This window comes from Coffea arabica, chromosome 5c (assembly GCF_036785885.1).
Source record: "Coffea arabica cultivar ET-39 chromosome 5c, Coffea Arabica ET-39 HiFi, whole genome shotgun sequence".
Classification (NCBI taxonomy): Eukaryota; Viridiplantae; Streptophyta; class Magnoliopsida; order Gentianales; family Rubiaceae; genus Coffea; species Coffea arabica.
The window spans coordinates 24,374,290-24,518,468 of record NC_092319.1 but is presented as its reverse complement, the minus strand read 5'-3'; positions in this window follow the sequence as shown (position 1 = coordinate 24,518,468).

Here is a 144,179-nt window from a genome sequence, read left to right as displayed (position 1 = left end):
ATGGGAAGAAATGAATGCAGCAAAACATGACATGTATTTACTTTTCCAGGGTGCATTTGTGCGTAAGAAACTCTAAAACAAGCTCTACCAATTCTGCTGGGTTCCGCAACCCCCTTTTGTCACAATTCATTATTTGTCAGCCAAAATCACATAAGCATACGAATTACCAAAGTACGAGGTTAATAGCAAACCAGGTTCATTCAAAAAGCCTTCCATCCATTTTTAGATCATTAGCAAACATGTAGCTCCAAGGCATCACACTCCAAGCAAACAACAAAGCTGGATGTTTGCTTCATTTAACAACTGAAACTCAATATCAGACATTACGCAAACAGCAAGAAACGGAGAAGCAGCAATCAAGGAAGCATCAAAACAGACTTGTCCGACACTTTATACCATTTTTCTGGGTTTGTTCATTCAAGCACAACAGAATACGCCATGAACGTTAAACAAAGCATAGCTAAACGCGAACCCTTTCTCCAAAACCCAGCCAGATTCACAGATAGAACTCGCAGGGAGAACGCAATCAAATGTAAAGGCCAAGACTTTCAGCATTCTAACATGACCCAGCAACTTATAAACAAATCCAGAGGAAAAACGTTACCTTTAGTGCTTGACCGAAGCTTGATGTACTCCAAAAGATGAAGTCTTTGTTTCTCCGTCTCTCCCACAGCCGCTCCTTCTGATCCTTTTCTCTTGCTCCAACGAACCAAAACCCTTTCTCCCTTCCTTGCTGCCCAGATTCTTCCTGGAGCCCTCAGCCGTTAGCTCCCTCTCCCTCTGTTGTTCCTTTCCTTTTCCTTGATTTTCTTTCCTTTCTTCAGATCTGAAACCGTCACTACTCTCGGACTCTCCCCCCCTCTGTTTTTAGCCGTTATCCAAAACTCTTCCACCCTCCAAGATCGAAGCTTTCTTCAAGTTTCCTCTCAAGACCTAGCCTTCACTCCAGAGCTTAGTCGCAACCCTCCTCTTTTCTGTTTTTTTCCTAGCTGTTTTGTTTTCCTTGTTTTCTTTTACTAGACAGCCGCCGATCTCTCCCCCTCTTCCCTCCTGCCTTTCTTTCTTTTTATACCCGACTTCTACCCTAAACCCTCAACCTTTTCTTCCATATTTGCAGCTAAGGGGCTGACCAAGTCCTTCCTTGCAAGCTGCGAAAATACGCAGCTTGCATGCCGCGGATTCTTTATTTTTTTTGTGAAAAGTAAAACAAAATTGATAATAATAAAAATAAATAATAAAAACAATTTAATTAACATTGGATAAAAATAAATAAACTAGAAACAACAAAGTGCAAAATCCATTTTCCCCTTTTTTTTCATTTTCCATTTTCATCGTTTTTCTTCTTTTTTTTTTCAAGAAAACATTGAATTTAAAATCACAAACAACTAAATCATATTGTTTTGAATGTTTTCCCCTTCTTCTCTTTTTTTTTTCTTTTTCGAGATATTCTATGCTAAAAACTTAAAATAAAAATAAAATAGTAAAATAATAAAAAAAAACTAAAAACTAAAAAGTGAATAAAACTAATACGACAAAATAAAACTAAACAAATAAATAGTAAACGAAATTACATTAAAATTTTGGTGTCTACATAGGTCACAAAATAAATGTACCGTTAATGGGCACATAACCCTCCTTTTCGTAGCACTAGACAGGAACAATTAAACAAGAACAAGTAACTAAAACCACTATCTCGTGGAGCATATAAACACATAACACATATACAGAGAACACATAACCGGATCAAGCAATTATACAGAACAGTCAATCAAGTACATACAAAGTCATCCCATGAAACAAAAAGGGTCCTCCAAAAGTACTATAGACAGACTAGGTCACGAGTACAAAAGAACTCACGAAAAACTTTTCCCCCTCTAGGGCTCCATCCATAGTCTACGAGAGCAACACCATTTATATCTTAATCAAGGTTAATCACGCTTAACCACACCCAAACAAACCACACGAAATTCCATAGAATCGCATTTCTAGTTCGCCCAATCATTTCTAGCCTAGACTTTCATCTCTTTCGTATCCGGGTGCAAGAATCCCATCTAAGATAATTCACAACTCGAGCCAGCCGGTCCCAAGCTGGGCAGGCGAAGTGGCTCTCGCCAGGACTAACGGTGCAGTTTACATCGATCTAAGACATGCCGGAACATACTAACACGCGTAAACGAGTCACAATGTCCAAATAAAAAAAAAATGAAACCGGAGTCGGCCATTAATAGTAACCGACATGTCAAAATCCAACCGAACATCAAGCAAATATTTACATGTTGAAATTAAGCATATACAATCCAAAGTGGCATACAAAAATTATTCCAAAGTGGATACATGTACGGTTTGCCAAATCAAAAGAGAAACGGACCCAAAAGTACATTTAGGGCTTCAATCAAGGAGCTATACAAAAGATATGTCCAAATAGCTCAATTCGGCAACCAACTATCAAAAGTCATTCCAAAAGTGTTTATTTCCTGTAAGGAAAACAAAAGGAATAGGGTGAGCTTACGCCCAGTGAGATAATACCACTCAAGCAACCAAATTCGTATAAGCATCAGATTTGCATTCCACGAGAAAGTAAGCCACGATCATATTTCAATAAATTGATAAAAGGATACGGACGGCTCTAAAGAGCCCCTTTCCTGGTTTGTATACTTGATCGGACTTCGTTGACCCTCCGTCAATGTTTAAGAGTAACTAACCGTAGGCTCCACTTTACTTCCTTCCCCTAAGGCGAACCAAAGGGGTTAGCGGACCGCCTGCCCAGATTTCGCCAGAACTAACGGTGCAGTTCACATCGATCTAAGACGTGCCGGAACATACTAACGCGCGTAAACGAGTCACAATGTCCAAATAAAAAAAAATGAAACCGGAGTCGGCCATGAATAGTAACCGACACGTCAAAATCCAACCGAACATCAAGCAAATATTTACATGTTGAAATTAAGCATATACAATCCAAAGTGGCATACAAAAATTATTCCAAAGTGGATACATGCACGGTTTGTCAAATCAAAAGAGAAACGGACCCAAAAGTACATTTAGGGCTTCAATCAAGGAGCTATACAAAAGATATGTCCAAATAGCTCAATTCGGCAACCAACTATCAAAAGTCATTCCAAAAGTGTTTATTTCCTGTAAGGAAAACAAAAGGAATAGGGTGAGCTTACGCCCAGTGAGATAATACCACTCAAGCAACCAAGTTCGTATACGCATGAGAGTTGCATTCCACAAGAAAGTAAGCCAGGATCATATTTCAATAAATTGATAAAAGGATACGGACGGCTCTCAAGAGCCCCTTTCCTCGTTTGTATACTTGATCGGACTTCATTGACCCTCCGTCAATGTTTAAGAGGAACTAACCGTAGGCTCCACTTTACTTCCTTCCCCTAAGGCGAACCAAAGGGGTTAGCGGACCGCCTACCCAGCTCTCGCCAGGACTAACGGTGCAATTCACATCGATCTAAGACGTGCCGGAACATACTAACGCGCGTAAACGAGTCACGATGTCCAAATAAAAAAAAAATGAAACCGGAGTCGGCCATGAATAGTAACCGACACGTCAAAATCCAACCGAACATCAAGCAATTATTTACATGTTGAAATTAAGCATATACAATCCAAAGTGGCATACAAAATTTATTCCAAAGTGGATACATGCACGGTTTGCCAAATCAAAAGAGAAACGGACCCAAAAGTACATTTAGGGCTTCAATCAAGGAGCTATACAAAAGATATGTCCAAATAGCTCAATTCGGCAACCAACTATCAAAAGTCATTCCAAAAGTGTTTATTTCCTGTAAGGAAAACAAAAGGAATAGGGTGAGCTTACGCCCAGTGAGATAATACCACTCAAGCAACCAAGTTCGTATACGCATGAGAGTTGCATTCCACAAGAAAGTAAGCCAGGATCATATTTCAATAAATTGATAAAAGGATACGGACGGCTCTCAAGAGCCCCTTTCCTCGTTTGTATACTTGATCGGACTTCATTGACCCTCCGTCAATGTTTAAGAGTAACTAACCGTAGGCTCCACTTTACTTCCTTCCCCTAAGGCGAACCAAAGGGGTTAGCGGACCGCCTGCCCAGCTCTCGCCAGGACTAACGGTGCAATTCACATCGATCTAAGACGTGCCGGAACATACTAACGCGCGTAAACGAGTCACGATGTCCAAATAAAAAAAAATGAAACCGGAGTCGGCCATGAATAGTAACCGACACGTCAAAATCCAACCGAACATCAAGCAAATATTTACATGTTGAAATTAAGCATATACAATCCAAAGTGGCATACAAAAATTATTCCAAAGTGGATACATGTACGGTTTGCCAAATCAAAAGAGAAACGGACCCAAAAGTACATTTAGGGCTTCAATCAAGGAGCTATACAAAAGATATGTCCAAATAGCTCAATTCGGCAACCAACTATCAAAAGTCATTCTAAAAGTGTTTATTTCCTGTAAGGAAAACAAAAGGAATAGGGTGAGCTTACGCCCAGTGAGATAATACCACTCAAACAACCAAGTTCGTATACGCATGAGAGTTGCATTCCACAAGAAAGTAAGCCAGGATCATATTTCAATAAATTGATAAAAGGATACGGACGGCTCTCAAGAGCCCCTTTCCTCGTTTGTATACTTGATCGGACTTCATTGACCCTCCGTCAATGTTTAAGAGTAACTAACCGTAGGCTCCACTTTACTTCCTTCCCCTAAGGCGAACCAAAGGGGTTAGCGGACCGCCTGCCCAGCTCTCGCCAGGACTAACGGTGCAATTCACATCGATCTAAGACGTGCCGGAACATACTAACGCGCGTAAACGAGTCACGATGTCCAAATAAAAAAAAATGAAACCGGAGTCGGCCATGAATAGTAACCGACACGTCAATATCCAACCGAACATCAAGCAATTATTTACATGTTGAAATTAAGCATATACAATCCAAAGTGGCATACAAAAATTATTCCAAAGTGGATACATGCACGGTTTGCCAAATCAAAAGAGAAACGGACCCAAAAGTACATTTAGGGCTTCAATCAAGGAGCTATACAAAAGATATGTCCAAATAGCTCAATTCGGCAACCAACTATCAAAAGTCATTCCAAAAGTGTTTATTTCCTGTAAGGAAAACAAAAGGAATAGGGTGAGCTTACGCCCAGTGAGATAATACCACTCAAGCAACCAAGTTCGTATAAGCATGAGATTTGCATTCCACAAGAAAGTAAGCCATGATCATATTTCAATAAATTGATAAAAGGATACGGACGGCTCTCAAGAGCCCTTTTCCTCGTTTGTATACTTGATCGGACTTCGTTGACCCTCCGTCAATGTTTAAGAGTAACTAACCGTAGGATCCACTTTAATTCCTTCCCCTAAGGCGAACCAAAGGGGTTAGCGGACCGCCTGCCCAGCTCTCGCAAGGACTAACGGTGCAGTTCACATCGATCTAAGACGTGCCGGAACATACTAACGCGCGTAAACGAGTCACGATGTCCAAATAAAAAAAAATGAAACCGGAGTCGGCCATGAATAGTAACCGACACGTCAAAATCCAACCGAACATCAAGCAATTATTTACATGTTGAAATTAAGCATATACAATCCAAAGTGGCATACAAAAATTAATCCAAAGTGGATACATGCACGGTTTGTCAAATCAAAAGAGAAACGGACCCAAAAGTACATTTAGGGCTTCAATCAAGGAGCTATACAAAAGATATGTCCAAATAGCTCAATTCGGCAACCAACTATCAAAAGTCATTCCAAAAGTGTTTATTTCCTGTAAGGAAAACAAAAGGAATAGGGTGAGCTTACGCCCAGTGAGATAATACCACTCAAGCAACCAAGTTCGTATAAGCATGAGATTTGCATTCCACAAGAAAGTAAGCCATGATCATATTTCAATAAATTGATAAAAGGATACGGACGGCTCTCAAGAGCCCTTTTCCTCGTTTGTATACTTGATCGGACTTCGTTGACCCTCCGTCAATGTTTAAGAGTAACTAACCGTAGGATCCACTTTAATTCCTTCCCCTAAGGCGAACCAAAGGGGTTAGCGGACCGCCTGCCCAGCTCTCGCAAGGACTAACGGTGCAGTTCACATCGATCTAAGACGTGCCGGAACATACTAACGCGCGTAAACGAGTCACGATGTCCAAATAAAAAAAAATGAAACCGGAGTCGGCCATGAATAGTAACCGACACGTCAAAATCCAACCGAACATCAAGCAATTATTTACATGTTGAAATTAAGCATATACAATCCAAAGTGGCATACAAAAATTAATCCAAAGTGGATACATGCACGGTTTGTCAAATCAAAAGAGAAACGGACCCAAAAGTACATTTAGGGCTTCAATCAAGGAGCTATACAAAAGATATGTCCAAATAGCTCAATTCGGCAACCAACTATCAAAAGTCATTCCAAAAGTGTTTATTTCCTGTAAGGAAAACAAAAGGAATAGGGTGAGCTTACGCCCAGTGAGATAATACCACTCAAGCAACCAAGTTCGTATACGCATGAGAGTTGCATTCCACAAGAAAGTAAGCCAGGATCATATTTCAATAAATTGATAAAAGGATACGGACGGCTCTCAAGAGCCCCTTTCCTCGTTTGTATACTTGATCGGACTTCATTGACCCTCCGTCAATGTTTAAGAGTAACTAACCGTAGGCTCCACTTTACTTCCTTCCCCTAAGGCGAACCAAAGGGGTTAGCGGACCGCCTGCCCAGCTCTCGCAAGGACTAACGGTGCAGTTCACATCGATCTAAGACGTGCCGGAACATACTAACGCGCGTAAACGAGTCACGATGTCCAAATAAAAAAAAATGAAACCGGAGTCGGCCATGAATAGTAACCGACACGTCAAAATCCAACCGAACATCAAGCAATTATTTACATGTTGAAATTAAGCATATACAATCCAAAGTGGCATACAAAAATTAATCCAAAGTGGATACATGCACGGTTTGTCAAATCAAAAGAGAAACGGACCCAAAAGTACATTTAGGGCTTCAATCAAGGAGCTATACAAAAGATATGTCCAAATAGCTCAATTCGGCAACCAACTATCAAAAGTCATTCCAAAAGTGTTTATTTCCTGTAAGGAAAACAAAAGGAATAGGGTGAGCTTACGCCCAGTGAGATAATACCACTCAAGCAACCAAGTTCGTATACGCATGAGAGTTGCATTCCACAAGAAAGTAAGCCAGGATCATATTTCAATAAATTGATAAAAGGATACGGACGGCTCTCAAGAGCCCCTTTCCTCGTTTGTATACTTGATCGGACTTCATTGACCCTCCGTCAATGTTTAAGAGTAACTAACCGTAGGCTCCACTTTACTTCCTTCCCCTAAGGCGAACCAAATGGGTTAGCGGACCGCCTGCCCAGCTCTCGCCAGGACTAACGGTGCAATTCACATCGATCTAAGACGTGCCGGAACATACTAACGCGCGTAAACGAATCACGATGCCCAAATAAAAAAAAAATGAAACCGGAGTCGGCCATGAATAGTAACCGACACGTCAAAATCCAACCGAACATCAAGCAATTATTTACATGTTGAAATTAAGCATATACAATCCAAAGTGGCATACAAAAATTATTCCAAAGTGGATACATGCACGGTTTGCCAAATCAAAAGAGAAACGGACCCAAAAGTACATTTAGGGCTTCAATCAAGGAGCTATACAAAAGATATGTCCAAATAGCTCAATTCGGCAACCAACTATCAAAAGTCATTCCAAAAGTGTTTATTTCCTGTAAGGAAAACAAAAGAAATAGGGTGAGCTTACGCCCAGTGAGATAATACCACTCAAGCAACCAAGTTCGTATAAGCATGAGAGTTGCATTCCATAAGAAAGTAAGCCATGATCATATTTCAATAAATTGATAAAAGGATACGGACGGCTCTCAAGAGCCCCTTTCCTCGTTTGTATACTTGATCGGACTTCATTGACCCTCCGTCATTGTTTAAGAGTAACTAACCGTAGGCTCCACTTTACTTCCTTCCCCTAAGGCGAACCAAAGGGGTTAGCGGACCGCCTGCCCAGCTCTCGCCAGGACTAACGGTGCACTTCACATCGATCTAAGACGTGCCGGAACATACTAACGCGCGTAAACGAGTCACGATGTCCAAATAAAAAAAAATGAAACCGGAGTCGGCCATGAATAGTAACCGACACGTCAAAATCCAACCGAACATCAAGCAATTATTTACATGTTGAAATTAAGCATATACAATCCAAAGTGGCATACAAAAATTATTCCAAAGTGGATACATGCACGGTTTGCCAATTCAAAAGAGAAACGGACCCAAAAGTACATTTAGGGCTTCAATCAAGGAGCTATACAAAAGATATGTCCAAATAGCTCAATTCGGCAACCAACTATCAAAAGTCATTCCAAAAGTGTTTATTTCCTGTAAGGAAAACAAAAGGAATATGGTGAGCTTACGCCCAGTGAGATAATACCACTCAAGCAACCAAGTTCGTATACGCATGAGAGTTGCATTCCACAAGAAAGTAAGCCAGGATCATATTTCAATAAATTGATAAAAGGATACGGACGGCTTTCAAGAGCCCATTTCCTCGTTTGTATACTTGATCGGACTTCATTGACCCTCCGTCAATGTTTAAGAGTAACTAACCGTAGGCTCCACTTTACTTCCTTCCCCTAAGGCGAACCAAAGGGGTTAGCGGACCGCCTGCCCAGCTCTCGCCAGGACTAACGGTGCATTTCACATCGATCTAAGACGTGCCGGAACATACTAACGTGCGTAAACGAGTCACGATGTCGAAATAAAAAAAAATGAAACCGGAGTCGGCCATGAATAGTAACCGACACGTCAAAATCCAACCGAACATCAAGCAAATATTTACATGTTGAAATTAAGCATATACAATCCAAAGTGGCATACAAAAATTATTCCAAAGTGGATACATGTACGGTGTGCCAAATCAAAAGAGAAACGGACCCAAAAGTACATTTAGGGCTTCAATCGAGGAGCTATACAAAAGATATGTCCAAATAGCTCAATTCGGCAACCAACTATCAAAAGTCATTCCAAAAGTGTTTATTTCCTGTAAGGAAAACAAAAGGAATAGGGTGAGCTTACGCCCAGTGAGATAATACCACTCAAGCAACCAAGTTCGTATACGCATGAGAGTTGCATTCCACAAGAAAGTAAGCCAGGATCATATTTCAATAAATTGATAAAAGGATACGGACGGCTCTCAAGAGCCCCTTTCCTCGTTTGTATACTTGATCGGACTTCATTGACCCTCCGTCAATGTTTAAGAGTAACTAACCGTAGGCTCCACTTTACTTCCTTCCCCTAAGGCGAACCAAAGGGGTTAGCGGACCGCCTGCCCAGCTCTCGCAAGGACTAACGGTGCAGTTCACATCGATCTAAGACGTGCCGGAACATACTAACGCGCGTAAACGAGTCACGATGTCCAAATAAAAAAAAATGAAACCGGAGTCGGCCATGAATAGTAACCGACACGTCAAAATCCAACCGAACATCAAGCAATTATTTACATGTTGAAATTAAGCATATACAATCCAAAGTGGCATACAAAAATTAATCCAAAGTGGATACATGCACGGTTTGTCAAATCAAAAGAGAAACGGACCCAAAAGTACATTTAGGGCTTCAATCAAGGAGCTATACAAAAGATATGTCCAAATAGCTCAATTCGGCAACCAACTATCAAAAGTCATTCCAAAAGTGTTTATTTCCTGTAAGGAAAACAAAAGGAATAGGGTGAGCTTACGCCCAGTGAGATAATACCACTCAAGCAACCAAGTTCGTATACGCATGAGAGTTGCATTCCACAAGAAAGTAAGCCAGGATCATATTTCAATAAATTGATAAAAGGATACGGACGGCTCTCAAGAGCCCCTTTCCTCGTTTGTATACTTGATCGGACTTCATTGACCCTCCGTCAATGTTTAAGAGTAACTAACCGTAGGCTCCACTTTACTTCCTTCCCCTAAGGCGAACCAAATGGGTTAGCGGACCGCCTGCCCAGCTCTCGCCAGGACTAACGGTGCAATTCACATCGATCTAAGACGTGCCGGAACATACTAACGCGCGTAAACGAATCACGATGTCCAAATAAAAAAAAAATGAAACCGGAGTCGGCCATGAATAGTAACCGACACGTCAAAATCCAACCGAACATCAAGCAATTATTTACATGTTGAAATTAAGCATATACAATCCAAAGTGGCATACAAAAATTATTCCAAAGTGGATACATGCACGGTTTGCCAAATCAAAAGAGAAACGGACCCAAAAGTACATTTAGGGCTTCAATCAAGGAGCTATACAAAAGATATGTCCAAATAGCTCAATTCGGCAACCAACTATCAAAAGTCATTCCAAAAGTGTTTATTTCCTGTAAGGAAAACAAAAGGAATAGGGTGAGCTTACGCCCAGTGAGATAATACCACTCAAGCAACCAAGTTCGTATACGCATGAGAGTTGCATTCCACAAGAAAGTAAGCCAGGATCATATTTCAATAAATTGATAAAAGGATACGGACGGCTCTCAAGAGCGCTTCAATCAAGGAGCTATACAAAAGATATGTCCAAATAGCTCAATTCGGCAACCAACTATCAAAAGTCATTCCAAAAGTGTTTATTTCCTGTAAGGAAAACAAAAGAAATAGGGTGAGCTTACGCCCAGTGAGATAATACCACTCAAGCAACCAAGTTCGTATAAGCATGAGATTTGCATTCCATAAGAAAGTAAGCCATGATCATATTTCAATAAATTGATAAAAGGATACGGACGGCTCTCAAGAGCCCCTTTCCTCGTTTGTATACTTGATCGGACTTCATTGACCCTCCGTCATTGTTTAAGAGTAACTAACCGTAGGCTCCACTTTACTTCCTTCCCCTAAGGCGAACCAAAGGGGTTAGCGGACCGCCTGCCCAGCTCTCGCCAGGACTAACGGTGCACTTCACATCGATCTAAGACGTGCCGGAACATACTAACGCGCGTAAACGAGTCACGATGTCCAAATAAAAAAAAATGAAACCGGAGTCGGCCATGAATAGTAACCGACACGTCAAAATCCAACCGAACATCAAGCAATTATTTACATGTTGAAATTAAGCATATACAATCCAAAGTGGCATACAAAAATTATTCCAAAGTGGATACATGCACGGTTTGCCAATTCAAAAGAGAAACGGACCCAAAAGTACATTTAGGGCTTCAATCAAGGAGCTATACAAAAGATATGTCCAAATAGCTCAATTCGGCAACCAACTATCAAAAGTCATTCCAAAAGTGTTTATTTCCTGTAAGGAAAACAAAAGGAATATGGTGAGAGTCGACCTTACCCTACTAAGGACACTATGCACGAGGGGAGGGTTTAACCCTTTTTCCTTACTTATTTTTGTTGCTTTTTATATCATCTAATTGTCCAACGTGTTATGTGATTATGTGTTGAACTGACGTTTCATTGTCTCTTGTCTTTTTGCATTCACAAACGTTAGGAAATAAGAGGTCTGGCATGATCCTCTTTTAGGACCTACCCTTATAGATAGACTATTGCACGTTTAGAAATTTTGGTATATTTCATTCGTAAGTTAATAATGGCATGTCATTTTTAGGTCTATCCTGGCATACAAAGGGTCCCTTTAGGTCATGATATAATTGCATGTTTTATTGCTCTAATAAACTGGCATCATGCATCCACCCTAGAAAGGGAATGCCATTTAGGGGATCCCGTGCTACGAATAAACCGCCCTGTGTCTCGGATATATAATCCAATGAGACTTCCAAGTTTACATTTTGTACCATCCAAAGGGGTAGTGCACGAGGTAAGGTAGGATCCAATTTTTTCGAAGACGGCAAAGCAATTTTTGAACCATTAGAATATGAGCATCTAACAATCATCTTTTGGCCATTTATAACATAATTGGTAAAAATTCCCTTGCTTAAAGGACATTGACTTAAAGAAATTCACAAATGATTCCTCATTCTTGAGACGAATAAATGTATTGAGGCCAAATTTTGATTTTTAGGAGGCTCATCGACTAATGCATCACAATGAATTTTTGAAAATTACCAATGGGTGGACAATTCAACCCATTTTTGAATAAACCATAAATTTTATTCAATCCATTTGACCAATGTACCCTTTTTGGGTGATTTGGTCGATTTTTGAATAAACTATTAATTTCATTCAATTCATTTGACTAATTTACCCTTTTTGGGTGATTTGGTCGATTTTTAAATAAATTATTAATTTCATTCAATTCATTTTGACCAATTTACCCTTTTTTAGGGTGATCTGGTCGATTTTTGAACAAATAATCAAATTTCATTCAATGCATTTGACCACTTTACCCTTTTTAGGGTGATCGTGTCAATTTTGAATAAATCATCTGATACCTTTGACCAGTTTACCTATTTTTAGGGCAATTCGGTCGATTTTGAATAAATCATCATTTCGCTTAATCAATTGATTTCATTCATTTGATTAGTTTAATTCATTTTTAGGGTTATCCATTCAATTTTCAATAATTTTCAAATTTCATTCAATGAATTTGACCATTTTACCCCTTTTGCACATTATGCGTCGACCAAAGCAAGCAATCCATTCGGACTTTGTCCTCATTTTTTTAAGACAAATGTCTCTTCTCACTCCAATTGGCCAATTTTTCAAATCATTTTTTTTCACTCAATCAGTTGATCGGATTCATCAGGTATGGTATGGTGCCTACCCTAGAGGATTACATTTTCATGCTAGGCCTACCCTTGGCATAAGAAGGGCTCCCCCATAGGACATGCATACCGATTTTATAGTCTTGCTTACTAACTCAGGGTGTTTTTTCTTTTGTTTTTCTCCCTCTCCCTGCATTCATAAAAATGTTTCAATAAGGTGAAAATATTTTTCTATATCTGATAACAATTTTGATCCGATAAAGTTTGAAAAGTATTATTTGATTCTTGGGTAGATCCTACAATGTAAAGCATGAAGGATCTATTTGGAAGCGTTAGGCTAAAGCGTCTAAGAGACTTCATAATTGTTAGTCAAAGAAAGTTTTGTTTGTTAATACATTTTTGTTCCAAAAGAAAAGGAGACAAAAAGTGTATATGTGGAGTTTTTTAGAAGTTTTCCTCATTTGTATTGTAATTGAACAAGAAATTTTGTTTCAAACTTTTTCAGCAATAAATTTTTTGGATAATTATTGTATTTATGTACATTTTATTCTTTTGCTCATCAGAGATTCATGATGAATTTTTGAAAATAAAGCTAAATTGAGATTTCTGTGAGGCCCCAGTCCGTTCTACGTTGATATATTCATTAATTGGGCGGTAACGTTTGGTTTTGGGAGTATTTCGAAAACCCTAAGTAGGAATTAAGATTTAAACCCTAAGTTCCGGTTAAGATTGAAAACCCGTTTTTTTTACATTTCTTTATTAGAAAATTCCCCAGATAATTTTTATTGAGTAAATAGAGTTTTTAGATGATTTTTCTAGTATTAGTTAGTTTTTGAGAAATTAAGAACGTATATCGGACGTGGGACCCACTAGTGCGAAAAGTTCGGAAAATTTCGGCCAATTAGGTTAAGTTCTGAATACTGGATTTAATTTACCGGGTGTTATGAGATAATTGAAGGTTGATATATGGATGAGAGTGGAGAGAGACAAAGTGATAGACTTGCATTAAATAGGGTGACATGTGTCACCATATGATTAATTCTTGTTTTGACTTTTATTCAGCCTTTTTCCAAATTCTAAATAAAACCAAAATTGACCAAAAATCCCTCAAAATCATAGCAAGCTTGGCCGGCTCTCCTCCTTGAAGAAACAAGAAAAACCTCTCTCAATTTAATACTCCAATCTTGCCCAATCTCACAAACTAACCGGTTAATCTTGAATTCCTTCCATAAAACCTCTTAGTTTAGTGCTTGTACGGTGTTGTGTGGAGTTGGTTGGAAAGCTAGAGGACCTAGTACTCTCTCTCTCTCTTGTTCTAAGGTAAGTTGTGAAGGACCACTTTCCTTCTTCTAATAATGTTTAATTCATGCTTGGTGATGAAATGAGATGCAAGTTTATGGATTACATCTTGATTTTGGTTGGATTGGTGAAGTTTTCTATTTAATTGGTAATTTTTCTGTTTTAAAATGAACATGATTGTGTGGCTATCTATGATGATTGGAAATGGTATATAATGATTCTAGAGGGTGGAAAAGGTGGAAGATTGCAAGGAATTTCTGTTTTGGAAGAAATCTGGAAAATTAGGGTTCTTGGTTCTTCATTCTGTCCGAAAATTTGGTCATAGATAGAGGCCGAATTGGCCTTGGATTAAAACATGAAAGTTGTAGGTAATGACAGTTTATAGGTGCCTGTAAAATTTTAGGTCAATCGGAGTAGCGTAGAGTGAGAAAAGTCGAATTTACCCTTGCTGTTCTGGTTTGGCCGAATGTAAGAACTGCGATTGTAATTGGTTGTTTTGGTTGGGATTGCTTCTGAATTGGTTGTTATGGTCTTCTGATGAAATGTAGCATTAAATCTTAGCTTTCATATGGCTTTAGAATTTCGGAATTTGGACTTAGGTAGCCTGTTTTATGATGTTTGTGCTAGAATACGTTTTGTGAATCTGTTTTTACGATGCTGGTGTAGTATCTTGCATTTTTGACCTAGTTATACTCGAAACGCGATTGAGTGGCCTTCTTCAACATTGTAGCCTCTTAGGTCCTGAATCTACTTGTAAAATTTCAGGTCAAACGGATTAGTGTATCCTGAGTTATGGACAAAAACCATCAGGCCTGTTTTAGACGTTCGTTTGTGTATGTTTTGAATTTCAGTTTCTGACAGTGGGTTTGTCCGTATTGATCCCATTCGATCTGGGTGTCAACTCCTTCATAAGAAATTTAGATCTTGGTCTCAGCTTTGAAACAGTATAAAGTGTGTCAAAATCCGAGTTCTGTAGCTCCTGTTATGATCAAAACAATATCGATCGTCAGAACTGCCTTGTATTTGGACAGTTCTGACGGGTATTTTGACACTCGATTTTCGTTCTATTCTGAGTGGATTCAGATCTTAGCCAAAACATCAAAGTTTTAGCCTTATGTCTCAGCTTTCTAATGCCTTTGGAATTTCCTGATTTGGACTTGTGAGCTAGAAGTTATGGTCTAGTAAACAGACCCTGTCTGTCATTCAAAGTGCAAACTTCTGGTCCCGTTTTCCATGATTTCAACTTGTTTTGATTCGGATCCAGTTTAAGGTGTCTTCATGAGAGTTGTAGGCCTTCCTCATAGCTTCGAAACGGTGTCTCGTTCACATTGATCCGATATTCCTAGCCTAACTTTTGACCAAAACGGTTTGAGATGGCAGATATTGGCCGTCCCGTTTGCCGTTCCGCCCGTGCGCGTGTGCCCCTTTTTGCCGTTTCCGCACTTGCGCATGCCAATTTTGCCATTTTGCTTGTTTTGGGCATGTTAGTGGCCGTTTGTGATAATAATATGATAAAATCTTCTATTTCAGACAGCGGTGAGCTGGGCGGAGCCGGCGGGGCCCACTACTAGCGGAGCCGGCGGGCCCACTACTAGCGGAGCTGGGCGGAGCCGGCGGGCCCACTACTAGCGGAGCCGGCGGGGCCCACTACTAGCGATTTTGCTTTAGTACTACTTTCGGTATTTTGAGTAAGTATTCAGGCCAGTTTGGTGTGTTTTCTTTGCTATGTGTTTGAGATATGTGAAAAGGGTACTTAGGCGAGGGTGTACTTTTTCGCACTCGACCTAAACCCTAATTTGAATGTATAATTGTACTTGGCATATGTATATGAACCTTTTGGAACCAAAACCCTTGAGCTTGTGGCTCGGGGCGACTTTCGAGTAAAGTTTGTGAAGTTTGCAAAGTTTGTGAGTTCGTGGGCCCGATCTAAGACCTGTTTGGACTATTCGAGCCGGTTAGGGCTTGGGTCGAAGTCAGTCCAACTTAGTCTGAGGTCACCAAGTTTGTAGGTTCATGTTATGAACCAATTTTGTGAATCCGGTTCACCGAGAAGGTGACCAAGTTTGTGACCCGAGCTTGTGACTCAAGCTCAAGTTTGTGATTTCGTTCGCCCGGGCAAGTTTGTGTAGGTGACTGGCCAGTGAGGGTGATAAGGTGTTGGTGGGTGTATAAGTGAAGTTCTACGGACCATTGAGTGTGGTCGACGGAGTGTCGGCAGGAGATCACGCATGGCATATGAATTGGCTTTGGAGCCACCTGTATCCTTATTATGTGATGTTACTTTTCTGCTTTTGCTTTACTCCTACTGTGTAAATGTGGTTACGTGAAATTTACGCTTTTGCCCCTGTTTACTTACTAAGCTTTCCAGCTTACCTCGTTTCCTTTGTTTCCTTAGCAGGGGACGACGCGGGGAACTGTGGGACTCTGCCGCTAGTAAAGTTAGGTCTAGTTTGTAATAGTTGGACAGTTAGGATATTTGTTTTTTGTTTTGGTGGTTTGTATAAGGACCCTTCTCAGGGTCTATCTTCTGCTGGTTGTGGTTGTAGTATATTAGAGCGGTTTGACTCGTTACAATTATGATCTAAATCCCCGAATTAATTTATCCCAAAAAGTCACATAAAATAGGCAAACATAGGATTAAGCTTAAGAGGGCGAGATTAGTTCAGCTTTTCCAATTTTTGGGGTCACATCAGAACAGGGGGGAACTTGAGGGGTTCATATGCAACAAAAATAGGGACTAATTGAAGGACTTATGGAGGTTTTGGGGCGACAGGGAAATTAGGTAACAATTAAGGGGGTTTTCAGAATTATTTTCAGACAAGCTACGAAGCTTCAAGCTACGGAACTTCATCTTCTTCGTTGGCTTTTTACCATTTTTCAGACGCCATTTTCATAGCTTATTCAAGCAACACTCACAATTCCAAACCAAATCCAGCAAATTCGTTCCCAAAACCCCCCTAAAACTTCAACATCTACACAACCCCACTGTAGGAAGCCAGTCATTGCAGATCAAACGAAAAACCAAATGGACGAACATGCCACGGCAGAGAAATGAAGTCAGCTTTCTAGTAGCATTTTCGGCTGGGCATTCCGTCGAACAGGTTGTGAGCATTAAAATTTTACTAGATTTTTGCTCAAATTGCAGTATAACTAGCCCCAAATCATCAGAAAAAAGCAAGGAGCTCAACCCAACAAACATAGAAAGCATATACGCACAAAAATTACAGACCATCAACAGAAAAATTGCAATAACAAACCCACGGCAGACCCATTTCAAGACTGGACAAGAACCGAAATTTAAAGAGGGAAAAGCCAATAGCTTACCGGGCTCCTGCTTGGTGAAATTTTGTAGAGGATGATGGTGGATTCAGAGGAGATGACAGCAGTTCCGATTCTTCACGGGCTGTCTGCTCCTGAGCTCATCTCAATGCTTCCAACCTCCAGCTTCATCGACAAATAAGCAGCGGCAGGAGCTGCAGCCGCCTCCTTGTCTTTCCCTTTCTGGACAATAGCGACACCGTTCTGAACTCTAGTTGCTACGTTAGCAAACGCCGGTGGTGGTTGACGGATGGAACGAGCAGAAACGGATGCGGACTGGTGATGGCTTGGGCAGACTGGTGGTGGCGGCTTTCCTGGCAGCGGCAACTCCGGCAGCTTCCTCGTGTAGCCAGGCCCCTCCTCCGATGTTCCTTTCTGATTCTCCTTTTTATTCTTGTTCTCCTCTCCCCCTCAACCGAGAGCCTCCCCCTCTGTTTTCCTTATTTCAACCATCAGTTTTCGGTTTTTTTCCCCTAGGCCGAAGCCCAGTCCACCGCCCCTTATCTCCTTGTTCCTCTCTTGCTTTCTTCTTTTAGCTATTTCCACCGTCAAAAAGCCTCTCTCTCTTTTCCTCTCTCGCCAAAACCTCCCTCTATTTTCAGATTTTTCTCTCTGCTCTTGCCGAAAACCCCACTGATTTCTTCCTTCTGCCGAAAAGACTCCCATTTCTTGCCCTCTGTTTCTTTTTTTCCAGCTCCCGTAAACCTCCCTCCCCTCGTTTTGCCCTCAATTCTTTCTTCTTTTTCTTCTGTTTTCTCTTGCCGACCTCCCTCTCTCTGTTGTGTGTTTTTTCCCTTTTTGTTTTCAAAAATTCCTTAAGCTCCCCCAAGTGTCCTTGACACCTACCCCTCTATACACTTGTCCTATAATTCCTTAGACACTTGTCTAATGACTATTTTGTACACTTGTCCAACATGCACACTTCCACCTATCCCCACATTTTCTTCTTTTCTTTTTTATTTTCATTTTCATCATTTTTCACTTTTTTCTTCTTTTTCCTTTTTTATTTTCATTTTCAAGAAATTCTATGCTAAAAACTAGAAACTAAAAATCAAATAAAACTGACATGACAAATGAAAAACTAAAATAAAAAGTAAATGAAATTACACCAAAATTTGGTGTCTACAAAGGGATTACATACAATTTGGGCACAAGAATAAGAAAAGCCTTGACCTCCCATTTCCAAATCAGAAATAACCCACTTGATTGGTCCTGAAAGATGAGCCAACAAGAAGTGGTGACCCGCTACTCTAAGCACAGATGCTAAAAGTGAGGAAGAAATCTTCTGTAATTTGGTGTTATTCTGAGAGATTCATCATGAAATTTCTGCATAAGTTCAAACTCAACGTTCAAATTTCTTCACATTGTACATATGATTACTTTCTAAGTTTTAGAAAGTGCGATTTCTCTTTGTTCAAATAAATGGGGAATCATCTAAACAAATTTTTGCAATCAAAGGAGCCCACACCGGGGCAAAATTTTTTATTTGTGAGATTTCATGAAATAAGTCCACACAGGGACAAATTTTTTATAGTCTATTTCAGGATTTCGTCAAAAAGTCAAGCAAGACTTTCAAATCAATCACACTGCTTTTTTCATGAGTAGTAGTTGTAATATTTTAAAATAAAGTGCATGTTGTACTTTGGCAAGCCCCCTGTGCAGGTACTCATGGCTGAAATCGACGAAGAAGCATAAGTCAGAATCTTACGAATCAAGGCCTCAAGGAGGAGCAACCCTGCCGTAATGCAAATCAATTGATCGGTTGCACAATAATTGGTGGAAGTTTGGGCAAATTATTTTTGAAAAGATTCTCAAAAATCAAACTTGAATTTAATTTCTTGTTCCTTGACAAATTTCAATTTCTTGTTGATGAAATTTCAGCGCTCGCCAAGTAGGAGAGAAGAGATTGTTAGGGGATTTGATAAGTTTTGTCCTCAAAGGGTATGATGTGATATTGGGTATGGATTGGCTAGCCAAGTATAATGCCCAACTAGACTGTAAAACAAAGGTGGTAGAATTCCGCATCCCTGGTGAGGCAACCATAAGGTTTGATATAAGGGGTAGGTTAGCCTCATATGCTTTGATTTCGGGCATTCGGGCTAGGAAATTGCTAAGTAGAGAGGCGCAAGGATTTTTAGCCTTTCTGATTAATACCCCCACGGATAAGTTGAAAGTGGAGGACGTGCCCATAGTGAAGGAATTTCCGGACGTGTTTCCTGATGAGCTAGTAGCTCTACCTCCGGAAAGAGAGATTGAATTCAAAATAGACCTGCTACCGGGATCCTCACCTATCTCAAAAATACCATACCGAATGGCTCCTGCTGAGCTCAAGGAGCTAAAGATGCAATTACAGGACCTTCTGGAGCGGGGATTCATTCAAGAGAGTGGGTCTCCTTGGGGAGCTCCTGTCCTGTTTGTCAAGAAAAAGGACGGTGGGTTGAGGATGTGTATCGATTGTCGGGGCCTGAATAGTATCACGGTGAAAAATAAGTATCCACTGCCCCACATAGATGAGTTGTTTGACCAGTTGCAAGGAGCGGTGGTTTTCTCAAAACTAGATCTCCGCCACGGATATTACCAGTTATTAATCAGGAAGGAAGATATACCGAAAACCGCTTTCAACTCGAGATATGGGCATTACGAGTTTGCAGTTATGCCCTTTGGATTAACCAATGCTCCTGCTGCCTTCATGGATTTAATGCATAGGGTCTTTAAGCCCTACCTGGATCGATTTGTAGTAGTCTTCATCGACGATATTCTGGTCTATTCCAAGACACGTGAAGAGCATGAGCAGCACTTGAGGATTGTCTTACAAACCCTAAGAGACCATCAACTGTATGCCAAGTTCAGCAAGTGCGAATTTTGGCTGGAGAAAATTGCTTTTCTGGGACACGTAATTTCTCAAGAGGGTATTTCAGTTGACCCGGCGAAAGTAGAGGCTGTGACTAATTGGAAGAGGCCAGAAAATCCCACCGAGGTCCGCAGCTTTCTAGGACTGGCTGGATATTACCGGCGTTTCATCAAGGACTTTTCCAAACTAGCCGGTCCTCTAACCGACTTGACGAAGAAACATGGGCGATTCATTTGGAATGCCCGAAGCGAGACAAGTTTTCAAGAGTTAAAGAAAAGATTGACCATGGCTTCAATTCTAGTTTTACCTAACGGAGGTGACGGGTTTGTTGTGTATACCGATGCGTCGTGGGAAGGTCTAGGATGTGTGCTAATGCAGAACCGCAATGTGATATCTTTTGCGTCGAGAAAGTTAAAACCCCACGAGCAAACTATCCAACCCACGATCTGGAGTTAGCCGCAGTTGTTTTCGCTCTTAAAAAGTGGAGACACTACCTATATGGGGTAACTTTCGAGGTTTACTCCGATCACAAAAGCCTGAAGTACCTTTTCTCACAGAAGGAATTAAACATGAAGCAGTGACGATGGATGGAATTTCTGGAGGATTATGACAGTACCATCAATTACCATCCAGGAAAGGTGAACGTAGTGGCCGATGCTTTGAGTCGCAAGGCGCAAGTAGCAGGGTTAATGATCAAAGAATGGAATATGCTAGACTCAGTGTGCGAGTGGAAACCCTGCCTTGGGAGCCTTAAGGTGATTTTTGGCAATATTAAAGTGACTTCCATCTTATTGGAATGGATTAAAGAAGCGCAAAAAGAGGATGTGATGGTACGGAAGTGGGGAGAGAAAGCGAATAAAGGGGAAATGACTGATTTCAATTTCAGTCCTGAGGGTATTTTAAAATACCGGAACCGAATAGTGGTGCTGAAAGATGAGTCGTTGAAAACAGAAATTCTAGAGGAACCTCATCGGTCCAAGTATACTATCCATCCGGGTAGTAGCAAGATGTATCAAGACCTGAAAGGAACCTATTGGTGGGATAATATGAAGAAGGAAATCGCTCTGTACGTGCAAAAATGTCTTGTTTGCCAACAGGTTAAAGCGAAGCATCAAAAACCATCGGGCTTGTTACAACCCCTTGAGATATCCGGGTGGAAGTGGGAAAATATCACCACGGACTTCGTTTCAGGTTTGCCACGAACGCAACGAGGACACGATGCCATTTGGGTAATCGTCGACCGGTTAACCAAATCGGTCCATTTCCTGCCGGTAAACATGAAGTATTCCATGGACAAGTTGGCCCAGCTATACATGGACGAGATTGTAAGGCTACACGGCGTTCCAGTCAGTATCGTCTCCGATCGAGATCCACGTTTCGTATCTCGATTTTGGCAGAAATTCCAAGAAACTCTAGGAATGAAACTCAACTTGAGCACGACCTATCACCCTCAGACGGATGGACAATCGGAGCGAACAATCCAAACTCTCGAGGACATGCTACGGACATGTATTCTGGATTTTGGAGGCAACTGGGGTCAACACATGACTTTAGTAAAGTTTGCATACAACAACAGCTACCATTCGTTGATTCAAATGGCTCCACATGAAGCATTATATGGACGAAAATGCCGGTCACCAATTTACTGGAATGAAGTTGGCGAGAGGAAGGCATTAGATCCAACCACTATTCCATGGATGGAAGAGGCTCGAGAAAAGGTCAAGTTGATACGGCAACGACTCCAAACTGCTCAAAGCCGACAAAAGAGCTATGCAGACAACCGAAGAAAAGACTTGGAGTTCGAAGTTGGAGACCGTGTTTTCCTCAAGGTTACACCGTTACGGAGTGTCACGGCGGGTAGAGGAAAGAAATTGCAACCGAGGTTCGTCGGACCTTACAAGATCCTGCAGAGGATAGGCGCGGTAGCATATAGACTAGAGCTGCCGTTAAGTCTCTCGAGAATTCACGACGTCTTCCACATCTCGATGCTCAAGAAATACTATCCCGACCCCTCCCATATCTTACAACCAGAGGAGATTGACGTAGACGAATCGCTTGCTTACGAAGATAAACCTGTCCAAATGCTTGACCGAAAAGTTAAAGAGCTAAGAAACAAGCAGATTCCGTTGGTTAAGATACTGTGGAGAAATCATGGGGTAGAGGAAGCTACCTGGGAAGTGGCAGAAGAAATGTGAAAGAAGTACCCTGAACTTTTCGTGAGTTGAGGTGAGAAATTTCGAGGGCGAAATTCTTTTAAGGGGGAGAGAGTGTGAGAACCCGTAATTTTTTTTCATTTTTAGGTTTTATTCGGGTTAATAGCTTGTTTTCTGCATTTTCTTTATTAGAAAAATTTTCTAGATAATTTTTATGCGTAAATATAGTTTTAGATGATTTTTCTAGTATCGAATAGTTTTTGAGAAATTAAGAGCATATACCGGACGTGGGACCCACTAGTGCGAAAAGTTCAGAAAAATTCGGCCAACTAGGTTAAGTTTTGGATACTGGAATTAATTTACTGGGTGTTAAGAGATAATTAGAGGGTGCTATTTGGATTGCTGTGAGAGGAAACAAAAAGATAGAGATGCATTAATGATGGTGACAAGTGTCACCATAGGGTTGGTAGAAACTTTTGACTACTATTCCATGTCTTACCATTTGACTTAATAAACTAAAAATTTACCAAAAATTGCTCCATTTCCTAGCTCAAGTGGCCGGCTCTCTCAAGGAAGGAAAGAAAGAAAACCTCTTCAATTTCTTGATTCCCTCTTGCTCAAATCCAATCATTCAACCATCTACTCTTGTTTTTGTTCCATAGAAAACCTTAAGGGAGTGTTTGTGAGTTGTTTTGTGGAGTTACTTGGAAAGCTAAGAGGACTAGTTGCTCTCTTTCTTGTCTTGCTAAGGTAAGTTGAGAAGGACCCCTCTCTTCCCTCTAATGATGTTTAATCCATGATTAGTGGTAGTATAAGATGCAATTTTATGGATTATATCTTGATTTGTGGTTGAATTGATGAAGTTTTGTAATTATTGGGGATTTTTCTGTTTTCATATGAATATGATTATGTAGTTATGTATGATGATTGGAAATGATATTTAAGGAAGCTGGAAGGTGGAAAAAGTGGTAAATTGCAAGCAATTTCTGTTTTGGAAGAAAAATTGGAAAGTTAGGGTTCTTTGAATTACATTCTGCCCGGTTTTGTAGCTCATAGTTAGAGGCCGAATTGGCTTTGGGTTAAAACATAAAAGTTGTAGGGAATAATATTTTAGAGATGCCTACAAAATTTCAGGTCAATCGGAGTAGTGTAGCTTGAGAAAAGATGGAATTACCCTTGCTGCCCTGGTTTTACCCGAAATTGAGAATTGCTTCTGTAATGGGTTATTTTGGTTGAGAATGCTTCTGAATTGGTTGTTGAGGTCTTCTGATGAAATGTATCCCTGTTCCTTAGCTTTCGGATGGCTTTGGAATTTCTGGAGTTGGACTTAGGTAGGCTGACTTATGACGTTTGAACCAGAATGCATTCTGTGAGTCTGTTTTTCCGGTTCTGGTGTAGTAGATTGCATTTTTGACCCGGTTACACTCAAAACTGGGCCGTGTGACCTTCTGTAATATTGTAGCCCTATCTTTTAACTTCAAAATGGTGGATCTTGCACCTTCATCCGATAATTGTAGTGCCATTGGCACTAGAACCGTAAAATGACGTCAAAAACTATTTTTTTCAGGGTTAAAGCTAGTTCCATTTCCGGATTTTTCTGGTTTCCTCTAATGCTTATGTATGCTTATGGAACCTTATTTTGGTATACTTGGCATTGGTTTATGACTCGTTACCGAGTCTCATTGTACTTGTTTGCATGTTTTAGGGCGTGACGGTGGTTCACGACGCTCCTTTGACGGGGTTGCATGAAATATCATTTGCAAGCTTAGTGAGTGTACTACTCACTTGTGTGTTACTATATGGCTTTGATACTTGAACTTGATGAGTTAAATGTTTATTGTACCATTGATATTGATTGAAGTGAGGGTATACTTTATCACTCTCACTTATTTCTCATGTTATTGGAATGTTACATGAAATGAAAGTACATGACTTGGTGTCGTTGGGACGCGTATCCAACGACCATGATTGTTATCATTGAGCTCAATCCCATTGGTAGTTGATTGAATCGAGCCGGCGAGGGCTTGGTCGTGACAATTAATGAGCCTTGGGGAAATGTTATATGGAATCTTGTAGTATGAGAGACTCTTGATTCCGGTATACTCGAGTAATACCACAGTGTAAGTATTTGGAGTTCGGGCCCGGTAGGGGAATGTTAGGTGGAAGGAATGGAAGTAAAGTGAAGTCTACGGTTGGTTACTTTTAAACACTGACGGAGAGTCAATGAAATTCGATCAAGAATGCAAACGAGGGAAAGGGCTCTTGAGAGCCGCCTGTATCCTTTTATCATCATTATTGACGGGTGTCTTTATTTACTTTTGATGAATTTGACTGAAAAGCTTGATGCATCTATGAACTTGGTTGCTTGAGTAGTATTATCTCACTGGGCAATTAGCTCACTCTATTCCTTTTGTTTTCCATACAAGAAAATAAATACTTTTGGACTGCAATTGATATTTGGTTGCCGAATTGAGCTAGTTGGACATATCTTTTGTATAGCTCATTTATTGAAACCCTAAATGTACTTTTGGGTCCGTTTCTCTTTTGTTTTGGCAAACCATACATGTATCCACTTTTGAATACTTTTGTATGCCACTTTGGATTGTAAATACTAAAGTTCAAGATGTGAATGTTTGCTTGATATTTGGTTGGGTTCTGACGGGTAAGTTACTACTCATGGCCAACTCCGGATTTCTTTTTTTTTATTTTTTTTATTTTAACATTTGACTTGTTTACGTGCATTTGTAAGTTCCGGAATGCAATAGATCACTCTAAACTGCACCGTTAGTCCTGGCGAGAGTTGGGCAGGCAATCCGTTAACCCCTTTGGTTCGCCTTAGGGGTAGGTGGGGCTGTCACAGGTGGTATCAGAGCCGACTCCTGACCCCAATGTGCCAGCGAGGACGCTGGGTTCCCTAAGGGGGGTGGATTCTAATGATCCCACATCGGCTAGGGAGGAAGTCCTGGGGCTGCTTTAATAGCCTGTAGTGGCCTCTCCCACCTGACCGAGGCCTTTTGGAGGGGTGCTGGGTTTCTTGACCTGCGGGCTTGGCTTCTTCACTTGTTGTGGACTATAACCCCACCTCCAGGAACAAAACTCACAACCCAATGGGGCGGTTAACTGTTGGTCAATATTGGTCAGGGGCGTTAGAGTTGGTATCAGAGCCGACTCCCGACCCCGGTGTGCCAGCGAGGACGCTGGGTTCCCTAAGGGGGGTGGATTGTAATGATCCCACATCGGCTAGGGAGGAAGTCCTGGGGCTGCTTTAATAGCCTGTAGTGGTCTCTCCCACCTGACCGAGGCCTTTTGGAGGGGTGCTGGGTTTCTTAACCTGCGGGTTTGGGCTCTTCACTTGTTGTGGACTATAACCCCACCTCTAGGAACAAAACCCACGGCCCAATGGGGCGGTTAACTGTGGGACAATACTGGTCAGGGGCGTTAGAGTTGGTATCAGAGCCGACTCCCGACCCCGGTGTGCCGGCGAGGACGCTGGGTCTCCTAAGGGGGTGGATTGTAGTGATCCAACATCGGTTAGGGAGGAAGTCTGGGCTGCTTTAATAGCCTGTAGTGGTCTCTCCCACCTGACCGAGGCCTTTTGGAGGGGTGCTGGGCTTCTTGACTTGCGGGTTTGGGCTCTTCATTTGTTGTGGGCAACAACCCCACCTCCAGGAACAAAACCCACGGCCCAATGGGGCGGTTAACTGTGGGACAATATTGGTCAGGGGTGTAATGATCCCACATCGACTAGGGAGGAAGTCCTGGGCTGCTTTAATAGCCTGTAGTGGTCTCTCCCATCTGACCGAGGCCTTTTGGAGGTGTGCTGGGCTTCTTGACCTGTGGGCTTCGGCTCTTCACTTGTTGTGGGCTATAACCCCACCTCCAGGAACAAAACCCACGGCCCAATGGGGCTGTTAACTGTGGGACAATATTGGTCAGGGGCGTTAGAGTTGGTATCAGAGCCGACTCTCGACCCCGATGTGCCAGCGAGGACGCTGGTTTCCCTAAGGGGGGTGGATTGTAATGATCCCACATCGGCTAGGGACGAAGTCCTGGGGCTGCTTTAATAGCCTGTAATGGTCTCTCCTACCTGACCAAGGCCTTTTGGAGGGTTGCTGGGCTTCTTGACCTGCGGGTTTGGGCTCTTCACTTGTTGTGGGCTATAGCTCCACCACCAGGAACAAAACCCATAGCCCAATGGAGCAGTTAACTGTGGGACAATATTGGTCAGGGGCGTTAGAGTTGGTATCAGAGCCGACTCCCGACCCCGGTGTGCCAGCGAGGACGCTGGGTCTCCTAAGGGGGATGGATTGTAATGATCCCACATCGGCTAGGGAGGAAGTCCTGGGGCTGCTTTAATAGCCTATAGTGGTCTCTCCCACCTGGCCGAGGCCTTTTAAGGTGGTGCTGGGCTTCTTGACCTGTGGGCTTGGGCTGTTCACTTGTTGTAGGCTATAACCCCACCTCCAGGAACAAAACTTACTGCCCAATGGGGCGGTTAACTGTGAGACAATATTTGTCAGGGGCGTTAGAGTTTGTAATGATCCTACATCGGCGAGGGAGAAAGTCCTGGGGCTGCTTTAACAGCCTGTAGTGGTCTCTCCCACCTGACCGAGGCCTTTTGGAGGGTTGCTGGGCTCCTTGACCTGCAGGCTTGGGCTCTTCACTTGTTGTGGGCGATAACCCCACCTCCAGGAACAAAACTCACGACCCAATGGGGCGGTTAACTGTGGGACAATATTGATCAGGAGCGTTAGAGTTGGTATCAGAGCCGACTCCCGACCCCGGTGTGCCAGCGAGGACGCAGGGTTCCCTAAGGGGGGGGATTGTAATGATCTCATATCGGCTAGGGAGGAAGTCTTGGGGCTGCTTTAATAGCCTGTAATGGTCTCTCCCACCTGACCGAGGCCTTTTGGAGAGGTGCTGGGTTTCTTGACCTGCGGGCTTGGGTTCTTCACTTGTTGTGGGCTATAACCCCACCTCCAGTAACAAAGCCCATAGCCCAATGGGGCGGTTAACTGTGGGACAATATTGGTCAGGGGCGTTAGAGTTAGTATCAGAGCCGACTCCCAACCCCGGTGTGCCAGCGAGGACGCTGGGTCTCCTAAGGGGGGTGGATTGTAATGATCCCACATCGGCTAGGGTGGAAGTCCTCGACTGCTTTAATAGCCTGTAGTGGAATCTCCCACCTGACCGAGGCCTTTTGGAGGGGTGCTGGCTTCTTGACCTGCGGGTTTGGGCTCTTCACTGGTTGTGGGCTCTAACCCCTCCTCCAAGAACAAAACCCACGGCCCAATGGGGCGGTTAACTGTGGGACAATATTGGTCAGGGGTGTAATGATCCTACATCGGCTAGGGAGGAAGTCCTGGAGCTGCTTTAATAGCATGTAGTGGACTCTCCCACCTGACCGAGGCTTTTTGGAGGCGTGCTGGGCTTCTTGACCAGCGGGCTTGGGCTCTTCACTTGTTGTGGGCTATAGCCCATCTCCAGGAACAAAACCCACGGCCCAATGGGGCGGTTAACTGTGGGACAATATTGGTCAGGGGCGTTAGAATTGGTATCAGAGCCGACTCCCGACCCCGGCGTGCCAGCGAGGACGCTGGGTTCCCTAAGGGGGGTGGATTGTAATGATCCCACATCGGTTAATATACATGGCCGACTCCGGTTTAATTTTTTTTTATTTGGACATTGTGACTCGTTTATGCGCGTTAGTATGTTCCGGCACGTCTTAGATCGATGTGAACTGCACCGTTAGTCCTGGCGAGAGCTGGGCAGGCGGTCCGCTAACCCCTTTGGTTCGCCTTAGGGGAAGGAAGTAAAGTGGAGCCTACAGTTAGTTACTCTTAAACATTGACGGAGGGTCAATGAAATCCGATCATGTATACAAACGAGGAAAGGGGCTCTTGAGAGCCGTCTGTATCCCTTTATCAAATTATTGAAATATGATCATGGCTTACTTTCTCGTGGAATGCAAATCTCATGCTTATACGAACTTGGTTGCTTGAGTGATATTATCTCACTGGGCGTAAGCTCACCCTATTCCTTTTGTTTTCCTTACAGGAAATAAACACTTTTGGAATGACTTTTGATAGTTGGTTGCTGAATTGAGCTATTTGGACATATCTTTTGTATAGCTCCTTGATTGAAGCCCCAAATGTACTTTTGGGTCCGTTTCGCTTTTGATTTGGCAAACCGTACATGTATCCACTTTGGAATAATTTTTGTATGCCACTTTGGATTGTATATGCTTAATTTCAACATGTAAATATTTGCTTGATGTTCGGTTGGATTTTGACGTGTCGGTTACTATTCATGCCCGACTCCGGTTTCATTTTTTTTATTTGGACATCGTGACTCGTTTACGCGCGTTAGTATGTTCCGGCACGTCTTAGATCGATGTGAACTGCACCGTTAGTCCTGGCGAGAGCTGGGCAGGCGGTCCGCTAACCCCTTTGGTTCGCCTTAGGGGAAGGAAGTAAAGTGGAGCCTACGGTTAGTTACTCTTAAACATTGACGGAGGGTCAATGAAGTCCGATCAAGTATACAAACGAGGAAAGGGGCTCTTGAGAGCCGTCCGTATCCTTTTATCAATTTATTGAAATATGGTCCTGGCTTACTTTCTTGTGGAATGCAACTCTCATGCGTATACGAACTTGGTTGCTTGAGTGGTATTATCTCACTGGGCGTAAGCTCACCCTATTCCTTTTGTTTTCCTTACAGGAAATAAACACTTTTGGAATGACTTTTGATAGTTGGTTGCCGAATTGAGCTATTTGGACATATCTTTTGTATAGCTCCTTGATTGAAGCCCTAAATGTACTTTTGGGTCCGTTTCTCTTTTGATTTGGCAAACCGTGCATGTATCCACTTTGGAATAATTTTTGTATGCCACTTTGGATTGTATATGCTTAATTTCAACATGTAAATAATTGCTTGATGTTCGGCTGGATTTTGACGTGTCGGTTACTATTCATGGCCGACTCCGGTTTCATTTTTTTTATTTGGACATCGTGACTCGTTTACGCGCGTTAGTATGTTCCGGCACGTCTTAGATCGATGTGAATTGCACCGTTAGTCCTGGCGAGAGCTGGGCAGGCGGTCCGCTAACCCCTGTGGTTCGCCTTAGGGGAAGGAAGTAAAGTGGAGCCTACGGTTAGTTACTCTTAAACATTGACGGAGGGTCAATGAAGTCCGATCAAGTATACAAACGAGGAAAGGGCTCTTGAGAGCCGTCCGTATCCTTTTATCAATTTATTGAAATATGATCCTGGCTTACTTTCTTGTGGAATGCAACTCTCATGCGTATACGAACTTGGTTGCTTGAGTGGTATTATCTCACTGGGCGTAAGCTCACCATATTCCTTTTGTTTTCCTTACAGGAAATAAACACTTTTGGAATGACTTTTGATAGTTTGTTGCCGAATTGAGCTATTTGGACATATCTTTTGTATAGCTCCTTGATTGAAGCCCTAAATGTACTTTTGGGTCCGTTTCTCTTTTGAATTGGCAAACCGTGCATGTATCCACTTTGGAATAATTTTTGTATGCCACTTTGGATTGTATATGCTTAATTTCAACATGTAAATAATTGCTTGATGTTCGGTTGGATTTTGACGTGTCGGTTACTATTCATGGCCGACTCCGGTTTCATTTTTTTTTATTTGGACATCGTGACTCGTTTACGCGCGTTAGTATGTTCCGGCACGTCTTAGATCGATGTGAAGTGCACCGTTAGTCCTGGCGAGAGCTGGGCAGGCGGTCCGCTAACCCCTTTGGTTCGCCTTAGGGGAAGGAAGTAAAGTGGAGCCTACGGTTAGTTACTCTTAAACAATGACGGAGGGTCAATGAAGTCCGATCAAGTATACAAACGAGGAAAGGGGCTCTTGAGAGCCGTCCGTATCCTTTTATCAATTTATTGAAATATGATCATGGCTTACTTTCTTATGGAATGCAAATCTCATGCTTATACGAACTTGGTTGCTTGAGTGGTATTATCTCACTGGGCGTAAGCTCACCCTATTTCTTTTGTTTTCCTTACAGGAAATAAACACTTTTGGAATGACTTTTGATAGTTGGTTGCCGAATTGAGCTATTTGGACATATCTTTTGTATAGCTCCTTGATTGAAGCCCTAAATGTACTTTTGGGTCCGTTTCTCTTTTGATTTGGCAAACCGTGCATGTATCCACTTTGGAATAATTTTTGTATGCCACTTTGGATTGTATATGCTTAATTTCAACATGTAAATAATTGCTTGATGTTCGGTTGGATTTTGACGTGTCGGTTACTATTCATGGCCGACTCCGGTTTCATTTTTTTTTTATTTGGACATCGTGATTCGTTTACGCGCGTTAGTATGTTCCGGCACGTCTTAGATCGATGTGAATTGCACCGTTAGTCCTGGCGAGAGCTGGGCAGGCGGTCCGCTAACCCCTTTGGTTCGCCTTAGGGGAAGGAAGTAAAGTGGAGCCTACGGTTAGTTACTCTTAAACATTGACGGAGGGTCAATGAAGTCCGATCAAGTATACAAACGAGGAAAGGGGCTCTTGAGAGCCGTCCGTATCCTTTTATCAATTTATTGAAATATGATCCTGGCTTACTTTCTTGTGGAATGCAACTCTCATGCGTATACGAACTTGGTTGCTTGAGTGGTATTATCTCACTGGGCGTAAGCTCACCCTATTCCTTTTGTTTTCCTTACAGGAAATAAACACTTTTGGAATGACTTTTGATAGTTGGTTGCCGAATTGAGCTATTTGGACATATCTTTTGTATAGCTCCTTGATTGAAGCCCTAAATGTACTTTTGGGTCCGTTTCTCTTTTGAATTGGCAAACCGTGCATGTATCCACTTTGGAATAATTTTTGTATGCCACTTTGGATTGTATATGCTTAATTTCAACATGTAAATAATTGCTTGATGTTCGGTTGGATTTTGACGTGTCGGTTACTATTCATGGCCGACTCCGGTTTCATTTTTTTTTTTTTGGACATCGTGACTCGTTTACGCGCGTTAGTATGTTCCGGCACGTCTTAGATCGATGTGAAGTGCACCGTTAGTCCTGGCGAGAGCTGGGCAGGCGGTCCGCTAACCCCTGTGGTTCGCCTTAGGGGAAGGAAGTAAAGTGGAGCCTACGGTTAGTTACTCTTAAACATTGACGGAGGGTCAATGAAGTCCGATCAAGTATACAAACGAGGAAAGGGCTCTTGAGAGCCGTCCGTATCCTTTTATCAATTTATTGAAATATGATCCTGGCTTACTTTCTTGTGGAATGCAACTCTCATGCGTATACGAACTTGGTTGCTTGAGTGGTATTATCTCACTGGGCGTAAGCTCACCATATTCCTTTTGTTTTCCTTACAGGAAATAAACACTTTTGGAATGACTTTTGATAGTTTGTTGCCGAATTGAGCTATTTGGACATATCTTTTGTATAGCTCCTTGATTGAAGCCCTAAATGTACTTTTGGGTCCGTTTCTCTTTTGAATTGGCAAACCGTGCATGTATCCACTTTGGAATAATTTTTGTATGCCACTTTGGATTGTATATGCTTAATTTCAACATGTAAATAATTGCTTGATGTTCGGTTGGATTTTGACGTGTCGGTTACTATTCATGGCCGACTCCGGTTTCATTTTTTTTTATTTGGACATCGTGACTCGTTTACGCGCGTTAGTATGTTCCGGCACGTCTTAGATCGATGTGAAGTGCACCGTTAGTCCTGGCGAGAGCTGGGCAGGCGGTCCGCTAACCCCTTTGGTTCGCCTTAGGGGAAGGAAGTAAAGTGGAGCCTACGGTTAGTTACTCTTAAACATTGACGGAGGGTCAATGAAGTCCGATCAAGTATACAAACGAGGAAATGGGCTCTTGAAAGCCGTCCGTATCCTTTTATCAATTTATTGAAATATGATCCTGGCTTACTTTCTTGTGGAATGCAACTCTCATGCGTATACGAACTTGGTTGCTTGAGTGGTATTATCTCACTGGGCGTAAGCTCACCATATTCCTTTTGTTTTCCTTACAGGAAATAAACACTTTTGGAATGACTTTTGATAGTTGGTTGCCGAATTGAGCTATTTGGACATATCTTTTGTATAGCTCCTTGATTGAAGCCCTAAATGTACTTTTGGGTCCGTTTCTCTTTTGAATTGGCAAACCGTGCATGTATCCACTTTGGAATAATTTTTGTATGCCACTTTGGATTGTATATGCTTAATTTCAACATGTAAATAATTGCTTGATGTTCGGTTGGATTTTGACGTGTCGGTTACTATTCATGGCCGACTCCGGTTTCATTTTTTTTTATTTGGACATCGTGACTCGTTTACGCGCGTTAGTATGTTCCGGCACGTCTTAGATCGATGTGAACTGCACCGTTAGTCCTTGCGAGAGCTGGGCAGGCGGTCCGCTAACCCCTTTGGTTCGCCTTAGGGGAAGGAATTAAAGTGGAGCCTCCGGTTAGTTACTCTTAAACATTGACGGAGGGTCAACGAAGTCCGATCAAGTATACAAACGAGGAAAAGGGCTCTTGAGAGCCGTCCGTATCCTTTTATCAATTTATTGAAATATGATCCTGGCTTACTTTCTTGTGGAATGCAACTCTCATGCGTATACGAACTTGGTTGCTTGAGTGGTATTATCTCACTGGGCGTAAGCTCACCATATTCCTTTTGTTTTCCTTACAGGAAATAAACACTTTTGGAATGACTTTTGATAGTTTGTTGCCGAATTGAGCTATTTGGACATATCTTTTGTATAGCTCCTTGATTGAAGCCCTAAATGTACTTTTGGGTCCGTTTCTCTTTTGAATTGGCAAACCGTGCATGTATCCACTTTGGAATAATTTTTGTATGCCACTTTGGATTGTATATGCTTAATTTCAACATGTAAATAATTGCTTGATGTTCGGTTGGATTTTGACGTGTCGGTTACTATTCATGGCCGACTCCGGTTTCATTTTTTTTTATTTGGACATCGTGACTCGTTTACGCGCGTTAGTATGTTCCGGCACGTCTTAGATCGATGTGAAGTGCACCGTTAGTCCTGGCGAGAGCTGGGCAGGCGGTCCGCTAACCCCTTTGGTTCGCCTTAGGGGAAGGAAGTAAAGTGGAGCCTACGGTTAGTTACTCTTAAACAATGACGGAGGGTCAATGAAGTCCGATCAAGTATACAAACGAGGAAAGGGGCTCTTGAGAGCCGTCCGTATCCTTTTATCAATTTATTGAAATATGATCATGGCTTACTTTCTTATGGAATGCAAATCTCATGCTTATACGAACTTGGTTGCTTGAGTGGTATTATCTCACTGGGCGTAAGCTCACCCTATTTCTTTTGTTTTCCTTACAGGAAATAAACACTTTTGGAATGACTTTTGATAGTTGGTTGCCGAATTGAGCTATTTGGACATATCTTTTGTATAGCTCCTTGATTGAAGCCCTAAATGTACTTTTGGGTCCGTTTCTCTTTTGATTTGGCAAACCGTGCATGTATCCACTTTGGAATAATTTTTGTATGCCACTTTGGATTGTATATGCTTAATTTCAACATGTAAATAATTGCTTGATGTTCGGTTGGATTTTGACGTGTCGGTTACTATTCATGGCCGACTCCGGTTTCATTTTTTTTTTATTTGGACATCGTGATTCGTTTACGCGCGTTAGTATGTTCCGGCACGTCTTAGATCGATGTGAATTGCACCGTTAGTCCTGGCGAGAGCTGGGCAGGCGGTCCGCTAACCCCTTTGGTTCGCCTTAGGGGAAGGAAGTAAAGTGGAGCCTACGGTTAGTTACTCTTAAACATTGACGGAGGGTCAATGAAGTCCGATCAAGTATACAAACGAGGAAAGGGGCTCTTGAGAGCCGTCCGTATCCTTTTATCAATTTATTGAAATATGATCCTGGCTTACTTTCTTGTGGAATGCAACTCTCATGCGTATACGAACTTGGTTGCTTGAGTGGTATTATCTCACTGGGCGTAAGCTCACCCTATTCCTTTTGTTTTCCTTACAGGAAATAAACACTTTTGGAATGACTTTTGATAGTTGGTTGCCGAATTGAGCTATTTGGACATATCTTTTGTATAGCTCCTTGATTGAAGCCCTAAATGTACTTTTGGGTCCGTTTCTCTTTTGAATTGGCAAACCGTGCATGTATCCACTTTGGAATAATTTTTGTATGCCACTTTGGATTGTATATGCTTAATTTCAACATGTAAATAATTGCTTGATGTTCGGTTGGATTTTGACGTGTCGGTTACTATTCATGGCCGACTCCGGTTTCATTTTTTTTTTTTTGGACATCGTGACTCGTTTACGCGCGTTAGTATGTTCCGGCACGTCTTAGATCGATGTGAAGTGCACCGTTAGTCCTGGCGAGAGCTGGGCAGGCGGTCCGCTAACCCCTTTGGTTCGCCTTAGGGGAAGGAAGTAAAGTGGAGCCTACGGTTAGTTACTCTTAAACATTGACGGAGGGTCAATGAAGTCCGATCAAGTATACAAACGAGGAAAGGGGCTCTTGAGAGCCGTCCGTATCCTTTTATCAATTTATTGAAATATGATCCTGGCTTACTTTCTTGTGGAATGCAACTCTCATGCGTATACGAACTTGGTTGCTTGAGTGGTATTATCTCACTGGGCGTAAGCTCACCCTATTCCTTTTGTTTTCCTTACAGGAAATAAACACTTTTGGAATGACTTTTGATAGTTGGTTGCCGAATTGAGCTATTTGGACATATCTTTTGTATAGCTCCTCGATTGAAGCCCTAAATGTACTTTTGGGTCCGTTTCTCTTTTGATTTGGCAAACCGTGCATGTATCCACTTTGGAATAATTTTTGTATGCCACTTTGGATTGTATATGCTTAATTTCAACATGTAAATAATTGCTTGATGTTCGGTTGGATTTTGACGTGTCGGTTACTATTCATGGCCGACTCCGGTTTCATTTTTTTTTATTTGGACATCGTGACTCGTTTACGCGCGTTAGTATGTTCCGGCACGTCTTAGATCGATGTGAACTGCACCGTTAGTCCTTGCGAGAGCTGGGCAGGCGGTCCGCTAACCCCTTTGGTTCGCCTTAGGGGAAGGAATTAAAGTGGAGCCTCCGGTTAGTTACTCTTAAACATTGACGGAGGGTCAACGAAGTCCGATCAAGTATACAAACGAGGAAAAGGGCTCTTGAGAGCCGTCCGTATCCTTTTATCAATTTATTGAAATATGATCATGGCTTACTTTCTTGTGGAATGCAAATCTCATGCTTATACGAACTTGGTTGCTTGAGTGGTATTATCTCACTGGGCGTAAGCTCACCCTATTCCTTTTGTTTTCCTTACAGGAAATAAACACTTTTGGAATGACTTTTGATAGTTGGTTGCCGAATTGAGCTATTTGGACATATCTTTTGTATAGCTCCTTGATTGAAGCCCTAAATGTACTTTTGGGTCCGTTTCTCTTTTGATTTGGCACACCGTACATGTATCCACTTTGGAATAATTTTTGTATGCCACTTTGGATTGTATATGCTTAATTTCAACATGTAAATATTTGCTTGATGTTCGGTTGGATTTTGACGTGTCGGTTACTATTCATGGCCGACTCCGGTTTCATTTTTTTTTATTTCGACATCGTGACTCGTTTACGCACGTTAGTATGTTCCGGCACGTCTTAGATCGATGTGAAATGCACCGTTAGTCCTGGCGAGAGCTGGGCAGGCGGTCCGCTAACCCCTTTGGTTCGCCTTAGGGGAAGGAAGTAAAGTGGAGCCTACGGTTAGTTACTCTTAAACATTGACGGAGGGTCAATGAAGTCCGATCAAGTATACAAACGAGGAAATGGGCTCTTGAAAGCCGTCCGTATCCTTTTATCAATTTATTGAAATATGATCCTGGCTTACTTTCTTGTGGAATGCAACTCTCATGCGTATACGAACTTGGTTGCTTGAGTGGTATTATCTCACTGGGCGTAAGCTCACCATATTCCTTTTGTTTTCCTTACAGGAAATAAACACTTTTGGAATGACTTTTGATAGTTGGTTGCCGAATTGAGCTATTTGGACATATCTTTTGTATAGCTCCTTGATTGAAGCCCTAAATGTACTTTTGGGTCCGTTTCTCTTTTGAATTGGCAAACCGTGCATGTATCCACTTTGGAATAATTTTTGTATGCCACTTTGGATTGTATATGCTTAATTTCAACATGTAAATAATTGCTTGATGTTCGGTTGGATTTTGACGTGTCGGTTACTATTCATGGCCGACTCCGGTTTCATTTTTTTTTATTTGGACATCGTGACTCGTTTACGCGCGTTAGTATGTTCCGGCACGTCTTAGATCGATGTGAAGTGCACCGTTAGTCCTGGCGAGAGCTGGGCAGGCGGTCCGCTAACCCCTTTGGTTCGCCTTAGGGGAAGGAAGTAAAGTGGAGCCTACGGTTAGTTACTCTTAAACAATGACGGAGGGTCAATGAAGTCCGATCAAGTATACAAACGAGGAAAGGGGCTCTTGAGAGCCGTCCGTATCCTTTTATCAATTTATTGAAATATGATCATGGCTTACTTTCTTATGGAATGCAAATCTCATGCTTATACGAACTTGGTTGCTTGAGTGGTATTATCTCACTGGGCGTAAGCTCACCCTATTTCTTTTGTTTTCCTTACAGGAAATAAACACTTTTGGAATGACTTTTGATAGTTGGTTGCCGAATTGAGCTATTTGGACATATCTTTTGTATAGCTCCTTGATTGAAGCCCTAAATGTACTTTTGGGTCCGTTTCTCTTTTGATTTGGCAAACCGTGCATGTATCCACTTTGGAATAATTTTTGTATGCCACTTTGGATTGTATATGCTTAATTTCAACATGTAAATAATTGCTTGATGTTCGGTTGGATTTTGACGTGTCGGTTACTATTCATGGCCGACTCCGGTTTCATTTTTTTTTATTTGGACATCGTGACTCGTTTACGCGCGTTAGTATGTTCCGGCACGTCTTAGATCGATGTGAATTGCACCGTTAGTCCTGGCGAGAGCTGGGCAGGCGGTCCGCTAACCCCTTTGGTTCGCCTTAGGGGAAGGAAGTAAAGTGGAGCCTACGGTTAGTTACTCTTAAACATTGACGGAGGGTCAATGAAGTCCGATCAAGTATACAAACGAGGAAAGGGGCTCTTGAGAGCCGTCCGTATCCTTTTATCAATTTATTGAAATATGATCCTGGCTTACTTTCTTGTGGAATGCAACTCTCATGCGTATACGAACTTGGTTGCTTGAGTGGTATTATCTCACTGGGCGTAAGCTCACCCTATTCCTTTTGTTTTCCTTACAGGAAATAAACACTTTTGGAATGACTTTTGATAGTTGGTTGCCGAATTGAGCTATTTGGACATATCTTTTGTATAGCTCCTTGATTGAAGCCCTAAATGTACTTTTGGGTCCGTTTCTCTTTTGATTTGGCAAACCGTGCATGTATCCACTTTGGAATAATTTTTGTATGCCACTTTGGATTGTATATGCTTAATTTCAACATGTAAATAATTGCTTGATGTTCGGTTGGATTTTGACGTGTCGGTTACTATTCATGGCCGACTCCGGTTTCATTTTTTTTTTATTTGGACATCGTGATTCGTTTACGCGCGTTAGTATGTTCCGGCACGTCTTAGATCGATGTGAATTGCACCGTTAGTCCTGGCGAGAGCTGGGCAGGCGGTCCGCTAACCCCTTTGGTTCGCCTTAGGGGAAGGAAGTAAAGTGGAGCCTACGGTTAGTTACTCTTAAACATTGACGGAGGGTCAATGAAGTCCGATCAAGTATACAAACGAGGAAAGGGGCTCTTGAGAGCCGTCCGTATCCTTTTATCAATTTATTGAAATATGATCCTGGCTTACTTTCTTGTGGAATGCAACTCTCATGCGTATACGAACTTGGTTGCTTGAGTGGTATTATCTCACTGGGCGTAAGCTCACCCTATTCCTTTTGTTTTCCTTACAGGAAATAAACACTTTTGGAATGACTTTTGATAGTTGGTTGCCGAATTGAGCTATTTGGACATATCTTTTGTATAGCTCCTTGATTGAAGCCCTAAATGTACTTTTGGGTCCGTTTCTCTTTTGATTTGACAAACCGTGCATGTATCCACTTTGGATTAATTTTTGTATGCCACTTTGGATTGTATATGCTTAATTTCAACATGTAAATAATTGCTTGATGTTCGGTTGGATTTTGACGTGTCGGTTACTATTCATGGCCGACTCCGGTTTCATTTTTTTTTATTTGGACATCGTGACTCGTTTACGCGCGTTAGTATGTTCCGGCACGTCTTAGATCGATGTGAACTGCACCGTTAGTCCTTGCGAGAGCTGGGCAGGCGGTCCGCTAACCCCTTTGGTTCGCCTTAGGGGAAGGAAGTAAAGTGGAGCCTACGGTTAGTTACTCTTAAACATTGACGGAGGGTCAATGAAGTCCGATCAAGTATACAAACGAGGAAAGGGGCTCTTGAGAGCCGTCCGTATCCTTTTATCAATTTATTGAAATATGATCCTGGCTTACTTTCTTGTGGAATGCAACTCTCATGCGTATACGAACTTGGTTGCTTGAGTGGTATTATCTCACTGGGCGTAAGCTCACCCTATTCCTTTTGTTTTCCTTACAGGAAATAAACACTTTTGGAATGACTTTTGATAGTTGGTTGCCGAATTGAGCTATTTGGACATATCTTTTGTATAGCTCCTTGATTGAAGCCCTAAATGTACTTTTGGGTCCGTTTCTCTTTTGATTTGACAAACCGTGCATGTATCCACTTTGGATTAATTTTTGTATGCCACTTTGGATTGTATATGCTTAATTTCAACATGTAAATAATTGCTTGATGTTCGGTTGGATTTTGACGTGTCGGTTACTATTCATGGCCGACTCCGGTTTCATTTTTTTTTATTTGGACATCGTGACTCGTTTACGCGCGTTAGTATGTTCCGGCACGTCTTAGATCGATGTGAACTGCACCGTTAGTCCTGGCGAGAGCTGGGCAGGCGGTCCGCTAACCCCTTTGGTTCGCCTTAGGGGAAGGAATTAAAGTGGATCCTACGGTTAGTTACTCTTAAACATTGACGGAGGGTCAACGAAGTCCGATCAAGTATACAAACGAGGAAAAGGGCTCTTGAGAGCCGTCCGTATCCTTTTATCAATTTATTGAAATATGATCATGGCTTACTTTCTTGTGGAATGCAAATCTCATGCTTATACGAACTTGGTTGCTTGAGTGGTATTATCTCACTGGGCGTAAGCTCACCCTATTCCTTTTGTTTTCCTTACAGGAAATAAACACTTTTGGAATGACTTTTGATAGTTGGTTGCCGAATTGAGCTATTTGGACATATCTTTTGTATAGCTCCTTGATTGAAGCCCTAAATGTACTTTTGGGTCCGTTTCTCTTTTGATTTGGCAAACCGTGCATGTATCCACTTTGGAATAATTTTTGTATGCCACTTTGGATTGTATATGCTTAATTTCAACATGTAAATAATTGCTTGATGTTCGGTTGGATTTTGACGTGTCGGTTACTATTCATGGCCGACTCCGGTTTCATTTTTTTTTATTTGGACATCGTGACTCGTTTACGCGCGTTAGTATGTTCCGGCACGTCTTAGATCGATGTGAATTGCACCGTTAGTCCTGGCGAGAGCTGGGCAGGCGGTCCGCTAACCCCTGTGGTTCGCCTTAGGGGAAGGAAGTAAAGTGGAGCCTACGGTTAGTTACTCTTAAACATTGACGGAGGGTCAATGAAGTCCGATCAAGTATACAAACGAGGAAAGGGCTCTTGAGAGCCGTCCGTATCCTTTTATCAATTTATTGAAATATGATCCTGGCTTACTTTCTTGTGGAATGCAACTCTCATGCGTATACGAACTTGGTTGCTTGAGTGGTATTATCTCACTGGGCGTAAGCTCACCATATTCCTTTTGTTTTCCTTACAGGAAATAAACACTTTTGGAATGACTTTTGATAGTTTGTTGCCGAATTGAGCTATTTGGACATATCTTTTGTATAGCTCCTTGATTGAAGCCCTAAATGTACTTTTGGGTCCGTTTCTCTTTTGAATTGGCAAACCGTGCATGTATCCACTTTGGAATAATTTTTGTATGCCACTTTGGATTGTATATGCTTAATTTCAACATGTAAATAATTGCTTGATGTTCGGTTGGATTTTGACGTGTCGGTTACTATTCATGGCCGACTCCGGTTTCATTTTTTTTTATTTGGACATCGTGACTCGTTTACGCGCGTTAGTATGTTCCGGCACGTCTTAGATCGATGTGAAGTGCACCGTTAGTCCTGGCGAGAGCTGGGCAGGCGGTCCGCTAACCCCTGTGGTTCGCCTTAGGGGAAGGAAGTAAAGTGGAGCCTACGGTTAGTTACTCTTAAACATTGACGGAGGGTCAATGAAGTCCGATCAAGTATACAAACGAGGAAAGGGCTCTTGAGAGCCGTCCGTATCCTTTTATCAATTTATTGAAATATGATCCTGGCTTACTTTCTTGTGGAATGCAACTCTCATGCGTATACGAACTTGGTTGCTTGAGTGGTATTATCTCACTGGGCGTAAGCTCACCATATTCCTTTTGTTTTCCTTACAGGAAATAAACACTTTTGGAATGACTTTTGATAGTTTGTTGCCGAATTGAGCTATTTGGACATATCTTTTGTATAGCTCCTTGATTGAAGCCCTAAATGTACTTTTGGGTCCGTTTCTCTTTTGAATTGGCAAACCGTGCATGTATCCACTTTGGAATAATTTTTGTATGCCACTTTGGATTGTATATGCTTAATTTCAACATGTAAATAATTGCTTGATGTTCGGTTGGATTTTGACGTGTCGGTTACTATTCATGGCCGACTCCGGTTTCATTTTTTTTTATTTGGACATCGTGACTCGTTTACGCGCGTTAGTATGTTCCGGCACGTCTTAGATCGATGTGAACTGCACCGTTAGTCCTTGCGAGAGCTGGGCAGGCGGTCCGCTAACCCCTTTGGTTCGCCTTAGGGGAAGGAATTAAAGTGGATCCTACGGTTAGTTACTCTTAAACATTGACGGAGGGTCAACGAAGTCCGATCAAGTATACAAACGAGGAAAAGGGCTCTTGAGAGCCGTCCGTATCCTTTTATCAATTTATTGAAATATGATCATGGCATACTTTCTTGTGGAATGCAAATCTCATGCTTATACGAACTTGGTTGCTTGAGTGGTATTATCTCACTGGGCGTAAGCTCACCCTATTCCTTTTGTTTTCCTTACAGGAAATAAACACTTTTGGAATGACTTTTGATAGTTGGTTGCCGAATTGAGCTATTTGGACATATCTTTTGTATAGCTCCTTGATTGAAGCCCTAAATGTACTTTTGGGTCCGTTTCTCTTTTGATTTGGCAAACCGTGCATGTATCCACTTTGGAATAATTTTTGTATGCCACTTTGGATTGTATATGCTTAATTTCAACATGTAAATAATTGCTTGATGTTCGGTTGGATTTTGACGTGTCGGTTACTATTCATGGCCGACTCCGGTTTCATTTTTTTTTATTTGGACATCGTGACTCGTTTACGCGCGTTAGTATGTTCCGGCACGTCTTAGATCGATGTGAATTGCACCGTTAGTCCTGGCGAGAGCTGGGCAGGCGGTCCGCTAACCCCTGTGGTTCGCCTTAGGGGAAGGAAGTAAAGTGGAGCCTACGGTTAGTTACTCTTAAACATTGACGGAGGGTCAATGAAGTCCGATCAAGTATACAAACGAGGAAAGGGCTCTTGAGAGCCGTCCGTATCCTTTTATCAATTTATTGAAATATGATCCTGGCTTACTTTCTTGTGGAATGCAACTCTCATGCGTATACGAACTTGGTTGCTTGAGTGGTATTATCTCACTGGGCGTAAGCTCACCATATTCCTTTTGTTTTCCTTACAGGAAATAAACACTTTTGGAATGACTTTTGATAGTTTGTTGCCGAATTGAGCTATTTGGACATATCTTTTGTATAGCTCCTTGATTGAAGCCCTAAATGTACTTTTGGGTCCGTTTCTCTTTTGAATTGGCAAACCGTGCATGTATCCACTTTGGAATAATTTTTGTATGCCACTTTGGATTGTATATGCTTAATTTCAACATGTAAATAATTGCTTGATGTTCGGTTGGATTTTGACGTGTCGGTTACTATTCATGGCCGACTCCGGTTTCATTTTTTTTTATTTGGACATCGTGACTCGTTTACGCGCGTTAGTATGTTCCGGCACGTCTTAGATCGATGTGAAGTGCACCGTTAGTCCTGGCGAGAGCTGGGCAGGCGGTCCGCTAACCCCTTTGGTTCGCCTTAGGGGAAGGAAGTAAAGTGGAGCCTACGGTTAGTTACTCTTAAACAATGACGGAGGGTCAATGAAGTCCGATCAAGTATACAAACGAGGAAAGGGGCTCTTGAGAGCCGTCCGTATCCTTTTATCAATTTATTGAAATATGATCATGGCTTACTTTCTTATGGAATGCAAATCTCATGCTTATACGAACTTGGTTGCTTGAGTGGTATTATCTCACTGGGCGTAAGCTCACCCTATTTCTTTTGTTTTCCTTACAGGAAATAAACACTTTTGGAATGACTTTTGATAGTTGGTTGCCGAATTGAGCTATTTGGACATATCTTTTGTATAGCTCCTTGATTGAAGCCCTAAATGTACTTTTGGGTCCGTTTCTCTTTTGATTTGGCAAACCGTGCATGTATCCACTTTGGAATAATTTTTGTATGCCACTTTGGATTGTATATGCTTAATTTCAACATGTAAATAATTGCTTGATGTTCGGTTGGATTTTGACGTGTCGGTTACTATTCATGGCCGACTCCGGTTTCATTTTTTTTATTTGGACATCGTGACTCGTTTACGCGCGTTAGTATGTTCCGGCACGTCTTAGATCGATGTGAATTGCACCGTTAGTCCTGGCGAGAGCTGGGCAGGCGGTCCGCTAACCCCTTTGGTTCGCCTTAGGGGAAGGAAGTAAAGTGGAGCCTACGGTTAGTTACTCTTAAACATTGACGGAGGGTCAATGAAGTCCGATCAAGTATACAAACGAGGAAAGGGGCTCTTGAGAGCCGTCCGTATCCTTTTATCAATTTATTGAAATATGATCCTGGCTTACTTTCTTGTGGAATGCAACTCTCATGCGTATACGAACTTGGTTGCTTGAGTGGTATTATCTCACTGGGCGTAAGCTCACCCTATTCCTTTTGTTTTCCTTACAGGAAATAAACACTTTTGGAATGACTTTTGATAGTTGGTTGCCGAATTGAGCTATTTGGACATATCTTTTGTATAGCTCCTTGATTGAAGCCCTAAATGTACTTTTGGGTCCGTTTCTCTTTTGATTTGGCAAACCGTGCATGTATCCACTTTGGAATAATTTTTGTATGCCACTTTGGATTGTATATGCTTAATTTCAACATGTAAATAATTGCTTGATGTTCGGTTGGATTTTGACGTGTCGGTTACTATTCATGGCCGACTCCGGTTTCATTTTTTTTTTATTTGGACATCGTGATTCGTTTACGCGCGTTAGTATGTTCCGGCACGTCTTAGATCGATGTGAATTGCACCGTTAGTCCTGGCGAGAGCTGGGCAGGCGGTCCGCTAACCCCTTTGGTTCGCCTTAGGGGAAGGAAGTAAAGTGGAGCCTACGGTTAGTTACTCTTAAACATTGACGGAGGGTCAATGAAGTCCGATCAAGTATACAAACGAGGAAAGGGGCTCTTGAGAGCCGTCCGTATCCTTTTATCAATTTATTGAAATATGATCCTGGCTTACTTTCTTGTGGAATGCAACTCTCATGCGTATACGAACTTGGTTGCTTGAGTGGTATTATCTCACTGGGCGTAAGCTCACCCTATTCCTTTTGTTTTCCTTACAGGAAATAAACACTTTTGGAATGACTTTTGATAGTTGGTTGCCGAATTGAGCTATTTGGACATATCTTTTGTATAGCTCCTCGATTGAAGCCCTAAATGTACTTTTGGGTCCGTTTCTCTTTTGATTTGGCAAACCGTGCATGTATCCACTTTGGAATAATTTTTGTATGCCACTTTGGATTGTATATGCTTAATTTCAACATGTAAATAATTGCTTGATGTTCGGTTGGATTTTGACGTGTCGGTTACTATTCATGGCCGACTCCGGTTTCATTTTTTTTTATTTGGACATCGTGACTCGTTTACGCGCGTTAGTATGTTCCGGCACGTCTTAGATCGATGTGAACTGCACCGTTAGTCCTTGCGAGAGCTGGGCAGGCGGTCCGCTAACCCCTTTGGTTCGCCTTAGGGGAAGGAATTAAAGTGGAGCCTCCGGTTAGTTACTCTTAAACATTGACGGAGGGTCAACGAAGTCCGATCAAGTATACAAACGAGGAAAAGGGCTCTTGAGAGCCGTCCGTATCCTTTTATCAATTTATTGAAATATGATCATGGCTTACTTTCTTGTGGAATGCAAATCTCATGCTTATACGAACTTGGTTGCTTGAGTGGTATTATCTCACTGGGCGTAAGCTCACCCTATTCCTTTTGTTTTCCTTACAGGAAATAAACACTTTTGGAATGACTTTTGATAGTTGGTTGCCGAATTGAGCTATTTGGACATATCTTTTGTATAGCTCCTTGATTGAAGCCCTAAATGTACTTTTGGGTCCGTTTCTCTTTTGATTTGGCACACCGTACATGTATCCACTTTGGAATAATTTTTGTATGCCACTTTGGATTGTATATGCTTAATTTCAACATGTAAATATTTGCTTGATGTTCGGTTGGATTTTGACGTGTCGGTTACTATTCATGGCCGACTCCGGTTTCATTTTTTTTTATTTCGACATCGTGACTCGTTTACGCACGTTAGTATGTTCCGGCACGTCTTAGATCGATGTGAAATGCACCGTTAGTCCTGGCGAGAGCTGGGCAGGCGGTCCGCTAACCCCTTTGGTTCGCCTTAGGGGAAGGAAGTAAAGTGGAGCCTACGGTTAGTTACTCTTAAACATTGACGGAGGGTCAATGAAGTCCGATCAAGTATACAAACGAGGAAATGGGCTCTTGAAAGCCGTCCGTATCCTTTTATCAATTTATTGAAATATGATCCTGGCTTACTTTCTTGTGGAATGCAACTCTCATGCGTATACGAACTTGGTTGCTTGAGTGGTATTATCTCACTGGGCGTAAGCTCACCATATTCCTTTTGTTTTCCTTACAGGAAATAAACACTTTTGGAATGACTTTTGATAGTTGGTTGCCGAATTGAGCTATTTGGACATATCTTTTGTATAGCTCCTTGATTGAAGCCCTAAATGTACTTTTGGGTCCGTTTCTCTTTTGAATTGGCAAACCGTGCATGTATCCACTTTGGAATAATTTTTGTATGCCACTTTGGATTGTATATGCTTAATTTCAACATGTAAATAATTGCTTGATGTTCGGTTGGATTTTGACGTGTCGGTTACTATTCATGGCCGACTCCGGTTTCATTTTTTTTTATTTGGACATCGTGACTCGTTTACGCGCGTTAGTATGTTCCGGCACGTCTTAGATCGATGTGAAGTGCACCGTTAGTCCTGGCGAGAGCTGGGCAGGCGGTCCGCTAACCCCTTTGGTTCGCCTTAGGGGAAAGAAGTAAAGTGGAGCCTACGGTTAGTTACTCTTAAACATTGACGGAGGGTCAATGAAGTCCGATCAAGTATACAAACGAGGAAAGGGGCTCTTGAGAGCCGTCCGTATCCTTTTATCAATTTATTGAAATATGATCCTGGCTTACTTTCTTGTGGAATGCAACTCTCATGCGTATACGAACTTGGTTGCTTGAGTGGTATTATCTCACTGGGCGTAAGCTCACCCTATTCCTTTTGTTTTCCTTACAGGAAATAAACACTTTTGGAATGACTTTTGATAGTTGGTTGCCGAATTGAGCTATTTGGACATATCTTTTGTATAGCTCCTCGATTGAAGCCCTAAATGTACTTTTGGGTCCGTTTCTCTTTTGATTTGGCAAACCGTGCATGTATCCACTTTGGAATAATTTTTGTATGCCACTTTGGATTGTATATGCTTAATTTCAACATGTAAATAATTGCTTGATGTTCGGTTGGATTTTGACGTGTCGGTTACTATTCATGGCCGACTCCGGTTTCATTTTTTTTTATTTGGACATCGTGACTCGTTTACGCGCGTTAGTATGTTCCGGCACGTCTTAGATCGATGTGAACTGCACCGTTAGTCCTTGCGAGAGCTGGGCAGGCGGTCCGCTAACCCCTTTGGTTCGCCTTAGGGGAAGGAATTAAAGTGGAGCCTCCGGTTAGTTACTCTTAAACATTGACGGAGGGTCAACGAAGTCCGATCAAGTATACAAACGAGGAAAAGGGCTCTTGAGAGCCGTCCGTATCCTTTTATCAATTTATTGAAATATGATCATGGCTTACTTTCTTGTGGAATGCAAATCTCATGCTTATACGAACTTGGTTGCTTGAGTGGTATTATCTCACTGGGCGTAAGCTCACCCTATTCCTTTTGTTTTCCTTACAGGAAATAAACACTTTTGGAATGACTTTTGATAGTTGGTTGCCGAATTGAGCTATTTGGACATATCTTTTGTATAGCTCCTTGATTGAAGCCCTAAATGTACTTTTGGGTCCGTTTCTCTTTTGATTTGGCACACCGTACATGTATCCACTTTGGAATAATTTTTGTATGCCACTTTGGATTGTATATGCTTAATTTCAACATGTAAATATTTGCTTGATGTTCGGTTGGATTTTGACGTGTCGGTTACTATTCATGGCCGACTCCGGTTTCATTTTTTTTTATTTCGACATCGTGACTCGTTTACGCACGTTAGTATGTTCCGGCACGTCTTAGATCGATGTGAAATGCACCGTTAGTCCTGGCGAGAGCTGGGCAGGCGGTCCGCTAACCCCTTTGGTTCGCCTTAGGGGAAGGAAGTAAAGTGGAGCCTACGGTTAGTTACTCTTAAACATTGACGGAGGGTCAATGAAGTCCGATCAAGTATACAAACGAGGAAATGGGCTCTTGAAAGCCGTCCGTATCCTTTTATCAATTTATTGAAATATGATCCTGGCTTACTTTCTTGTGGAATGCAACTCTCATGCGTATACGAACTTGGTTGCTTGAGTGGTATTATCTCACTGGGCGTAAGCTCACCATATTCCTTTTGTTTTCCTTACAGGAAATAAACACTTTTGGAATGACTTTTGATAGTTGGTTGCCGAATTGAGCTATTTGGACATATCTTTTGTATAGCTCCTTGATTGAAGCCCTAAATGTACTTTTGGGTCCGTTTCTCTTTTGAATTGGCAAACCGTGCATGTATCCACTTTGGAATAATTTTTGTATGCCACTTTGGATTGTATATGCTTAATTTCAACATGTAAATAATTGCTTGATGTTCGGTTGGATTTTGACGTGTCGGTTACTATTCATGGCCGACTCCGGTTTCATTTTTTTTTATTTGGACATCGTGACTCGTTTACGCGCGTTAGTATGTTCCGGCACGTCTTAGATCGATGTGAAGTGCACCGTTAGTCCTGGCGAGAGCTGGGCAGGCGGTCCGCTAACCCCTTTGGTTCGCCTTAGGGGAAGGAAGTAAAGTGGAGCCTACGGTTAGTTACTCTTAAACAATGACGGAGGGTCAATGAAGTCCGATCAAGTATACAAACGAGGAAAGGGGCTCTTGAGAGCCGTCCGTATCCTTTTATCAATTTATTGAAATATGATCATGGCTTACTTTCTTATGGAATGCAAATCTCATGCTTATACGAACTTGGTTGCTTGAGTGGTATTATCTCACTGGGCGTAAGCTCACCCTATTTCTTTTGTTTTCCTTACAGGAAATAAACACTTTTGGAATGACTTTTGATAGTTGGTTGCCGAATTGAGCTATTTGGACATATCTTTTGTATAGCTCCTTGATTGAAGCCCTAAATGTACTTTTGGGTCCGTTTCTCTTTTGATTTGGCAAACCGTGCATGTATCCACTTTGGAATAATTTTTGTATGCCACTTTGGATTGTATATGCTTAATTTCAACATGTAAATAATTGCTTGATGTTCGGTTGGATTTTGACGTGTCGGTTACTATTCATGGCCGACTCCGGTTTCATTTTTTTTTATTTGGACATCGTGACTCGTTTACGCGCGTTAGTATGTTCCGGCACGTCTTAGATCGATGTGAATTGCACCGTTAGTCCTGGCGAGAGCTGGGCAGGCGGTCCGCTAACCCCTTTGGTTCGCCTTAGGGGAAGGAAGTAAAGTGGAGCCTACGGTTAGTTACTCTTAAACATTGACGGAGGGTCAATGAAGTCCGATCAAGTATACAAACGAGGAAAGGGGCTCTTGAGAGCCGTCCGTATCCTTTTATCAATTTATTGAAATATGATCCTGGCTTACTTTCTTGTGGAATGCAACTCTCATGCGTATACGAACTTGGTTGCTTGAGTGGTATTATCTCACTGGGCGTAAGCTCACCCTATTCCTTTTGTTTTCCTTACAGGAAATAAACACTTTTGGAATGACTTTTGATAGTTGGTTGCCGAATTGAGCTATTTGGACATATCTTTTGTATAGCTCCTTGATTGAAGCCCTAAATGTACTTTTGGGTCCGTTTCTCTTTTGATTTGGCAAACCGTGCATGTATCCACTTTGGAATAATTTTTGTATGCCACTTTGGATTGTATATGCTTAATTTCAACATGTAAATAATTGCTTGATGTTCGGTTGGATTTTGACGTGTCGGTTACTATTCATGGCCGACTCCGGTTTCATTTTTTTTTTATTTGGACATCGTGACTCGTTTACGCGCGTTAGTATGTTCCGGCACGTCTTAGATCGATGTGAATTGCACCGTTAGTCCTGGCGAGAGCTGGGCAGGCGGTCCGCTAACCCCTTTGGTTCGCCTTAGGGGAAGGAAGTAAAGTGGAGCCTACGGTTAGTTACTCTTAAACATTGACGGAGGGTCAATGAAGTCCGATCAAGTATACAAACGAGGAAAGGGGCTCTTGAGAGCCGTCCGTATCCTTTTATCAATTTATTGAAATATGATCCTGGCTTACTTTCTTGTGGAATGCAACTCTCATGCGTATACGAACTTGGTTGCTTGAGTGGTATTATCTCACTGGGCGTAAGCTCACCCTATTCCTTTTGTTTTCCTTACAGGAAATAAACACTTTTGGAATGACTTTTGATAGTTGGTTGCCGAATTGAGCTATTTGGACATATCTTTTGTATAGCTCCTTGATTGAAGCCCTAAATGTACTTTTGGGTCCGTTTCTCTTTTGATTTGACAAACCGTGCATGTATCCACTTTGGATTAATTTTTGTATGCCACTTTGGATTGTATATGCTTAATTTCAACATGTAAATAATTGCTTGATGTTCGGTTGGATTTTGACGTGTCGGTTACTATTCATGGCCGACTCCGGTTTCATTTTTTTTTATTTGGACATCGTGACTCGTTTACGCGCGTTAGTATGTTCCGGCACGTCTTAGATCGATGTGAACTGCACCGTTAGTCCTTGCGAGAGCTGGGCAGGCGGTCCGCTAACCCCTTTGGTTCGCCTTAGGGGAAGGAAGTAAAGTGGAGCCTACGGTTAGTTACTCTTAAACATTGACGGAGGGTCAATGAAGTCCGATCAAGTATACAAACGTGCAGGTAGTTATGGGAAGAAATGAATGCAGCAAAACATGACATGTATTTACTTTTCCAGGGTGCATTTGTGCGTAAGAAACTCTAAAACAAGCTCTACCAATTCTGCTGGGTTCCGCAACCCCCTTTTGTCACAATTCATTATTTGTCAGCCAAAATCACATAAGCATACGAATTACCAAAGTACGAGGTTAATAGCAAACCAGGTTCATTCAAAAAGCCTTCCATCCATTTTTAGATCATTAGCAAACATGTAGCTCCAAGGCATCACACTCCAAGCAAACAACAAAGCTGGATGTTTGCTTCATTTAACAACTGAAACTCAATATCAGACATTACGCAAACAGCAAGAAACGGAGAAGCAGCAATCAAGGAAGCATCAAAACAGACTTGTCCGACACTTTATACCATTTTTCTGGGTTTGTTCATTCAAGCACAACAGAATACGCCATGAACGTTAAACAAAGCATAGCTAAACGCGAACCCTTTCTCCAAAACCCAGCCAGATTCACAGATAGAACTCGCAGGGAGAACGCAATCAAATGTAAAGGCCAAGACTTTCAGCATTCTAACATGACCCAGCAACTTATAAACAAATCCAGAGGAAAAACGTTACCTTTAGTGCTTGACCGAAGCTTGATGTACTCCAAAAGATGAAGTCTTTGTTTCTCCGTCTCTCCCACAGCCGCTCCTTCTGATCCTTTTCTCTTGCTCCAACGAACCAAAACCCTTTCTCCCTTCCTTGCTGCCCAGATTCTTCCTGGAGCCCTCAGCCGTTAGCTCCCTCTCCCTCTGTTGTTCCTTTCCTTTTCCTTGATTTTCTTTCCTTTCTTCAGATCTGAAACCGTCACTACTCTCGGACTCTCCCCCCCTCTGTTTTTAGCCGTTATCCAAAACTCTTCCACCCTCCAAGATCGAAGCTTTCTTCAAGTTTCCTCTCAAGACCTAGCCTTCACTCCAGAGCTTAGTCGCAACCCTCCTCTTTTCTGTTTTTTTCCTAGCTGTTTTGTTTTCCTTGTTTTCTTTTACTAGACAGCCGCCGATCTCTCCCCCTCTTCCCTCCTGCCTTTCTTTCTTTTTATACCCGACTTCTACCCTAAACCCTCAACCTTTTCTTCCATATTTGCAGCTAAGGGGCTGACCAAGTCCTTCCTTGCAAGCTGCGAAAATACGCAGCTTGCATGCCGCGGATTCTTTATTTTTTTTGTGAAAAGTAAAACAAAATTGATAATAATAAAAATAAATAATAAAAACAATTTAATTAACATTGGATAAAAATAAATAAACTAGAAACAACAAAGTGCAAAATCCATTTTCCCCTTTTTTTTCATTTTCCATTTTCATCGTTTTTCTTCTTTTTTTTTTCAAGAAAACATTGAATTTAAAATCACAAACAACTAAATCATATTGTTTTGAATGTTTTCCCCTTCTTCTCTTTTTTTTTTCTTTTTCGAGATATTCTATGCTAAAAACTTAAAATAAAAATAAAATAGTAAAATAATAAAAAAAAACTAAAAACTAAAAAGTGAATAAAACTAATACGACAAAATAAAACTAAACAAATAAATAGTAAACGAAATTACATTAAAATTTTGGTGTCTACATAGGTCACAAAATAAATGTACCGTTAATGGGCACATAACCCTCCTTTTCGTAGCACTAGACAGGAACAATTAAACAAGAACAAGTAACTAAAACCACTATCTCGTGGAGCATATAAACACATAACACATATACAGAGAACACATAACCGGATCAAGCAATTATACAGAACAGTCAATCAAGTACATACAAAGTCATCCCATGAAACAAAAAGGGTCCTCCAAAAGTACTATAGACAGACTAGGTCACGAGTACAAAAGAACTCACGAATTCGTATAAGCATCAGATTTGCATTCCACGAGAAAGTAAGCCACGATCATATTTCAATAAATTGATAAAAGGATACGGACGGCTCTAAAGAGCCCCTTTCCTGGTTTGTATACTTGATCGGACTTCGTTGACCCTCCGTCAATGTTTAAGAGTAACTAACCGTAGGCTCCACTTTACTTCCTTCCCCTAAGGCGAACCAAAGGGGTTAGCGGACCGCCTGCCCAGATTTCGCCAGAACTAACGGTGCAGTTCACATCGATCTAAGACGTGCCGGAACATACTAACGCGCGTAAACGAGTCACAATGTCCAAATAAAAAAAAATGAAACCGGAGTCGGCCATGAATAGTAACCGACACGTCAAAATCCAACCGAACATCAAGCAAATATTTACATGTTGAAATTAAGCATATACAATCCAAAGTGGCATACAAAAATTATTCCAAAGTGGATACATGCACGGTTTGTCAAATCAAAAGAGAAACGGACCCAAAAGTACATTTAGGGCTTCAATCAAGGAGCTATACAAAAGATATGTCCAAATAGCTCAATTCGGCAACCAACTATCAAAAGTCATTCCAAAAGTGTTTATTTCCTGTAAGGAAAACAAAAGGAATAGGGTGAGCTTACGCCCAGTGAGATAATACCACTCAAGCAACCAAGTTCGTATACGCATGAGAGTTGCATTCCACAAGAAAGTAAGCCAGGATCATATTTCAATAAATTGATAAAAGGATACGGACGGCTCTCAAGAGCCCCTTTCCTCGTTTGTATACTTGATCGGACTTCATTGACCCTCCGTCAATGTTTAAGAGGAACTAACCGTAGGCTCCACTTTACTTCCTTCCCCTAAGGCGAACCAAAGGGGTTAGCGGACCGCCTACCCAGCTCTCGCCAGGACTAACGGTGCAATTCACATCGATCTAAGACGTGCCGGAACATACTAACGCGCGTAAACGAGTCACGATGTCCAAATAAAAAAAAAATGAAACCGGAGTCGGCCATGAATAGTAACCGACACGTCAAAATCCAACCGAACATCAAGCAATTATTTACATGTTGAAATTAAGCATATACAATCCAAAGTGGCATACAAAATTTATTCCAAAGTGGATACATGCACGGTTTGCCAAATCAAAAGAGAAACGGACCCAAAAGTACATTTAGGGCTTCAATCAAGGAGCTATACAAAAGATATGTCCAAATAGCTCAATTCGGCAACCAACTATCAAAAGTCATTCCAAAAGTGTTTATTTCCTGTAAGGAAAACAAAAGGAATAGGGTGAGCTTACGCCCAGTGAGATAATACCACTCAAGCAACCAAGTTCGTATACGCATGAGAGTTGCATTCCACAAGAAAGTAAGCCAGGATCATATTTCAATAAATTGATAAAAGGATACGGACGGCTCTCAAGAGCCCCTTTCCTCGTTTGTATACTTGATCGGACTTCATTGACCCTCCGTCAATGTTTAAGAGTAACTAACCGTAGGCTCCACTTTACTTCCTTCCCCTAAGGCGAACCAAAGGGGTTAGCGGACCGCCTGCCCAGCTCTCGCCAGGACTAACGGTGCAATTCACATCGATCTAAGACGTGCCGGAACATACTAACGCGCGTAAACGAGTCACGATGTCCAAATAAAAAAAAATGAAACCGGAGTCGGCCATGAATAGTAACCGACACGTCAAAATCCAACCGAACATCAAGCAAATATTTACATGTTGAAATTAAGCATATACAATCCAAAGTGGCATACAAAAATTATTCCAAAGTGGATACATGTACGGTTTGCCAAATCAAAAGAGAAACGGACCCAAAAGTACATTTAGGGCTTCAATCAAGGAGCTATACAAAAGATATGTCCAAATAGCTCAATTCGGCAACCAACTATCAAAAGTCATTCTAAAAGTGTTTATTTCCTGTAAGGAAAACAAAAGGAATAGGGTGAGCTTACGCCCAGTGAGATAATACCACTCAAACAACCAAGTTCGTATACGCATGAGAGTTGCATTCCACAAGAAAGTAAGCCAGGATCATATTTCAATAAATTGATAAAAGGATACGGACGGCTCTCAAGAGCCCCTTTCCTCGTTTGTATACTTGATCGGACTTCATTGACCCTCCGTCAATGTTTAAGAGTAACTAACCGTAGGCTCCACTTTACTTCCTTCCCCTAAGGCGAACCAAAGGGGTTAGCGGACCGCCTGCCCAGCTCTCGCCAGGACTAACGGTGCAATTCACATCGATCTAAGACGTGCCGGAACATACTAACGCGCGTAAACGAGTCACGATGTCCAAATAAAAAAAAATGAAACCGGAGTCGGCCATGAATAGTAACCGACACGTCAATATCCAACCGAACATCAAGCAATTATTTACATGTTGAAATTAAGCATATACAATCCAAAGTGGCATACAAAAATTATTCCAAAGTGGATACATGCACGGTTTGCCAAATCAAAAGAGAAACGGACCCAAAAGTACATTTAGGGCTTCAATCAAGGAGCTATACAAAAGATATGTCCAAATAGCTCAATTCGGCAACCAACTATCAAAAGTCATTCCAAAAGTGTTTATTTCCTGTAAGGAAAACAAAAGGAATAGGGTGAGCTTACGCCCAGTGAGATAATACCACTCAAGCAACCAAGTTCGTATAAGCATGAGATTTGCATTCCACAAGAAAGTAAGCCATGATCATATTTCAATAAATTGATAAAAGGATACGGACGGCTCTCAAGAGCCCTTTTCCTCGTTTGTATACTTGATCGGACTTCGTTGACCCTCCGTCAATGTTTAAGAGTAACTAACCGTAGGATCCACTTTAATTCCTTCCCCTAAGGCGAACCAAAGGGGTTAGCGGACCGCCTGCCCAGCTCTCGCAAGGACTAACGGTGCAGTTCACATCGATCTAAGACGTGCCGGAACATACTAACGCGCGTAAACGAGTCACGATGTCCAAATAAAAAAAAATGAAACCGGAGTCGGCCATGAATAGTAACCGACACGTCAAAATCCAACCGAACATCAAGCAATTATTTACATGTTGAAATTAAGCATATACAATCCAAAGTGGCATACAAAAATTAATCCAAAGTGGATACATGCACGGTTTGTCAAATCAAAAGAGAAACGGACCCAAAAGTACATTTAGGGCTTCAATCAAGGAGCTATACAAAAGATATGTCCAAATAGCTCAATTCGGCAACCAACTATCAAAAGTCATTCCAAAAGTGTTTATTTCCTGTAAGGAAAACAAAAGGAATAGGGTGAGCTTACGCCCAGTGAGATAATACCACTCAAGCAACCAAGTTCGTATAAGCATGAGATTTGCATTCCACAAGAAAGTAAGCCATGATCATATTTCAATAAATTGATAAAAGGATACGGACGGCTCTCAAGAGCCCTTTTCCTCGTTTGTATACTTGATCGGACTTCGTTGACCCTCCGTCAATGTTTAAGAGTAACTAACCGTAGGATCCACTTTAATTCCTTCCCCTAAGGCGAACCAAAGGGGTTAGCGGACCGCCTGCCCAGCTCTCGCAAGGACTAACGGTGCAGTTCACATCGATCTAAGACGTGCCGGAACATACTAACGCGCGTAAACGAGTCACGATGTCCAAATAAAAAAAAATGAAACCGGAGTCGGCCATGAATAGTAACCGACACGTCAAAATCCAACCGAACATCAAGCAATTATTTACATGTTGAAATTAAGCATATACAATCCAAAGTGGCATACAAAAATTAATCCAAAGTGGATACATGCACGGTTTGTCAAATCAAAAGAGAAACGGACCCAAAAGTACATTTAGGGCTTCAATCAAGGAGCTATACAAAAGATATGTCCAAATAGCTCAATTCGGCAACCAACTATCAAAAGTCATTCCAAAAGTGTTTATTTCCTGTAAGGAAAACAAAAGGAATAGGGTGAGCTTACGCCCAGTGAGATAATACCACTCAAGCAACCAAGTTCGTATACGCATGAGAGTTGCATTCCACAAGAAAGTAAGCCAGGATCATATTTCAATAAATTGATAAAAGGATACGGACGGCTCTCAAGAGCCCCTTTCCTCGTTTGTATACTTGATCGGACTTCATTGACCCTCCGTCAATGTTTAAGAGTAACTAACCGTAGGCTCCACTTTACTTCCTTCCCCTAAGGCGAACCAAAGGGGTTAGCGGACCGCCTGCCCAGCTCTCGCAAGGACTAACGGTGCAGTTCACATCGATCTAAGACGTGCCGGAACATACTAACGCGCGTAAACGAGTCACGATGTCCAAATAAAAAAAAATGAAACCGGAGTCGGCCATGAATAGTAACCGACACGTCAAAATCCAACCGAACATCAAGCAATTATTTACATGTTGAAATTAAGCATATACAATCCAAAGTGGCATACAAAAATTAATCCAAAGTGGATACATGCACGGTTTGTCAAATCAAAAGAGAAACGGACCCAAAAGTACATTTAGGGCTTCAATCAAGGAGCTATACAAAAGATATGTCCAAATAGCTCAATTCGGCAACCAACTATCAAAAGTCATTCCAAAAGTGTTTATTTCCTGTAAGGAAAACAAAAGGAATAGGGTGAGCTTACGCCCAGTGAGATAATACCACTCAAGCAACCAAGTTCGTATACGCATGAGAGTTGCATTCCACAAGAAAGTAAGCCAGGATCATATTTCAATAAATTGATAAAAGGATACGGACGGCTCTCAAGAGCCCCTTTCCTCGTTTGTATACTTGATCGGACTTCATTGACCCTCCGTCAATGTTTAAGAGTAACTAACCGTAGGCTCCACTTTACTTCCTTCCCCTAAGGCGAACCAAATGGGTTAGCGGACCGCCTGCCCAGCTCTCGCCAGGACTAACGGTGCAATTCACATCGATCTAAGACGTGCCGGAACATACTAACGCGCGTAAACGAATCACGATGCCCAAATAAAAAAAAAATGAAACCGGAGTCGGCCATGAATAGTAACCGACACGTCAAAATCCAACCGAACATCAAGCAATTATTTACATGTTGAAATTAAGCATATACAATCCAAAGTGGCATACAAAAATTATTCCAAAGTGGATACATGCACGGTTTGCCAAATCAAAAGAGAAACGGACCCAAAAGTACATTTAGGGCTTCAATCAAGGAGCTATACAAAAGATATGTCCAAATAGCTCAATTCGGCAACCAACTATCAAAAGTCATTCCAAAAGTGTTTATTTCCTGTAAGGAAAACAAAAGAAATAGGGTGAGCTTACGCCCAGTGAGATAATACCACTCAAGCAACCAAGTTCGTATAAGCATGAGAGTTGCATTCCATAAGAAAGTAAGCCATGATCATATTTCAATAAATTGATAAAAGGATACGGACGGCTCTCAAGAGCCCCTTTCCTCGTTTGTATACTTGATCGGACTTCATTGACCCTCCGTCATTGTTTAAGAGTAACTAACCGTAGGCTCCACTTTACTTCCTTCCCCTAAGGCGAACCAAAGGGGTTAGCGGACCGCCTGCCCAGCTCTCGCCAGGACTAACGGTGCACTTCACATCGATCTAAGACGTGCCGGAACATACTAACGCGCGTAAACGAGTCACGATGTCCAAATAAAAAAAAATGAAACCGGAGTCGGCCATGAATAGTAACCGACACGTCAAAATCCAACCGAACATCAAGCAATTATTTACATGTTGAAATTAAGCATATACAATCCAAAGTGGCATACAAAAATTATTCCAAAGTGGATACATGCACGGTTTGCCAATTCAAAAGAGAAACGGACCCAAAAGTACATTTAGGGCTTCAATCAAGGAGCTATACAAAAGATATGTCCAAATAGCTCAATTCGGCAACCAACTATCAAAAGTCATTCCAAAAGTGTTTATTTCCTGTAAGGAAAACAAAAGGAATATGGTGAGCTTACGCCCAGTGAGATAATACCACTCAAGCAACCAAGTTCGTATACGCATGAGAGTTGCATTCCACAAGAAAGTAAGCCAGGATCATATTTCAATAAATTGATAAAAGGATACGGACGGCTTTCAAGAGCCCATTTCCTCGTTTGTATACTTGATCGGACTTCATTGACCCTCCGTCAATGTTTAAGAGTAACTAACCGTAGGCTCCACTTTACTTCCTTCCCCTAAGGCGAACCAAAGGGGTTAGCGGACCGCCTGCCCAGCTCTCGCCAGGACTAACGGTGCATTTCACATCGATCTAAGACGTGCCGGAACATACTAACGTGCGTAAACGAGTCACGATGTCGAAATAAAAAAAAATGAAACCGGAGTCGGCCATGAATAGTAACCGACACGTCAAAATCCAACCGAACATCAAGCAAATATTTACATGTTGAAATTAAGCATATACAATCCAAAGTGGCATACAAAAATTATTCCAAAGTGGATACATGTACGGTGTGCCAAATCAAAAGAGAAACGGACCCAAAAGTACATTTAGGGCTTCAATCAAGGAGCTATACAAAAGATATGTCCAAATAGCTCAATTCGGCAACCAACTATCAAAAGTCATTCCAAAAGTGTTTATTTCCTGTAAGGAAAACAAAAGGAATAGGGTGAGCTTACGCCCAGTGAGATAATACCACTCAAGCAACCAAGTTCGTATACGCATGAGAGTTGCATTCCACAAGAAAGTAAGCCAGGATCATATTTCAATAAATTGATAAAAGGATACGGACGGCTCTCAAGAGCCCCTTTCCTCGTTTGTATACTTGATCGGACTTCATTGACCCTCCGTCAATGTTTAAGAGTAACTAACCGTAGGCTCCACTTTACTTCCTTCCCCTAAGGCGAACCAAAGGGGTTAGCGGACCGCCTGCCCAGCTCTCGCAAGGACTAACGGTGCAGTTCACATCGATCTAAGACGTGCCGGAACATACTAACGCGCGTAAACGAGTCACGATGTCCAAATAAAAAAAAATGAAACCGGAGTCGGCCATGAATAGTAACCGACACGTCAAAATCCAACCGAACATCAAGCAATTATTTACATGTTGAAATTAAGCATATACAATCCAAAGTGGCATACAAAAATTATTCCAAAGTGGATACATGCACGGTTTGCCAAATCAAAAGAGAAACGGACCCAAAAGTACATTTAGGGCTTCAATCAAGGAGCTATACAAAAGATATGTCCAAATAGCTCAATTCGGCAACCAACTATCAAAAGTCATTCCAAAAGTGTTTATTTCCTGTAAGGAAAACAAAAGGAATAGGGTGAGCTTACGCCCAGTGAGATAATACCACTCAAGCAACCAAGTTCGTATACGCATGAGAGTTGCATTCCACAAGAAAGTAAGCCAGGATCATATTTCAATAAATTGATAAAAGGATACGGACGGCTCTCAAGAGCCCCTTTCCTCGTTTGTATACTTGATCGGACTTCATTGACCCTCCGTCAATGTTTAAGAGTAACTAACCGTAGGCTCCACTTTACTTCCTTCCCCTAAGGCGAACCAAAGGGGTTAGCGGACCGCCTGCCCAGCTCTCGCCAGGACTAACGGTGCAATTCACATCGATCTAAGACGTGCCGGAACATACTAACGCGCGTAAACGAGTCACGATGTCCAAATAAAAAAAAAATGAAACCGGAGTCGGCCATGAATAGTAACCGACACGTCAAAATCCAACCGAACATCAAGCAATTATTTACATGTTGAAATTAAGCATATACAATCCAAAGTGGCATACAAAAATTATTCCAAAGTGGATACATGCACGGTTTGCCAAATCAAAAGAGAAACGGACCCAAAAGTACATTTAGGGCTTCAATCAAGGAGCTATACAAAAGATATGTCCAAATAGCTCAATTCGGCAACCAACTATCAAAAGTCATTCCAAAAGTGTTTATTTCCTGTAAGGAAAACAAAAGGAATAGGGTGAGCTTACGCCCAGTGAGATAATACCACTCAAGCAACCAAGTTCGTATACGCATGAGAGTTGCATTCCACAAGAAAGTAAGCCAGGATCATATTTCAATAAATTGATAAAAGGATACGGACGGCTCTCAAGAGCCCCTTTCCTCGTTTGTATACTTGATCGGACTTCATTGACCCTCCGTCAATGTTTAAGAGTAACTAACCGTAGGCTCCACTTTACTTCCTTCCCCTAAGGCGAACCAAAGGGGTTAGCGGACCGCCTGCCCAGCTCTCGCCAGGACTAACGGTGCAATTCACATCGATCTAAGACGTGCCGGAACATACTAACGCGCGTAAACGAGTCACGATGTCCAAATAAAAAAAAATGAAACCGGAGTCGGCCATGAATAGTAACCGACACGTCAAAATCCAACCGAACATCAAGCAATTATTTACATGTTGAAATTAAGCATATACAATCCAAAGTGGCATACAAAAATTATTCCAAAGTGGATACATGCACGGTTTGCCAAATCAAAAGAGAAACGGACCCAAAAGTACATTTAGGGCTTCAATCAAGGAGCTATACAAAAGATATGTCCAAATAGCTCAATTCGGCAACCAACTATCAAAAGTCATTCCAAAAGTGTTTATTTCCTGTAAGGAAAACAAAAGGAATAGGGTGAGCTTACGCCCAGTGAGATAATACCACTCAAGCAACCAAGTTCGTATAAGCATGAGATTTGCATTCCACAAGAAAGTAAGCCATGATCATATTTCAATAAATTGATAAAAGGATACGGACGGCTCTCAAGAGCCCCTTTCCTCGTTTGTATACTTGATCGGACTTCATTGACCCTCCGTCAATGTTTAAGAGTAACTAACCGTAGGCTCCACTTTACTTCCTTCCCCTAAGGCGAACCAAAGGGGTTAGCGGACCGCCTGCCCAGCTCTCGCCAGGACTAACGGTGCAGTTCACATCGATCTAAGACGTGCCGGAACATACTAACGCGCGTAAACGAGTCACGATGTCCAAATAAAAAAAAATGAAACCGGAGTCGGCCATGAATAGTAACCGACACGTCAAAATCCAACCGAACATCAAGCAATTATTTACATGTTGAAATTAAGCATATACAATCCAAAGTGGCATACAAAAATTATTCCAAAGTGGATACATGCACGGTTTGCCAAATCAAAAGAGAAACGGACCCAAAAGTACATTTAGGGCTTCAATCAAGGAGCTATACAAAAGATATGTCCAAATAGCTCAATTCGGCAACCAACTATCAAAAGTCATTCCAAAAGTGTTTATTTCCTGTAAGGAAAACAAAAGGAATAGGGTGAGCTTACGCCCAGTGAGATAATACCACTCAAGCAACCAAGTTCGTATACGCATGAGAGTTGCATTCCACAAGAAAGTAAGCCAGGATCATATTTCAATAAATTGATAAAAGGATACGGACGGCTCTCAAGAGCCCCTTTCCTCGTTTGTATACTTGATCGGACTTCATTGACCCTCCGTCAATGTTTAAGAGTAACTAACCGTAGGCTCCACTTTACTTCCTTCCCCTAAGGCGAACCAAAGGGGTTAGCGGACCGCCTGCCCAGCTCTCGCAAGGACTAACGGTGCAGTTCACATCGATCTAAGACGTGCCGGAACATACTAACGCGCGTAAACGAGTCACGATGTCCAAATAAAAAAAAATGAAACCGGAGTCGGCCATGAATAGTAACCGACACGTCAAAATCCAACCGAACATCAAGCAATTATTTACATGTTGAAATTAAGCATATACAATCCAAAGTGGCATACAAAAATTAATCCAAAGTGGATACATGCACGGTTTGTCAAATCAAAAGAGAAACGGACCCAAAAGTACATTTAGGGCTTCAATCAAGGAGCTATACAAAAGATATGTCCAAATAGCTCAATTCGGCAACCAACTATCAAAAGTCATTCCAAAAGTGTTTATTTCCTGTAAGGAAAACAAAAGGAATAGGGTGAGCTTACGCCCAGTGAGATAATACCACTCAAGCAACCAAGTTCGTATACGCATGAGAGTTGCATTCCACAAGAAAGTAAGCCAGGATCATATTTCAATAAATTGATAAAAGGATACGGACGGCTCTCAAGAGCCCCTTTCCTCGTTTGTATACTTGATCGGACTTCATTGACCCTCCGTCAATGTTTAAGAGTAACTAACCGTAGGCTCCACTTTACTTCCTTCCCCTAAGGCGAACCAAAGGGGTTAGCGGACCGCCTGCCCAGCTCTCGCCAGGACTAACGGTGCAATTCACATCGATCTAAGACGTGCCGGAACATACTAACGCGCGTAAACGAATCACGATGTCCAAATAAAAAAAAAATGAAACCGGAGTCGGCCATGAATAGTAACCGACACGTCAAAATCCAACCGAACATCAAGCAATTATTTACATGTTGAAATTAAGCATATACAATCCAAAGTGGCATACAAAAATTATTCCAAAGTGGATACATGCACGGTTTGCCAAATCAAAAGAGAAACGGACCCAAAAGTACATTTAGGGCTTCAATCAAGGAGCTATACAAAAGATATGTCCAAATAGCTCAATTCGGCAACCAACTATCAAAAGTCATTCCAAAAGTGTTTATTTCCTGTAAGGAAAACAAAAGGAATAGGGTGAGCTTACGCCCAGTGAGATAATACCACTCAAGCAACCAAGTTCGTATACGCATGAGAGTTGCATTCCACAAGAAAGTAAGCCAGGATCATATTTCAATAAATTGATAAAAGGATACGGACGGCTCTCAAGAGCCCCTTTCCTCGTTTGTATACTTGATCGGACTTCATTGACCCTCCGTCAATGTTTAAGAGTAACTAACCGTAGGCTCCACTTTACTTCCTTCCCCTAAGGCGAACCAAAGGGGTTAGCGGACCGCCTGCCCAGCTCTCGCCAGGACTAACGGTGCAATTCACATCGATCTAAGACGTGCCGGAACATACTAACGCGCGTAAACGAGTCACGATGTCCAAATAAAAAAAAATGAAACCGGAGTCGGCCATGAATAGTAACCGACACGTCAAAATCCAACCGAACATCAAGCAATTATTTACATGTTGAAATTAAGCATATACAATCCAAAGTGGCATACAAAAATTATTCCAAAGTGGATACATGCACGGTTTGCCAAATCAAAAGAGAAACGGACCCAAAAGTACATTTAGGGCTTCAATCAAGGAGCTATACAAAAGATATGTCCAAATAGCTCAATTCGGCAACCAACTATCAAAAGTCATTCCAAAAGTGTTTATTTCCTGTAAGGAAAACAAAAGAAATAGGGTGAGCTTACGCCCAGTGAGATAATACCACTCAAGCAACCAAGTTCGTATAAGCATGAGATTTGCATTCCATAAGAAAGTAAGCCATGATCATATTTCAATAAATTGATAAAAGGATACGGACGGCTCTCAAGAGCCCCTTTCCTCGTTTGTATACTTGATCGGACTTCATTGACCCTCCGTCATTGTTTAAGAGTAACTAACCGTAGGCTCCACTTTACTTCCTTCCCCTAAGGCGAACCAAAGGGGTTAGCGGACCGCCTGCCCAGCTCTCGCCAGGACTAACGGTGCACTTCACATCGATCTAAGACGTGCCGGAACATACTAACGCGCGTAAACGAGTCACGATGTCCAAATAAAAAAAAATGAAACCGGAGTCGGCCATGAATAGTAACCGACACGTCAAAATCCAACCGAACATCAAGCAATTATTTACATGTTGAAATTAAGCATATACAATCCAAAGTGGCATACAAAAATTATTCCAAAGTGGATACATGCACGGTTTGCCAATTCAAAAGAGAAACGGACCCAAAAGTACATTTAGGGCTTCAATCAAGGAGCTATACAAAAGATATGTCCAAATAGCTCAATTCGGCAACCAACTATCAAAAGTCATTCCAAAAGTGTTTATTTCCTGTAAGGAAAACAAAAGGAATATGGTGAGCTTACGCCCAGTGAGATAATACCACTCAAGCAACCAAGTTCGTATACGCATGAGAGTTGCATTCCACAAGAAAGTAAGCCAGGATCATATTTCAATAAATTGATAAAAGGATACGGACGGCTTTCAAGAGCCCATTTCCTCGTTTGTATACTTGATCGGACTTCATTGACCCTCCGTCAATGTTTAAGAGTAACTAACCGTAGGCTCCACTTTACTTCCTTCCCCTAAGGCGAACCAAAGGGGTTAGCGGACCGCCTGCCCAGCTCTCGCCAGGACTAACGGTGCATTTCACATCGATCTAAGACGTGCCGGAACATACTAACGTGCGTAAACGAGTCACGATGTCGAAATAAAAAAAAATGAAACCGGAGTCGGCCATGAATAGTAACCGACACGTCAAAATCCAACCGAACATCAAGCAAATATTTACATGTTGAAATTAAGCATATACAATCCAAAGTGGCATACAAAAATTATTCCAAAGTGGATACATGTACGGTGTGCCAAATCAAAAGAGAAACGGACCCAAAAGTACATTTAGGGCTTCAATCAAGGAGCTATACAAAAGATATGTCCAAATAGCTCAATTCGGCAACCAACTATCAAAAGTCATTCCAAAAGTGTTTATTTCCTGTAAGGAAAACAAAAGGAATAGGGTGAGCTTACGCCCAGTGAGATAATACCACTCAAGCAACCAAGTTCGTATAAGCATGAGATTTGCATTCCACAAGAAAGTAAGCCATGATCATATTTCAATAAATTGATAAAAGGATACGGACGGCTCTCAAGAGCCCTTTTCCTCGTTTGTATACTTGATCGGACTTCGTTGACCCTCCGTCAATGTTTAAGAGTAACTAACCGGAGGCTCCACTTTAATTCCTTCCCCTAAGGCGAACCAAAGGGGTTAGCGGACCGCCTGCCCAGCTCTCGCAAGGACTAACGGTGCAGTTCACATCGATCTAAGACGTGCCGGAACATACTAACGCGCGTAAACGAGTCACGATGTCCAAATAAAAAAAAATGAAACCGGAGTCGGCCATGAATAGTAACCGACACGTCAAAATCCAACCGAACATCAAGCAATTATTTACATGTTGAAATTAAGCATATACAATCCAAAGTGGCATACAAAAATTATTCCAAAGTGGATACATGCACGGTTTGCCAAATCAAAAGAGAAACGGACCCAAAAGTACATTTAGGGCTTCAATCGAGGAGCTATACAAAAGATATGTCCAAATAGCTCAATTCGGCAACCAACTATCAAAAGTCATTCCAAAAGTGTTTATTTCCTGTAAGGAAAACAAAAGGAATAGGGTGAGCTTACGCCCAGTGAGATAATACCACTCAAGCAACCAAGTTCGTATACGCATGAGAGTTGCATTCCACAAGAAAGTAAGCCAGGATCATATTTCAATAAATTGATAAAAGGATACGGACGGCTCTCAAGAGCCCCTTTCCTCGTTTGTATACTTGATCGGACTTCATTGACCCTCCGTCAATGTTTAAGAGTAACTAACCGTAGGCTCCACTTTACTTCTTTCCCCTAAGGCGAACCAAAGGGGTTAGCGGACCGCCTGCCCAGCTCTCGCCAGGACTAACGGTGCACTTCACATCGATCTAAGACGTGCCGGAACATACTAACGCGCGTAAACGAGTCACGATGTCCAAATAAAAAAAAATGAAACCGGAGTCGGCCATGAATAGTAACCGACACGTCAAAATCCAACCGAACATCAAGCAATTATTTACATGTTGAAATTAAGCATATACAATCCAAAGTGGCATACAAAAATTATTCCAAAGTGGATACATGCACGGTTTGCCAATTCAAAAGAGAAACGGACCCAAAAGTACATTTAGGGCTTCAATCAAGGAGCTATACAAAAGATATGTCCAAATAGCTCAATTCGGCAACCAACTATCAAAAGTCATTCCAAAAGTGTTTATTTCCTGTAAGGAAAACAAAAGGAATATGGTGAGCTTACGCCCAGTGAGATAATACCACTCAAGCAACCAAGTTCGTATACGCATGAGAGTTGCATTCCACAAGAAAGTAAGCCAGGATCATATTTCAATAAATTGATAAAAGGATACGGACGGCTTTCAAGAGCCCATTTCCTCGTTTGTATACTTGATCGGACTTCATTGACCCTCCGTCAATGTTTAAGAGTAACTAACCGTAGGCTCCACTTTACTTCCTTCCCCTAAGGCGAACCAAAGGGGTTAGCGGACCGCCTGCCCAGCTCTCGCCAGGACTAACGGTGCATTTCACATCGATCTAAGACGTGCCGGAACATACTAACGTGCGTAAACGAGTCACGATGTCGAAATAAAAAAAAATGAAACCGGAGTCGGCCATGAATAGTAACCGACACGTCAAAATCCAACCGAACATCAAGCAAATATTTACATGTTGAAATTAAGCATATACAATCCAAAGTGGCATACAAAAATTATTCCAAAGTGGATACATGTACGGTGTGCCAAATCAAAAGAGAAACGGACCCAAAAGTACATTTAGGGCTTCAATCAAGGAGCTATACAAAAGATATGTCCAAATAGCTCAATTCGGCAACCAACTATCAAAAGTCATTCCAAAAGTGTTTATTTCCTGTAAGGAAAACAAAAGGAATAGGGTGAGCTTACGCCCAGTGAGATAATACCACTCAAGCAACCAAGTTCGTATAAGCATGAGATTTGCATTCCACAAGAAAGTAAGCCATGATCATATTTCAATAAATTGATAAAAGGATACGGACGGCTCTCAAGAGCCCTTTTCCTCGTTTGTATACTTGATCGGACTTCGTTGACCCTCCGTCAATGTTTAAGAGTAACTAACCGGAGGCTCCACTTTAATTCCTTCCCCTAAGGCGAACCAAAGGGGTTAGCGGACCGCCTGCCCAGCTCTCGCAAGGACTAACGGTGCAGTTCACATCGATCTAAGACGTGCCGGAACATACTAACGCGCGTAAACGAGTCACGATGTCCAAATAAAAAAAAATGAAACCGGAGTCGGCCATGAATAGTAACCGACACGTCAAAATCCAACCGAACATCAAGCAATTATTTACATGTTGAAATTAAGCATATACAATCCAAAGTGGCATACAAAAATTATTCCAAAGTGGATACATGCACGGTTTGCCAAATCAAAAGAGAAACGGACCCAAAAGTACATTTAGGGCTTCAATCGAGGAGCTATACAAAAGATATGTCCAAATAGCTCAATTCGGCAACCAACTATCAAAAGTCATTCCAAAAGTGTTTATTTCCTGTAAGGAAAACAAAAGGAATAGGGTGAGCTTACGCCCAGTGAGATAATACCACTCAAGCAACCAAGTTCGTATACGCATGAGAGTTGCATTCCACAAGAAAGTAAGCCAGGATCATATTTCAATAAATTGATAAAAGGATACGGACGGCTCTCAAGAGCCCCTTTCCTCGTTTGTATACTTGATCGGACTTCATTGACCCTCCGTCAATGTTTAAGAGTAACTAACCGTAGGCTCCACTTTACTTCCTTCCCCTAAGGCGAACCAAAGGGGTTAGCGGACCGCCTGCCCAGCTCTCGCCAGGACTAACGGTGCAATTCACATCGATCTAAGACGTGCCGGAACATACTAACGCGCGTAAACGAATCACGATGTCCAAATAAAAAAAAAATGAAACCGGAGTCGGCCATGAATAGTAACCGACACGTCAAAATCCAACCGAACATCAAGCAATTATTTACATGTTGAAATTAAGCATATACAATCCAAAGTGGCATACAAAAATTATTCCAAAGTGGATACATGCACGGTTTGCCAAATCAAAAGAGAAACGGACCCAAAAGTACATTTAGGGCTTCAATCAAGGAGCTATACAAAAGATATGTCCAAATAGCTCAATTCGGCAACCAACTATCAAAAGTCATTCCAAAAGTGTTTATTTCCTGTAAGGAAAACAAAAGGAATAGGGTGAGCTTACGCCCAGTGAGATAATACCACTCAAGCAACCAAGTTCGTATACGCATGAGAGTTGCATTCCACAAGAAAGTAAGCCAGGATCATATTTCAATAAATTGATAAAAGGATACGGACGGCTCTCAAGAGCCCCTTTCCTCGTTTGTATACTTGATCGGACTTCATTGACCCTCCGTCAATGTTTAAGAGTAACTAACCGTAGGCTCCACTTTACTTCCTTCCCCTAAGGCGAACCAAAGGGGTTAGCGGACCGCCTGCCCAGCTCTCGCCAGGACTAACGGTGCAATTCACATCGATCTAAGACGTGCCGGAACATACTAACGCGCGTAAACGAGTCACGATGTCCAAATAAAAAAAAAATGAAACCGGAGTCGGCCATGAATAGTAACCGACACGTCAAAATCCAACCGAACATCAAGCAATTATTTACATGTTGAAATTAAGCATATACAATCCAAAGTGGCATACAAAAATTATTCCAAAGTGGATACATGCACGGTTTGCCAAATCAAAAGAGAAACGGACCCAAAAGTACATTTAGGGCTTCAATCAAGGAGCTATACAAAAGATATGTCCAAATAGCTCAATTCGGCAACCAACTATCAAAAGTCATTCCAAAAGTGTTTATTTCCTGTAAGGAAAACAAAAGAAATAGGGTGAGCTTACGCCCAGTGAGATAATACCACTCAAGCAACCAAGTTCGTATAAGCATGAGATTTGCATTCCATAAGAAAGTAAGCCATGATCATATTTCAATAAATTGATAAAAGGATACGGACGGCTCTCAAGAGCCCCTTTCCTCGTTTGTATACTTGATCGGACTTCATTGACCCTCCGTCATTGTTTAAGAGTAACTAACCGTAGGCTCCACTTTACTTCCTTCCCCTAAGGCGAACCAAAGGGGTTAGCGGACCGCCTGCCCAGCTCTCGCCAGGACTAACGGTGCACTTCACATCGATCTAAGACGTGCCGGAACATACTAACGCGCGTAAACGAGTCACGATGTCCAAATAAAAAAAAATGAAACCGGAGTCGGCCATGAATAGTAACCGACACGTCAAAATCCAACCGAACATCAAGCAATTATTTACATGTTGAAATTAAGCATATACAATCCAAAGTGGCATACAAAAATTATTCCAAAGTGGATACATGCACGGTTTGCCAATTCAAAAGAGAAACGGACCCAAAAGTACATTTAGGGCTTCAATCAAGGAGCTATACAAAAGATATGTCCAAATAGCTCAATTCGGCAACAAACTATCAAAAGTCATTCCAAAAGTGTTTATTTCCTGTAAGGAAAACAAAAGGAATATGGTGAGCTTACGCCCAGTGAGATAATACCACTCAAGCAACCAAGTTCGTATACGCATGAGAGTTGCATTCCACAAGAAAGTAAGCCAGGATCATATTTCAATAAATTGATAAAAGGATACGGACGGCTCTCAAGAGCCCTTTCCTCGTTTGTATACTTGATCGGACTTCATTGACCCTCCGTCAATGTTTAAGAGTAACTAACCGTAGGCTCCACTTTACTTCCTTCCCCTAAGGCGAACCACAGGGGTTAGCGGACCGCCTGCCCAGCTCTCGCCAGGACTAACGGTGCAATTCACATCGATCTAAGACGTGCCGGAACATACTAACGCGCGTAAACGAGTCACGATGTCCAAATAAAAAAAAATGAAACCGGAGTCGGCCATGAATAGTAACCGACACGTCAAAATCCAACCGAACATCAAGCAATTATTTACATGTTGAAATTAAGCATATACAATCCAAAGTGGCATACAAAAATTATTCCAAAGTGGATACATGCACGGTTTGCCAAATCAAAAGAGAAACGGACCCAAAAGTACATTTAGGGCTTCAATCAAGGAGCTATACAAAAGATATGTCCAAATAGCTCAATTCGGCAACCAACTATCAAAAGTCATTCCAAAAGTGTTTATTTCCTGTAAGGAAAACAAAAGGAATAGGGTGAGCTTACGCCCAGTGAGATAATACCACTCAAGCAACCAAGTTCGTATAAGCATGAGATTTGCATTCCACAAGAAAGTATGCCATGATCATATTTCAATAAATTGATAAAAGGATACGGACGGCTCTCAAGAGCCCTTTTCCTCGTTTGTATACTTGATCGGACTTCGTTGACCCTCCGTCAATGTTTAAGAGTAACTAACCGTAGGATCCACTTTAATTCCTTCCCCTAAGGCGAACCAAAGGGGTTAGCGGACCGCCTGCCCAGCTCTCGCAAGGACTAACGGTGCAGTTCACATCGATCTAAGACGTGCCGGAACATACTAACGCGCGTAAACGAGTCACGATGTCCAAATAAAAAAAAATGAAACCGGAGTCGGCCATGAATAGTAACCGACACGTCAAAATCCAACCGAACATCAAGCAATTATTTACATGTTGAAATTAAGCATATACAATCCAAAGTGGCATACAAAAATTATTCCAAAGTGGATACATGCACGGTTTGCCAATTCAAAAGAGAAACGGACCCAAAAGTACATTTAGGGCTTCAATCAAGGAGCTATACAAAAGATATGTCCAAATAGCTCAATTCGGCAACAAACTATCAAAAGTCATTCCAAAAGTGTTTATTTCCTGTAAGGAAAACAAAAGGAATATGGTGAGCTTACGCCCAGTGAGATAATACCACTCAAGCAACCAAGTTCGTATACGCATGAGAGTTGCATTCCACAAGAAAGTAAGCCAGGATCATATTTCAATAAATTGATAAAAGGATACGGACGGCTCTCAAGAGCCCTTTCCTCGTTTGTATACTTGATCGGACTTCATTGACCCTCCGTCAATGTTTAAGAGTAACTAACCGTAGGCTCCACTTTACTTCCTTCCCCTAAGGCGAACCAAAGGGGTTAGCGGACCGCCTGCCCAGCTCTCGCCAGGACTAACGGTGCACTTCACATCGATCTAAGACGTGCCGGAACATACTAACGCGCGTAAACGAGTCACGATGTCCAAATAAAAAAAAATGAAACCGGAGTCGGCCATGAATAGTAACCGACACGTCAAAATCCAACCGAACATCAAGCAATTATTTACATGTTGAAATTAAGCATATACAATCCAAAGTGGCATACAAAAATTATTCCAAAGTGGATACATGCACGGTTTGCCAATTCAAAAGAGAAACGGACCCAAAAGTACATTTAGGGCTTCAATCAAGGAGCTATACAAAAGATATGTCCAAATAGCTCAATTCGGCAACAAACTATCAAAAGTCATTCCAAAAGTGTTTATTTCCTGTAAGGAAAACAAAAGGAATATGGTGAGCTTACGCCCAGTGAGATAATACCACTCAAGCAACCAAGTTCGTATACGCATGAGAGTTGCATTCCACAAGAAAGTAAGCCAGGATCATATTTCAATAAATTGATAAAAGGATACGGACGGCTCTCAAGAGCCCTTTCCTCGTTTGTATACTTGATCGGACTTCATTGACCCTCCGTCAATGTTTAAGAGTAACTAACCGTAGGCTCCACTTTACTTCCTTCCCCTAAGGCGAACCACAGGGGTTAGCGGACCGCCTGCCCAGCTCTCGCCAGGACTAACGGTGCAATTCACATCGATCTAAGACGTGCCGGAACATACTAACGCGCGTAAACGAGTCACGATGTCCAAATAAAAAAAAATGAAACCGGAGTCGGCCATGAATAGTAACCGACACGTCAAAATCCAACCGAACATCAAGCAATTATTTACATGTTGAAATTAAGCATATACAATCCAAAGTGGCATACAAAAATTATTCCAAAGTGGATACATGCACGGTTTGCCAAATCAAAAGAGAAACGGACCCAAAAGTACATTTAGGGCTTCAATCAAGGAGCTATACAAAAGATATGTCCAAATAGCTCAATTCGGCAACCAACTATCAAAAGTCATTCCAAAAGTGTTTATTTCCTGTAAGGAAAACAAAAGGAATAGGGTGAGCTTACGCCCAGTGAGATAATACCACTCAAGCAACCAAGTTCGTATAAGCATGAGATTTGCATTCCACAAGAAAGTAAGCCATGATCATATTTCAATAAATTGATAAAAGGATACGGACGGCTCTCAAGAGCCCTTTTCCTCGTTTGTATACTTGATCGGACTTCGTTGACCCTCCGTCAATGTTTAAGAGTAACTAACCGTAGGATCCACTTTAATTCCTTCCCCTAAGGCGAACCAAAGGGGTTAGCGGACCGCCTGCCCAGCTCTCGCCAGGACTAACGGTGCAGTTCACATCGATCTAAGACGTGCCGGAACATACTAACGCGCGTAAACGAGTCACGATGTCCAAATAAAAAAAAATGAAACCGGAGTCGGCCATGAATAGTAACCGACACGTCAAAATCCAACCGAACATCAAGCAATTATTTACATGTTGAAATTAAGCATATACAATCCAAAGTGGCATACAAAAATTAATCCAAAGTGGATACATGCACGGTTTGTCAAATCAAAAGAGAAACGGACCCAAAAGTACATTTAGGGCTTCAATCAAGGAGCTATACAAAAGATATGTCCAAATAGCTCAATTCGGCAACCAACTATCAAAAGTCATTCCAAAAGTGTTTATTTCCTGTAAGGAAAACAAAAGGAATAGGGTGAGCTTACGCCCAGTGAGATAATACCACTCAAGCAACCAAGTTCGTATACGCATGAGAGTTGCATTCCACAAGAAAGTAAGCCAGGATCATATTTCAATAAATTGATAAAAGGATACGGACGGCTCTCAAGAGCCCCTTTCCTCGTTTGTATACTTGATCGGACTTCATTGACCCTCCGTCAATGTTTAAGAGTAACTAACCGTAGGCTCCACTTTACTTCCTTCCCCTAAGGCGAACCAAAGGGGTTAGCGGACCGCCTGCCCAGCTCTCGCAAGGACTAACGGTGCAGTTCACATCGATCTAAGACGTGCCGGAACATACTAACGCGCGTAAACGAGTCACGATGTCCAAATAAAAAAAAATGAAACCGGAGTCGGCCATGAATAGTAACCGACACGTCAAAATCCAACCGAACATCAAGCAATTATTTACATGTTGAAATTAAGCATATACAATCCAAAGTGGCATACAAAAATTAATCCAAAGTGGATACATGCACGGTTTGTCAAATCAAAAGAGAAACGGACCCAAAAGTACATTTAGGGCTTCAATCAAGGAGCTATACAAAAGATATGTCCAAATAGCTCAATTCGGCAACCAACTATCAAAAGTCATTCCAAAAGTGTTTATTTCCTGTAAGGAAAACAAAAGGAATAGGGTGAGCTTACGCCCAGTGAGATAATACCACTCAAGCAACCAAGTTCGTATACGCATGAGAGTTGCATTCCACAAGAAAGTAAGCCAGGATCATATTTCAATAAATTGATAAAAGGATACGGACGGCTCTCAAGAGCCCCTTTCCTCGTTTGTATACTTGATCGGACTTCATTGACCCTCCGTCAATGTTTAAGAGTAACTAACCGTAGGCTCCACTTTACTTCCTTCCCCTAAGGCGAACCAAAGGGGTTAGCGGACCGCCTGCCCAGCTCTCGCCAGGACTAACGGTGCAATTCACATCGATCTAAGACGTGCCGGAACATACTAACGCGCGTAAACGAATCACGATGTCCAAATAAAAAAAAAATGAAACCGGAGTCGGCCATGAATAGTAACCGACACGTCAAAATCCAACCGAACATCAAGCAATTATTTACATGTTGAAATTAAGCATATACAATCCAAAGTGGCATACAAAAATTATTCCAAAGTGGATACATGCACGGTTTGCCAAATCAAAAGAGAAACGGACCCAAAAGTACATTTAGGGCTTCAATCAAGGAGCTATACAAAAGATATGTCCAAATAGCTCAATTCGGCAACCAACTATCAAAAGTCATTCCAAAAGTGTTTATTTCCTGTAAGGAAAACAAAAGGAATAGGGTGAGCTTACGCCCAGTGAGATAATACCACTCAAGCAACCAAGTTCGTATACGCATGAGAGTTGCATTCCACAAGAAAGTAAGCCAGGATCATATTTCAATAAATTGATAAAAGGATACGGACGGCTCTCAAGAGCCCCTTTCCTCGTTTGTATACTTGATCGGACTTCATTGACCCTCCGTCAATGTTTAAGAGTAACTAACCGTAGGCTCCACTTTACTTCCTTCCCCTAAGGCGAACCAAAGGGGTTAGCGGACCGCCTGCCCAGCTCTCGCCAGGACTAACGGTGCAATTCACATCGATCTAAGACGTGCCGGAACATACTAACGCGCGTAAACGAGTCACGATGTCCAAATAAAAAAAAATGAAACCGGAGTCGGCCATGAATAGTAACCGACACGTCAAAATCCAACCGAACATCAAGCAATTATTTACATGTTGAAATTAAGCATATACAATCCAAAGTGGCATACAAAAATTATTCCAAAGTGGATACATGCACGGTTTGCCAAATCAAAAGAGAAACGGACCCAAAAGTACATTTAGGGCTTCAATCAAGGAGCTATACAAAAGATATGTCCAAATAGCTCAATTCGGCAACCAACTATCAAAAGTCATTCCAAAAGTGTTTATTTCCTGTAAGGAAAACAAAAGAAATAGGGTGAGCTTACGCCCAGTGAGATAATACCACTCAAGCAACCAAGTTCGTATAAGCATGAGATTTGCATTCCATAAGAAAGTAAGCCATGATCATATTTCAATAAATTGATAAAAGGATACGGACGGCTCTCAAGAGCCCCTTTCCTCGTTTGTATACTTGATCGGACTTCATTGACCCTCCGTCATTGTTTAAGAGTAACTAACCGTAGGCTCCACTTTACTTCCTTCCCCTAAGGCGAACCAAAGGGGTTAGCGGACCGCCTGCCCAGCTCTCGCCAGGACTAACGGTGCACTTCACATCGATCTAAGACGTGCCGGAACATACTAACGCGCGTAAACGAGTCACGATGTCCAAATAAAAAAAAATGAAACCGGAGTCGGCCATGAATAGTAACCGACACGTCAAAATCCAACCGAACATCAAGCAATTATTTACATGTTGAAATTAAGCATATACAATCCAAAGTGGCATACAAAAATTATTCCAAAGTGGATACATGCACGGTTTGCCAATTCAAAAGAGAAACGGACCCAAAAGTACATTTAGGGCTTCAATCAAGGAGCTATACAAAAGATATGTCCAAATAGCTCAATTCGGCAACCAACTATCAAAAGTCATTCCAAAAGTGTTTATTTCCTGTAAGGAAAACAAAAGGAATATGGTGAGCTTACGCCCAGTGAGATAATACCACTCAAGCAACCAAGTTCGTATACGCATGAGAGTTGCATTCCACAAGAAAGTAAGCCAGGATCATATTTCAATAAATTGATAAAAGGATACGGACGGCTTTCAAGAGCCCATTTCCTCGTTTGTATACTTGATCGGACTTCATTGACCCTCCGTCAATGTTTAAGAGTAACTAACCGTAGGCTCCACTTTACTTCCTTCCCCTAAGGCGAACCAAAGGGGTTAGCGGACCGCCTGCCCAGCTCTCGCCAGGACTAACGGTGCATTTCACATCGATCTAAGACGTGCCGGAACATACTAACGTGCGTAAACGAGTCACGATGTCGAAATAAAAAAAAATGAAACCGGAGTCGGCCATGAATAGTAACCGACACGTCAAAATCCAACCGAACATCAAGCAAATATTTACATGTTGAAATTAAGCATATACAATCCAAAGTGGCATACAAAAATTATTCCAAAGTGGATACATGTACGGTGTGCCAAATCAAAAGAGAAACGGACCCAAAAGTACATTTAGGGCTTCAATCAAGGAGCTATACAAAAGATATGTCCAAATAGCTCAATTCGGCAACCAACTATCAAAAGTCATTCCAAAAGTGTTTATTTCCTGTAAGGAAAACAAAAGGAATAGGGTGAGCTTACGCCCAGTGAGATAATACCACTCAAGCAACCAAGTTCGTATAAGCATGAGATTTGCATTCCACAAGAAAGTAAGCCATGATCATATTTCAATAAATTGATAAAAGGATACGGACGGCTCTCAAGAGCCCTTTTCCTCGTTTGTATACTTGATCGGACTTCGTTGACCCTCCGTCAATGTTTAAGAGTAACTAACCGTAGGCTCCACTTTAATTCCTTCCCCTAAGGCGAACCAAAGGGGTTAGCGGACCGCCTGCCCAGCTCTCGCAAGGACTAACGGTGCAGTTCACATCGATCTAAGACGTGCCGGAACATACTAACGCGCGTAAACGAGTCACGATGTCCAAATAAAAAAAAATGAAACCGGAGTCGGCCATGAATAGTAACCGACACGTCAAAATCCAACCGAACATCAAGCAATTATTTACATGTTGAAATTAAGCATATACAATCCAAAGTGGCATACAAAAATTATTCCAAAGTGGATACATGCACGGTTTGCCAAATCAAAAGAGAAACGGACCCAAAAGTACATTTAGGGCTTCAATCAAGGAGCTATACAAAAGATATGTCCAAATAGCTCAATTCGGCAACCAACTATCAAAAGTCATTCCAAAAGTGTTTATTTCCTGTAAGGAAAACAAAAGGAATAGGGTGAGCTTACGCCCAGTGAGATAATACCACTCAAGCAACCAAGTTCGTATACGCATGAGAGTTGCATTCCACAAGAAAGTAAGCCAGGATCATATTTCAATAAATTGATAAAAGGATACGGACGGCTCTCAAGAGCCCCTTTCCTCGTTTGTATACTTGATCGGACTTCATTGACCCTCCGTCAATGTTTAAGAGTAACTAACCGTAGGCTCCACTTTACTTCCTTCCCCTAAGGCGAACCAAAGGGGTTAGCGGACCGCCTGCCCAGCTCTCGCCAGGACTAACGGTGCAATTCACATCGATCTAAGACGTGCCGGAACATACTAACGCGCGTAAACGAGTCACGATGTCCAAATAAAAAAAAAATGAAACCGGAGTCGGCCATGAATAGTAACCGACACGTCAAAATCCAACCGAACATCAAGCAATTATTTACATGTTGAAATTAAGCATATACAATCCAAAGTGGCATACAAAAATTATTCCAAAGTGGATACATGCACGGTTTGCCAAATCAAAAGAGAAACGGACCCAAAAGTACATTTAGGGCTTCAATCAAGGAGCTATACAAAAGATATGTCCAAATAGCTCAATTCGGCAACCAACTATCAAAAGTCATTCCAAAAGTGTTTATTTCCTGTAAGGAAAACAAAAGGAATAGGGTGAGCTTACGCCCAGTGAGATAATACCACTCAAGCAACCAAGTTCGTATACGCATGAGAGTTGCATTCCACAAGAAAGTAAGCCAGGATCATATTTCAATAAATTGATAAAAGGATACGGACGGCTCTCAAGAGCCCCTTTCCTCGTTTGTATACTTGATCGGACTTCATTGACCCTCCGTCAATGTTTAAGAGTAACTAACCGTAGGCTCCACTTTACTTCCTTCCCCTAAGGCGAACCAAAGGGGTTAGCGGACCGCCTGCCCAGCTCTCGCCAGGACTAACGGTGCACTTCACATCGATCTAAGACGTGCCGGAACATACTAACGCGCGTAAACGAGTCACGATGTCCAAATAAAAAAAAATGAAACCGGAGTCGGCCATGAATAGTAACCGACACGTCAAAATCCAACCGAACATCAAGCAATTATTTACATGTTGAAATTAAGCATATACAATCCAAAGTGGCATACAAAAATTATTCCAAAGTGGATACATGCACGGTTTGCCAATTCAAAAGAGAAACGGACCCAAAAGTACATTTAGGGCTTCAATCAAGGAGCTATACAAAAGATATGTCCAAATAGCTCAATTCGGCAACCAACTATCAAAAGTCATTCCAAAAGTGTTTATTTCCTGTAAGGAAAACAAAAGGAATATGGTGAGCTTACGCCCAGTGAGATAATACCACTCAAGCAACCAAGTTCGTATACGCATGAGAGTTGCATTCCACAAGAAAGTAAGCCAGGATCATATTTCAATAAATTGATAAAAGGATACGGACGGCTTTCAAGAGCCCATTTCCTCGTTTGTATACTTGATCGGACTTCATTGACCCTCCGTCAATGTTTAAGAGTAACTAACCGTAGGCTCCACTTTACTTCCTTCCCCTAAGGCGAACCAAAGGGGTTAGCGGACCGCCTGCCCAGCTCTCGCCAGGACTAACGGTGCATTTCACATCGATCTAAGACGTGCCGGAACATACTAACGTGCGTAAACGAGTCACGATGTCGAAATAAAAAAAAATGAAACCGGAGTCGGCCATGAATAGTAACCGACACGTCAAAATCCAACCGAACATCAAGCAAATATTTACATGTTGAAATTAAGCATATACAATCCAAAGTGGCATACAAAAATTATTCCAAAGTGGATACATGTACGGTGTGCCAAATCAAAAGAGAAACGGACCCAAAAGTACATTTAGGGCTTCAATCGTCCAAATAGCTCAATTCGGCAACCAACTATCAAAAGTCATTCCAAAAGTGTTTATTTCCTGTAAGGAAAACAAAAGGAATAGGGTGAGCTTACGCCCAGTGAGATAATACCACTCAAGCAACCAAGTTCGTATACGCATGAGAGTTGCATTCCACAAGAAAGTAAGCCAGGATCATATTTCAATAAATTGATAAAAGGATACGGACGGCTCTCAAGAGCCCCTTTCCTCGTTTGTATACTTGATCGGACTTCATTGACCCTCCGTCAATGTTTAAGAGTAACTAACCGTAGGCTCCACTTTACTTCCTTCCCCTAAGGCGAACCAAAGGGGTTAGCGGACCGCCTGCCCAGCTCTCGCAAGGACTAACGGTGCAGTTCACATCGATCTAAGACGTGCCGGAACATACTAACGCGCGTAAACGAGTCACGATGTCCAAATAAAAAAAAATGAAACCGGAGTCGGCCATGAATAGTAACCGACACGTCAAAATCCAACCGAACATCAAGCAATTATTTACATGTTGAAATTAAGCATATACAATCCAAAGTGGCATACAAAAATTAATCCAAAGTGGATACATGCACGGTTTGTCAAATCAAAAGAGAAACGGACCCAAAAGTACATTTAGGGCTTCAATCAAGGAGCTATACAAAAGATATGTCCAAATAGCTCAATTCGGCAACCAACTATCAAAAGTCATTCCAAAAGTGTTTATTTCCTGTAAGGAAAACAAAAGGAATAGGGTGAGCTTACGCCCAGTGAGATAATACCACTCAAGCAACCAAGTTCGTATACGCATGAGAGTTGCATTCCACAAGAAAGTAAGCCAGGATCATATTTCAATAAATTGATAAAAGGATACGGACGGCTCTCAAGAGCCCCTTTCCTCGTTTGTATACTTGATCGGACTTCATTGACCCTCCGTCAATGTTTAAGAGTAACTAACCGTAGGCTCCACTTTACTTCCTTCCCCTAAGGCGAACCAAAGGGGTTAGCGGACCGCCTGCCCAGCTCTCGCCAGGACTAACGGTGCAATTCACATCGATCTAAGACGTGCCGGAACATACTAACGCGCGTAAACGAATCACGATGTCCAAATAAAAAAAAAATGAAACCGGAGTCGGCCATGAATAGTAACCGACACGTCAAAATCCAACCGAACATCAAGCAATTATTTACATGTTGAAATTAAGCATATACAATCCAAAGTGGCATACAAAAATTATTCCAAAGTGGATACATGCACGGTTTGCCAAATCAAAAGAGAAACGGACCCAAAAGTACATTTAGGGCTTCAATCAAGGAGCTATACAAAAGATATGTCCAAATAGCTCAATTCGGCAACCAACTATCAAAAGTCATTCCAAAAGTGTTTATTTCCTGTAAGGAAAACAAAAGGAATAGGGTGAGCTTACGCCCAGTGAGATAATACCACTCAAGCAACCAAGTTCGTATACGCATGAGAGTTGCATTCCACAAGAAAGTAAGCCAGGATCATATTTCAATAAATTGATAAAAGGATACGGACGGCTCTCAAGAGCCCCTTTCCTCGTTTGTATACTTGATCGGACTTCATTGACCCTCCGTCAATGTTTAAGAGTAACTAACCGTAGGCTCCACTTTACTTCCTTCCCCTAAGGCGAACCAAAGGGGTTAGCGGACCGCCTGCCCAGCTCTCGCCAGGACTAACGGTGCAATTCACATCGATCTAAGACGTGCCGGAACATACTAACGCGCGTAAACGAGTCACGATGTCCAAATAAAAAAAAATGAAACCGGAGTCGGCCATGAATAGTAACCGACACGTCAAAATCCAACCGAACATCAAGCAATTATTTACATGTTGAAATTAAGCATATACAATCCAAAGTGGCATACAAAAATTATTCCAAAGTGGATACATGCACGGTTTGCCAAATCAAAAGAGAAACGGACCCAAAAGTACATTTAGGGCTTCAATCAAGGAGCTATACAAAAGATATGTCCAAATAGCTCAATTCGGCAACCAACTATCAAAAGTCATTCCAAAAGTGTTTATTTCCTGTAAGGAAAACAAAAGAAATAGGGTGAGCTTACGCCCAGTGAGATAATACCACTCAAGCAACCAAGTTCGTATAAGCATGAGATTTGCATTCCATAAGAAAGTAAGCCATGATCATATTTCAATAAATTGATAAAAGGATACGGACGGCTCTCAAGAGCCCCTTTCCTCGTTTGTATACTTGATCGGACTTCATTGACCCTCCGTCATTGTTTAAGAGTAACTAACCGTAGGCTCCACTTTACTTCCTTCCCCTAAGGCGAACCAAAGGGGTTAGCGGACCGCCTGCCCAGCTCTCGCCAGGACTAACGGTGCACTTCACATCGATCTAAGACGTGCCGGAACATACTAACGCGCGTAAACGAGTCACGATGTCCAAATAAAAAAAAATGAAACCGGAGTCGGCCATGAATAGTAACCGACACGTCAAAATCCAACCGAACATCAAGCAATTATTTACATGTTGAAATTAAGCATATACAATCCAAAGTGGCATACAAAAATTATTCCAAAGTGGATACATGCACGGTTTGCCAATTCAAAAGAGAAACGGACCCAAAAGTACATTTAGGGCTTCAATCAAGGAGCTATACAAAAGATATGTCCAAATAGCTCAATTCGGCAACCAACTATCAAAAGTCATTCCAAAAGTGTTTATTTCCTGTAAGGAAAACAAAAGGAATATGGTGAGCTTACGCCCAGTGAGATAATACCACTCAAGCAACCAAGTTCGTATACGCATGAGAGTTGCATTCCACAAGAAAGTAAGCCAGGATCATATTTCAATAAATTGATAAAAGGATACGGACGGCTTTCAAGAGCCCATTTCCTCGTTTGTATACTTGATCGGACTTCATTGACCCTCCGTCAATGTTTAAGAGTAACTAACCGTAGGCTCCACTTTACTTCCTTCCCCTAAGGCGAACCAAAGGGGTTAGCGGACCGCCTGCCCAGCTCTCGCCAGGACTAACGGTGCATTTCACATCGATCTAAGACGTGCCGGAACATACTAACGTGCGTAAACGAGTCACGATGTCGAAATAAAAAAAAATGAAACCGGAGTCGGCCATGAATAGTAACCGACACGTCAAAATCCAACCGAACATCAAGCAAATATTTACATGTTGAAATTAAGCATATACAATCCAAAGTGGCATACAAAAATTATTCCAAAGTGGATACATGTACGGTGTGCCAAATCAAAAGAGAAACGGACCCAAAAGTACATTTAGGGCTTCAATCAAGGAGCTATACAAAAGATATGTCCAAATAGCTCAATTCGGCAACCAACTATCAAAAGTCATTCCAAAAGTGTTTATTTCCTGTAAGGAAAACAAAAGGAATAGGGTGAGCTTACGCCCAGTGAGATAATACCACTCAAGCAACCAAGTTCGTATAAGCATGAGATTTGCATTCCACAAGAAAGTAAGCCATGATCATATTTCAATAAATTGATAAAAGGATACGGACGGCTCTCAAGAGCCCTTTTCCTCGTTTGTATACTTGATCGGACTTCGTTGACCCTCCGTCAATGTTTAAGAGTAACTAACCGGAGGCTCCACTTTAATTCCTTCCCCTAAGGCGAACCAAAGGGGTTAGCGGACCGCCTGCCCAGCTCTCGCAAGGACTAACGGTGCAGTTCACATCGATCTAAGACGTGCCGGAACATACTAACGCGCGTAAACGAGTCACGATGTCCAAATAAAAAAAAATGAAACCGGAGTCGGCCATGAATAGTAACCGACACGTCAAAATCCAACCGAACATCAAGCAATTATTTACATGTTGAAATTAAGCATATACAATCCAAAGTGGCATACAAAAATTATTCCAAAGTGGATACATGCACGGTTTGCCAAATCAAAAGAGAAACGGACCCAAAAGTACATTTAGGGCTTCAATCGAGGAGCTATACAAAAGATATGTCCAAATAGCTCAATTCGGCAACCAACTATCAAAAGTCATTCCAAAAGTGTTTATTTCCTGTAAGGAAAACAAAAGGAATAGGGTGAGCTTACGCCCAGTGAGATAATACCACTCAAGCAACCAAGTTCGTATACGCATGAGAGTTGCATTCCACAAGAAAGTAAGCCAGGATCATATTTCAATAAATTGATAAAAGGATACGGACGGCTCTCAAGAGCCCCTTTCCTCGTTTGTATACTTGATCGGACTTCATTGACCCTCCGTCAATGTTTAAGAGTAACTAACCGTAGGCTCCACTTTACTTCCTTCCCCTAAGGCGAACCAAAGGGGTTAGCGGACCGCCTGCCCAGCTCTCGCCAGGACTAACGGTGCACTTCACATCGATCTAAGACGTGCCGGAACATACTAACGCGCGTAAACGAGTCACGATGTCCAAATAAAAAAAAAATGAAACCGGAGTCGGCCATGAATAGTAACCGACACGTCAAAATCCAACCGAACATCAAGCAATTATTTACATGTTGAAATTAAGCATATACAATCCAAAGTGGCATACAAAAATTATTCCAAAGTGGATACATAAAGTGGAGCCTACAGTTAGTTACTCTTAAACATTGACGGAGGGTCAATGAAATCCGATCATGTATACAAACGAGGAAAGGGGCTCTTGAGAGCCGTCTGTATCCCTTTATCAAATTATTGAAATATGATCATGGCTTACTTTCTCGTGGAATGCAAATCTCATGCTTATACGAACTTGGTTGCTTGAGTGATATTATCTCACTGGGCGTAAGCTCACCCTATTCCTTTTGTTTTCCTTACAGGAAATAAACACTTTTGGAATGACTTTTGATAGTTGGTTGCTGAATTGAGCTATTTGGACATATCTTTTGTATAGCTCCTTGATTGAAGCCCCAAATGTACTTTTGGGTCCGTTTCGCTTTTGATTTGGCAAACCGTACATGTATCCACTTTGGAATAATTTTTGTATGCCACTTTGGATTGTATATGCTTAATTTCAACATGTAAATATTTGCTTGATGTTCGGTTGGATTTTGACGTGTCGGTTACTATTCATGCCCGACTCCGGTTTCATTTTTTTTATTTGGACATCGTGACTCGTTTACGCGCGTTAGTATGTTCCGGCACGTCTTAGATCGATGTGAACTGCACCGTTAGTCCTGGCGAGAGCTGGGCAGGCGGTCCGCTAACCCCTTTGGTTCGCCTTAGGGGAAGGAAGTAAAGTGGAGCCTACGGTTAGTTACTCTTAAACATTGACGGAGGGTCAATGAAGTCCGATCAAGTATACAAACGAGGAAAGGGGCTCTTGAGAGCCGTCCGTATCCTTTTATCAATTTATTGAAATATGGTCCTGGCTTACTTTCTTGTGGAATGCAACTCTCATGCGTATACGAACTTGGTTGCTTGAGTGGTATTATCTCACTGGGCGTAAGCTCACCCTATTCCTTTTGTTTTCCTTACAGGAAATAAACACTTTTGGAATGACTTTTGATAGTTGGTTGCCGAATTGAGCTATTTGGACATATCTTTTGTATAGCTCCTTGATTGAAGCCCTAAATGTACTTTTGGGTCCGTTTCTCTTTTGATTTGGCTTGGACATCGTGACTCGTTTACGCGCGTTAGTATGTTCCGGCACGTCTTAGATCGATGTGAATTGCACCGTTAGTCCTGGCGAGAGCTGGGCAGGCGGTCCGCTAACCCCTGTGGTTCGCCTTAGGGGAAGGAAGTAAAGTGGAGCCTACGGTTAGTTACTCTTAAACATTGACGGAGGGTCAATGAAGTCCGATCAAGTATACAAACGAGGAAAGGGCTCTTGAGAGCCGTCCGTATCCTTTTATCAATTTATTGAAATATGATCCTGGCTTACTTTCTTGTGGAATGCAACTCTCATGCGTATACGAACTTGGTTGCTTGAGTGGTATTATCTCACTGGGCGTAAGCTCACCATATTCCTTTTGTTTTCCTTACAGGAAATAAACACTTTTGGAATGACTTTTGATAGTTTGTTGCCGAATTGAGCTATTTGGACATATCTTTTGTATAGCTCCTTGATTGAAGCCCTAAATGTACTTTTGGGTCCGTTTCTCTTTTGAATTGGCAAACCGTGCATGTATCCACTTTGGAATAATTTTTGTATGCCACTTTGGATTGTATATGCTTAATTTCAACATGTAAATAATTGCTTGATGTTCGGTTGGATTTTGACGTGTCGGTTACTATTCATGGCCGACTCCGGTTTCATTTTTTTTTATTTGGACATCGTGACTCGTTTACGCGCGTTAGTATGTTCCGGCACGTCTTAGATCGATGTGAAGTGCACCGTTAGTCCTGGCGAGAGCTGGGCAGGCGGTCCGCTAACCCCTTTGGTTCGCCTTAGGGGAAGGAAGTAAAGTGGAGCCTACGGTTAGTTACTCTTAAACAATGACGGAGGGTCAATGAAGTCCGATCAAGTATACAAACGAGGAAAGGGGCTCTTGAGAGCCGTCCGTATCCTTTTATCAATTTATTGAAATATGATCATGGCTTACTTTCTTATGGAATGCAAATCTCATGCTTATACGAACTTGGTTGCTTGAGTGGTATTATCTCACTGGGCGTAAGCTCACCCTATTTCTTTTGTTTTCCTTACAGGAAATAAACACTTTTGGAATGACTTTTGATAGTTGGTTGCCGAATTGAGCTATTTGGACATATCTTTTGTATAGCTCCTTGATTGAAGCCCTAAATGTACTTTTGGGTCCGTTTCTCTTTTGATTTGGCAAACCGTGCATGTATCCACTTTGGAATAATTTTTGTATGCCACTTTGGATTGTATATGCTTAATTTCAACATGTAAATAATTGCTTGATGTTCGGTTGGATTTTGACGTGTCGGTTACTATTCATGGCCGACTCCGGTTTCATTTTTTTTTTATTTGGACATCGTGATTCGTTTACGCGCGTTAGTATGTTCCGGCACGTCTTAGATCGATGTGAATTGCACCGTTAGTCCTGGCGAGAGCTGGGCAGGCGGTCCGCTAACCCCTTTGGTTCGCCTTAGGGGAAGGAAGTAAAGTGGAGCCTACGGTTAGTTACTCTTAAACATTGACGGAGGGTCAATGAAGTCCGATCAAGTATACAAACGAGGAAAGGGGCTCTTGAGAGCCGTCCGTATCCTTTTATCAATTTATTGAAATATGATCCTGGCTTACTTTCTTGTGGAATGCAACTCTCATGCGTATACGAACTTGGTTGCTTGAGTGGTATTATCTCACTGGGCGTAAGCTCACCCTATTCCTTTTGTTTTCCTTACAGGAAATAAACACTTTTGGAATGACTTTTGATAGTTGGTTGCCGAATTGAGCTATTTGGACATATCTTTTGTATAGCTCCTTGATTGAAGCCCTAAATGTACTTTTGGGTCCGTTTCTCTTTTGAATTGGCAAACCGTGCATGTATCCACTTTGGAATAATTTTTGTATGCCACTTTGGATTGTATATGCTTAATTTCAACATGTAAATAATTGCTTGATGTTCGGTTGGATTTTGACGTGTCGGTTACTATTCATGGCCGACTCCGGTTTCATTTTTTTTTTTTTGGACATCGTGACTCGTTTACGCGCGTTAGTATGTTCCGGCACGTCTTAGATCGATGTGAAGTGCACCGTTAGTCCTGGCGAGAGCTGGGCAGGCGGTCCGCTAACCCCTGTGGTTCGCCTTAGGGGAAGGAAGTAAAGTGGAGCCTACGGTTAGTTACTCTTAAACATTGACGGAGGGTCAATGAAGTCCGATCAAGTATACAAACGAGGAAAGGGCTCTTGAGAGCCGTCCGTATCCTTTTATCAATTTATTGAAATATGATCCTGGCTTACTTTCTTGTGGAATGCAACTCTCATGCGTATACGAACTTGGTTGCTTGAGTGGTATTATCTCACTGGGCGTAAGCTCACCATATTCCTTTTGTTTTCCTTACAGGAAATAAACACTTTTGGAATGACTTTTGATAGTTTGTTGCCGAATTGAGCTATTTGGACATATCTTTTGTATAGCTCCTTGATTGAAGCCCTAAATGTACTTTTGGGTCCGTTTCTCTTTTGAATTGGCAAACCGTGCATGTATCCACTTTGGAATAATTTTTGTATGCCACTTTGGATTGTATATGCTTAATTTCAACATGTAAATAATTGCTTGATGTTCGGTTGGATTTTGACGTGTCGGTTACTATTCATGGCCGACTCCGGTTTCATTTTTTTTTATTTGGACATCGTGACTCGTTTACGCGCGTTAGTATGTTCCGGCACGTCTTAGATCGATGTGAAGTGCACCGTTAGTCCTGGCGAGAGCTGGGCAGGCGGTCCGCTAACCCCTTTGGTTCGCCTTAGGGGAAGGAAGTAAAGTGGAGCCTACGGTTAGTTACTCTTAAACATTGACGGAGGGTCAATGAAGTCCGATCAAGTATACAAACGAGGAAATGGGCTCTTGAAAGCCGTCCGTATCCTTTTATCAATTTATTGAAATATGATCCTGGCTTACTTTCTTGTGGAATGCAACTCTCATGCGTATACGAACTTGGTTGCTTGAGTGGTATTATCTCACTGGGCGTAAGCTCACCATATTCCTTTTGTTTTCCTTACAGGAAATAAACACTTTTGGAATGACTTTTGATAGTTGGTTGCCGAATTGAGCTATTTGGACATATCTTTTGTATAGCTCCTTGATTGAAGCCCTAAATGTACTTTTGGGTCCGTTTCTCTTTTGAATTGGCAAACCGTGCATGTATCCACTTTGGAATAATTTTTGTATGCCACTTTGGATTGTATATGCTTAATTTCAACATGTAAATAATTGCTTGATGTTCGGTTGGATTTTGACGTGTCGGTTACTATTCATGGCCGACTCCGGTTTCATTTTTTTTTATTTGGACATCGTGACTCGTTTACGCGCGTTAGTATGTTCCGGCACGTCTTAGATCGATGTGAACTGCACCGTTAGTCCTTGCGAGAGCTGGGCAGGCGGTCCGCTAACCCCTTTGGTTCGCCTTAGGGGAAGGAATTAAAGTGGAGCCTCCGGTTAGTTACTCTTAAACATTGACGGAGGGTCAACGAAGTCCGATCAAGTATACAAACGAGGAAAAGGGCTCTTGAGAGCCGTCCGTATCCTTTTATCAATTTATTGAAATATGATCCTGGCTTACTTTCTTGTGGAATGCAACTCTCATGCGTATACGAACTTGGTTGCTTGAGTGGTATTATCTCACTGGGCGTAAGCTCACCATATTCCTTTTGTTTTCCTTACAGGAAATAAACACTTTTGGAATGACTTTTGATAGTTTGTTGCCGAATTGAGCTATTTGGACATATCTTTTGTATAGCTCCTTGATTGAAGCCCTAAATGTACTTTTGGGTCCGTTTCTCTTTTGAATTGGCAAACCGTGCATGTATCCACTTTGGAATAATTTTTGTATGCCACTTTGGATTGTATATGCTTAATTTCAACATGTAAATAATTGCTTGATGTTCGGTTGGATTTTGACGTGTCGGTTACTATTCATGGCCGACTCCGGTTTCATTTTTTTTTATTTGGACATCGTGACTCGTTTACGCGCGTTAGTATGTTCCGGCACGTCTTAGATCGATGTGAAGTGCACCGTTAGTCCTGGCGAGAGCTGGGCAGGCGGTCCGCTAACCCCTTTGGTTCGCCTTAGGGGAAGGAAGTAAAGTGGAGCCTACGGTTAGTTACTCTTAAACAATGACGGAGGGTCAATGAAGTCCGATCAAGTATACAAACGAGGAAAGGGGCTCTTGAGAGCCGTCCGTATCCTTTTATCAATTTATTGAAATATGATCATGGCTTACTTTCTTATGGAATGCAAATCTCATGCTTATACGAACTTGGTTGCTTGAGTGGTATTATCTCACTGGGCGTAAGCTCACCCTATTTCTTTTGTTTTCCTTACAGGAAATAAACACTTTTGGAATGACTTTTGATAGTTGGTTGCCGAATTGAGCTATTTGGACATATCTTTTGTATAGCTCCTTGATTGAAGCCCTAAATGTACTTTTGGGTCCGTTTCTCTTTTGATTTGGCAAACCGTGCATGTATCCACTTTGGAATAATTTTTGTATGCCACTTTGGATTGTATATGCTTAATTTCAACATGTAAATAATTGCTTGATGTTCGGTTGGATTTTGACGTGTCGGTTACTATTCATGGCCGACTCCGGTTTCATTTTTTTTTTATTTGGACATCGTGATTCGTTTACGCGCGTTAGTATGTTCCGGCACGTCTTAGATCGATGTGAATTGCACCGTTAGTCCTGGCGAGAGCTGGGCAGGCGGTCCGCTAACCCCTTTGGTTCGCCTTAGGGGAAGGAAGTAAAGTGGAGCCTACGGTTAGTTACTCTTAAACATTGACGGAGGGTCAATGAAGTCCGATCAAGTATACAAACGAGGAAAGGGGCTCTTGAGAGCCGTCCGTATCCTTTTATCAATTTATTGAAATATGATCCTGGCTTACTTTCTTGTGGAATGCAACTCTCATGCGTATACGAACTTGGTTGCTTGAGTGGTATTATCTCACTGGGCGTAAGCTCACCCTATTCCTTTTGTTTTCCTTACAGGAAATAAACACTTTTGGAATGACTTTTGATAGTTGGTTGCCGAATTGAGCTATTTGGACATATCTTTTGTATAGCTCCTTGATTGAAGCCCTAAATGTACTTTTGGGTCCGTTTCTCTTTTGAATTGGCAAACCGTGCATGTATCCACTTTGGAATAATTTTTGTATGCCACTTTGGATTGTATATGCTTAATTTCAACATGTAAATAATTGCTTGATGTTCGGTTGGATTTTGACGTGTCGGTTACTATTCATGGCCGACTCCGGTTTCATTTTTTTTTTTTTGGACATCGTGACTCGTTTACGCGCGTTAGTATGTTCCGGCACGTCTTAGATCGATGTGAAGTGCACCGTTAGTCCTGGCGAGAGCTGGGCAGGCGGTCCGCTAACCCCTTTGGTTCGCCTTAGGGGAAGGAAGTAAAGTGGAGCCTACGGTTAGTTACTCTTAAACATTGACGGAGGGTCAATGAAGTCCGATCAAGTATACAAACGAGGAAAGGGGCTCTTGAGAGCCGTCCGTATCCTTTTATCAATTTATTGAAATATGATCCTGGCTTACTTTCTTGTGGAATGCAACTCTCATGCGTATACGAACTTGGTTGCTTGAGTGGTATTATCTCACTGGGCGTAAGCTCACCCTATTCCTTTTGTTTTCCTTACAGGAAATAAACACTTTTGGAATGACTTTTGATAGTTGGTTGCCGAATTGAGCTATTTGGACATATCTTTTGTATAGCTCCTCGATTGAAGCCCTAAATGTACTTTTGGGTCCGTTTCTCTTTTGATTTGGCAAACCGTGCATGTATCCACTTTGGAATAATTTTTGTATGCCACTTTGGATTGTATATGCTTAATTTCAACATGTAAATAATTGCTTGATGTTCGGTTGGATTTTGACGTGTCGGTTACTATTCATGGCCGACTCCGGTTTCATTTTTTTTTATTTGGACATCGTGACTCGTTTACGCGCGTTAGTATGTTCCGGCACGTCTTAGATCGATGTGAACTGCACCGTTAGTCCTTGCGAGAGCTGGGCAGGCGGTCCGCTAACCCCTTTGGTTCGCCTTAGGGGAAGGAATTAAAGTGGAGCCTCCGGTTAGTTACTCTTAAACATTGACGGAGGGTCAACGAAGTCCGATCAAGTATACAAACGAGGAAAAGGGCTCTTGAGAGCCGTCCGTATCCTTTTATCAATTTATTGAAATATGATCATGGCTTACTTTCTTGTGGAATGCAAATCTCATGCTTATACGAACTTGGTTGCTTGAGTGGTATTATCTCACTGGGCGTAAGCTCACCCTATTCCTTTTGTTTTCCTTACAGGAAATAAACACTTTTGGAATGACTTTTGATAGTTGGTTGCCGAATTGAGCTATTTGGACATATCTTTTGTATAGCTCCTTGATTGAAGCCCTAAATGTACTTTTGGGTCCGTTTCTCTTTTGATTTGGCACACCGTACATGTATCCACTTTGGAATAATTTTTGTATGCCACTTTGGATTGTATATGCTTAATTTCAACATGTAAATATTTGCTTGATGTTCGGTTGGATTTTGACGTGTCGGTTACTATTCATGGCCGACTCCGGTTTCATTTTTTTTTATTTCGACATCGTGACTCGTTTACGCACGTTAGTATGTTCCGGCACGTCTTAGATCGATGTGAAATGCACCGTTAGTCCTGGCGAGAGCTGGGCAGGCGGTCCGCTAACCCCTTTGGTTCGCCTTAGGGGAAGGAAGTAAAGTGGAGCCTACGGTTAGTTACTCTTAAACATTGACGGAGGGTCAATGAAGTCCGATCAAGTATACAAACGAGGAAATGGGCTCTTGAAAGCCGTCCGTATCCTTTTATCAATTTATTGAAATATGATCCTGGCTTACTTTCTTGTGGAATGCAACTCTCATGCGTATACGAACTTGGTTGCTTGAGTGGTATTATCTCACTGGGCGTAAGCTCACCATATTCCTTTTGTTTTCCTTACAGGAAATAAACACTTTTGGAATGACTTTTGATAGTTGGTTGCCGAATTGAGCTATTTGGACATATCTTTTGTATAGCTCCTTGATTGAAGCCCTAAATGTACTTTTGGGTCCGTTTCTCTTTTGAATTGGCAAACCGTGCATGTATCCACTTTGGAATAATTTTTGTATGCCACTTTGGATTGTATATGCTTAATTTCAACATGTAAATAATTGCTTGATGTTCGGTTGGATTTTGACGTGTCGGTTACTATTCATGGCCGACTCCGGTTTCATTTTTTTTTATTTGGACATCGTGACTCGTTTACGCGCGTTAGTATGTTCCGGCACGTCTTAGATCGATGTGAAGTGCACCGTTAGTCCTGGCGAGAGCTGGGCAGGCGGTCCGCTAACCCCTTTGGTTCGCCTTAGGGGAAGGAAGTAAAGTGGAGCCTACGGTTAGTTACTCTTAAACAATGACGGAGGGTCAATGAAGTCCGATCAAGTATACAAACGAGGAAAGGGGCTCTTGAGAGCCGTCCGTATCCTTTTATCAATTTATTGAAATATGATCATGGCTTACTTTCTTATGGAATGCAAATCTCATGCTTATACGAACTTGGTTGCTTGAGTGGTATTATCTCACTGGGCGTAAGCTCACCCTATTTCTTTTGTTTTCCTTACAGGAAATAAACACTTTTGGAATGACTTTTGATAGTTGGTTGCCGAATTGAGCTATTTGGACATATCTTTTGTATAGCTCCTTGATTGAAGCCCTAAATGTACTTTTGGGTCCGTTTCTCTTTTGATTTGGCAAACCGTGCATGTATCCACTTTGGAATAATTTTTGTATGCCACTTTGGATTGTATATGCTTAATTTCAACATGTAAATAATTGCTTGATGTTCGGTTGGATTTTGACGTGTCGGTTACTATTCATGGCCGACTCCGGTTTCATTTTTTTTTATTTGGACATCGTGACTCGTTTACGCGCGTTAGTATGTTCCGGCACGTCTTAGATCGATGTGAATTGCACCGTTAGTCCTGGCGAGAGCTGGGCAGGCGGTCCGCTAACCCCTTTGGTTCGCCTTAGGGGAAGGAAGTAAAGTGGAGCCTACGGTTAGTTACTCTTAAACATTGACGGAGGGTCAATGAAGTCCGATCAAGTATACAAACGAGGAAAGGGGCTCTTGAGAGCCGTCCGTATCCTTTTATCAATTTATTGAAATATGATCCTGGCTTACTTTCTTGTGGAATGCAACTCTCATGCGTATACGAACTTGGTTGCTTGAGTGGTATTATCTCACTGGGCGTAAGCTCACCCTATTCCTTTTGTTTTCCTTACAGGAAATAAACACTTTTGGAATGACTTTTGATAGTTGGTTGCCGAATTGAGCTATTTGGACATATCTTTTGTATAGCTCCTTGATTGAAGCCCTAAATGTACTTTTGGGTCCGTTTCTCTTTTGATTTGGCAAACCGTGCATGTATCCACTTTGGAATAATTTTTGTATGCCACTTTGGATTGTATATGCTTAATTTCAACATGTAAATAATTGCTTGATGTTCGGTTGGATTTTGACGTGTCGGTTACTATTCATGGCCGACTCCGGTTTCATTTTTTTTTTATTTGGACATCGTGATTCGTTTACGCGCGTTAGTATGTTCCGGCACGTCTTAGATCGATGTGAATTGCACCGTTAGTCCTGGCGAGAGCTGGGCAGGCGGTCCGCTAACCCCTTTGGTTCGCCTTAGGGGAAGGAAGTAAAGTGGAGCCTACGGTTAGTTACTCTTAAACATTGACGGAGGGTCAATGAAGTCCGATCAAGTATACAAACGAGGAAAGGGGCTCTTGAGAGCCGTCCGTATCCTTTTATCAATTTATTGAAATATGATCCTGGCTTACTTTCTTGTGGAATGCAACTCTCATGCGTATACGAACTTGGTTGCTTGAGTGGTATTATCTCACTGGGCGTAAGCTCACCCTATTCCTTTTGTTTTCCTTACAGGAAATAAACACTTTTGGAATGACTTTTGATAGTTGGTTGCCGAATTGAGCTATTTGGACATATCTTTTGTATAGCTCCTTGATTGAAGCCCTAAATGTACTTTTGGGTCCGTTTCTCTTTTGATTTGACAAACCGTGCATGTATCCACTTTGGATTAATTTTTGTATGCCACTTTGGATTGTATATGCTTAATTTCAACATGTAAATAATTGCTTGATGTTCGGTTGGATTTTGACGTGTCGGTTACTATTCATGGCCGACTCCGGTTTCATTTTTTTTTATTTGGACATCGTGACTCGTTTACGCGCGTTAGTATGTTCCGGCACGTCTTAGATCGATGTGAACTGCACCGTTAGTCCTTGCGAGAGCTGGGCAGGCGGTCCGCTAACCCCTTTGGTTCGCCTTAGGGGAAGGAAGTAAAGTGGAGCCTACGGTTAGTTACTCTTAAACATTGACGGAGGGTCAATGAAGTCCGATCAAGTATACAAACGAGGAAAGGGGCTCTTGAGAGCCGTCCGTATCCTTTTATCAATTTATTGAAATATGATCCTGGCTTACTTTCTTGTGGAATGCAACTCTCATGCGTATACGAACTTGGTTGCTTGAGTGGTATTATCTCACTGGGCGTAAGCTCACCCTATTCCTTTTGTTTTCCTTACAGGAAATAAACACTTTTGGAATGACTTTTGATAGTTGGTTGCCGAATTGAGCTATTTGGACATATCTTTTGTATAGCTCCTTGATTGAAGCCCTAAATGTACTTTTGGGTCCGTTTCTCTTTTGATTTGACAAACCGTGCATGTATCCACTTTGGATTAATTTTTGTATGCCACTTTGGATTGTATATGCTTAATTTCAACATGTAAATAATTGCTTGATGTTCGGTTGGATTTTGACGTGTCGGTTACTATTCATGGCCGACTCCGGTTTCATTTTTTTTTATTTGGACATCGTGACTCGTTTACGCGCGTTAGTATGTTCCGGCACGTCTTAGATCGATGTGAACTGCACCGTTAGTCCTGGCGAGAGCTGGGCAGGCGGTCCGCTAACCCCTTTGGTTCGCCTTAGGGGAAGGAATTAAAGTGGATCCTACGGTTAGTTACTCTTAAACATTGACGGAGGGTCAACGAAGTCCGATCAAGTATACAAACGAGGAAAAGGGCTCTTGAGAGCCGTCCGTATCCTTTTATCAATTTATTGAAATATGATCATGGCTTACTTTCTTGTGGAATGCAAATCTCATGCTTATACGAACTTGGTTGCTTGAGTGGTATTATCTCACTGGGCGTAAGCTCACCCTATTCCTTTTGTTTTCCTTACAGGAAATAAACACTTTTGGAATGACTTTTGATAGTTGGTTGCCGAATTGAGCTATTTGGACATATCTTTTGTATAGCTCCTTGATTGAAGCCCTAAATGTACTTTTGGGTCCGTTTCTCTTTTGATTTGGCAAACCGTGCATGTATCCACTTTGGAATAATTTTTGTATGCCACTTTGGATTGTATATGCTTAATTTCAACATGTAAATAATTGCTTGATGTTCGGTTGGATTTTGACGTGTCGGTTACTATTCATGGCCGACTCCGGTTTCATTTTTTTTTATTTGGACATCGTGACTCGTTTACGCGCGTTAGTATGTTCCGGCACGTCTTAGATCGATGTGAATTGCACCGTTAGTCCTGGCGAGAGCTGGGCAGGCGGTCCGCTAACCCCTTTGGTTCGCCTTAGGGGAAGGAAGTAAAGTGGAGCCTACGGTTAGTTACTCTTAAACATTGACGGAGGGTCAATGAAGTCCGATCAAGTATACAAACGAGGAAAGGGCTCTTGAGAGCCGTCCGTATCCTTTTATCAATTTATTGAAATATGATCCTGGCTTACTTTCTTGTGGAATGCAACTCTCATGCGTATACGAACTTGGTTGCTTGAGTGGTATTATCTCACTGGGCGTAAGCTCACCATATTCCTTTTGTTTTCCTTACAGGAAATAAACACTTTTGGAATGACTTTTGATAGTTGGTTGCCGAATTGAGCTATTTGGACATATCTTTTGTATAGCTCCTTGATTGAAGCCCTAAATGTACTTTTGGGTCCGTTTCTCTTTTGAATTGGCAAACCGTGCATGTATCCACTTTGGAATAATTTTTGTATGCCACTTTGGATTGTATATGCTTAATTTCAACATGTAAATAATTGCTTGATGTTCGGTTGGATTTTGACGTGTCGGTTACTATTCATGGCCGACTCCGGTTTCATTTTTTTTTATTTGGACATCGTGACTCGTTTACGCGCGTTAGTATGTTCCGGCACGTCTTAGATCGATGTGAAGTGCACCGTTAGTCCTGGCGAGAGCTGGGCAGGCGGTCCGCTAACCCCTTTGGTTCGCCTTAGGGGAAGGAAGTAAAGTGGAGCCTACGGTTAGTTACTCTTAAACATTGACGGAGGGTCAATGAAGTCCGATCAAGTATACAAACGAGGAAAGGGGCTCTTGAGAGCCGTCCGTATCCTTTTATCAATTTATTGAAATATGATCCTGGCTTACTTTCTTGTGGAATGCAACTCTCATGCGTATACGAACTTGGTTGCTTGAGTGGTATTATCTCACTGGGCGTAAGCTCACCCTATTCCTTTTGTTTTCCTTACAGGAAATAAACACTTTTGGAATGACTTTTGATAGTTGGTTGCCGAATTGAGCTATTTGGACATATCTTTTGTATAGCTCCTTGATTGAAGCCCTAAATGTACTTTTGGGTCCGTTTCTCTTTTGATTTGGCAAACCGTGCATGTATCCACTTTGGAATAATTTTTGTATGCCACTTTGGATTGTATATGCTTAATTTCAACATGTAAATAATTGCTTGATGTTCGGTTGGATTTTGACGTGTCGGTTACTATTCATGGCCGACTCCGGTTTCATTTTTTTTTATTTGGACATCGTGACTCGTTTACGCGCGTTAGTATGTTCCGGCACGTCTTAGATCGATGTGAACTGCACCGTTAGTCCTTGCGAGAGCTGGGCAGGCGGTCCGCTAACCCCTTTGGTTCGCCTTAGGGGAAGGAATTAAAGTGGAGCCTACGGTTAGTTACTCTTAAACATTGACGGAGGGTCAACGAAGTCCGATCAAGTATACAAACGAGGAAAAGGGCTCTTGAGAGCCGTCCGTATCCTTTTATCAATTTATTGAAATATGATCATGGCTTACTTTCTTGTGGAATGCAAATCTCATGCTTATACGAACTTGGTTGCTTGAGTGGTATTATCTCACTGGGCGTAAGCTCACCCTATTCCTTTTGTTTTCCTTACAGGAAATAAACACTTTTGGAATGACTTTTGATAGTTGGTTGCCGAATTGAGCTATTTGGACATATCTTTTGTATAGCTCCTTGATTGAAGCCCTAAATGTACTTTTGGGTCCGTTTCTCTTTTGATTTGGCAAACCGTGCATGTATCCACTTTGGAATAATTTTTGTATGCCACTTTGGATTGTATATGCTTAATTTCAACATGTAAATAATTGCTTGATGTTCGGTTGGATTTTGACGTGTCGGTTACTATTCATGGCCGACTCCGGTTTCATTTTTTTTTATTTGGACATCGTGACTCGTTTACGCGCGTTAGTATGTTCCGGCACGTCTTAGATCGATGTGAATTGCACCGTTAGTCCTGGCGAGAGCTGGGCAGGCGGTCCGCTAACCCCTTTGGTTCGCCTTAGGGGAAGGAAGTAAAGTGGAGCCTACGGTTAGTTACTCTTAAACATTGACGGAGGGTCAATGAAGTCCGATCAAGTATACAAACGAGGAAAGGGCTCTTGAGAGCCGTCCGTATCCTTTTATCAATTTATTGAAATATGATCCTGGCTTACTTTCTTGTGGAATGCAACTCTCATGCGTATACGAACTTGGTTGCTTGAGTGGTATTATCTCACTGGGCGTAAGCTCACCCTATTCCTTTTGTTTTCCTTACAGGAAATAAACACTTTTGGAATGACTTTTGATAGTTGGTTGCCGAATTGAGCTATTTGGACATATCTTTTGTATAGCTCCTTGATTGAAGCCCTAAATGTACTTTTGGGTCCGTTTCTCTTTTGATTTGACAAACCGTGCATGTATCCACTTTGGATTAATTTTTGTATGCCACTTTGGATTGTATATGCTTAATTTCAACATGTAAATAATTGCTTGATGTTCGGTTGGATTTTGACGTGTCGGTTACTATTCATGGCCGACTCCGGTTTCATTTTTTTTTATTTGGACATCGTGACTCGTTTACGCGCGTTAGTATGTTCCGGCACGTCTTAGATCGATGTGAACTGCACCGTTAGTCCTTGCGAGAGCTGGGCAGGCGGTCCGCTAACCCCTTTGGTTCGCCTTAGGGGAAGGAAGTAAAGTGGAGCCTACGGTTAGTTACTCTTAAACATTGACGGAGGGTCAATGAAGTCCGATCAAGTATACAAACGAGGAAAGGGGCTCTTGAGAGCCGTCCGTATCCTTTTATCAATTTATTGAAATATGATCCTGGCTTACTTTCTTGTGGAATGCAACTCTCATGCGTATACGAACTTGGTTGCTTGAGTGGTATTATCTCACTGGGCGTAAGCTCACCCTATTCCTTTTGTTTTCCTTACAGGAAATAAACACTTTTGGAATGACTTTTGATAGTTGGTTGCCGAATTGAGCTATTTGGACATATCTTTTGTATAGCTCCTTGATTGAAGCCCTAAATGTACTTTTGGGTCCGTTTCTCTTTTGATTTGACAAACCGTGCATGTATCCACTTTGGATTAATTTTTGTATGCCACTTTGGATTGTATATGCTTAATTTCAACATGTAAATAATTGCTTGATGTTCGGTTGGATTTTGACGTGTCGGTTACTATTCATGGCCGACTCCGGTTTCATTTTTTTTTATTTGGACATCGTGACTCGTTTACGCGCGTTAGTATGTTCCGGCACGTCTTAGATCGATGTGAACTGCACCGTTAGTCCTGGCGAGAGCTGGGCAGGCGGTCCGCTAACCCCTTTGGTTCGCCTTAGGGGAAGGAATTAAAGTGGATCCTACGGTTAGTTACTCTTAAACATTGACGGAGGGTCAACGAAGTCCGATCAAGTATACAAACGAGGAAAAGGGCTCTTGAGAGCCGTCCGTATCCTTTTATCAATTTATTGAAATATGATCATGGCTTACTTTCTTGTGGAATGCAAATCTCATGCTTATACGAACTTGGTTGCTTGAGTGGTATTATCTCACTGGGCGTAAGCTCACCCTATTCCTTTTGTTTTCCTTACAGGAAATAAACACTTTTGGAATGACTTTTGATAGTTGGTTGCCGAATTGAGCTATTTGGACATATCTTTTGTATAGCTCCTTGATTGAAGCCCTAAATGTACTTTTGGGTCCGTTTCTCTTTTGATTTGGCAAACCGTGCATGTATCCACTTTGGAATAATTTTTGTATGCCACTTTGGATTGTATATGCTTAATTTCAACATGTAAATAATTGCTTGATGTTCGGTTGGATTTTGACGTGTCGGTTACTATTCATGGCCGACTCCGGTTTCATTTTTTTTTATTTGGACATCGTGACTCGTTTACGCGCGTTAGTATGTTCCGGCACGTCTTAGATCGATGTGAATTGCACCGTTAGTCCTGGCGAGAGCTGGGCAGGCGGTCCGCTAACCCCTGTGGTTCGCCTTAGGGGAAGGAAGTAAAGTGGAGCCTACGGTTAGTTACTCTTAAACATTGACGGAGGGTCAATGAAGTCCGATCAAGTATACAAACGAGGAAAGGGCTCTTGAGAGCCGTCCGTATCCTTTTATCAATTTATTGAAATATGATCCTGGCTTACTTTCTTGTGGAATGCAACTCTCATGCGTATACGAACTTGGTTGCTTGAGTGGTATTATCTCACTGGGCGTAAGCTCACCATATTCCTTTTGTTTTCCTTACAGGAAATAAACACTTTTGGAATGACTTTTGATAGTTTGTTGCCGAATTGAGCTATTTGGACATATCTTTTGTATAGCTCCTTGATTGAAGCCCTAAATGTACTTTTGGGTCCGTTTCTCTTTTGAATTGGCAAACCGTGCATGTATCCACTTTGGAATAATTTTTGTATGCCACTTTGGATTGTATATGCTTAATTTCAACATGTAAATAATTGCTTGATGTTCGGTTGGATTTTGACGTGTCGGTTACTATTCATGGCCGACTCCGGTTTCATTTTTTTTTATTTGGACATCGTGACTCGTTTACGCGCGTTAGTATGTTCCGGCACGTCTTAGATCGATGTGAAGTGCACCGTTAGTCCTGGCGAGAGCTGGGCAGGCGGTCCGCTAACCCCTGTGGTTCGCCTTAGGGGAAGGAAGTAAAGTGGAGCCTACGGTTAGTTACTCTTAAACATTGACGGAGGGTCAATGAAGTCCGATCAAGTATACAAACGAGGAAAGGGCTCTTGAGAGCCGTCCGTATCCTTTTATCAATTTATTGAAATATGATCCTGGCTTACTTTCTTGTGGAATGCAACTCTCATGCGTATACGAACTTGGTTGCTTGAGTGGTATTATCTCACTGGGCGTAAGCTCACCATATTCCTTTTGTTTTCCTTACAGGAAATAAACACTTTTGGAATGACTTTTGATAGTTTGTTGCCGAATTGAGCTATTTGGACATATCTTTTGTATAGCTCCTTGATTGAAGCCCTAAATGTACTTTTGGGTCCGTTTCTCTTTTGAATTGGCAAACCGTGCATGTATCCACTTTGGAATAATTTTTGTATGCCACTTTGGATTGTATATGCTTAATTTCAACATGTAAATAATTGCTTGATGTTCGGTTGGATTTTGACGTGTCGGTTACTATTCATGGCCGACTCCGGTTTCATTTTTTTTTATTTGGACATCGTGACTCGTTTACGCGCGTTAGTATGTTCCGGCACGTCTTAGATCGATGTGAACTGCACCGTTAGTCCTTGCGAGAGCTGGGCAGGCGGTCCGCTAACCCCTTTGGTTCGCCTTAGGGGAAGGAATTAAAGTGGATCCTACGGTTAGTTACTCTTAAACATTGACGGAGGGTCAACGAAGTCCGATCAAGTATACAAACGAGGAAAAGGGCTCTTGAGAGCCGTCCGTATCCTTTTATCAATTTATTGAAATATGATCATGGCATACTTTCTTGTGGAATGCAAATCTCATGCTTATACGAACTTGGTTGCTTGAGTGGTATTATCTCACTGGGCGTAAGCTCACCCTATTCCTTTTGTTTTCCTTACAGGAAATAAACACTTTTGGAATGACTTTTGATAGTTGGTTGCCGAATTGAGCTATTTGGACATATCTTTTGTATAGCTCCTTGATTGAAGCCCTAAATGTACTTTTGGGTCCGTTTCTCTTTTGATTTGGCAAACCGTGCATGTATCCACTTTGGAATAATTTTTGTATGCCACTTTGGATTGTATATGCTTAATTTCAACATGTAAATAATTGCTTGATGTTCGGTTGGATTTTGACGTGTCGGTTACTATTCATGGCCGACTCCGGTTTCATTTTTTTTTATTTGGACATCGTGACTCGTTTACGCGCGTTAGTATGTTCCGGCACGTCTTAGATCGATGTGAATTGCACCGTTAGTCCTGGCGAGAGCTGGGCAGGCGGTCCGCTAACCCCTGTGGTTCGCCTTAGGGGAAGGAAGTAAAGTGGAGCCTACGGTTAGTTACTCTTAAACATTGACGGAGGGTCAATGAAGTCCGATCAAGTATACAAACGAGGAAAGGGCTCTTGAGAGCCGTCCGTATCCTTTTATCAATTTATTGAAATATGATCCTGGCTTACTTTCTTGTGGAATGCAACTCTCATGCGTATACGAACTTGGTTGCTTGAGTGGTATTATCTCACTGGGCGTAAGCTCACCATATTCCTTTTGTTTTCCTTACAGGAAATAAACACTTTTGGAATGACTTTTGATAGTTTGTTGCCGAATTGAGCTATTTGGACATATCTTTTGTATAGCTCCTTGATTGAAGCCCTAAATGTACTTTTGGGTCCGTTTCTCTTTTGAATTGGCAAACCGTGCATGTATCCACTTTGGAATAATTTTTGTATGCCACTTTGGATTGTATATGCTTAATTTCAACATGTAAATAATTGCTTGATGTTCGGTTGGATTTTGACGTGTCGGTTACTATTCATGGCCGACTCCGGTTTCATTTTTTTTTATTTGGACATCGTGACTCGTTTACGCGCGTTAGTATGTTCCGGCACGTCTTAGATCGATGTGAAGTGCACCGTTAGTCCTGGCGAGAGCTGGGCAGGCGGTCCGCTAACCCCTTTGGTTCGCCTTAGGGGAAGGAAGTAAAGTGGAGCCTACGGTTAGTTACTCTTAAACAATGACGGAGGGTCAATGAAGTCCGATCAAGTATACAAACGAGGAAAGGGGCTCTTGAGAGCCGTCCGTATCCTTTTATCAATTTATTGAAATATGATCATGGCTTACTTTCTTATGGAATGCAAATCTCATGCTTATACGAACTTGGTTGCTTGAGTGGTATTATCTCACTGGGCGTAAGCTCACCCTATTTCTTTTGTTTTCCTTACAGGAAATAAACACTTTTGGAATGACTTTTGATAGTTGGTTGCCGAATTGAGCTATTTGGACATATCTTTTGTATAGCTCCTTGATTGAAGCCCTAAATGTACTTTTGGGTCCGTTTCTCTTTTGATTTGGCAAACCGTGCATGTATCCACTTTGGAATAATTTTTGTATGCCACTTTGGATTGTATATGCTTAATTTCAACATGTAAATAATTGCTTGATGTTCGGTTGGATTTTGACGTGTCGGTTACTATTCATGGCCGACTCCGGTTTCATTTTTTTTATTTGGACATCGTGACTCGTTTACGCGCGTTAGTATGTTCCGGCACGTCTTAGATCGATGTGAATTGCACCGTTAGTCCTGGCGAGAGCTGGGCAGGCGGTCCGCTAACCCCTTTGGTTCGCCTTAGGGGAAGGAAGTAAAGTGGAGCCTACGGTTAGTTACTCTTAAACATTGACGGAGGGTCAATGAAGTCCGATCAAGTATACAAACGAGGAAAGGGGCTCTTGAGAGCCGTCCGTATCCTTTTATCAATTTATTGAAATATGATCCTGGCTTACTTTCTTGTGGAATGCAACTCTCATGCGTATACGAACTTGGTTGCTTGAGTGGTATTATCTCACTGGGCGTAAGCTCACCCTATTCCTTTTGTTTTCCTTACAGGAAATAAACACTTTTGGAATGACTTTTGATAGTTGGTTGCCGAATTGAGCTATTTGGACATATCTTTTGTATAGCTCCTTGATTGAAGCCCTAAATGTACTTTTGGGTCCGTTTCTCTTTTGATTTGGCAAACCGTGCATGTATCCACTTTGGAATAATTTTTGTATGCCACTTTGGATTGTATATGCTTAATTTCAACATGTAAATAATTGCTTGATGTTCGGTTGGATTTTGACGTGTCGGTTACTATTCATGGCCGACTCCGGTTTCATTTTTTTTTTATTTGGACATCGTGATTCGTTTACGCGCGTTAGTATGTTCCGGCACGTCTTAGATCGATGTGAATTGCACCGTTAGTCCTGGCGAGAGCTGGGCAGGCGGTCCGCTAACCCCTTTGGTTCGCCTTAGGGGAAGGAAGTAAAGTGGAGCCTACGGTTAGTTACTCTTAAACATTGACGGAGGGTCAATGAAGTCCGATCAAGTATACAAACGAGGAAAGGGGCTCTTGAGAGCCGTCCGTATCCTTTTATCAATTTATTGAAATATGATCCTGGCTTACTTTCTTGTGGAATGCAACTCTCATGCGTATACGAACTTGGTTGCTTGAGTGGTATTATCTCACTGGGCGTAAGCTCACCCTATTCCTTTTGTTTTCCTTACAGGAAATAAACACTTTTGGAATGACTTTTGATAGTTGGTTGCCGAATTGAGCTATTTGGACATATCTTTTGTATAGCTCCTCGATTGAAGCCCTAAATGTACTTTTGGGTCCGTTTCTCTTTTGATTTGGCAAACCGTGCATGTATCCACTTTGGAATAATTTTTGTATGCCACTTTGGATTGTATATGCTTAATTTCAACATGTAAATAATTGCTTGATGTTCGGTTGGATTTTGACGTGTCGGTTACTATTCATGGCCGACTCCGGTTTCATTTTTTTTTATTTGGACATCGTGACTCGTTTACGCGCGTTAGTATGTTCCGGCACGTCTTAGATCGATGTGAACTGCACCGTTAGTCCTTGCGAGAGCTGGGCAGGCGGTCCGCTAACCCCTTTGGTTCGCCTTAGGGGAAGGAATTAAAGTGGAGCCTCCGGTTAGTTACTCTTAAACATTGACGGAGGGTCAACGAAGTCCGATCAAGTATACAAACGAGGAAAAGGGCTCTTGAGAGCCGTCCGTATCCTTTTATCAATTTATTGAAATATGATCATGGCTTACTTTCTTGTGGAATGCAAATCTCATGCTTATACGAACTTGGTTGCTTGAGTGGTATTATCTCACTGGGCGTAAGCTCACCCTATTCCTTTTGTTTTCCTTACAGGAAATAAACACTTTTGGAATGACTTTTGATAGTTGGTTGCCGAATTGAGCTATTTGGACATATCTTTTGTATAGCTCCTTGATTGAAGCCCTAAATGTACTTTTGGGTCCGTTTCTCTTTTGATTTGGCACACCGTACATGTATCCACTTTGGAATAATTTTTGTATGCCACTTTGGATTGTATATGCTTAATTTCAACATGTAAATATTTGCTTGATGTTCGGTTGGATTTTGACGTGTCGGTTACTATTCATGGCCGACTCCGGTTTCATTTTTTTTTATTTCGACATCGTGACTCGTTTACGCACGTTAGTATGTTCCGGCACGTCTTAGATCGATGTGAAATGCACCGTTAGTCCTGGCGAGAGCTGGGCAGGCGGTCCGCTAACCCCTTTGGTTCGCCTTAGGGGAAGGAAGTAAAGTGGAGCCTACGGTTAGTTACTCTTAAACATTGACGGAGGGTCAATGAAGTCCGATCAAGTATACAAACGAGGAAATGGGCTCTTGAAAGCCGTCCGTATCCTTTTATCAATTTATTGAAATATGATCCTGGCTTACTTTCTTGTGGAATGCAACTCTCATGCGTATACGAACTTGGTTGCTTGAGTGGTATTATCTCACTGGGCGTAAGCTCACCATATTCCTTTTGTTTTCCTTACAGGAAATAAACACTTTTGGAATGACTTTTGATAGTTGGTTGCCGAATTGAGCTATTTGGACATATCTTTTGTATAGCTCCTTGATTGAAGCCCTAAATGTACTTTTGGGTCCGTTTCTCTTTTGAATTGGCAAACCGTGCATGTATCCACTTTGGAATAATTTTTGTATGCCACTTTGGATTGTATATGCTTAATTTCAACATGTAAATAATTGCTTGATGTTCGGTTGGATTTTGACGTGTCGGTTACTATTCATGGCCGACTCCGGTTTCATTTTTTTTTATTTGGACATCGTGACTCGTTTACGCGCGTTAGTATGTTCCGGCACGTCTTAGATCGATGTGAAGTGCACCGTTAGTCCTGGCGAGAGCTGGGCAGGCGGTCCGCTAACCCCTTTGGTTCGCCTTAGGGGAAGGAAGTAAAGTGGAGCCTACGGTTAGTTACTCTTAAACATTGACGGAGGGTCAATGAAGTCCGATCAAGTATACAAACGAGGAAAGGGGCTCTTGAGAGCCGTCCGTATCCTTTTATCAATTTATTGAAATATGATCCTGGCTTACTTTCTTGTGGAATGCAACTCTCATGCGTATACGAACTTGGTTGCTTGAGTGGTATTATCTCACTGGGCGTAAGCTCACCCTATTCCTTTTGTTTTCCTTACAGGAAATAAACACTTTTGGAATGACTTTTGATAGTTGGTTGCCGAATTGAGCTATTTGGACATATCTTTTGTATAGCTCCTCGATTGAAGCCCTAAATGTACTTTTGGGTCCGTTTCTCTTTTGATTTGGCAAACCGTGCATGTATCCACTTTGGAATAATTTTTGTATGCCACTTTGGATTGTATATGCTTAATTTCAACATGTAAATAATTGCTTGATGTTCGGTTGGATTTTGACGTGTCGGTTACTATTCATGGCCGACTCCGGTTTCATTTTTTTTTATTTGGACATCGTGACTCGTTTACGCGCGTTAGTATGTTCCGGCACGTCTTAGATCGATGTGAACTGCACCGTTAGTCCTTGCGAGAGCTGGGCAGGCGGTCCGCTAACCCCTTTGGTTCGCCTTAGGGGAAGGAATTAAAGTGGAGCCTCCGGTTAGTTACTCTTAAACATTGACGGAGGGTCAACGAAGTCCGATCAAGTATACAAACGAGGAAAAGGGCTCTTGAGAGCCGTCCGTATCCTTTTATCAATTTATTGAAATATGATCATGGCTTACTTTCTTGTGGAATGCAAATCTCATGCTTATACGAACTTGGTTGCTTGAGTGGTATTATCTCACTGGGCGTAAGCTCACCCTATTCCTTTTGTTTTCCTTACAGGAAATAAACACTTTTGGAATGACTTTTGATAGTTGGTTGCCGAATTGAGCTATTTGGACATATCTTTTGTATAGCTCCTTGATTGAAGCCCTAAATGTACTTTTGGGTCCGTTTCTCTTTTGATTTGGCACACCGTACATGTATCCACTTTGGAATAATTTTTGTATGCCACTTTGGATTGTATATGCTTAATTTCAACATGTAAATATTTGCTTGATGTTCGGTTGGATTTTGACGTGTCGGTTACTATTCATGGCCGACTCCGGTTTCATTTTTTTTTATTTCGACATCGTGACTCGTTTACGCACGTTAGTATGTTCCGGCACGTCTTAGATCGATGTGAAATGCACCGTTAGTCCTGGCGAGAGCTGGGCAGGCGGTCCGCTAACCCCTTTGGTTCGCCTTAGGGGAAGGAAGTAAAGTGGAGCCTACGGTTAGTTACTCTTAAACATTGACGGAGGGTCAATGAAGTCCGATCAAGTATACAAACGAGGAAATGGGCTCTTGAAAGCCGTCCGTATCCTTTTATCAATTTATTGAAATATGATCCTGGCTTACTTTCTTGTGGAATGCAACTCTCATGCGTATACGAACTTGGTTGCTTGAGTGGTATTATCTCACTGGGCGTAAGCTCACCATATTCCTTTTGTTTTCCTTACAGGAAATAAACACTTTTGGAATGACTTTTGATAGTTGGTTGCCGAATTGAGCTATTTGGACATATCTTTTGTATAGCTCCTTGATTGAAGCCCTAAATGTACTTTTGGGTCCGTTTCTCTTTTGAATTGGCAAACCGTGCATGTATCCACTTTGGAATAATTTTTGTATGCCACTTTGGATTGTATATGCTTAATTTCAACATGTAAATAATTGCTTGATGTTCGGTTGGATTTTGACGTGTCGGTTACTATTCATGGCCGACTCCGGTTTCATTTTTTTTTATTTGGACATCGTGACTCGTTTACGCGCGTTAGTATGTTCCGGCACGTCTTAGATCGATGTGAAGTGCACCGTTAGTCCTGGCGAGAGCTGGGCAGGCGGTCCGCTAACCCCTTTGGTTCGCCTTAGGGGAAGGAAGTAAAGTGGAGCCTACGGTTAGTTACTCTTAAACAATGACGGAGGGTCAATGAAGTCCGATCAAGTATACAAACGAGGAAAGGGGCTCTTGAGAGCCGTCCGTATCCTTTTATCAATTTATTGAAATATGATCATGGCTTACTTTCTTATGGAATGCAAATCTCATGCTTATACGAACTTGGTTGCTTGAGTGGTATTATCTCACTGGGCGTAAGCTCACCCTATTTCTTTTGTTTTCCTTACAGGAAATAAACACTTTTGGAATGACTTTTGATAGTTGGTTGCCGAATTGAGCTATTTGGACATATCTTTTGTATAGCTCCTTGATTGAAGCCCTAAATGTACTTTTGGGTCCGTTTCTCTTTTGATTTGGCAAACCGTGCATGTATCCACTTTGGAATAATTTTTGTATGCCACTTTGGATTGTATATGCTTAATTTCAACATGTAAATAATTGCTTGATGTTCGGTTGGATTTTGACGTGTCGGTTACTATTCATGGCCGACTCCGGTTTCATTTTTTTTTATTTGGACATCGTGACTCGTTTACGCGCGTTAGTATGTTCCGGCACGTCTTAGATCGATGTGAATTGCACCGTTAGTCCTGGCGAGAGCTGGGCAGGCGGTCCGCTAACCCCTTTGGTTCGCCTTAGGGGAAGGAAGTAAAGTGGAGCCTACGGTTAGTTACTCTTAAACATTGACGGAGGGTCAATGAAGTCCGATCAAGTATACAAACGAGGAAAGGGGCTCTTGAGAGCCGTCCGTATCCTTTTATCAATTTATTGAAATATGATCCTGGCTTACTTTCTTGTGGAATGCAACTCTCATGCGTATACGAACTTGGTTGCTTGAGTGGTATTATCTCACTGGGCGTAAGCTCACCCTATTCCTTTTGTTTTCCTTACAGGAAATAAACACTTTTGGAATGACTTTTGATAGTTGGTTGCCGAATTGAGCTATTTGGACATATCTTTTGTATAGCTCCTTGATTGAAGCCCTAAATGTACTTTTGGGTCCGTTTCTCTTTTGATTTGGCAAACCGTGCATGTATCCACTTTGGAATAATTTTTGTATGCCACTTTGGATTGTATATGCTTAATTTCAACATGTAAATAATTGCTTGATGTTCGGTTGGATTTTGACGTGTCGGTTACTATTCATGGCCGACTCCGGTTTCATTTTTTTTTTATTTGGACATCGTGATTCGTTTACGCGCGTTAGTATGTTCCGGCACGTCTTAGATCGATGTGAATTGCACCGTTAGTCCTGGCGAGAGCTGGGCAGGCGGTCCGCTAACCCCTTTGGTTCGCCTTAGGGGAAGGAAGTAAAGTGGAGCCTACGGTTAGTTACTCTTAAACATTGACGGAGGGTCAATGAAGTCCGATCAAGTATACAAACGAGGAAAGGGGCTCTTGAGAGCCGTCCGTATCCTTTTATCAATTTATTGAAATATGATCCTGGCTTACTTTCTTGTGGAATGCAACTCTCATGCGTATACGAACTTGGTTGCTTGAGTGGTATTATCTCACTGGGCGTAAGCTCACCCTATTCCTTTTGTTTTCCTTACAGGAAATAAACACTTTTGGAATGACTTTTGATAGTTGGTTGCCGAATTGAGCTATTTGGACATATCTTTTGTATAGCTCCTTGATTGAAGCCCTAAATGTACTTTTGGGTCCGTTTCTCTTTTGATTTGACAAACCGTGCATGTATCCACTTTGGATTAATTTTTGTATGCCACTTTGGATTGTATATGCTTAATTTCAACATGTAAATAATTGCTTGATGTTCGGTTGGATTTTGACGTGTCGGTTACTATTCATGGCCGACTCCGGTTTCATTTTTTTTTATTTGGACATCGTGACTCGTTTACGCGCGTTAGTATGTTCCGGCACGTCTTAGATCGATGTGAACTGCACCGTTAGTCCTTGCGAGAGCTGGGCAGGCGGTCCGCTAACCCCTTTGGTTCGCCTTAGGGGAAGGAAGTAAAGTGGAGCCTACGGTTAGTTACTCTTAAACATTGACGGAGGGTCAATGAAGTCCGATCAAGTATACAAACGAGGAAAGGGGCTCTTGAGAGCCGTCCGTATCCTTTTATCAATTTATTGAAATATGATCCTGGCTTACTTTCTTGTGGAATGCAACTCTCATGCGTATACGAACTTGGTTGCTTGAGTGGTATTATCTCACTGGGCGTAAGCTCACCCTATTCCTTTTGTTTTCCTTACAGGAAATAAACACTTTTGGAATGACTTTTGATAGTTGGTTGCCGAATTGAGCTATTTGGACATATCTTTTGTATAGCTCCTTGATTGAAGCCCTAAATGTACTTTTGGGTCCGTTTCTCTTTTGATTTGGCACACCGTACATGTATCCACTTTGGAATAATTTTTGTATGCCACTTTGGATTGTATATGCTTAATTTCAACATGTAAATATTTGCTTGATGTTCGGTTGGATTTTGACGTGTCGGTTACTATTCATGGCCGACTCCGGTTTCATTTTTTTTTATTTCGACATCGTGACTCGTTTACGCACGTTAGTATGTTCCGGCACGTCTTAGATCGATGTGAAATGCACCGTTAGTCCTGGCGAGAGCTGGGCAGGCGGTCCGCTAACCCCTTTGGTTCGCCTTAGGGGAAGGAAGTAAAGTGGAGCCTACGGTTAGTTACTCTTAAACATTGACGGAGGGTCAATGAAGTCCGATCAAGTATACAAACGAGGAAATGGGCTCTTGAAAGCCGTCCGTATCCTTTTATCAATTTATTGAAATATGATCCTGGCTTACTTTCTTGTGGAATGCAACTCTCATGCGTATACGAACTTGGTTGCTTGAGTGGTATTATCTCACTGGGCGTAAGCTCACCATATTCCTTTTGTTTTCCTTACAGGAAATAAACACTTTTGGAATGACTTTTGATAGTTGGTTGCCGAATTGAGCTATTTGGACATATCTTTTGTATAGCTCCTTGATTGAAGCCCTAAATGTACTTTTGGGTCCGTTTCTCTTTTGAATTGGCAAACCGTGCATGTATCCACTTTGGAATAATTTTTGTATGCCACTTTGGATTGTATATGCTTAATTTCAACATGTAAATAATTGCTTGATGTTCGGTTGGATTTTGACGTGTCGGTTACTATTCATGGCCGACTCCGGTTTCATTTTTTTTTATTTGGACATCGTGACTCGTTTACGCGCGTTAGTATGTTCCGGCACGTCTTAGATCGATGTGAAGTGCACCGTTAGTCCTGGCGAGAGCTGGGCAGGCGGTCCGCTAACCCCTTTGGTTCGCCTTAGGGGAAGGAAGTAAAGTGGAGCCTACGGTTAGTTACTCTTAAACAATGACGGAGGGTCAATGAAGTCCGATCAAGTATACAAACGAGGAAAGGGGCTCTTGAGAGCCGTCCGTATCCTTTTATCAATTTATTGAAATATGATCATGGCTTACTTTCTTATGGAATGCAACTCTCATGCTTATACGAACTTGGTTGCTTGAGTGGTATTATCTCACTGGGCGTAAGCTCACCCTATTTCTTTTGTTTTCCTTACAGGAAATAAACACTTTTGGAATGACTTTTGATAGTTGGTTGCCGAATTGAGCTATTTGGACATATCTTTTGTATAGCTCCTTGATTGAAGCCCTAAATGTACTTTTGGGTCCGTTTCTCTTTTGATTTGGCAAACCGTGCATGTATCCACTTTGGAATAATTTTTGTATGCCACTTTGGATTGTATATGCTTAATTTCAACATGTAAATAATTGCTTGATGTTCGGTTGGATTTTGACGTGTCGGTTACTATTCATGGCCGACTCCGGTTTCATTTTTTTTTTATTTGGACATCGTGACTCGTTTACGCGCGTTAGTATGTTCCGGCACGTCTTAGATCGATGTGAATTGCACCGTTAGTCCTGGCGAGAGCTGGGCAGGCGGTCCGCTAACCCCTTTGGTTCGCCTTAGGGGAAGGAAGTAAAGTGGAGCCTACGGTTAGTTACTCTTAAACATTGACGGAGGGTCAATGAAGTCCGATCAAGTATACAAACGAGGAAAGGGGCTCTTGAGAGCCGTCCGTATCCTTTTATCAATTTATTGAAATATGATCCTGGCTTACTTTCTTGTGGAATGCAACTCTCATGCGTATACGAACTTGGTTGCTTGAGTGGTATTATCTCACTGGGCGTAAGCTCACCCTATTCCTTTTGTTTTCCTTACAGGAAATAAACACTTTTGGAATGACTTTTGATAGTTGGTTGCCGAATTGAGCTATTTGGACATATCTTTTGTATAGCTCCTTGATTGAAGCCCTAAATGTACTTTTGGGTCCGTTTCTCTTTTGATTTGACAAACCGTGCATGTATCCACTTTGGATTAATTTTTGTATGCCACTTTGGATTGTATATGCTTAATTTCAACATGTAAATAATTGCTTGATGTTCGGTTGGATTTTGACGTGTCGGTTACTATTCATGGCCGACTCCGGTTTCATTTTTTTTTATTTGGACATCGTGACTCGTTTACGCGCGTTAGTATGTTCCGGCACGTCTTAGATCGATGTGAACTGCACCGTTAGTCCTTGCGAGAGCTGGGCAGGCGGTCCGCTAACCCCTTTGGTTCGCCTTAGGGGAAGGAAGTAAAGTGGAGCCTACGGTTAGTTACTCTTAAACATTGACGGAGGGTCAATGAAGTCCGATCAAGTATACAAACGAGGAAAGGGGCTCTTGAGAGCCGTCCGTATCCTTTTATCAATTTATTGAAATATGATCCTGGCTTACTTTCTTGTGGAATGCAACTCTCATGCGTATACGAACTTGGTTGCTTGAGTGGTATTATCTCACTGGGCGTAAGCTCACCCTATTCCTTTTGTTTTCCTTACAGGAAATAAACACTTTTGGAATGACTTTTGATAGTTGGTTGCCGAATTGAGCTATTTGGACATATCTTTTGTATAGCTCCTTGATTGAAGCCCTAAATGTACTTTTGGGTCCGTTTCTCTTTTGATTTGACAAACCGTGCATGTATCCACTTTGGATTAATTTTTGTATGCCACTTTGGATTGTATATGCTTAATTTCAACATGTAAATAATTGCTTGATGTTCGGTTGGATTTTGACGTGTCGGTTACTATTCATGGCCGACTCCGGTTTCATTTTTTTTTATTTGGACATCGTGACTCGTTTACGCGCGTTAGTATGTTCCGGCACGTCTTAGATCGATGTGAACTGCACCGTTAGTCCTTGCGAGAGCTGGGCAGGCGGTCCGCTAACCCCTTTGGTTCGCCTTAGGGGAAGGAATTAAAGTGGATCCTACGGTTAGTTACTCTTAAACATTGACGGAGGGTCAACGAAGTCCGATCAAGTATACAAACGAGGAAAAGGGCTCTTGAGAGCCGTCCGTATCCTTTTATCAATTTATTGAAATATGATCATGGCTTACTTTCTTGTGGAATGCAAATCTCATGCTTATACGAACTTGGTTGCTTGAGTGGTATTATCTCACTGGGCGTAAGCTCACCCTATTCCTTTTGTTTTCCTTACAGGAAATAAACACTTTTGGAATGACTTTTGATAGTTGGTTGCCGAATTGAGCTATTTGGACATATCTTTTGTATAGCTCCTTGATTGAAGCCCTAAATGTACTTTTGGGTCCGTTTCTCTTTTGATTTGACAAACCGTGCATGTATCCACTTTGGATTAATTTTTGTATGCCACTTTGGATTGTATATGCTTAATTTCAACATGTAAATAATTGCTTGATGTTCGGTTGGATTTTGACGTGTCGGTTACTATTCATGGCCGACTCCGGTTTCATTTTTTTTTATTTGGACATCGTGACTCGTTTACGCGCGTTAGTATGTTCCGGCACGTCTTAGATCGATGTGAACTGCACCGTTAGTCCTTGCGAGAGCTGGGCAGGCGGTCCGCTAACCCCTTTGGTTCGCCTTAGGGGAAGGAATTAAAGTGGATCCTACGGTTAGTTACTCTTAAACATTGACGGAGGGTCAACGAAGTCCGATCAAGTATACAAACGAGGAAAAGGGCTCTTGAGAGCCGTCCGTATCCTTTTATCAATTTATTGAAATATGATCATGGCTTACTTTCTTGTGGAATGCAAATCTCATGCTTATACGAACTTGGTTGCTTGAGTGGTATTATCTCACTGGGCGTAAGCTCACCCTATTCCTTTTGTTTTCCTTACAGGAAATAAACACTTTTGGAATGACTTTTGATAGTTGGTTGCCGAATTGAGCTATTTGGACATATCTTTTGTATAGCTCCTTGATTGAAGCCCTAAATGTACTTTTGGGTCCGTTTCTCTTTTGATTTGGCAAACCGTGCATGTATCCACTTTGGAATAATTTTTGTATGCCACTTTGGATTGTATATGCTTAATTTCAACATGTAAATAATTGCTTGATGTTCGGTTGGATATTGACGTGTCGGTTACTATTCATGGCCGACTCCGGTTTCATTTTTTTTTATTTGGACATCGTGACTCGTTTACGCGCGTTAGTATGTTCCGGCACGTCTTAGATCGATGTGAATTGCACCGTTAGTCCTGGCGAGAGCTGGGCAGGCGGTCCGCTAACCCCTTTGGTTCGCCTTAGGGGAAGGAAGTAAAGTGGAGCCTACGGTTAGTTACTCTTAAACATTGACGGAGGGTCAATGAAGTCCGATCAAGTATACAAACGAGGAAAGGGGCTCTTGAGAGCCGTCCGTATCCTTTTATCAATTTATTGAAATATGATCCTGGCTTACTTTCTTGTGGAATGCAACTCTCATGCGTATACGAACTTGGTTGTTTGAGTGGTATTATCTCACTGGGCGTAAGCTCACCCTATTCCTTTTGTTTTCCTTACAGGAAATAAACACTTTTAGAATGACTTTTGATAGTTGGTTGCCGAATTGAGCTATTTGGACATATCTTTTGTATAGCTCCTTGATTGAAGCCCTAAATGTACTTTTGGGTCCGTTTCTCTTTTGATTTGGCAAACCGTACATGTATCCACTTTGGAATAATTTTTGTATGCCACTTTGGATTGTATATGCTTAATTTCAACATGTAAATATTTGCTTGATGTTCGGTTGGATTTTGACGTGTCGGTTACTATTCATGGCCGACTCCGGTTTCATTTTTTTTTATTTGGACATCGTGACTCGTTTACGCGCGTTAGTATGTTCCGGCACGTCTTAGATCGATGTGAATTGCACCGTTAGTCCTGGCGAGAGCTGGGCAGGCGGTCCGCTAACCCCTTTGGTTCGCCTTAGGGGAAGGAAGTAAAGTGGAGCCTACGGTTAGTTACTCTTAAACATTGACGGAGGGTCAATGAAGTCCGATCAAGTATACAAACGAGGAAAGGGGCTCTTGAGAGCCGTCCGTATCCTTTTATCAATTTATTGAAATATGATCCTGGCTTACTTTCTTGTGGAATGCAACTCTCATGCGTATACGAACTTGGTTGCTTGAGTGGTATTATCTCACTGGGCGTAAGCTCACCCTATTCCTTTTGTTTTCCTTACAGGAAATAAACACTTTTGGAATGACTTTTGATAGTTGGTTGCCGAATTGAGCTATTTGGACATATCTTTTGTATAGCTCCTTGATTGAAGCCCTAAATGTACTTTTGGGTCCGTTTCTCTTTTGATTTGGCAAACCGTGCATGTATCCACTTTGGAATAAATTTTGTATGCCACTTTGGATTGTATATGCCACCTTTCCTCTTCATTATTTCAGCTCCTTGGCCGACCAAAGAGAGAGAGAAAGTGAGAGCAAGAAAACAATTTCCTTCTTCTTGATCTTAGCTATCCAAGTGGGAAAATCAACTTCCAAACCGATTAAAGGACTAGTTGTGGTCTTAAAGAAGCTAGGGCAAACAAAGAATTTCCAAAGGAGGTGGAGTATCACTCTTCCAAGCTTTGCTATGAGGTATAAAATCTGATCAGGGGTGTTGTCCATTTAAATTTTGGTTTAAGGTGATAGTTAGCTCCTGCTTTGGCTTGATTACAAGATATGCAACTTGTTGTGATGATTTTTGGATGATATATGCAAGTTAGGGTTTAATAAATTTCTGCCTAAACTTGTTGAATAGCTAGTATATGTTGTATATAAGGTTATATAAGGGGTTTTGGTAGTGTTGGAAGTAAGAAATCAAGGAAGGTTGGATTGAAAACTGAAAATTCCAGATTTCTGGAAAATTTCCCCCCTTTCTATCCGGTTTTGTTGCCTCATGTTAGAGATCGAATTGGCCTTTGGTCAAAACATAAAAGTTTTAGATAATGGTATTTTATAGCTTCCTACAAAAGTTCAGCTCAATCAGAGCAACGTAGATTGTGAAAAGATGAAAATACCCTCGCTGATCTAGGTCACTTTCCAGAGTTCCGCGTGGACAGTTTAGTCCTTTTGGTTGTGTTTATTCACTATAATCCGTTTGGATTTAGCCTTTCACCAAAACATGAAAGTTTAAGTGCCCTGTCTTAGCTTTGTAACACCACTGAGAACACCTTAAATGGACCTTGGTAGACTGAGATATGGTCATTTGAACGCGGTGCGGTTGATTAGCCGAATAGTTCAAACCAGGTTATGTGAGTTGGGAATTTGATCAGGTTACACTGAAAATTAGACTAAGTGCTCTTCATGAAAGTTGTAGGCCTTCGTCTTATCTTCGATATGGTATAACCTGTGTATCAATCCGATAAGTGTAGCCTCGGATATGTAATTTCCGCAAAGCCCGTCAAATCTGTCTTTTGTAATTGTATTTCCGCACTTGATATTAGCTTAATCTTTGTTCGTGTGTTGTTGTGAGCCTATGGAATGGCTAATGAACTGAAATTATGTTATGGATGATGTTGGGTTGGATTGAGTAAGGATTGAGTAAGGATTGAAGCCTAAATGGCTGGAAAATTAGGTAAACACAAAGGGCATGCTGCCCGAATTTACACTCGAGGACTAGGAAACGAGACTTGCAACTTGTGTAAAGGTTAAGTGATTATCACTTGAACTAGCGAGCAGCTTTGCTACTCTGTTATCGAGGGTTATACGTTAAAAACCTAAACGAACTTGTACCCTTGAGGAAAAGATATAATGGCCAATGTAAACTTGTATTTCCTTGTACTTCCCACTCAAGTGTTATTTCCAAGTATATATGCTACAAAACCTTACGATTTGAAAAGCGAACAAGTGTTTCACGAATGTCTTCCAAATGAATTTCAATTGGTCAATTCTTAATGAACGGAACGTTTTAGTTTCGAATCTTACTCGTGTTTCAAAGTTCTCAAATTGGATTTTTGTCGCAGATCTGGACTCCAAGCCTGGAGTATAATTGAATGTGAATACTTGAAGCACTATATTTTGGGTGAGTGATCCCTCGACTATTTCTAAAGTTACTTTTGAACTAATTCTTGCATTTATTACTCCATTGCATATCATTTGGGGTTCGGGTGTGTGCCATGACATAATTTGACTCTAATGAGTTCCTGGAAAGTCTTGTGCTTAGAACCAATGTCTCCACTACTGTTTACAAATTCTTTGGAGCACGATGGCTCCTTACTTTTGTTTCACGGTTACCTGATCTAAACGAGCATTGGATATTTAAGTACAAGAACTTCACTGGCTCTCGTGAGCAATAAATGAACATTTGATTACTGCATCATGACATCATATCAATGCTTTATTGTGAAATATACTTGGCTGTTGATTTTACTGGTCACTCCCTGAGCTTCTAGCTCACCCCTTATTATCTTCTTCTCCCCACAGGGATCGAAGTAAAGGAAGAACTTGTATTTGGATCTCTGTGTGGCTGGATGGCGTACATCTTGTATAGTTTAGATTTGGTTTTTGGTTTATGTAATTTTGGGCCTGTATAAATATTTGGAATTGAATCGGATGTATATCTACATTCTACACTTAGAACTAGTTTCCGCTTCGCTTCTGATATGTAATTTTTGGAGAATTGGATGTATTATTCGAATTGTACCTTGTAATTTACTTGAGGAATGAAGTAAGCAAGTGAGTCCCGGCGAGAGCTGGGCAGGCGGTCCGCTAAACCCTTTGGTTCGCCTTAGGGGGAGGTGGGGTCATCACAGGTGGTATCAGAGCATAGGCTTCAGATCTTTGTAGTGTATCCTAGGCTTAAAGTTTAGGATGCCGGACTGTGGGATTGGTTTGTACGTCCAGTGCTCTTTTGGAGCGTCAGTTGTGAATCTTGAAAGTGGTACGTGTAAGATATGATTTGGTTGAATTACGCTTGTGAGCGTACGGCCTGAGCTGCACAGTTTCTTAGTTTTGGATTCTTGGCTAGGGTTTTGATAGACTATGGTGGTGGCCAGAATTGTTGAGAAAAGTTTTGGTTTGCATTTTTCTTTTAATTTTCCTGTTTGATTAAGGTTATACCACCCGAGTGGTAAATGTTAAGATTCAGATATTTGAACTGTCTAAGACCGACTAGACTGAGCTCATTTGAGACTTGAATTTGTATCGGCTAGTGTACCCTTACGTACACTTGATAGACCTGACCTGACTAAAAATAGGGTATCTCTTTTACTCTTGAGCAAGTATCTTGATTCATATATGATCTGTATGCGGATTTGAGTTTGATGACTGCTTGAGAGTGTGAATTATTGGGCATAAGCTAGGCGAGTGAGTTCCTACTCGTACTCATGTTCTTTGAACCTCAAATAATTGACCCTGCTTTTGAACCGATACACTTGAACCTTGATAAAAGGATACGGACGGCTCTCAAGAGCCCCTTTCCTCGTTTGTATACTTGATCGGACTTCATTGACCCTCCGTCAATGTTTAAGAGTAACTAACCGTAGGCTCCACTTTACTTCCTTCCCCTAAGGCGAACCAAAGGGGTTAGCGGACCGCCTGCCCAGCTCTCGCCAGGACTAACGGTGCAATTCACATCGATCTAAGACGTGCCGGAACATACTAACGCGCGTAAACGAATCACGATGTCCAAATAAAAAAAAAATGAAACCGGAGTCGGCCATGAATAGTAACCGACACGTCAAAATCCAACCGAACATCAAGCAATTATTTACATGTTGAAATTAAGCATATACAATCCAAAGTGGCATACAAAAATTATTCCAAAGTGGATACATGCACGGTTTGCCAAATCAAAAGAGAAACGGACCCAAAAGTACATTTAGGGCTTCAATCAAGGAGCTATACAAAAGATATGTCCAAATAGCTCAATTCGGCAACCAACTATCAAAAGTCATTCCAAAAGTGTTTATTTCCTGTAAGGAAAACAAAAGAAATAGGGTGAGCTTACGCCCAGTGAGATAATACCACTCAAGCAACCAAGTTCGTATAAGCATGAGATTTGCATTCCATAAGAAAGTAAGCCATGATCATATTTCAATAAATTGATAAAAGGATACGGACGGCTCTCAAGAGCCCCTTTCCTCGTTTGTATACTTGATCGGACTTCATTGACCCTCCGTCATTGTTTAAGAGTAACTAACCGTAGGCTCCACTTTACTTCCTTCCCCTAAGGCGAACCAAAGGGGTTAGCGGACCGCCTGCCCAGCTCTCGCCAGGACTAACGGTGCACTTCACATCGATCTAAGACGTGCCGGAACATACTAACGCGCGTAAACGAGTCACGATGTCCAAATAAAAAAAAATGAAACCGGAGTCGGCCATGAATAGTAACCGACACGTCAAAATCCAACCGAACATCAAGCAATTATTTACATGTTGAAATTAAGCATATACAATCCAAAGTGGCATACAAAAATTATTCCAAAGTGGATACATGCACGGTTTGCCAATTCAAAAGAGAAACGGACCCAAAAGTACATTTAGGGCTTCAATCAAGGAGCTATACAAAAGATATGTCCAAATAGCTCAATTCGGCAACAAACTATCAAAAGTCATTCCAAAAGTGTTTATTTCCTGTAAGGAAAACAAAAGGAATATGGTGAGCTTACGCCCAGTGAGATAATACCACTCAAGCAACCAAGTTCGTATACGCATGAGAGTTGCATTCCACAAGAAAGTAAGCCAGGATCATATTTCAATAAATTGATAAAAGGATACGGACGGCTCTCAAGAGCCCTTTTCCTCGTTTGTATACTTGATCGGACTTCGTTGACCCTCCGTCAATGTTTAAGAGTAACTAACCGGAGGCTCCACTTTAATTCCTTCCCCTAAGGCGAACCAAAGGGGTTAGCGGACCGCCTGCCCAGCTCTCGCAAGGACTAACGGTGCAGTTCACATCGATCTAAGACGTGCCGGAACATACTAACGCGCGTAAACGAGTCACGATGTCCAAATAAAAAAAAATGAAACCGGAGTCGGCCATGAATAGTAACCGACACGTCAAAATCCAACCGAACATCAAGCAATTATTTACATGTTGAAATTAAGCATATACAATCCAAAGTGGCATACAAAAATTATTCCAAAGTGGATACATGCACGGTTTGCCAATTCAAAAGAGAAACGGACCCAAAAGTACATTTAGGGCTTCAATCAAGGAGCTATACAAAAGATATGTCCAAATAGCTCAATTCGGCAACCAACTATCAAAAGTCATTCCAAAAGTGTTTATTTCCTGTAAGGAAAACAAAAGGAATATGGTGAGCTTACGCCCAGTGAGATAATACCACTCAAGCAACCAAGTTCGTATACGCATGAGAGTTGCATTCCACAAGAAAGTAAGCCAGGATCATATTTCAATAAATTGATAAAAGGATACGGACGGCTTTCAAGAGCCCATTTCCTCGTTTGTATACTTGATCGGACTTCATTGACCCTCCGTCAATGTTTAAGAGTAACTAACCGTAGGCTCCACTTTACTTCCTTCCCCTAAGGCGAACCAAAGGGGTTAGCGGACCGCCTGCCCAGCTCTCGCCAGGACTAACGGTGCACTTCACATCGATCTAAGACGTGCCGGAACATACTAACGCGCGTAAACGAGTCACGATGTCCAAATAAAAAAAAATGAAACCGGAGTCGGCCATGAATAGTAACCGACACGTCAAAATCCAACCGAACATCAAGCAATTATTTACATGTTGAAATTAAGCATATACAATCCAAAGTGGCATACAAAAATTATTCCAAAGTGGATACATGCACGGTTTGCCAATTCAAAAGAGAAACGGACCCAAAAGTACATTTAGGGCTTCAATCAAGGAGCTATACAAAAGATATGTCCAAATAGCTCAATTCGGCAACAAACTATCAAAAGTCATTCCAAAAGTGTTTATTTCCTGTAAGGAAAACAAAAGGAATATGGTGAGCTTACGCCCAGTGAGATAATACCACTCAAGCAACCAAGTTCGTATACGCATGAGAGTTGCATTCCACAAGAAAGTAAGCCAGGATCATATTTCAATAAATTGATAAAAGGATACGGACGGCTCTCAAGAGCCCTTTCCTCGTTTGTATACTTGATCGGACTTCATTGACCCTCCGTCAATGTTTAAGAGTAACTAACCGTAGGCTCCACTTTACTTCCTTCCCCTAAGGCGAACCACAGGGGTTAGCGGACCGCCTGCCCAGCTCTCGCCAGGACTAACGGTGCACTTCACATCGATCTAAGACGTGCCGGAACATACTAACGCGCGTAAACGAGTCACGATGTCCAAAAAAAAAAAAATGAAACCGGAGTCGGCCATGAATAGTAACCGACACGTCAAAATCCAACCGAACATCAAGCAATTATTTACATGTTGAAATTAAGCATATACAATCCAAAGTGGCATACAAAAATTATTCCAAAGTGGATACATGCACGGTTTGCCAATTCAAAAGAGAAACGGACCCAAAAGTACATTTAGGGCTTCAATCAAGGAGCTATACAAAAGATATGTCCAAATAGCTCAATTCGGCAACCAACTATCAAAAGTCATTCCAAAAGTGTTTATTTCCTGTAAGGAAAACAAAAGGAATAGGGTGAGCTTACGCCCAGTGAGATAATACCACTCAAGCAACCAAGTTCGTATACGCATGAGAGTTGCATTCCACAAGAAAGTAAGCCAGGATCATATTTCAATAAATTGATAAAAGGATACGGACGGCTCTCAAGAGCCCCTTTCCTCGTTTGTATACTTGATCGGACTTCATTGACCCTCCGTCAATGTTTAAGAGTAACTAACCGTAGGCTCCACTTTACTTCCTTCCCCTAAGGCGAACCAAAGGGGTTAGCGGACCGCCTGCCCAGCTCTCGCCAGGACTAACGGTGCAATTCACATCGATCTAAGACGTGCCGGAACATACTAACGCGCGTAAACGAATCACGATGTCCAAATAAAAAAAAAATGAAACCGGAGTCGGCCATGAATAGTAACCGACACGTCAAAATCCAACCGAACATCAAGCAATTATTTACATGTTGAAATTAAGCATATACAATCCAAAGTGGCATACAAAAATTATTCCAAAGTGGATACATGCACGGTTTGCCAAATCAAAAGAGAAACGGACCCAAAAGTACATTTAGGGCTTCAATCAAGGAGCTATACAAAAGATATGTCCAAATAGCTCAATTCGGCAACCAACTATCAAAAGTCATTCCAAAAGTGTTTATTTCCTGTAAGGAAAACAAAAGAAATAGGGTGAGCTTACGCCCAGTGAGATAATACCACTCAAGCAACCAAGTTCGTATAAGCATGAGATTTGCATTCCATAAGAAAGTAAGCCATGATCATATTTCAATAAATTGATAAAAGGATACGGACGGCTCTCAAGAGCCCCTTTCCTCGTTTGTATACTTGATCGGACTTCATTGACCCTCCGTCATTGTTTAAGAGTAACTAACCGTAGGCTCCACTTTACTTCCTTCCCCTAAGGCGAACCAAAGGGGTTAGCGGACCGCCTGCCCAGCTCTCGCCAGGACTAACGGTGCACTTCACATCGATCTAAGACGTGCCGGAACATACTAACGCGCGTAAACGAGTCACGATGTCCAAATAAAAAAAAATGAAACCGGAGTCGGCCATGAATAGTAACCGACACGTCAAAATCCAACCGAACATCAAGCAATTATTTACATGTTGAAATTAAGCATATACAATCCAAAGTGGCATACAAAAATTATTCCAAAGTGGATACATGCACGGTTTGCCAATTCAAAAGAGAAACGGACCCAAAAGTACATTTAGGGCTTCAATCAAGGAGCTATACAAAAGATATGTCCAAATAGCTCAATTCGGCAACAAACTATCAAAAGTCATTCCAAAAGTGTTTATTTCCTGTAAGGAAAACAAAAGGAATATGGTGAGCTTACGCCCAGTGAGATAATACCACTCAAGCAACCAAGTTCGTATACGCATGAGAGTTGCATTCCACAAGAAAGTAAGCCAGGATCATATTTCAATAAATTGATAAAAGGATACGGACGGCTCTCAAGAGCCCTTTCCTCGTTTGTATACTTGATCGGACTTCATTGACCCTCCGTCAATGTTTAAGAGTAACTAACCGTAGGCTCCACTTTACTTCCTTCCCCTAAGGCGAACCACAGGGGTTAGCGGACCGCCTGCCCAGCTCTCGCCAGGACTAACGGTGCAATTCACATCGATCTAAGACGTGCCGGAACATACTAACGCGCGTAAACGAGTCACGATGTCCAAATAAAAAAAATGAAACCGGAGTCGGCCATGAATAGTAACCGACACGTCAAAATCCAGCCGAACATCAAGCAATTATTTACATGTTGAAATTAAGCATATACAATCCAAAGTGGCATACAAAAATTATTCCAAAGTGGATACATGCACGGTTTGCCAAATCAAAAGAGAAACGGACCCAAAAGTACATTTAGGGCTTCAATCAAGGAGCTATACAAAAGATATGTCCAAATAGCTCAATTCGGCAACCAACTATCAAAAGTCATTCCAAAAGTGTTTATTTCCTGTAAGGAAAACAAAAGGAATAGGGTGAGCTTACGCCCAGTGAGATAATACCACTCAAGCAACCAAGTTCGTATACGCATGAGAGTTGCATTCCACAAGAAAGTAAGCCAGGACCATATTTCAATAAATTGATAAAAGGATACGGACGGCTCTCAAGAGCCCCTTTCCTCGTTTGTATACTTGATCGGACTTCATTGACCCTCCGTCAATGTTTAAGAGTAACTAACCGTAGGCTCCACTTTACTTCCTTCCCCTAAGGCGAACCAAAGGGGTTAGCGGACCGCCTGCCCAGCTCTCGCCAGGACTAACGGTGCAGTTCACATCGATCTAAGACGTGCCGGAACATACTAACGCGCGTAAACGAGTCACGATGTCCAAATAAAAAAAATGAAACCGGAGTCGGGCATGAATAGTAACCGACACGTCAAAATCCAACCGAACATCAAGCAAATATTTACATGTTGAAATTAAGCATATACAATCCAAAGTGGCATACAAAAATTATTCCAAAGTGGATACATGTACGGTTTGCCAAATCAAAAGCGAAACGGACCCAAAAGTACATTTGGGGCTTCAATCAAGGAGCTATACAAAAGATATGTCCAAATAGCTCAATTCAGCAACCAACTATCAAAAGTCATTCCAAAAGTGTTTATTTCCTGTAAGGAAAACAAAAGGAATAGGGTGAGCTTACGCCCAGTGAGATAATATCACTCAAGCAACCAAGTTCGTATAAGCATGAGATTTGCATTCCACGAGAAAGTAAGCCATGATCATATTTCAATAATTTGATAAAGGGATACAGACGGCTCTCAAGAGCCCCTTTCCTCGTTTGTATACATGATCGGATTTCATTGACCCTCCGTCAATGTTTAAGAGTAACTAACTGTAGGCTCCACTTTACTTCCTTCCCCTAAGGCGAACCAAAGGGGTTAGCGGACCGCCTGCCCAGCTCTCGCCAGGACTAACGGTGCAGTTCACATCGATCTAAGACGTGCCGGAACATACTAACGCGCATAAACGAGTCACAATGTCCAAATAAAAAAAAATTAAACCGGAGTCGGCCATGTATATTAACCGATGTGGGATCATTACAATCCACCCCCCTTAGGGAACCCAGCGTCCTCGCTGGCACGCCGGGGTCGGGAGTCGGCTCTGATACCAATTCTAACGCCCCTGACCAATATTGTCCCACAGTTAACCGCCCCATTGGGCCGTGGGTTTTGTTCCTGGAGATGGGCTATAGCCCACAACAAGTGAAGAGCCCAAGCCCGCTGGTCAAGAAGCCCAGCACGCCTCCAAAAAGCCTCGGTCAGGTGGGAGAGTCCACTACATGCTATTAAAGCAGCTCCAGGACTTCCTCCCTAGCCGATGTAGGATCATTACACCCCTGACCAATATTGTCCCACAGTTAACCGCCCCATTGGGCCGTGGGTTTTGTTCTTGGAGGAGGGGTTAGAGCCCACAACCAGTGAAGAGCCCAAACCCGCAGGTCAAGAAGCCAGCACCCCTCCAAAAGGCCTCGGTCAGGTGGGAGATTCCACTACAGGCTATTAAAGCAGTCGAGGACTTCCACCCTAGCCGATGTGGGATCATTACAATCCACCCCCCTTAGGAGACCCAGCGTCCTCGCTGGCACACCGGGGTTGGGAGTCGGCTCTGATACTAACTCTAACGCCCCTGACCAATATTGTCCCACAGTTAACCGCCCCATTGGGCTATGGGCTTTGTTACTGGAGGTGGGGTTATAGCCCACAACAAGTGAAGAACCCAAGCCCGCAGGTCAAGAAACCCAGCACCTCTCCAAAAGGCCTCGGTCAGGTGGGAGAGACCATTACAGGCTATTAAAGCAGCCCCAAGACTTCCTCCCTAGCCGATATGAGATCATTACAATCCCCCCCCTTAGGGAACCCTGCGTCCTCGCTGGCACACCGGGGTCGGGAGTCGGCTCTGATACCAACTCTAACGCTCCTGATCAATATTGTCCCACAGTTAACCGCCCCATTGGGTCGTGAGTTTTGTTCCTGGAGGTGGGGTTATCGCCCACAACAAGTGAAGAGCCCAAGCCTGCAGGTCAAGGAGCCCAGCAACCCTCCAAAAGGCCTCGGTCAGGTGGGAGAGACCACTACAGGCTGTTAAAGCAGCCCCAGGACTTTCTCCCTCGCCGATGTAGGATCATTACAAACTCTAACGCCCCTGACAAATATTGTCTCACAGTTAACCGCCCCATTGGGCAGTAAGTTTTGTTCCTGGAGGTGGGGTTATAGCCTACAACAAGTGAACAGCCCAAGCCCACAGGTCAAGAAGCCCAGCACCACCTTAAAAGGCCTCGGCCAGGTGGGAGAGACCACTATAGGCTATTAAAGCAGCCCCAGGACTTCCTCCCTAGCCGATGTGGGATCATTACAATCCATCCCCCTTAGGAGACCCAGCGTCCTCGCTGGCACACCGGGGTCGGGAGTCGGCTCTGATACCAACTCTAACGCCCCTGACCAATATTGTCCCACAGTTAACTGCTCCATTGGGCTATGGGTTTTGTTCCTGGTGGTGGAGCTATAGCCCACAACAAGTGAAGAGCCCAAACCCGCAGGTCAAGAAGCCCAGCAACCCTCCAAAAGGCCTTGGTCAGGTAGGAGAGACCATTACAGGCTATTAAAGCAGCCCCAGGACTTCGTCCCTAGCCGATGTGGGATCATTACAATCCACCCCCCTTAGGGAAACCAGCGTCCTCGCTGGCACATCGGGGTCGAGAGTCGGCTCTGATACCAACTCTAACGCCCCTGACCAATATTGTCCCACAGTTAACAGCCCCATTGGGCCGTGGGTTTTGTTCCTGGAGGTGGGGTTATAGCCCACAACAAGTGAAGAGCCGAAGCCCACAGGTCAAGAAGCCCAGCACACCTCCAAAAGGCCTCGGTCAGATGGGAGAGACCACTACAGGCTATTAAAGCAGCCCAGGACTTCCTCCCTAGTCGATGTGGGATCATTACACCCCTGACCAATATTGTCCCACAGTTAACCGCCCCATTGGGCCGTGGGTTTTGTTCCTGGAGGTGGGGTTGTTGCCCACAACAAATGAAGAGCCCAAACCCGCAAGTCAAGAAGCCCAGCACCCCTCCAAAAGGCCTCGGTCAGGTGGGAGAGACCACTACAGGCTATTAAAGCAGCCCAGACTTCCTCCCTAACCGATGTTGGATCACTACAATCCACCCCCTTAGGAGACCCAGCGTCCTCGCCGGCACACCGGGGTCGGGAGTCGGCTCTGATACCAACTCTAACGCCCCTGACCAGTATTGTCCCACAGTTAACCGCCCCATTGGGCCGTGGGTTTTGTTCCTAGAGGTGGGGTTATAGTCCACAACAAGTGAAGAGCCCAAACCCGCAGGTTAAGAAACCCAGCACCCCTCCAAAAGGCCTCGGTCAGGTGGGAGAGACCACTACAGGCTATTAAAGCAGCCCCAGGACTTCCTCCCTAGCCGATGTGGGATCATTACAATCCACCCCCCTTAGGGAACCCAGCGTCCTCGCTGGCACACCGGGGTCGGGAGTCGGCTCTGATACCAACTCTAACGCCCCTGACCAATATTGACCAACAGTTAACCGCCCCATTGGGTTGTGAGTTTTGTTCCTGGAGGTGGGGTTATAGTCCACAACAAGTGAAGAAGCCAAGCCCGCAGGTCAAGAAACCCAGCACCCCTCCAAAAGGCCTCGGTCAGGTGGGAGAGGCCACTACAGGCTATTAAAGCAGCCCCAGGACTTCCTCCCTAGCCGATGTGGGATCATTAGAATCCACCCCCCTTAGGGAACCCAGCGTCCTCGCTGGCACATTGGGGTCAGGAGTCGGCTCTGATACCACCTGTGACAGCCCCACCTACCCCTAAGGCGAACCAAAGGGGTTAACGGATTGCCTGCCCAACTCTCGCCAGGACTAACGGTGCAGTTTAGAGTGATCTATTGCATTCCGGAACTTACAAATGCACGTAAACAAGTCAAATGTTAAAATAAAAAAAATAAAAAAAAAGAAATCCGGAGTTGGCCATGAGTAGTAACTTACCCGTCAGAACCCAACCAAATATCAAGCAAACATTCACATCTTGAACTTTAGTATTTACAATCCAAAGTGGCATACAAAAGTATTCAAAAGTGGATACATGTATGGTTTGCCAAAACAAAAGAGAAACGGACCCAAAAGTACATTTAGGGTTTCAATAAATGAGCTATACAAAAGATATGTCCAACTAGCTCAATTCGGCAACCAAATATCAATTGCAGTCCAAAAGTATTTATTTTCTTGTATGGAAAACAAAAGGAATAGAGTGAGCTAATTGCCCAGTGAGATAATACTACTCAAGCAACCAAGTTCATAGATGCATCAAGCTTTTCAGTCAAATTCATCAAAAGTAAATAAAGACACCCGTCAATAATGATGATAAAAGGATACAGGCGGCTCTCAAGAGCCCTTTCCCTCGTTTGCATTCTTGATCGAATTTCATTGACTCTCCGTCAGTGTTTAAAAGTAACCAACCGTAGACTTCACTTTACTTCCATTCCTTCCACCTAACATTCCCCTACCGGGCCCGAACTCCAAATACTTACACTGTGGTATTACTCGAGTATACCGGAATCAAGAGTCTCTCATACTACAAGATTCCATATAACATTTCCCCAAGGCTCATTAATTGTCACGACCAAGCCCTCGCCGGCTCGATTCAATCAACTACCAATGGGATTGAGCTCAATGATAACAATCATGGTCGTTGGATACGCGTCCCAACGACACCAAGTCATGTACTTTCATTTCATGTAACATTCCAATAACATGAGAAATAAGTGAGAGTGATAAAGTATACCCTCACTTCAATCAATATCAATGGTACAATAAACATTTAACTCATCAAGTTCAAGTATCAAAGCCATATAGTAACACACAAGTGAGTAGTACACTCACTAAGCTTGCAAATGATATTTCATGCAACCCCGTCAAAGGAGCGTCGTGAACCACCGTCACGCCCTAAAACATGCAAACAAGTACAATGAGACTCGGTAACGAGTCATAAACCAATGCCAAGTATACCAAAATAAGGTTCCATAAGCATACATAAGCATTAGAGGAAACCAGAAAAATCCGGAAATGGAACTAGCTTTAACCCTGAAAAAAATAGTTTTTGACGTCATTTTACGGTTCTAGTGCCAATGGCACTACAATTATCGGATGAAGGTGCAAGATCCACCATTTTGAAGTTAAAAGATAGGGCTACAATATTACAGAAGGTCACACGGCCCAGTTTTGAGTGTAACCGGGTCAAAAATGCAATCTACTACACCAGAACCGGAAAAACAGACTCACAGAATGCATTCTGGTTCAAACGTCATAAGTCAGCCTACCTAAGTCCAACTCCAGAAATTCCAAAGCCATCCGAAAGCTAAGGAACAGGGATACATTTCATCAGAAGACCTCAACAACCAATTCAGAAGCATTCTCAACCAAAATAACCCATTACAGAAGCAATTCTCAATTTCGGGTAAAACCAGGGCAGCAAGGGTAATTCCATCTTTTCTCAAGCTACACTACTCCGATTGACCTGAAATTTTGTAGGCATCTCTAAAATATTATTCCCTACAACTTTTATGTTTTAACCCAAAGCCAATTCGGCCTCTAACTATGAGCTACAAAACCGGGCAGAATGTAATTCAAAGAACCCTAACTTTCCAATTTTTCTTCCAAAACAGAAATTGCTTGCAATTTACCACTTTTTCCACCTTCCAGCTTCCTTAAATATCATTTCCAATCATCATACATAACTACATAATCATATTCATATGAAAACAGAAAAATCCCCAATAATTACAAAACTTCATCAATTCAACCACAAATCAAGATATAATCCATAAAATTGCATCTTATACTACCACTAATCATGGATTAAACATCATTAGAGGGAAGAGAGGGGTCCTTCTCAACTTACCTTAGCAAGACAAGAAAGAGAGCAACTAGTCCTCTTAGCTTTCCAAGTAACTCCACAAAACAACTCACAAACACTCCCTTAAGGTTTTCTATGGAACAAAAACAAGAGTAGATGGTTGAATGATTGGATTTGAGCAAGAGGGAATCAAGAAATTGAAGAGGTTTTCTTTCTTTCCTTCCTTGAGAGAGCCGGCCACTTGAGCTAGGAAATGGAGCAATTTTTGGTAAATTTTTAGTTTATTAAGTCAAATGGTAAGACATGGAATAGTAGTCAAAAGTTTCTACCAACCCTATGGTGACACTTGTCACCATCATTAATGCATCTCTATCTTTTTGTTTCCTCTCACAGCAATCCAAATAGCACCCTCTAATTATCTCTTAACACCCAGTAAATTAATTCCAGTATCCAAAACTTAACCTAGTTGGCCGAATTTTTCTGAACTTTTCGCACTAGTGGGTCCCACGTCCGGTATATGCTCTTAATTTCTCAAAAACTATTCGATACTAGAAAAATCATCTAAAACTATATTTACGCATAAAAATTATCTAGAAAATTTTTCTAATAAAGAAAATGCAGAAAACAAGCTATTAACCCGAATAAAACCTAAAAATGAAAAAAAATTACGGGTTCTCACACTCTCTCCCCCTTAAAAGAATTTCGCCCTCGAAATTTCTCACCTCAACTCACGAAAAGTTCAGGGTACTTCTTTCACATTTCTTCTGCCACTTCCCAGGTAGCTTCCTCTACCCCATGATTTCTCCACAGTATCTTAACCAACGGAATCTGCTTGTTTCTTAGCTCTTTAACTTTTCGGTCAAGCATTTGGACAGGTTTATCTTCGTAAGCAAGCGATTCGTCTACGTCAATCTCCTCTGGTTGTAAGATATGGGAGGGGTCGGGATAGTATTTCTTGAGCATCGAGATGTGGAAGACGTCGTGAATTCTCGAGAGACTTAACGGCAGCTCTAGTCTATATGCTACCGCGCCTATCCTCTGCAGGATCTTGTAAGGTCCGACGAACCTCGGTTGCAATTTCTTTCCTCTACCCGCCGTGACACTCCGTAACGGTGTAACCTTGAGGAAAACACGGTCTCCAACTTCGAACTCCAAGTCTTTTCTTCGGTTGTCTGCATAGCTCTTTTGTCGGCTTTGAGCAGTTTGGAGTCGTTGCCGTATCAACTTGACCTTTTCTCGAGCCTCTTCCATCCATGGAATAGTGGTTGGATCTAATGCCTTCCTCTCGCCAACTTCATTCCAGTAAATTGGTGACCGGCATTTTCGTCCATATAATGCTTCATGTGGAGCCATTTGAATCAACGAATGGTAGCTGTTGTTGTATGCAAACTTTACTAAAGTCATGTGTTGACCCCAGTTGCCTCCAAAATCCAGAATACATGTCCGTAGCATGTCCTCGAGAGTTTGGATTGTTCGCTCCGATTGTCCATCCGTCTGAGGGTGATAGGTCGTGCTCAAGTTGAGTTTCATTCCTAGAGTTTCTTGGAATTTCTGCCAAAATCGAGATACGAAACGTGGATCTCGATCGGAGACGATACTGACTGGAACGCCGTGTAGCCTTACAATCTCGTCCATGTATAGCTGGGCCAACTTGTCCATGGAATACTTCATGTTTACCGGCAGGAAATGGACCGATTTGGTTAACCGGTCGACGATTACCCAAATGGCATCGTGTCCTCGTTGCGTTCGTGGCAAACCTGAAACGAAGTCCGTGGTGATATTTTCCCACTTCCACCCGGATATCTCAAGGGGTTGTAACAAGCCCGATGGTTTTTGATGCTTCGCTTTAACCTGTTGGCAAACAAGACATTTTTGCACGTACAGAGCGATTTCCTTCTTCATATTATCCCACCAATAGGTTCCTTTCAGGTCTTGATACATCTTGCTACTACCCGGATGGATAGTATACTTGGACCGATGAGGTTCCTCTAGAATTTCTGTTTTCAACGACTCATCTTTCAGCACCACTATTCGGTTCCGGTATTTTAAAATACCCTCAGGACTGAAATTGAAATCAGTCATTTCCCCTTTATTCGCTTTCTCTCCCCACTTCCGTACCATCACATCCTCTTTTTGCGCTTCTTTAATCCATTCCAATAAGATGGAAGTCACTTTAATATTGCCAAAAATCACCTTAAGGCTCCCAAGGCAGGGTTTCCACTCGCACACTGAGTCTAGCATATTCCATTCTTTGATCATTAACCCTGCTACTTGCGCCTTGCGACTCAAAGCATCGGCCACTACGTTCACCTTTCCTGGATGGTAATTGATGGTACTGTCATAATCCTCCAGAAATTCCATCCATCGTCACTGCTTCATGTTTAATTCCTTCTGTGAGAAAAGGTACTTCAGGCTTTTGTGATCGGAGTAAACCTCGAAAGTTACCCCATATAGGTAGTGTCTCCACTTTTTAAGAGCGAAAACAACTGCGGCTAACTCCAGATCGTGGGTTGGATAGTTTGCTCGTGGGGTTTTAACTTTCTCGACGCAAAAGATATCACATTGCGGTTCTGCATTAGCACACATCCTAGACCTTCCCACGACGCATCGGTATACACAACAAACCCGTCACCTCCGTTAGGTAAAACTAGAATTGAAGCCATGGTCAATCTTTTCTTTAACTCTTGAAAACTTGTCTCGCTTCGGGCATTCCAAATGAATCGCCCATGTTTCTTCGTCAAGTCGGTTAGAGGACCGGCTAGTTTGGAAAAGTCCTTGATGAAACGCCGGTAATATCCAGCCAGTCCTAGAAAGCTGCGGACCTCGGTGGGATTTTCTGGCCTCTTCCAATTAGTCACAGCCTCTACTTTCGCCGGGTCAACTGAAATACCCTCTTGAGAAATTACGTGTCCCAGAAAAGCAATTTTCTCCAGCCAAAATTCGCACTTGCTGAACTTGGCATACAGTTGATGGTCTCTTAGGGTTTGTAAGACAATCCTCAAGTGCTGCTCATGCTCTTCACGTGTCTTGGAATAGACCAGAATATCGTCGATGAAGACTACTACAAATCGATCCAGGTAGGGCTTAAAGACCCTATGCATTAAATCCATGAAGGCAGCAGGAGCATTGGTTAATCCAAAGGGCATAACTGCAAACTCGTAATGCCCATATCTCGAGTTGAAAGCGGTTTTCGGTATATCTTCCTTCCTGATTAATAACTGGTAATATCCGTGGCGGAGATCTAGTTTTGAGAAAACCACCGCTCCTTGCAACTGGTCAAACAACTCATCTATGTGGGGCAGTGGATACTTATTTTTCACCGTGATACTATTCAGGCCCCGACAATCGATACACATCCTCAACCCACCGTCCTTTTTCTTGACAAACAGGACAGGAGCTCCCCAAGGAGACCCACTCTCTTGAATGAATCCCCGCTCCAGAAGGTCCTGTAATTGCATCTTTAGCTCCTTGAGCTCAGCAGGAGCCATTCGGTATGGTATTTTTGAGATAGGTGAGGATCCCGGTAGCAGGTCTATTTTGAATTCAATCTCTCTTTCCGGAGGTAGAGCTACTAGCTCATCAGGAAACACGTCCGGAAATTCCTTCACTATGGGCACGTCCTCCACTTTCAACTTATCCGTGGGGGTATTAATCAGAAAGGCTAAAAATCCTTGCGCCTCTCTACTTAGCAATTTCCTAGCCCGAATGCCCGAAATCAAAGCATATGAGGCTAACCTACCCCTTATATCAAACCTTATGGTTGCCTCACCAGGGATGCGGAATTCTACCACCTTTGTTTTACAGTCTAGTTGGGCATTATACTTGGCTAGCCAATCCATACCCAATATCACATCATACCCTTTGAGGACAAAACTTATCAAATCCCCTAACAATCTCTTCTCTCCTACTTGGCGAGCGCTGAAATTTCATCAACAAGAAATTGAAATTTGTCAAGGAACAAGAAATTAAATTCAAGTTTGATTTTTGAGAATCTTTTCAAAAATAATTTGCCCAAACTTCCACCAATTATTGTGCAACCGATCAATTGATTTGCATTACGGCAGGGTTGCTCCTCCTTGAGGCCTTGATTCGTAAGATTCTGACTTATGCTTCTTCGTCGATTTCAGCCATGAGTACCTGCACAGGGGGCTTGCCAAAGTACAACATGCACTTTATTTTAAAATATTACAACTACTACTCATGAAAAAAGCAGTGTGATTGATTTGAAAGTCTTGCTTGACTTTTTGACGAAATCCTGAAATAGACTATAAAAAATTTGTCCCTGTGTGGACTTATTTCATGAAATCTCACAAATAAAAAATTTTGCCCCGGTGTGGGCTCCTTTGATTGCAAAAATTTGTTTAGATGATTCCCCATTTATTTGAACAAAGAGAAATCGCACTTTCTAAAACTTAGAAAGTAATCATATGTACAATGTGAAGAAATTTGAACGTTGAGTTTGAACTTATGCAGAAATTTCATGATGAATCTCTCAGAATAACACCAAATTACAGAAGATTTCTTCCTCACTTTTAGCATCTGTGCTTAGAGTAGCGGGTCACCACTTCTTGTTGGCTCATCTTTCAGGACCAATCAAGTGGGTTATTTCTGATTTGGAAATGGGAGGTCAAGGCTTTTCTTATTCTTGTGCCCAAATTGTATGTAATCCCTTTGTAGACACCAAATTTTGGTGTAATTTCATTTACTTTTTATTTTAGTTTTTCATTTGTCATGTCAGTTTTATTTGATTTTTAGTTTCTAGTTTTTAGCATAGAATTTCTTGAAAATGAAAATAAAAAAGGAAAAAGAAGAAAAAAGTGAAAAATGATGAAAATGAAAATAAAAAAGAAAAGAAGAAAATGTGGGGATAGGTGGAAGTGTGCATGTTGGACAAGTGTACAAAATAGTCATTAGACAAGTGTCTAAGGAATTATAGGACAAGTGTATAGAGGGGTAGGTGTCAAGGACACTTGGGGGAGCTTAAGGAATTTTTGAAAACAAAAAGGGAAAAAACACACAACAGAGAGAGGGAGGTCGGCAAGAGAAAACAGAAGAAAAAGAAGAAAGAATTGAGGGCAAAACGAGGGGAGGGAGGTTTACGGGAGCTGGAAAAAAAGAAACAGAGGGCAAGAAATGGGAGTCTTTTCGGCAGAAGGAAGAAATCAGTGGGGTTTTCGGCAAGAGCAGAGAGAAAAATCTGAAAATAGAGGGAGGTTTTGGCGAGAGAGGAAAAGAGAGAGAGGCTTTTTGACGGTGGAAATAGCTAAAAGAAGAAAGCAAGAGAGGAACAAGGAGATAAGGGGCGGTGGACTGGGCTTCGGCCTAGGGGAAAAAAACCGAAAACTGATGGTTGAAATAAGGAAAACAGAGGGGGAGGCTCTCGGTTGAGGGGGAGAGGAGAACAAGAATAAAAAGGAGAATCAGAAAGGAACATCGGAGGAGGGGCCTGGCTACACGAGGAAGCTGCCGGAGTTGCCGCTGCCAGGAAAGCCGCCACCACCAGTCTGCCCAAGCCATCACCAGTCCGCATCCGTTTCTGCTCGTTCCATCCGTCAACCACCACCGGCGTTTGCTAACGTAGCAACTAGAGTTCAGAACGGTGTCGCTATTGTCCAGAAAGGGAAAGACAAGGAGGCGGCTGCAGCTCCTGCCGCTGCTTATTTGTCGATGAAGCTGGAGGTTGGAAGCATTGAGATGAGCTCAGGAGCAGACAGCCCGTGAAGAATCGGAACTGCTGTCATCTCCTCTGAATCCACCATCATCCTCTACAAAATTTCACCAAGCAGGAGCCCGGTAAGCTATTGGCTTTTCCCTCTTTAAATTTCGGTTCTTGTCCAGTCTTGAAATGGGTCTGCCGTGGGTTTGTTATTGCAATTTTTCTGTTGATGGTCTGTAATTTTTGTGCGTATATGCTTTCTATGTTTGTTGGGTTGAGCTCCTTGCTTTTTTCTGATGATTTGGGGCTAGTTATACTGCAATTTGAGCAAAAATCTAGTAAAATTTTAATGCTCACAACCTGTTCGACGGAATGCCCAGCCGAAAATGCTACTAGAAAGCTGACTTCATTTCTCTGCCGTGGCATGTTCGTCCATTTGGTTTTTCGTTTGATCTGCAATGACTGGCTTCCTACAGTGGGGTTGTGTAGATGTTGAAGTTTTAGGGGGGTTTTGGGAACGAATTTGCTGGATTTGGTTTGGAATTGTGAGTGTTGCTTGAATAAGCTATGAAAATGGCGTCTGAAAAATGGTAAAAAGCCAACGAAGAAGATGAAGTTCCGTAGCTTGAAGCTTCGTAGCTTGTCTGAAAATAATTCTGAAAACCCCCTTAATTGTTACCTAATTTCCCTGTCGCCCCAAAACCTCCATAAGTCCTTCAATTAGTCCCTATTTTTGTTGCATATGAACCCCTCAAGTTCCCCCCTGTTCTGATGTGACCCCAAAAATTGGAAAAGCTGAACTAATCTCGCCCTCTTAAGCTTAATCCTATGTTTGCCTATTTTATGTGACTTTTTGGGATAAATTAATTCGGGGATTTAGATCATAATTGTGGCTTAATGATTTTAGTTAATTTACCAATTTTTGTTGTTGGGTTTAGTTATGGTGTAGGTTTTTGGGTAATAATACTTAGTTGGGTCGGGCTAATGGTTTTTTTTGGTTTGCTTCTTCTGGGTTTATGATTTGGGCTTGGAAACTTGAGGCCCTTAAAATTGTATGAGCTAGATTACTGAAAATGATGGGCTAGCCAGATTGTTTTCCTTGGACTCCCGTTTGGGCCGAATGATCTTTGGCCCAAACAAATAAATGAAATAGCCCAATAGCCTGGTCCATGAAGAAACCAGAAAATGATTTTGCAAATCAGTCCCTGAATTTCTCTTTAGTTGCACTGTGGCCCTAGACATTTTTAACTTCTTTCAATTCGGTCCTTAATTTAATTGCAAATGAGTCCCTGAACTTTATTTTTCTTTAATTTTGGCCCCAGAATTTTGCCAATCTTTGCAATCAAGTCCTTTCTTCTCTTGACTTCTTAAATGTGGGTTGTTGACATGATTTAATTGATTCAAATTCATGTTTATTTTTATCCTTTGTGATTATTTGTCGAATAAATTGGCACCTTGACTCCTTTATTATTTTGGAGGGTAAATAAGTTGATTTCACTCCATTAGAGCTTCATTTCAAGGGAGGTATAATTTCTTTTATCCCTTTTGTCTCTCCTATGTGATCCAATGTGCTAAGTGTGAATCGCATGCCTAATTGGCTTTCATTACCATTCTTTAGTTCCATTATTTCATTCATTCTTGCTTTTATTAAATTATTCTTTTTAATGGGGTATGTGTACACCTCTTGGCTTGTAATAGATAGGGCTGTGGCGAGCAATTTGGTCCATTTTCCCCTTCCCCTTTTTTGTTTTAGTTAGTGAATGTAATAGGTTCATTAGTTTGGGTGCATGCCTACGTGTTAAGTGTTTAATCGCTTTATTAGGTCCTTGCATCTAGTCAAGTATGCTAAGTGTTATGTGCTATGTGTTTATAAGTGATTCGCATGTCTACTCGCTTTTTATAGTGTGGATGAATGGAATGGATGAATATGCGTCACCACACTAGTCCAACGCTAGTTGTGGCTTCTTTTATCGTTTCCACTAGTCCAACGCTAGTCGGAATTCATAGAATGGGCTAGTCCAACGCTAGACCCTTAGGGATTTCCCCTCGTTAGCACATATTTGCATGTTCATTACATGTCATGCATTCTTTTTAGTTTTATCATTTTGCATGCCCCTCGAACCCCTTTTCCCTCCATTTTAGGATTTTTGCATTTCATGCTAGCTATAGGGTTCATTTGATTGAGAGTTCCCTTAAATATGGGATATAGACGAGTGTGGTTTTTTTTCTAAGCCTTAGCACGCTTGTATTCCCTCTATAAAAGGGCAAATTGAGTCACGATCTAGGTCTCCCCGTACCCAATATGCATGAATTCCCTAGGCTCATGCATTTCTAAGTCCACTCTATCATTACACTTTCACTTTTCCTCCCATTTGCACACGTACACCTTTTATCCCTTCACTTGCACACTTTCACTTTTTTTTGTCTCATTTGCACACATGCACCTTTTTATCCCTTCACTTGCACACAAACACTTGTAAATACATTTGCACACCTCCACTTACATCCTATTATTTTTATTATTTTTCTCACTTCACATATCCTCACATTGCATACATGCATTCCATTCATTTGCATCCCACTCGCATTATTCGTGACCTCTTCAAAAGATCGTTATTGGGCTTCACAATTGATGTGATTGGCACCATTCAACCTTTGAAGAGAAATCCCCCCAATACCCCTAGGTCTAGGGTTTGCATTCATGTAGTGCATCCAAATGTAATAAATTCTTTGGTTAAAACAAGAAAATTTTTGATTAAATCAACGCAACTAGCCTTGGCTAGGTCGAAGGGGTGCCTTGGATTTTTATCCTTGCCTTCCCCTTCGTCAAATGTGACTCCCGAACCTTTTTTTCTTTGTTTGCGTGGACTAGGAGTCGTTCAAAAGGGTTTCTTACTTTTTTTTTCCTTAAAAAAATTCACTTTTTGGGTGATTTGGTACACCCTAACTCTATACCAAGTGGCGACTCCATTTCTCATATAAAAAAACCCTTTTTGAACTATTTTTCTTGGGTCAAATCGTCGCATTTTCAAACCCCCATTTAGACCCATTTTTCTTTTAAATCACGATTCATTTTCCAATCACAAAATCCATTTTTCAAACCATTTATTTTTATTTATCAAAAAATGGGGCGCGACACCCTTCAATATCACATCTTAGTGAAAGCAAATAGTTTATCACCCTCATTTTTTTAAGAAAATCTAGTCAACATTGTCGCGCCCCACTTTTTGATGAGTGTGAGAGTAGTGTGTGTAGTGTGTGTGAATGTGTGTAGAAGTGAAAGCAAAGACCGTGGGATTGTAAAATGCGACGGTTTTGGTCAAGTAAAGTTCAAAAGGGTTTTATGTATGAAAAATGGAGTCGCCACTTGGTATAGAGTTAGGGTGTACCAAGTCACCCAAAAATGATTTTTGTTTTTGAATGAAAAAGCAAACAAACCCTTTTTGAAAACTTTTAGGTCTACGTAACCAAAGAAAGGAATCGGGGGTCACGTTTGGTAAGGGAGAAGGCAAAGGCGGAGCCTAAGGCACTCCCTTACCCTAGCCAAAGCTAGTTGCGTGAATTAGCCCCACTTTTCCTAATTATTCTACCCAAAGTATGTATCGCATGTTGGATATGGCTATATGAATGCAAAACCTAGACCTAGGAGGACATGGGGGTAAAATTTCTCTCCAAAGCTTGAGTGATGCCAATCACATTAATTGTGAAGCTCAATAATGATCCTTTGGAGAGGTCACACATAATCCTAAATGACGTAAAAATGAGTGGAATGCATGCCATGTGAAATGTGAGTTTGTGTGAAGTGAGAAAAGTAATAAAAAGAGTAGTATGTAAGTGGAGGTGTGCAAATGTATTTACAAGGTAAGGTGAGTAAAGAATGATGATGTGAAAATAACATAACGTGCATGTGTGCGAGTGATATGGTAAAGTGTAAGTAGTTGAGTGAAAACGTGCAAAATTAAAGTAGTGTGAAGTGAGAATGTGGAAAAAGGGTTAGAATATAAAGTAGAAGTGTATGTGATAGCGAATGAGTAAAAGGCATGAATCCTATAGGAATGCATCAAGACGGGAACGGGGAGTCCTAACTTTGTGACTTTAATTTTCCCTTTGATTAGAAGGGAGAACTAGCGTACTAAGGCTATTTTGTAGCCAAACTCGCTCGTTTCCCTTATCGAAAGGGGACTCGTCAAGCAAATGTACCCTATAACTAGCATGAGGTGCAAAAATCCTAAAATGAGGGGAAAAGGGGTTCGAGGAGCATGCCAAATGATAAAACTAAGAAAAATGCATGACATGTAGTGAACATGCAAGTATGCACTGACGAAAAGGGTACGGCCTATTGGGTCTAGCGTTGGACTAGCCCTTTCTATGAATTCCTAATAGATTAATGAGCCACAACTAGCATTGGATTAGTGTGGTGACGTACATTCATCCATCACATTCATCTATGACTATAGAAAGTAAGTAGACATGCCAAACACTCATAAACACATAGCACATAACACTTAGCATGCTCGACTAGATGCAAGAACCTAATAAAGCAAGTAACACATAACACATAGGCAAGCAATCAAGCCTAATGAACCTATTACATTTGCTAGCTAGGCACACATCTTCAATAGGTCTTCATCAAGTGCTCTCCAAGCCCTATCTATTACAAGCCAAGAGGTGTACACATACCCCATTAAAAGAATAACTTAATAAAGCAAAAATAAATGAAATGAAAGGGTCTAAAGCAAAGGCAATGAAAGCAAATTAGACATGCAATTCCCACTTAGCACGTTGAATCACATAGGAGAGAGACAAAAGGGATAAAAGAAATTATACCTCCCTTGGAATGGTGCCTTAAATGGAGTGAAATCACTTATTTATCTTCCAAAATAAAAGAAATGGTCAATGTACCAATTTATTTGAAGAAATTAAAGAAAATAGGCAAACATGAGCTCATTCGGTCATAAAGCCCCTAAAGTCATAACTTAAGTGCAATTGACAAAGCATGGTAGTTAATTGAAGCAAAGCAATCAATGAAATTGCAAAAACTAAAGCTGCCAGGGACCAAATTAAAGACATTATTCAATTGGTTGGGTCATAGTAGAACAAAGGAGGACTTGAGGGGTTGGAATGCAAATATTTTGAAAGGTTTTTATGCAAAATTCATGCACAGCAACGTAAAGAATGATTCTGCAATTGAAACCTTCTACAAACAACATGAATGTGCGCTGCATCTTCATTTTTTAACCATAGATTTCAGAAAAAACAACACAAACCTCAACCAAACTCTCTCAAACTAATGTATAAACTTTGAGTTAAACAAACAACACACAACTTCAACATCCAAACAAGTAAAAACTTGGACAGAAACTGATGTAAAAATAACGAAGAAACTCATGCATTTCTGCAAAAAATTTTGACAGACCGAAGTTGCTTCTGTTTCAAACTTCTTTAGCAAATCAGCAAATGGCAAAGGTTTGAACACAGCTCACGCTGCATCCATTCTACTATAACCTCCATTGAAACAAGATTGAGGTGCAAACAAGGTGATGAAAACCCAGCTTCATGGGCTACTTGCGTGAAAAAGAAAGAGCAGCAAAAAGAAAGACCGAAACTCACGGCAATTTTCCAGCCGTGCTTGTTTGCAAATGTGGTGTTCATTCAAATGCAATTTTTCATCCGAACATAGCTAAAATCTCAGCCAAACATCAGAGTTTTGATCTTAAACAACAAAATCACAGAGGTTCAATCATCTAAATGTGCGAGCTTTTGGCAAGAAATTTCTGCAATCTGTCGGCATCCATACCCAAGAGAAAGACCATGAACATTATTCCCCAAAGGAAACATGCAAAATCTGTCAAACTAAACTCACAAAATCATACAATGACAACAAGATTAAGGATTTAAAATTCCCCTCCCCCAAACAGGTTTGCAAAGATAGGAAAACATCTTTTGTTGCTTATACTTCAATGTTTGCATGCTGGGTTCAAATTTCTGGTGGGTTTTGAATGCCATCCAAACATATCTAATGGCAAAACCAACAAAAATTGGATCCAAACAACAAAACTACCCAATATTCCTTTCATTTTTAACCAAAAACCTATGTTTTGAACATGAAATGCCGAGAACCAAAAGATATGAAGATCTGGAAAGTGTTCAGCCACTTGGGTCTTTATTTCCAGGAATCACAGAAAACTTGCAGTCCAACATACATCATGAACACACGGATAAAAATGCAACAGAGGAGAAGCAACAGGCCAGCAAATAAACAACAAAAAGAAGCAGTTTAGACTGATCGAAGCCTCACCACCAAAACAGAAAATCGTAGCAGACAAACATCAGCCGCGGACAATCTTCAACGATGCTTGAACACGATGATGGCGGCGTTGAGTTTCCTATCCACTCCGTAGCTGCTACTGATTCCAGTCCTTCCTCTCGCAGCCTTTCCTTTTCTTTGGTTTTCTTTTCTTTTTTCAGATCTCCAGCCGTCACTCAATGCTCTCGAGTCCTCTCTCTTTCACTATCTTTCTTTCAGCCACCACCTCTCCTCCAGATATTTTCCTCTCCTGCTCTCAAGATTTCTCTACGCTTCTTTCTGGTCTTTTCTTCCCTCCGCCGCCCAGACTCTCCCTTTTTCTCTCTGCCCAGTTTTCGTTTTTTCTTTTTTTCTCTCAGATTTTTCGCCGTCATGCTCTCTATATAGAACCCTCTCGATTATGACTTCAGCCGCCAACCACTCTAATCTCCCTTTCTTCCCTAGCCGTCCAGACCCCCTGCTCTCGTTTCTTTCCTCTGTTCTCTTCCTCCGCCGCCAACCCAACCCTCAGATTTTCTTTTTTCTTATGCAGCCGTCCTTTTCTCTCTTCTGTTTTTTAATCCTCCTCAAAGCTGCCTTCTTTACCTAAAACCCAGTCGCTCCCCCCTTGTCTCTTACTCTCGCTCAGCCGTCATCCAAAACCTCTCTCTATCTCCCAAACTCTCTCCCTTGCGGCTGCGATTTTTTTTTTTTCAGCTTTTATATCCAGAGCAACCCTAAAACCCTCAGCTAATTCTGCTATATTTGCAGTCCAAGGTCCGTTCGAGCCCTTCTTTGCAAGCTGCGAAAAACGCAGCTTGCAAGTCGCGTGTCTCCTTTTTTTTTATTAATTAAAACAAAATTAATAAAAAAATTAATTAATAAAAAAAACAAACAATAACTTAAATAAAGTCACATCAAAGTAAATAAACTCAAAAAACAACAAAGTTGCCATTTTTCAATTTTTTCATCATTTTTCACTTTTTTCTTTTTTTCATTTTCAAGAAAGCATTGAATTTAAATTACAAACGACTAAATCATATTTTTTGAATGCTTTTTCTGTTTCTTTTTTTTCTCTTTTCAAGAAATTCTATGATAAAAACTTAAAAATAAAAATAAAACTAGAAACTAAAAACTAAAAAACGAATAAAACTAACACTACAAATAAAAAACTAAAAATTAAAAGTACATGAAATTACACCAAAAATTTGGTGTCTACAAACATATAAGCTGTAAGCTTGCAACATATGGGTAGAAATGATAGCTAAAACATGTGAAAACATGTTATAGCCTTAAGATCACAGATGATTGATGGATTCCTCAGAAGTATAATTCTCACTTCGAGTTGTCATAAAGGATAAGTCAACGATGGACTTTATGGGTTTGTAATGCGGTTTAAAAAAGATAGTTGAAGAATAAGACTTTCAAGGACGTTGCACCGAAGATCGCATTTTTCCGAAATTGCCCCTATTTTGAATTCAAAGATCGTAAATTTGGTGACTTCCATCATCACTTAACGGGGACTTCACCATCAAATCCTTTCATTTCCTTTGCATTTATTTTTTCTTTTTCCTTTTCTTTTCCTCGACCTGGTGGGTTTTCTCATGGTGAGTAGCGTCAACCCCCATACCCAAGTAATTCAGAAATACAGCTAAAATTTTTCAGCATCAGAAATTTTCTTGACAGGACCATTGCAAAGAACAGAAGTCAGGACTTTCGGCTTTTGCAATGGGGTCAGGTGAGATGCTTAGAAAAGTTAAGGCTTGAAAGCAGATTTCTTAAAAGTGGTTCAAATGATATGAGATCGCATTATTATATCAACCTTTCTTTAGGGTTAAATCATAACTCGCCTCAGTTTATTCTCAATTGAGGCTCTTTTCTCTTTCATTTTGTTCTCTTTTGTCGGCCTTCTGCCATTCTTTTGAACTTTTCAAAATTTGCCCCAGTTCATGTTCAACTGAGGTTCTCTTTTCTCTCTTTGTCTTTCCTTGGCCTTTTGCCATTCCTTTGAAATTTTCAAAATTTGCCCCAGTTTAATCGAGGTTCTCTTTTCTTCTTTTGTCTTTTGATTTTGTTGCCTTATCACTTTTTACCTTTTAAGACTTTGCTTCTTTTCAACTCAAACTTGCCCCAGTGTGGGGTTTGCGATTCTCAGGGGTTGCCAAACGAAGTAATTTATTCTGAAGGCTCAAAAGGGATAACTAAGGATAGAATGTTTGATTGGAAAAGAAGAGAGCCTGACTTTTATTCCGTTCCTTACATTAACTCTGAAAGGAAAATTTTCATTAATGCGAAAATTTTTTGCATGCATCTGAATCAATTAACCGAGGATGACTTCCGTTCATCCATATCCGCGAAACATAGAGGATCCGCCAGACAACTTTTCTTTCTTTTCTCTTTCTCTCTTTTTTTCAAAATTGAACCCCAGGTAGAATAAAATTTCCCATTCGGGGTTCTCTCTTTCTTTTAATTTTAGCATTTTCCTTTTCTCTTTTTTGGAAAAATTCTCCAATCTCCTTCCCCAACGTGGGGTGCGATCGTAAGTGCCTTGTGAGAAGAAAACACCGATTTCAGCTCAAATGAGGATGCAAGGGGTAAAACAGTGTTTAGGTTGTAGAAACGATGGCCAGAGCATCATTCTTACGCTTTATGACAACCAAAGTAACGAATTGCTCATTAACAATTCATTTCCTTTTGATATTTGAAAATTTTCCAATGTAGGGTAGTGATCATTAAGACTCTTATTTGAAACGAAATTATTCTTTCAAAGGTTCAAATGGGAGAGCAAATGATAAAATCTGTATGGGTAGAGAAACGAACGCTCGAAGTATCATTTCAAATTTCCAAAATAAACAAGGATAATACACATTTTTTCTTTCACTTAGATGTGAATTGAATATAATTAGACACAATGGACATTTTCAAGCAAAGATTGCCCCAATTTGTAATTTGTCAATCAATGTGACTGATTTTATTTTGGGGTTAAGTGAAGGAGAAAAGGTATCTCATTGGGCATTTTGAGTGACCGCTCACCTTTCTTTTTTCCTTAAACTCTGAGCACTCTTATTGTATAGCTCGGATCACCAATTAAGTGTACATAAGGATTTTAGAAAGCATACACTCGTGAAATTTCAGGCTGGAGGTTAAGAAAATCTCAATATAGCTTTATTTCCCAAAATTCATCATGAAATCTCCGATGAGCAAAAGAATGAAATGTACATGAATACAATAATTATCCAAAACTTTATTGCTGAAAAAGTTTAAAACAAAATTTCGCGTTCAATTATAATACAAATGAGAAGAGAAAAACTTCTAAAGAGCTCCACATATATACACTTTTTGTCTCCTTTCTTTTTGGGCCGAAAATGTATTAACAAGTCAAATATACAGAATTTTCCTTTGAAAAACAATTATGAAATCTCTTAGAGGCTTTATCCTAACGCTTCCAAATAGATCCTTCATGTTTTCATCACAGGGTCTGCCCAAGAGTCAAGTAATACTTTTCACACTTTCCAGATCAAAAATTGTTATCAGATATAGAAAAAATATTTTCACCTTATTGAAACATTTTTATGAATGCAGGGGGAAGGAAAAAAATAAAAGGAAAAAAAATACCCAGAGTTAGTAAGCAAAATTGCAGAATCGGTATGCATGTCCTATGGGGGGAACCCTTTTATGCCAAGGGTAGGCCTAGCATGAAAATACAATCCTCTAGGGTAGGCACCATACAATACATGATGAATCCGATCAACTGATTGAGAGAAAAAAATGATTTGAAAAAAATTGGCCAATTGGAGTGAGAAGAGACATTTGTCTTAAAAAATGAGGACGAAGTCCGAATCGATTGCCTGCTTTGATCATAAAATGATGTGTAAAAGAGGTTGCAATGTCTCGATTACTTTTATTCAATAAACCTTAGACTTAAACCCTAAAGGGGAAAAAGCGGGTCAAATGGATTGGATAAAATTGATGATTTATTCAAAACGACCGAATTGCCCTAAAAATAGGTAAACTGGTCAAATGAATTGAATGAAATTTGATTTATCCAAAATTAATCTGATCATCCTAAAGAGGGTAAATTGGTCAA